The following is a 144179-nucleotide window of genomic DNA, read 5'->3' on the forward strand; positions in this document are numbered from 1 at the left end:
AATTTTTCCGGCGAACAACGTGTTGTTGCATATTTTGCGATAGTTTCTCCAGAGAGGAGAAACAGAAATCCATGGAAATCCAACTTCGTTGTGGTCGTGAGCTGTAAGCGCATCCGGAATGGTTCTGTTACACAAAAATTGATCGTTTGTTTGTAGGACCTCTTTAGCCATGGCGGAAGAAGAAACAACGACGGCGGTAACTCGTCCGAGTTTCAAACTCATAATTGGACCATGTACTTCAGCCATGGCGGCGAGCGATTTGTGAGGCTTGTGGCCGAGATCCAAGAGATTTCCGATGAGCGGCAGAGGATTTGGTCCCGGAGGTAGCTTTGATGTAGTTCTGATCTTTGATTTAAGGCTAGAAATGAAGAAGACGACCCAAAGAAAGAGGATAAAGCAGGTCCAAAACTCCATTGTTAACGACTTTATGATTCTGTATAATGGTTTATGGTGTCCACTCTCTCATTAATAGCTCTGAAACGCAACCAAATAAGAAAGCTCACTTTCTACTACTTCCCTCTAAGTTGGGCAATGCTAATAAAGAATCTGAATTATTGCCAGGACAGAATTGTCCTTCAGCATTTTTTTTTAAATTAAATATAAAAAAAAATACTATTTTCAAATATAGTAAGATAACTAAAATATTTACAAATATAATGTAATAAAATATCTATCATTGATAAATTATTATCTAAAATATTTACAAATATAGTGCAATAAAATATCTATCATTGATAAATTATTATCTAAAATATTTACAAATATAGTACAATAAAATATCTATCATTGATAAATTATTATCTAAAATATTTACAAATATAGTACAATAAAATATCTATCATTGATATACTGTTACATTTTATTATACTTAAAAATATTTTCCCTATTTTCTCACACCAGTAAAACTTCAGACATGTTACTAGAGCATTAATTGACCAAAAGTGTATAACATTTTTTCCCCTTTTAGCCCTTATCTTTTCTTTCCTATTAATTTTTTTTCCCCCTTCAAATCTTATCCTTTGCTGAACACGTTTTCCTTCCAAAAAAGAAAGAAAAAGGAAAAAAGAAAAAAAAAAGGTAAAGGACAATTGTGTCCTCACGATACTACACCTTCTTTGTTGGTAATCCGAGATGTACTAATCTTTATACATACATTCTCATCACTTATATCAAAAAAAAATAGATGCACAAATATATGTATTGTTTGGGATGAACTTAAGAGACTATTTGGAGCACTGAATTGAGATAGGATATCCGGAATTCATATATTGGTGAAGTTCATATATCTATGGAGATTATATGTCTATACTTGAAGTACAGAGTTGTTTGGTCTGAGTTTATATGCTTGGGTTTTAGGTACATAATCGAGTTCATATATTTGGGATATTTTGTTTAGTTTTTTTAAGTCTAAATATTTTTGTTTTGAAACTTTTTTATTCAATAATTCTACTCATATTTGTCTGAATAAAATAGTATTTTTACTCTATCATAATTTTTTTTTTAATTGAATCTTGCCCATTATCAAAAAAGTCTTCATTTTTCACTAATTTTTGCTAGGAAATGTTCCAGGAAAAAATCTTCATTTTATGGTTTTTTTTTTTTTTTTTGTTATATGTTACATACTTTTTAACTACATACATACTTTTTCAGATATTCTCAACACTTATTTGATATGTGAATTCAATTAAATAAAAACATATTTTACAAATATATACGTATAATTATTGTACTTATTGTAGACAAAATATTATTATTTATATAACCAACAACCTTACAACATACTTTAATAGTCATCAATCTTATAATAGTTAGAAGTGGTTGTCGAAACTTGAAGTTAGTCGCATGAAGGTGGTATTGGAGCTGATCGTTTGAGTTTTTCGTCGGAGATGGTTTTCAAAGCCAGAGTTGGTCGCGTGAAGGTGGTCATCAAAGTTGATTGTCGAAGAAGATTTTCAACGAAATTTGTAGTCAGAGGTGGTTGTCAGAGCTCGAAGTTGGGCGCATGAAGGTGGCATTGAAGTTGGTTGCTAGAGTTTGTCATCGGAGATAGTTGTTGAAGTCTGGAGTTGGTCGTTAGAGTTGCTTGCTTGAATGTGGTCATCAAAGTTGATCATTTTTAGTCAAAGGTGGTTGTCAGGTCCTATGAAGGTGGTTGTTGGAGTAGGTCATCGGAGCCTAAAATTGGTCATCGGAGTAGGTCACGCTTGGGTCATTGAAGTTGTCATTGGAGGTGGTTGTCAGAGTCCAAAATTGATCGTCATAGTTGATCGTGTGAAAGTGGTCATTGGAGTTGACATCAGAATTTGTCATCGAAAGTGGTTGTTAGAACTCGAAGTTGGTCGTCGGAGTTGTCATTGGAGGTAGTTGTCGAAGCCTGGAGTTGGTTCCCGAAGTGTGACAACAATATTTGTCAACAATGGCCGATGAGTGGAGCAATTAAAAACATTAGAAAAATAGAGAGTTGGGGTAGTTGGTAAAATATACCAACTCAACTCTACCAACATTTAAAATTGATAAACTAAACATTGATTCGATATATTATACCAACTCAACTCAATTCATGTTGGTGAACCAAACACCCCTATATATATTTCTTTTTTTCTCCTATTATGTAATGTTTCATGCTAAGAACTAAATTACAAAAAGATAATTTTTTTTCTTTAACCCTTCGGTCCTTCCTTCCCTATCTATGACAGTACAACTCCCTCATACATAGCTTTTTATTTCTTTTCAAATCTCCCATTTTCCTTAGTAACAATTTAGTCATTGTACTTTCATTTTTGCCATAATTTAGTTCAAACTTTAATAAGTAACATTTTAGTTCATGTACTTTAAAATCGGTAAAAATTTAGTCTCTATCGAAAAAATTATTGTTTAAATTTATTGAGTTTTTTCACATAAATAGATCAACAAAGTAACGAGTGGTGTGAAAAAGTGTGATTGCAAGAAGAAGATGATGGGTTGTTAATTAAATTTAGAAACTTCTTTTGTTTAAAATGGCATACCATATATATGCTTTCAACTTAAATTTTTATATTTTTTTTTGCTTAATTATTTCTTGATATATGATTATTTGTTAAATAGATGCACTACAACAAATATCACATATACTAGCATTAAAAAAAACTCTATCATAAACTTTTCATAGTGTTTTTGAAATGTTATCATAGTTCATGTTATTGAAAATCTTGAACTTTCCACGGCGTTATTTTAACGTTATAAAAAACGCTATAAAAAAGATCAACTTTCGATAGCATATATTGAATGTTATGAAAACTTTTTATAGCGCTGACAAAAAATGCTATAGAAGGGTTTTTATAACAATAAAAAAAACGTTATTAAAGAATTTCTATAGCATTTTATATAACAGTAAAAAAAAATGCTATTAGAGAAAAAAAAATGTTATTAGAGACTTTCAATAGCGTTTCCAGGCATATTGTCATAATCGATGTTATTGAAAGTCTTCAACTTTTCATATCATTTTTATAAGGTTATTAAAAATGCTATGAAAAGTTGATTTTTTATGGCATTAATTTAATATTATGGGATATATTATTAAAAAAATCCTAACTTTTAATAACATTTTTTTCAAAGTAATAGAAAATGCTATAATTGATCTTAATAACATTTTTTATTTACATTTTTTTAGATTTTATCGCTATTGAAACATTTTTACAATTTTGCAGAAGTATATATATATATATAACCAATTTTTATTGTATTTTTTTATATATAGGTAACAAATTGCTTCAAAAATATCATTATTGCAAAACAAAAGATTATTTAATCTACACATTTAAGTTATTCAAAAATACATTTACAACAAAGTAAATTTTCAAAAGCGTAAACATAAATATTTATAGAGGTCGTTTACCTATATTATTATATAAACGAAGAAAGATGTGATTCTCATTTCATCAACATCTATAATTATGATCAAATTGTATACAATATAATTAAAATAAGAAATGTTTAAATGAAAGTGATATTAACGTTCTCTCCTGAAAATGCTACTCCAATATGTCTCATCATTTCAGTCACCTAATAAAAATAAAAACAAGAAAACAAAATATTTTTTATATGTTATCATGATTTACTTCTAACAACACATTAACCGAGCAAGTAAATAGATATTTAATTCATACATGTTAAGTAATTATTTTACATAGTTTGAGTTTATTCACCGGCCATGTAATCGTAATACCCATAACATCATCAATAATAACAATATCATATGTAGGATTTCATAAGAATGAATTAAGTTTTTTTATGCATCAACGCACACATGTGCTACTACATATGGAGAAATAAAAGGCACATATAGTAGCGTGGGGAATAAAATATTCATGTTAGCATCTAGAACAATTACAAAGATGAAATTGTTAAATCTTAAGGGGCGTTTGGGACAAAAATTATCATAAGATTATAATAACCACCTCTTACAGTAAATACTATTTTAAAACCCCCAATTAGTTACAGTAAACACTATTTCAAAACCCCAATCTGTTACAATATTTACTTAGTTCCTTCTCAAGTTCTCCAAACTCCCCATACAAAGTACAAACATATAAACAACTAACACACAGTTTGACAATCAAAATGCATGTAGTTCAACATTGCCGTGATATTCAATAGTGAGTCCCAGTTGAAAACTAAGGCCCATCTGTAATTTTGGAACTAAACCATGTACTAATTAAGTGCCTTTGATCTTTTTCATCCAAGCACTATATTTCAGATGTAAGATGATCAGAAAATCAGAACTCCATTTTGAAGAGTTCATTGGACTAGCTATTTCAAAATCAAAAGAATAAGTGAAAACCTCATGACCCCAACCTTGTGATAATCCATCAACAGTGATAGATATATATTATGATGAAAGACTTTAGGTAGGAAACCAGTACTGAAGCTGTTAGAAATATGATATTAGCTAAATATATTTGTTTAAGTTTCCTGGCTTCACTTTCTTGAGCTTTTTAAAGTTGTCTCTTCTCTTATCCCAGATGGATCTCGTCTCAAAAGTTGCCTTTTCAGTTGTTGATTCTGCATAATATTTCATTCCTTATTTATCATATTCTATAGAATATTTCTTATGAAATATTTTTCTTTCTGATGGGCCGATGATTTTTTGTGGGATTATTTTCCTTGTTTTCTCTGTGCTATTTATGCTCAAGAAGATCGTTTGCTAGGGTTGGCACTACATTCATTGTTTGAGCATATTGTGTGAAATCTTTATTTAGTAAGAGTTTTCTCTTTGCAGTGAAGACAAAGTTCTCTATGTTGCATTTGTGGTGCTGTGTTCTTCGTTAATTCTCATTACCATTCAAGAAGATTGTTTAGACTTAGAGGGAGTCTAAGACTTTGTTCATCGTGAAGGATCTGTCAAGCTTTAGGGGGAGCCTAAGTTTCTTTGCATTAGAGAAGGGATTTCTCATTACTTAGGGAATTCTAAGTTCTATTGTGAAGGGAGTTTATAAGTAGAAGGAAAAATATTGTCTCCTGAAAGGGAGTCTCATTCACTTAGAGGAAGCCTAAGTGTTTCATCACTAATATTCATATACTTAGGGGGAGCCTAAGTTCAAGAGAAGGAGTCTCACATCTAAGGGGAGCCTTGGTGTTCAACAAAGTGAGGCTGAACATGTGTCACTATAATTTTGTTATTTTACAGATAAATATAATGTTGTAATTGTTTGACTTTCTTACATTAGTGCATTATCTTTCCTGGGTATATTGCCCCCCAGATATAGGTGGTTTATCACCGAACTAGGTTAACAAACTTGGTGCGTTTGTTTTAATTTGCTTTACGTTATTTTTGTTGTTGTTTGGGAATGTGTCAGGACGTTTGTGAGACATATATTGAGTGCTTACAACCATTTCCCAAAATTTTAATTGGTATCAGAGCGGGTCACCTTTATCTCAGGTGCTTCGATCATGAAAGGTATTAAGGAAGGTGGTTCTACTATGCGTCCTCCTATTCGTGATGGAACAAATTACTCTTATTGGAAAGCCAGGATGATTGCATTCTTGAAGTCTATTGATAGCAAAACTTGGAAAGTCATTGTAACTGATTGGTCTCCTCCAACTATGAAGAATGTTGAAGACAAAGAAGTTCTGAAGTCGGAGATTCAATGGATTGAAGCTGAAGATGAAGCTTCCTTGGAAAATTCTCATGCCTTAAATGCTATTTTTAATGGTGTGGATCGTAATATATTCTGTTTGATTAATACTTGCACTTCAGCTAAGGAAGCTTGCGACATTATGTCTGTTACTCATGAAGGAACTTCAAAGGTTAACCTGTCAACTTTTAGCATCAAAGTTTGAGAATCTCAAAATGCAAGATGATGAAACGATTGTTGAATTCAATTTTCAATTACTTGATATAGTCAATGAATCACTTACTCTGGGGGAGAAAATCTCAAAGGAAAACTAGTTAGAAAAGTTCTTAGGTCTTTCCTTAAGAAATTTGACATGAAAGTGGCAGTCATTAAGGAAGCCTACAACATCTTTAAAATAAAAGTGGATAAGTTATTTGGATCTCTTCTCACATTTGAAATGTCAATTGAAGGAAAATTGGAGAAAAAAATTAAGAGTGTTTCCTTGCGGTCCTCAATTGAAGAAGAGCTTAAGGATTTGAATGGGGAGTTTGATGAGTCTCTTGCTGACTCCATTTCTTTATTGTCTAAGCAGTTTAATCGTGTGCTTAAACGACTTGAAAAGAAGTCAGAAAATATAGGTTCTCAGAATACCAGATCAGGAAGTAATTTTCCCCCTAAACAACACAAACCTCAAAACTTTCAGAGAGATTCAGACAAGATTGGCTCCACCAGTGTTCAAAATAAAGAAAAGTCATTAAAATGCAAAGAGTGTAAAGGTTTTGGTCACTTTCATGCAAAAGCAGAATAAAAGTTATGTCTTAACCTAGTTTGATGATGATTCTGATGAGAGTAGTGAATCTGAAGTGGATGTTAGGACACATATTAGTAATATCTCCTCAGACACTTCGTCTTACGAGAATCCTAATTTCGATTGTTGGGAGTGACAATAGTGAAAATAACCCTGTCTCGTCTGATTCTTCCTATCAAACACTCTTTAATAAATGGCAGGACGACCTAAAGGTTCTTGACATTCAAAATGAGAGGACTAAATCTCAGTTGGCTGACAATCATAGACTTATCTCTACCGTTGCTGAATTAAAACTAATGGGTTTTATGCCTTAAAACTCATATATAGTAAATATTATTAATTGGTCGTCATCAATAAATAGTTGTAGATGTTAATTTAATAAATGTTACTGTTTGTGTTGTTTATCTATTTTGTCTTAATAGCCCTAAATTTAATAAACTAATATCCAAGACTGCCTTATGAGTCTTGAACTGTATTGGAGACATATAAGTATCAATGTTCAAAATACAGCCTGAAGGGTCTATACTATAGGGATAAGGTTGGGTACTTTATCTTGGTAACACTATGAATACGACCCATTTTGTATTTGATATAAATACAATGATCCAACGCGTTCGTGAAGTTGACATGCGAATGTAGGTATCCTATACAATGAGTTTGCACAAGATTGGACTGCAAAATAGTAACCACTAGATGTAACACTGTTAACTAGTTAGGTTTCTATTTCAATATGATGATCTAAGCAACTTAGTCTTAGTCCTAAGTATATTATGAACTCCTATTCATGAGGGATTGTCCTTTGATTTGTATGAGTGAGGGTGGCTAGTTCGTTGACCCAATGTCTACCATTTTGGGGACAAGACCGAATGGGGAGCTTGGAACATAATAATAAAAGATGAAGTTCACTTCTTCCCGCCTTAAGGGGAAATAGATGAATGTTCCCTTAAGTGGTGTCTCGGGGACTTGAACAAAGGGCCCTACCCTCTCATTGACCCGAGAGGGGTTTCTGTTTATTGGTTGGACCATAAATAGGTTGTTCATTAGAGGAGCACTGGTACTTAAGGAGTCAAAGATAACCCAAGGGTAAAATAGTAATTTGACCCAATTGGAGTTATGAACACTTGTAAAAGACTAACTTGTTGTTATTGGTCTATATCGGTGGACACAGAAATATATTTGTAGTGAGAAAAGTGCAGTTGTGGGTCTTTAGTGGAGTGTACCCACAGTTAATCAATATTGATTAACTTGGTTAATGAGTTTAGCCAATTAATCTCATATCGTTGGAGCTTCTGATCTACAGGTCCACTAGGTCCCCTCGTTCGCTCACTAGAGGATATTTAAGAGGGATAGTTTGAATTGTTCAAATTAATATGAGGAAACCATATATTAATGTAATTAATATATAATTGATTATGGATATTATCTATAATTCAAATTAAATTAGAGGGTAATATTTGAATAAGATTCAATTAATTAATTCAAGTGAATTAGATTCAGAAATAAATAATTAATAGAGAGGTATTACACATATACGTACGATGTTTATGATAATTAAATATATATATATATATATATATACACACATTAAATTTGATTTGATGTATAAATATTTATTCAATTTGTACATTAATTGTGCAAAATTAAATTAAATTAATGTGCAAATTGAATTAAATTAGTGTTATTTAATTCTGCTAATTAATTAAATAAGTGTTCTCTAATTAATTAATTGTGGAAAAGGGAAATAGGAAAATGAGTAGGAACAGGGCTTGGCCCTTCTATATATAAAGATCTCTTGATGGCCTCTTTGGGAGGTACTGACACAGACACTGACAATACACAACACACAAGTGTTATTGTGCAAAATTTTCCCTAAGCCACAAAGAGAATCATCTCTACTCCTCAAAACCCTTTTCTCCTCTCTTTCTTCCAATAGTTAGATACCACATATCCTTCTATTGGAATTCTAGAGAATAACGAGGTTACTCTCATGATAGTGTTCGAGATGTTCAAGAAATCGTTCGTGATCAAGATCGTTGGAGGAGTCATTCGTTAGAACTTAAAGACGATTGTTCGTGAAACTTGAGAATCTAAAAAGGTAAGAATGATTCTAATTTTTTTTCTCCTAAAACAGTACATGTTTATATTATGCTTTAGTATACTGAATTTATTTATGTAAAAATCAAATTGCAGGATGTAAGGTATTCTCATACACAAACGTTTCCGTTGCGGGATTCGATCCCTTCAATTGGTATCATAACCAATTTCTTGCATCTTCATTCTTCGTATTGTTCGAAACAAAATCAGTTTAGAGGTGGGTTTAATATTCTACATTTGGAATGTTTGAATGTCGGTTTGAAAGATTGGATGTTTGTTTATTTTGGCCTAGATTACTTTTAATTTGATTAAAATGTAAGGGCCTCTTGTATTTTTTGGGCAATTTAATTCTTGTTTCAAGTCTGTAAGCTCGTGTTGATTGAAAGAGCAACGATTGCTAAGGAGATCGGGAAGAAATTGAGGCGTTCAGGGTAAGTTCAAAGTCGAAAACGTGCAGAATAGGAGTATTCTGCCGCTCGGCGTCATGACGCTGTTACTGCAGCATTGCAACGCTGAAAGGCAGACTCATCACAGAGTAATTGCAGTGTTGCAATGCTCCGAGGTTTGATAGACTGCAAACGACGCGCACGAGGACCTTCGACTGTCGTTGTTTTTTACCTAATTCCTTTGTATTATTTAATCTATTATAGTTATATTAATTTAATCAATTAATTTTGTATTAGGGTGCCAAAATCGGTCCAATTTTTGCTGTTTATTAATTAAAGCATTTGATGAATGTTTAGATTAATATTTGAATCTATATTTCATATTGTATGTCATATAAATTAAAAAATATTCACCTTAGGATAAACATGTACATGCATCATAAATAAATATAAAGGGTTATATTTTATAGATGCATGATTAAATTAGCATGCTCATGCATCATGATATAAGTGTTAAGTTAGTGATGTATGATTAACCGAAGCATGACCATGTTTGGTTGTATGTCCTAAAACTCGTAGTTTGTAATGTTAAACATTTTCTATTATCAATAAAGATGTTATTGACGTTTATTTAATAAAACTGTTGTTGAATATGTAAATTACACTTGTAAAGACTAAATCCAATAAACTAAAGATCCATGGCTATTATATCAATACTTGAACTTTTTATAGCGACAAAAATATGGATCAAGTTCAAGTAAATAGCCAAAACGGTCTATAGTATATGAATAAGGTTTGGTGCCTTATTTTGGTAACACTATCAGATGCCACCCACTCTGTAATTGTTACAATTTGTTGTAAAGTGCTAGAAACGAAGTGATCCTGATTCATTCATGTAGTGACATAAGGAGCAGGGGTGTCGTATGCAATAAGTTTGCATAAGATCGGACCAAGAAATAAGTCACTCTTACTTTATAACACTATTTATTGTTTAAGACTTATTGTTTCAAATCGATGGCCTAGGTAACTCGACCTTAATCCTGAGCTAACTATGAACTCCTATTTATTTGGGATTATCCTTAGATTTGCATAAATGAGAGTTGGCTCAACAACAACGACTCAATAAGCCTCCCATTTCAGGGATAAGACTGGGTAGATAGCTGGGGACTTAGGGTGCAAGACAAAATTCACATCTACCCGATTTAGGGATAATAGAGAGATTTTTCTCTTAAGTACTAAATCCAGGTCTTGAACAAGGGGCCTCACCCTCTCATCAACCCTAGAGGGCTCGGTTTAGTGATTGGAGCACAAACAAATTTTTCATTAGAGGATCAATGGAACTTAAGAAGCAAGATGTTGTTGGGTTGTATGTCCTAAAACTCGCAGTTTTTAAAGTTAAACATTTTCTATTATCAATAAAGATGTTATTTAACATTTCTTCAATAACGTTGTTATTGAATTTTGTAAATATCACTTATAAAGAATAAATCCAATAAACTAAAATCCATGACTATATATGAATACTTGAACTTTATGTGGAGACATAAAGATGGATCAAGTTCGAGTAAATAACCAAAACGGTCTATAGTATACGAATAAGGTTGGGTGCCTTATTCTGGTAACACTATCGGATGCAGCCCACTCTGTAGTTGTTACAATTTTTTGTAAAGTGCTACAAACGAAGTGATCCTAATTCATTCATGTATTGACATGAGAAGTGGGGGTATCCTATGCAATGAGTTTGTGTAAGATTTGTTTACTGTTTAAGACTGACTATTTCGCATAGATGACCTAGGCAACTTGATCTTAATCCTAAGCTAACTATGAACTCCTGTTTATTCGGGATTATTCTTAGATTTACATAGGTGAGGATTGACTCAACAGTGTCGGCTCAATAAGTCTCCCATTTCAGGGGTAAGACCGGGTAAATAGCTGGGGACATAGGGTGTAAGATGGAATTCACGCCTACCCGATTTAGGGATAGAAAGAAGGTTGTTCTCTTAAGTGTTGAATCTAGGTATTGAACAAGGGACTCCACCCTCTCATTGGCCCGAGAGGGATCCGGTTTAGTGATTGGATCACAAACCAATTGTTCATTAGAGGATCAATGGAACTTAAGGAGCAAGACGTAATTTTGGGGATAAAACAACATTTGACCCAGTCTTTATTATGAACAACCTGTAAAGTATCGACTTATTGATTATGGTTAAATCAAGTGGACAAAATATATCTACAGTGAGGAGAATGCAACTATTGGACTATAGTGGTGTGACTCTGTAGTTAACAAATATTCATTAATTCGGTCTAAAGAGTTTTAGCCAATTAATCTCAAATCATTGGAGCTCATGATCTATAGGTCCATAAGGTCCCTCTACTAGCTCGTAAAACATGAACACCTTGAATTAGTAAATTTGTAAATTTGAAATGATTTCAATTTAAAGTGTTCAAATTGAATTTAGGGTTTTCAATTTGAAGTGTTCAAATTGAATTTAGGGTTTTCAATTTGAAGTGTTCAAATTACAATTAAGGTTTGTATAATTATATTCGGTACAATTAAACATTTAATTTATTGAAATTAAACGAAATTGAAGAGCTTATAATATTTAAATATTGATTACATGAATATGATTCATGTTCAAAATTAAGTGTTTGATTAATTTAACATTTGCTATTAAATTATTATTTAATTAATTAAATTTGTTTAATTAATTAAAATCAAATTAAGTTTCAATTTATAATTCAATTTGAGAAATTGTTTTTTAATTTGAATTAATTAAAAAGAAGATTAAAAATTAAAGTGTTATGGAAATTTCCAGATTGGTTTGGAAATTGAAGTGGATTAATTTAATTCTTACACCTAGACCAGTTTCCACTTAAAATTGAGATGTCAATCTCCTTTGTAGCTAAGTGTTTTGCATGTAAGTGATGAATAAAACACTCCATTTTTCTAAGATTGAAGGAGAGTTGCAGATTTTTTAGAAAAAATTTGAAGTTCTCTCACTCTACCAAAATCCTTTCCATTTTTCCTCTTCAGTTATTTCAATCTAGAGTTCCACCATTCAAATTCAAGGTTGAGAATAGTAGAGAACATCTCTTGGTGGTTCACTGAGTTTTTGAAACTGAGAATTCAAAAAGAGCAACTGGATTTTGGAGGATTCTTCAAAGATTTGATTTCTGGAAACCCTCATGTTGGAAAACCTGTTTTACATGCTTTTAGAACTCAAATTAAGTGTAATTAAAGTGCTTATTGATTTTGATGACTTCTGTTGCATGCTTATACATCTCATCCGATATAATTTTGGAGATAAAACAGTATTTGACCTAGTCGTTATTACGAATAACCTGTGAAGGGTCGATTTACTGGTTATGGTTAAATCAAGTGGACAAAAATATATCTACAGTGAGGAGAGTGCAACTACTGAGCTATAGTGGTATGTCTCATAGTTAACGGATATTGATTAATTTAGTTTAAAGAGTTTATCCAATTAATCTCAAATCATTGTAGCTCATGATCTGTAGGTCCATAAGGTCCCTCTACTAGCTCTAAATCTTGATTAGTATATTGAATTTGAGAATTAAATTTGAAGTGTTCAAATTTCCAATTAGGGTTTGAATTTGAAATATTCAATTTCAAATTAGGATTTGGATAATTATATATATAATTAACGTTTAATTTTTTAAATTAAACGAAATTGGAGAGTTTAAAATATTTAAATATTGATTTGAATATTGATTACATGAATAGGATTCATGTTTAAAATTAGATGTTTGGTTAATTTAATATTTGATATCAAATTATTATTTAATTAATTATAATCAAATTATTTTTTCAATTTTCAACTCAATTTTAGAAATTGATTTTTGAAAAAGATTAAACTTAAATTTAGTCAATGGAAATTGAAAAATAATATTGAGATAATGGACTAATCCACATTTTAGTATGATTTGGTGGCTTCATCTTAATCCAAACATCTAACCCACCATCTCATTGAAATTGAAGTGCCAATTTGTTGTCTCCTTTAGTGCTTGCATGTATATGATACATAAAAAAACTCGTAATTTCTGAGATTGAAAAAAAAAAAGGAAGAATACTGCATTTTTGAAATTCAGCAAAACTCTCTCTATCTCTAAAACCCTCTTCAATTCCATACACAAATTCACCTCAAATCTAAGTTCCATCACTCAAATCCAAGTTGGATAATAGTAGAGAAGACTCTCTTGGTGGTTCACTGTTGATTTGAAGGTCAAATTCAAGGAGAAATATTTGGATTCGAAGGAATTCTTCAAAGGTATAAGTTCTAAAACCCTATTATTTGAAAATCTACTTTAGCATGCTTTTAAAACTCAAATTAAGTGTAATTAGAATGCTTATTGATTCTGATTGCTTCTGCTACATGTTTGTACGTTCCATCAAACCATGCATCATACTATATATTAAAATTATTATAATAAATAGTGGAATGATATATGTGAATGCTTGTTTTTCATGAATGATTTATATATATGTTATATTTATCAAATGAAAATTGAATTTGCATTGAGCATGATATTACTTAGATAAATATAATTGTTGTATTTAATCAATGTCATTAGATAAAAACTTATAGATTTTAATAAAGCAATAAAATATAAAGAGTTATAGTTTTAATGAAATAGATTAAAATCTATAATCAAGAGTTACATGCAAACATAGGTCCAAATTAATTTTTAATAGTTTAAAATTGATAAACCTAGACTTATGTTATTTCTATGGGATTAGAAATAGGTTAATATTTTTAATTTTTTTTAATAGGATTAAAATGAATTTAATTAAAAGATTAAATTTATAAAATAATTGCCCATGAGGGACCTTTATCTAAGGAAAGTTATGTCTAGGAGAGGGTATTTAAGCTAATGAAAACAGAATACCTTCACTTGGGAACCGACCTGGAAGGTGAATTGGATAAATATTTTATAAGCATGCAATAAATGATTAGTTTTATTAAAAGAGTTTAATAAATGAAATCAAATATTGTTAAATTATTCAATATAAATGGTATATTGAGCAAATTTCCAAAGGACTTAGATAAATTCATCAGCCAATTTTTAACTAAGTATAATAAAATCCTAAAAATATAAGAATACTTTAGTAGGAGGATATTGGTATATATGATATATCAAATTTCAGCTTTCATGTCCCAAGAGTTCACACTGTGAGATTCATACTCGGCTTCATGTCGCCCTGTGCGCAACCTCCCTTCGGAAAGTGTTTGCATGGGTCAATAACAAGGTGAATGAAGAAATTGTTCATAGTAAGTGGGAGAGGGATGCGTGTCAACTTATCCTACGGTCTCCTCCATTAGGTTGCATCGTGAAATTCCTATGGCCCGTCTGCGTGTCGTCCTAGAGTGACCATCACTTTGGAAGGCCTAATCATAAGGGTTGGAACAACGCACATTCCAGTAGTGGATAAAGTTTCTTAGGTTAAACTTCAACAGTTGTCTTTCCCTTCGGTAGCCTGTTGAAGCATACTTTTGGGATCTAAAAATAAGAGGGTCACACTTACGGGATGAATTAAGTTAGTTAGTGAATCCTTGACCGAAACAACAGTAGCTAAAAACTATAGGAATAAGAGTTATTCTTGTGTTAGGGATTGGCTCAGATTGTTTCAATTCAGGGGGGAGTGCCTGATCACGCTAAAGGCTCTAAACCTCTAAAGTATCATTACAAAAACAAAAAACAATAGTTTAATTAGGGTTCTATGATTACATATGCTTTTGCTAAATTGATTCGATTGTTAAGTAATGGGTTATGACAAACATAACTAATATGATCAATTGATTATTGTATGTTTCAGCATGTCTTCCACATTCATATCCTTGCTTAAATATGAGAAATTAACAGTTGAAAACTATGCGACATGGAAATCTAACCTGAATACGATTCTAGTTATTGATGATCTACGGTTTGTCTTGATGAAGGAATGCCCTCTAATCCCCGCTGGAAATGCATCCCAATCGTTTAAGGATGCTTATGACTGTTGGACGAAAGCCAATGATAAGGCTCGAGTCTACATCTTGGCAGGTCTATCTAACGTTCTTACCATTGGGCATGATGCCCTAAACTCTTGTTGGGTTCTGTAGTTTGTAAATACTGTATTGAACAAATGCTTGTGATGTAATAATATATGATATTTTCTTCACTGTTGTCTATGAAACATGAGATGTTTTAATTGCTTTACCACAAACCAACAAACTAAGATCCCTAATAGTCGTTGTAACTTAAGCATGTATGTGGAGACATACAGGTGGATCATGCCTTAAGTGATAACTAAAATGGTTTGTAGTATATGGATATAGGAGGGAAACCTTATCTTTGTGACACTGCGGATGCGGCCCACTTTGTAGATTGTTACAAATGTTGTGACGTGCTACAGATGGTATGGTTCTGATCATTCATGTGAAAATATGTGAGCGGTGGCGTCATGTGAAAATATGTGAGCGGTGGCGTCCTATACAAAGAAGTTTGTATAAGATCGGACCACGAAGTGTAATAGTCTCGTTATATAATGTCATTCATGACAGAGACTTCACTTCACTAAGATGACCATAGGTAACATGACCTTAATCTTGAGTAGTGGAGTGTTTGGCAGTTAACGGATGGTGGATCTCGTGGCTAAAGAGTTTGGTCAGCTATTCACGTACCGTTAGAGCTTCAAACTACAGGGGCATAAGGTCTCCTTGGTATCTCAATGAATTCAAGTTGAGAATTAATTTTTGGGTCAGTTTGAAGTGTTCAAATTGACAATAGGGGATTTGATTATATATGATATGATAAACTAGTCAATTATATATGATATAGTTGATATGATATATGAGATACATTAATTGGAGGAAAGGGATATAAATATGATTTATATCTAGTGGAGGAGAAAAGGATTATGGTTTAAATGTTGCAAATAATATGATATTAAAACTATAGGTTATAAATATAATATGATAAGTTAGTTATTATATTTATTTATAATTAAAAACAATTATGAGATAATTATTGGTGGTTTTCTCTATAACCGTACATGAAAGTGGGAGGTTGCATTCAGTTTTCATAGCTGAAAGGATAAAATGAAAATTGTTTTCATTTGGTAAAGGATCGGATAATCGCTTCACAAGTTGTACATTGTCCATCGTATAGCTAACGAGAGCCTACACGACAGCTCAAGTTTTCCTAAGCGATCATGTACACGCGCAGTCTACCTAAACGATCGTATAGCTTTTACTAAATGATCGCACGCGAGAGCGAGATTACTTAAACAATCATTCCCGATTACCTAAACGATCGTGCACCTTTTCTAAACAATCAAGCACCTGTCTATAGATAGACATAAAGCCTCTTCCACTTGCTTGATCGTTGAATACGATCGTAGTTTCTCTTCCCCTCTACCAAATCCAACAGAGTCCACACATCTTGGATTCTGACTCCGAGAATACCAAGGTCACTAAGTAGTAGTGTCCAAGTTATTACCTGTTCCTGTAAAAGATCATTCGTTGGCTAAGTGACAGCGAGATTTGGTTGATGATTGGCTTGGCGTTGCAACGACAGTGAGAGCGGTTGTTCCTGACGAGAGCAAGAGATAAAGAGAAGAAAAGATTTTCAAAGGTGAGTCAATTGCTCTTTTGTATTTAATTATTAAAAAGCAAGCCATAATTTATACTGTATTGCATAACTTATAAGTATGTTTGTGAATACTTGTATTTCTGTCACAATGAATTTGGAACGATCTTGCTTCCGCTCATAGGTCCTCTTTGATAAGAGTTTCTTCACTTACCAAGAAGCATGAGGCCATGATGTCTACAAGTTAGATCATGGAGTCCCTTCAGGAGATGTTTGGATAACCGTCCATTCATATTCGATACGAGACCCTCAAGTACATTTACAATGTGCACATGAAAGAAAGCCAATCAGTGAGAAAACATATTCTTGACCTAATAGTTTAGTTCGATGTCGCCGAAATGAACGGTGCGGCCATCGACGAGCATAGTCAAGTGTCCTTTATTTTAAAATCTCTTTCGAATAATTTTCTTCAATTCCGCAGCAATGCGATTATGAACAAAATACAGTACATTCTGACTACCCTTCTAAACAAGTTACAGATTTTTTAGTCCTTTATGAAAGGTAAGGGTCTAGTAGAAGGAGAGGCACATGTTTCCCATTCCAAAAATTTTCATAAGGGTTCATCCTCTAGAACTAAGTATGTTCCTTCGACCTTTGGTTCTAAAAGATCAAGAAAAAGAAAGAAGGGAAGGGGAAGGCTCCCGCGGCTGGGAAAGGCAAGGGCAAAGCTAAGGCTGACAAGGGAAAATACTTCCACGGTAATGTGGATGGTCACTGAAACGCCGTTGTCCCAAGTACCTTGCTGACCTTGCTGAGAAGAAGAAAGAGAAGGAATGTAAATATGATTTACTAGTTCTTAAAACTTGTTTAGTGGAAGATGACCATGATGCCTGGATACTTGATTCAGGAGCCACTAATCACATTTATTCTTCTTTATCGGGAATTAGTTCTTTCCAACAGCTTGAAGAGAGTTAAATGATGCTCAAGTTTAGAACAGGAGATGTCATTTCAGCTCGTGTAGTGGGAGCTGCTAAGTTGTTTTTGGGAAGTAGATTTCTACTTTTAGAAAACGTATACATTATTCTCAAAATGAGGAGAAACTTTGTTTCTATTTCCTGTTTAATTGAACAATTGTACTCTGTTTCTTTTAATTCAAATGAAGTGTTCATTATGAAAAATGGTGTGACTATTTGTTCAGCTAAACTAGAAAACAACTTATATGTGTTAAGACCAACTGAATCAAAAACACTTTTAAATCATGATATGTTTAAAACTGCAAATACTCAAACAAAAAGGCGAAGAATGTCTCCATATAACAATGATACGTATCTTTGACATTTGAGATTAGGCCACATAAATCTCAATAAGATCAAGAGATTGGTAAAGAATGGACTTCTAAGCAAGTTAGAAAATGATTCATTACCTCCATGTGAATCTTGTCTCGAAGGAAAAATTACTAAAATACCTTTTAGTGGAAAAATTTATAGAGCCAAAGAACCCTTAGAACTCATACATTTAGATTTTTGCGGTCTAATGAATGTAAAGACTAGAGAGGGTACGAATATTTCATCTCTTTCATAGATGATTATTCGAGGTATGGTTACTTATACCTAATGAACATAAGTCTAAAGCCTTTGAAAAGTTTAAAGAGTATAAGGCTGAAGTTGAAAACCTATTAGTAAAACAATTAAAACACTTCGATCTGATTGGGGTGGAGAATACATGAATTTAGAATTCCAGGACTATATGACAAAATATGGAATTCAATCTCAACTCTCAGTACCTAGTATGCCTAAGCAAAACAGTGTATCAGAGGAGAAATAGAACCTTATTAGATATGGTTCGTTCTATGATGAGCTATGCTCAATTGCCTAACTCGTCTTAGGGGTATGCAGTAGAGATTGCGGTTCACATCTTGAACAATGTTCCCTCGAATAGTGTTTAATGTAAACTCGGTTTACACCCCCTCCATAACTTGAAAGGTGTTTCAGAAACACCTTTCAAATTATGGAGGGGGTGTAAACTGAGTTTACGTTACTTCAGAATCTGGGGTTGTCCTACACATGTGTTAGTGACAAATCTAAGAATTGGAATCTTCTTCAAGATTATGCCAATTTGTTGGTTATCCTAAGGAGTCGAGAGGTTGTCTATTATATGACCCTCAAGAACCACGAAGCAAAATGTATTAAATGAAGCTACTAAAGAATCAACTAGGGTTGTCGATGCAACTGGTCCTTCATCAAGAGTTAATGAAGAAGCCAACTTCTTCTCAATCATTGAGAGTGCCTCGACACGGTGGGAGGGTTGTGATGCAACCTGACAGCTACTTAGGTTTAACTAAAACTTAGGTTTTCATACTAGATGATGGTGTTGAGGATCTATTGTCCTATAAAGAGGCGATGAATGACATAGACAATAACCAATGGGTCAAAACCATGGACCTTGAAATGAAGCCTATGTACTCCAATTCAATATGGGATCTTGTAGATTCACCTAAATGGGTAAAACCCATAGGGTGCAAATAGATCTATAAAAGAAAGAGAGATGTAGTTGGAAAGGTATATACCTTTAAAGCTAGATTTGTAGCAAAGGGTTATACCCAGAGGGAAAGGGTTGACTATGAGAAAACTTTTTCCCCTATTTCTATACTTAAGTCTATAAGAATTCTCTTACCCATAGCCACATAGTATGACTATGAGATATGGCAAACGGATGTCAATACTACTTTTCTGAATGTCAATCTTGAAGAGAATATCTTTATGTCTCAACCTGAAGGGTCCATAGTCCAAGGTTCAGAGTAAAAAGTTTGCAAGTTGAACCGATCCATTTATAGGTTAAAACAGGCATTCAGATCTTGAAATATTAGATTTGATACAACAATCAAATCTTTTGGTTTTGATTAAAACATTGATGAACCTTGTATCTACAAGAAAATCATCAACGATAAAGTAGTTTTTCTAGTACTTTATGTGGACGATATCCTACTCATTAGGAACTGCTTGTACACGTGCGTCTACCACTTGGAGCATACCGACACTCTTATTCGATCGTAGCTACCCTGGGCTACAAAGTTGTCGTAGCGTAACACTATGCTCCACGCAACATTGCTACGCTCGGGCTCAATGTCGCAACGTTGTTGCCACCATAGCTATGTTGGCCTTTCTGTACCACATCTTAAAGCACAGCTTCGCATCGTTTTGCCTTACACTCTCACATAAAATGCAACTCTCTACTTCGATCTTCATTTACCTTGCTCTCCTTCTTTAGCAATACTTGCCAAAGACAAGGACACAAACTTACAAACTTGATAGTGGAATTTAAATGCCCAAAATAACATGCCCTTACAGCTTTAATCACTTTAAAGCAGTAAATCTAATTGCTAAAATTTGAAACATTCATTTTGCAAATCCCAACATTCACAATGCATAATTTACCTACCAATTTACTGATTTTCGTTTCAAATTTGAAAAACAAAGGTACGAATGACTCTAATACCAATTAAATGAATTAAATTCCTCGTGGAAGCGTGTGAACATATTGCAAAGGACATTCAATTTTGAAAACAACAAAATACAGAGAATAAACATACAATTTCATAGGATAAACATATTAAAACCTATAAGCATGCGTTTTCTATGGAGGGGAAGAGAAAAGGAAGTACTTATCCTTATAAAAATCTTTCTTCACGGTGTTTCATCCCTAATTCACGAGCAGCACGATCTAAATCTCCCTCGAACTCAACGTATTGCAAATTTTCCCTCAAGCACCACCAATCACGAACAATAGACACCACCAAAAGAACTTCCTTGTTATTACCGAAAATGAATAAAAAGATTGTGGGATCCTTGGTGATTTTGGGAAAGGGAATGGAATTTTAAAGATAAAACTTGAGAGAGAAATGAGGAGTTATGCAATTTTTAATTTCCATAACTCTTATAGAATTCCTCTAACTACAAACTTGTTAATGGAGAAAGATGAAGGAGAGAAGTTATAACTCCGTTCTCTCCAATGCATTATTATTAATTTAATATATATACATTAAATCCCATTTAACATATATAAATAAATTAATAATTAAATATCATATATTTAATTTCATTTGAATCATATTCAAATGACATCATCTCACATAACCTATAGTTTTAATATAAATCTTATTCATATTAATTTTAACTTATAGTATTTATATGAATAACATTCATATAATTAATATTTGAATCTTATTCAAATACATCACTCTGTTATATTATATAGTATTAATTATAAATCATATTTACAATTAACTATATATTATAATGTATCAATATACATTATATTAATTTGAATCTCATTCAAATATTTATCTCTCTTATACATAGTATTAATTATAAATCATACTCATGATTAATTATGTATTATAATATATTGATATACATTATACTTCATATTAATCATATTAATATAAAATTTCTTTTAAATAATTTGTACAATTCAAATTATTCCAAAACTATTTATTTCTTGTTTTATCCTTAATGAGCTAGCAAGGGATCTAATGGACCTACAGATTAGAGCTCCAATGATACGAGATTAATTAATTAAACTCTTTAATTAATAAATAAATATTCATTAACTATTGGTCACTCCACTAAATACCCACAGTTGCACTCTTCACACTGTAAATATATTTTTTGTCCACAGATATCATTGATCAAGTCAACCCTTCACGAATTACCGGTAACTGCAGTTGGGTCAAATTACAGTTTTACCCCTATAGTTATATCTAACTCTTTAAGTACTACTGATTTCTTTAATGAACAATTAGTTATAGTCTAACTATAAACTACCCCTCTCTGGCCAATGAGAGGGTGAGACGCCTCTTTGTTCAAGACCCGGAATCAAGCTTTAAGGGAGCAATTCATCGACTTACCCTAAAGATGGGAAAGGGTGAATTCCATCTTGTGTAGTTATATTAGCTCTCTACTCAGACAAATCCTAAAATGGTAGGCTTATTGAATCGACAAAACTAATCACTCTCACCCATACAGATCAAAGGATTTCTCTCATAAATAGGAGTTCATAACCCACCCGGATTAAAGTCGAGTCATCTATGGTCATCCTATTTAAATGTTAATCTCTTCAAGCAACGACATTATAAAAGACTAATCATTTCGCGGTATGGTCTTATACAAACTCTTTGTATAAGATACCCTCACTCATATGTCTCCACATGAAAGATTATGATCACATCGTTTATAATAATTTACAACTATTGTAACAATTACAAGGTGGATCATATCCGTAGTGTCTCTAGGATAAGGCACCCAACCTTATCTATATACTATAGACCATTTAAGTTATTACTTAAACATGTTCCACCTACATATCAATCACATACATGTTTAAATTACATATAACTTCGGATCTTAGTTCATTGGATTGTTACACAATTCTAAATGACAAATAAAATAACTCCTTATTTTATTAAATAAATGAATTTTGTTTATACATTACAAACCACGAGATCTAGGATACCCTCACCATAGATTTGTTGTTGGATTGCAGGAAATGCTATCACGCCATAGCAACAGGCCATTGCAAGATTGGAGGATTTCAGTGTTATGGTCGAGAAACTCTGAAGTTACGAACGGAACCCTAACCGAAATTGGGCTCAAATTGACCAAATCGAAAACAGGGGTACCAGAGCATAATATGCGCATGTAAATCAAACCTGAAGGAATAATCCAATGAAAAACTCCCCATCGATGATAGAACCTTGGACTCGAAATAAGGGCAAACCATCCTTTGGAGACAGATTTGTATTTCAGAATTGGTCGCAGTTAACCACCTAGAACCACTATGGAGGAAAATTTTTAATTAAATAATTCAATTTCTCGCTAATTTTTTTAGGAAAATTATTTCAAATGGTAAACCTGCTGAAAATATTTACAAAATATAGCAAAATTTTAAAACTACGAAACTTCTATCAGTATCTATCATTGATAGTTCTAAAATTTTGCTATGTTTTGTAAATATTTTGATTCATTTTTCTATATTTAAAAACATCCCATTTTTTTATATTATTAGTTCCAGATGTGGATAATAAGAATTTAAAAAGAAATAACAAAAATAATTACCTATCAAATGATTTGGATATATATTTTTTAAATTTAGAATTCAAAAATATTCATTTTTTACACTAATTGAAATATATACATTATCTTGACCATTAAATAATAAAACTTAAAGTTAAATATAATATTTATATAATAATAATACATAACATTAAATTATTATAATAAATATAAGAAAAGAAGCTAACATGACAGAGATGGGAACGAGAAACGCATTCTCTACCCATATTTAACTTTTGGGGGATTGTTTCCCTCACTTCTCTCCTTTACATGTGTTCAGATGACTCAAAAATTTCGATTTACTCAATCCAACCTTTACGGTTCAAGTTCGGGTTATTTTAGGTTAACTCATGAACCAATCCAAACTTAATATTAGTTTTAAAAAGTATGTTTCTTTTACTTATGATGCAATTATATATACATGTATTAATTTTAATTTTATGATGATTTTACAAATTTATTCTTCAACAATTTCTATAATTAATTTTTTTAATGCTTAAAAAAAATTCATAATCTAAATTGAAATTGAATTATAATCTTGAATCAGTATATTAAAATAATTAAATAAAATTTTTATGATTGAATTGGATTGGATTCATTATCTAATAAAAATTATTTGGGTGGAAGAAACTTCCAAATAGATGAATTTAAAAAATATTTCGACCCAATTAAACCCAACCCACGAACCACGATATTCTCCCTGTTCCCCCGCTAAACGGACAAAGGGAACCAAAAGACAAATATAACAATTGTTTTTTAGTTTTTCAATATACATTACTTGTCCAGAGCCAGGGGTTAAGAGGTAAATTGATAATTCGATATTTTAAAAGAAAATAAAAAAGAAAATCTCAACGACGTCGTTTAGGCTTGCCTCCTTCAAACTGCCTTCGGTTCCTTCCCGACTACAAGTCGTTTCCATTTCTTCACCGGCAATCGCATTGAGTAGCTCTACAATCTCTGCAATACATTCTCAACTGGTTAGCAATTTCGTAATCTTCTTAGTTTCTTGTAATTTGTAGACCTTGCATTTTGATTCGGTTTTGTTCTGTTACTCATGTAATAGTTTCGTTTTTTCGTCATAATTCAGCTTGCAATTGTTCTAAACTCGGACGTTTCCAATTTCTTGTACTTATACTCTAAGAATCTTGGCTGGAGCCTCACGGTCTTACTTTCTTTTGCGATTCAACGAATTTTCTTGTTGGTTTGGGTAATTATAAGCTTGTTGGGTTTCTTCAATTATTTGTGCTTGCAATTAATAATTTGTGTTGAGTGAATCTGTGAGTGAATATTATAGGCTAGGTGTATTTCGGGTAATGGTTTGAGTTTTTATTATTACTGTCTGATCAATAGATTAGTGTCCTTTGCTTAATATAGTCTTGATGTGATGGAAATTTTGTGCATATGGCCGTCAAGAAGTGAATTTTATCAGTGTTCTAGGTTTTGGTGTATCTCGGCTATAATATTCAATCCCAGGTGGAGATTGAAGTTTTTAAATCTTGGTCAAGAATGGATAGTCTTGATTTTATCCAAAGATTTTTAATAGTAATTCCTCTCTCTTTATTGTAGTCTACTGCTGGGACACCGTTGAACCTCTATCTCTATTTCTCTATTGTATCTAATTCTTTTGATACTCGGTTAGAATTCTCATAATTTTTGGGTTCATTCTTGTTATGAGTATATCTTTGTTGAATTTCAGGATTTTGTGCTTGCAAGAAAATAGCTTCGATCAATCTGGACATAACTGTATCTTGGCTGGTTAAAATATTGATCTTTGCCAAAACATTGAAGGGGGAAGGTATCATTAAAATGGCATAAGATTTTCTCACAGGTTGTACATCCATGGAGAGTTCATCTGTGTTGCTTGGATCCAAGGGCCTAATAAGGAAACATGAGTTTGTTAGAGTCATTATTCAATGCTTACATTCATTTGGTTACCAAAAATCTGCACTATGTTTGGAAGCGGAATCTGGTATTTCATACAAATCTAGTGATTTCAAGTTGTTGGAGTCTCAAATTTTCAGTGGTAATTGGTATGGTTGCATTGACACAATAAATGGCATCAAGGATTTAACTGATGATGTAAGAGTTTCCGCCCTGTTTCTTATACTAAAACATTGTTTGCTTGAGTACTCTAACTGTGGGGATGATGCATCAGCACTAACTATGTTGCGTAAAGAGGCTCCAATTTTCCATTTTAGTAGAGACAAAATCCACAAGCTTGCTTACAGCATATTTACTTCTAAGAACACGAATTTGGATTATTCAAATGACAATGTCATTCATGAACTAAGAAAAAAGTTGCTGCGAGATTTGGAAAAAACTCTTCCTCCACCAACTTGTTTGCCGGATAGAAGGTTAGAGCAACTGGTTGAAACCACTGTAATGGCGCAGATTGATTCATGTATGTACCATAATTTTTCGGGTGCAGTTTCAATCTATGAGGACCACTGCTGTGGCAGGGATCAAATACCAACAGAGACAATTCAGGTGCATTTTATTATGCTCATACTCCTTGTTTAAATTCTCGATTTCCATGCATCATTTTAGATGACTTTGGAAAAAATGATTTCATATGCTAAATATTTTGATGGAATATAAATATTTTCACAATTGGATCGAGTTTTTTCAAATTCATGTAAGTAGTGTATGAATATAATTTTTACAAGCAAATCCATCATAGAATAAATTTAGTAGTCATGGTCACATAGAGGCGTAGATTGCCTAATTGGACTACTAAATATCTAATTGTTTCTGAAGGATAATATATTATTGGATGAATCCAGTAGTCTAGTTTGGGATGTATAGGAACATTTGGTTTTCAGGATTAAAAGAAACTGCCTGACCGTTTGCCTTTGCTCATATAGTTTTTGAGTGAGTGATATTTGTGCTAGTTGGATTTTTTGGTAACTGTATGTCTCTTTGGAATTTTGCCCCTGTCTGTAATTTTTCTTCTAGCTCAGTATTCATTGCATGAATATGATTGAAATTTGAAATTGAACGATCCGTGATCTCAGCCTTTTGCACTCCATTATCAGTTTGTGGGCTAGAAGAAAGAAAAATGGAAAGAGGATGATACTCATTACCCACACAGGATTACTCAACATCTTGTTGGATGACTTAATTTTATTTTTTAAAAGAAATTTTCTCGCTATGCAGGTTTTGACCGAACATAAGAATGAAGTTTGGTTTGTTCAGTTTTCTAATAATGGAGAATACTTGGCCTCTGCATCCAGTGATTGCTCGGCTATTATATGGAAGGTACCCTTAAGATCATATCTTTAATTTAATAATATTAGAGTTGTCATTATTATTACTGTTTACTGAACAGAGACAAAGATTCGTTAGTAATTAAAAGGAGTCAAAAGGCACAACCTGAAGGGAGACAAGTCAAATCCCAGTCAGGGACCTTAACAAAACCTCCCCAATCAAGATTTAGTTGAAGTTATCTTTTGAATATTGCCTACCTTATCAACTTTGCATATAGAATTGGAAAAACAAATAGATTCTAGATCAGATTTGCCTATTCAGCCCTCAAACATTATCCATTTTCAATTTATGGTCATAGATTCTAGACATTGATTCACTTTGTCATAGTTTTTACAGGATTTGATACTCAAACATAGTTAGGTGACTTTGTGGTTAGGCAACAACATGCGGAAACTACTTTTCTTAACTAGTCAGAAGGCATACATGGTTAAGTTTTTGCCTTTTTGGTTCATGATTCATTGCAATCTGAAATAAAGCTTGGAGTTGCTGCTGAAAATATTTTTACCCAAAACATTGAACGTTATTTTCATTTTGGTTTGTCATCTAGGTTTAAGAATGGATGTCATCAGAGACCTTGTTATTGTTTGATTGCCTTATTTGTCAGTGGCATTTTTTTCGATTAAAATAATTTCTCATCATAACAGTAATAAACAGAAAAAGATCGTTACTCAAAACATTAGAAATGTGCAGCACATTTGTAATTGTTGCTTTCGTGTAGAGAATGTTTGGCCTACCAGTTGAGTTCATATACCTTCTCATGGATTGGGGTGGAGTGAGAAGGAAAAGATATATATGAAAGAAGTTGGAACATAAAATTTTGCCAATCCTAATAATTTTTTGGGTAAAATTGAACTTATAAATCAGTAAGAGCATATAATCTCTTGTTTACCAAGTCACAGCCCCACAGATAAATACATGTTTTACAAACCAAAATTAATATAACCCATTTTTATAGTCAATTCAAGCTTGAGCTAAATAAATTCAATCTCTCCAAACCTAAGCTTAATAGGTTTGGAGCCTTGAGATTGCTGTGTGATGGTCTTGATGAACATCTCAAAATTCTAGATCATATTGTCGTATTTATTCTTTTTCTTTTGCCATTATTATTTTTTAATACAACTACCTTGATTGGAATATACTCAAGAGTTTAGTTTTCTTAAATATTCTGTGTTAGGTGTTGGAAGATGGTAAACTGACGTTGAGACACATACTTAGGAGCCACCAAAGTCAAGTTTCCTTTGTAGCATGGAGTCCTGATGATTCAAAGTTGCTCACATGTGGACACGCCGAGGTCCTCAAGTTATGGGACGTTGAAACAGGTACCTGCAAGCACACATTTGAAGATCATGGCTTTATTGTCAGCTCGTGCGCATGGTTTCCCGACTCAAAGAGACTTGTTTGTGGCAGTGCTGACCCTGAGATGGGTATTCACTTGTGGGATTGTGATGGAAACGAGATAAAGGCCTGGAGAGGTACAAGGATGCCTAAGATATTGGATCTTGCAGTAACCCCCGATGGAGAAAATCTTATAAGCATTTTTTTGGATAAAGAAATCCGTATTCTTAATCTGGAGACGAATGCTGAAAGAGTCATACCGGAGGACCACTCTATCTCATCGTTATCAATCTCAGGAGATGGCAAGTTTTTCATTGTCAACCTCAACAACCAGGAGATACACATGTGGGATGTTGCAGGGGAGTGGCAGCAGCCGCTGAAGTACACCGGCCACCAACAGAATAAGTACGTAATTCGGTCCTGCTTCGGTGGGGTTAATAGTGCATTTATCGCCAGTGGCAGTGAAAATTCGGAGGTGAGAATCTGTTTTTATGTGTCGACTTTCCTCATGTTAAGATAATCTCACTTCTGAACTTCCATATCCCAGCAGTTATTCATTTAACCTCACAAGTTCTTATTGTGCAGGTCTACATCTGGAGCAGGCATAGCAGTAAGCCAATTGAGGTTTTATCTGGACATTCAGCAACTGTGAACTGCGTCAGCTGGAACCCGAAAAGGCCAAAAATGTTAGCATCAGTGAGCGACGATCAGACAATACGTATCTGGGGACCAGCATCATCTAAGAATGTCAAACCTGGACAAAGTTAATGAAACAAAACAACTTGGTAAAAAATTTACATAGCTTATTTTGCTTCTTGGATTGTATTACCACTTGTGATGCCTTCATATATTTGTATATTTTCGGTTGTCATCCTTTAAAATTTTGGCATTTTAAGCTTCTTGTAAAATCCATCTCGTGTTCTCTGTTAATGTCGATTCATTTTTGAGAAAGTTAGACTAGACGACTATAGAATTAAGGCATTCTTTATAAGCTTTCATAGGCTCGGCAAAAAGCTCTGTATTCTTTTGTAATCGCCGGAACAGATATCAATTTAGAGCTCTAGCAAATGAATGATTGTATTTCTCCTCTTGATGAGGCATTCATAGTTTTTTTAAACTTCCAAATAATAGTCTGGTGTCGATTTCAAAGCGAATAGCTAGGAAATAAAAGCATGATAACTAAAATAGAACAATTGAAATTGCAATGGCTTTGGCCCAAATGGTTAAATTGACTATAATACCATGTGGAAATGCTATATTTAATATCTAAATCTTTATTAGAGGAATAAAGAATATAATTAGATAGAGTTGTTGCCAGTCTTGATTAGACCTTGAATGCAAATGTTGATCCTAGAAATAGTGATGATATGATGAGTTGGATTCCTCTCTTTGAATAGCGCAGTAAGATTTTGTTATCATTTGGAATCTCTTGGTTGAAAAAGTTAGGTATGTGAATGAGGTTTGAGCCTATATTGTTTCTATTCGTGATTTTCTCTATCTCTCATGATTCAATTTTTCACACGATGATTCAAATATTTGACGATCTGGCTTTTAAGTTCTCCCGCGCTCGCTTGTTTTATTGTACTTAAAAGAACTTGGAAGAAAGAATCTATCGTGATTTAATATTATCAGTTTGAATAGAAGACCTCTTTAACTCTATCATTAATTTAGCTTTACTATTAAAATAAAGTTGATTTCGCTTAAGTAATGAATACACCTTCAATTATTGTTGAGTCATGTTCATACTGATGATATAACTTTTTTATGAGCATGTATGTTTAGTCCCTAAGTCGAGTACGAGTTTTTTATTTAATCCTTAAATTTAAAAAGTATCCCTACATTTTAGAAAATGGCTTTTAAAGAGTTAAAGGAATATCGACATTAGGATATGAGAAATTATGTCATTACTTATGCATTAACTCTATGGATTATTCGTTCTTTTTCAAGGATCTTTTAAACTCATTCTCTTAAACTACTAGACTAAACTAAAAGTCTTTTAAATGTTAGGACTAAATAAAAACTTGCTCAAAATCATATTAAAAAAACTTCATAACCATCTGTCCATCCAAAATATAAAACATAGATTTCTAGAAAATTAGTTCAATTTCCTTTTAATCATCGAAAATATAATCCACTCTAAGAAAAGAAAAACACAACTATTTATCATCCGTATGAAATCAAAAGCTACGATTACAACCCCATTACAAAGAAAGAAAAACAATTTAAACTAAACCCACATATACAACAAAGCTTAAGAAATCAAATAAACATGTACAGGAAAGACAAAGCAATAGTCGTTCATCATTATTTTCCCCTCAAAGCTTCTCTTCATCATTATTTTCCCCTCAAAGCTTCTCTTCATCATTATACACATAAGCCAAACCGCCGTGGCTCGTCAAATCCATTCCGGCCATCTCCTCCTCCGCCGTGATCCTCAGCAACTGAAACTTATGCAACAACCAAAAAACAACCCCCATTGTCAAACTAACCCAACCAATAATCGATAAAATTTGCACCAAATGAGCCGCTAACAACCTCCCGCCGCCTCCCATAAGCAGCCCGTACGGCCTCTCCGGCAACCCTGGATAAATCTCGTTAACATATGCTTGTTTTGCAAATAACCCTGTGAACAAAATCCCCCAAGCCCCACATCCGCCGTGCAATTGCGCCGCCTCTAATGGATCGTCGTACTTCAATTTCTCCGCTAATTTGTTGAATCCGATCAAAACCCAGGCTGAGAAAAACCCGCAAACAATCGCTGCCCATGGATCCACCACCGCGCAGCCCGAGGTTATGGCGGCGAATCCGCCTAATAAACCATTGCAAACGTCGGTGACATTCCAGTGACCGACGAGGAGGCGTTTGCCGAAGAGAGTGGTTAGTGCTGCCGTACAGCCGGCGAGGGTTGTGGTGACGGCGGTGCGGCCGATGGCACTCCATTGACCGTAATAAGGGGCTGCAGGGTGGCCGTAGGCTTTAAGGATGTTGAGGAATGAACCGGGGTTGAAGCCGTACCAGCCGAACCAGAGGAGGAAAGTGCCGAGAACTACCAGTGTGCCGCTGTGGCCACGGAGGGCGACGGAGCGGCCGGCGTGATCGAATCGGCCGATTCGAGGCCCTTCTATGAGGGCGCCCCATAAACCGGCGATGCCGCCGACCATGTGGACGACGCCGGAGCCGGCGAAGTCGATTACGCCGGAGCCAAATAAGAGGTTATCGGACCGAGCAGCACTTCCCCACCCATCGGACGACCAAAACCAATGAGAAACGATTGGATATACCAAACCTGCAAATTAAAAAAAGAAAAATAAAACGAAAAATGACAAATGACAAATTTCATTATTCCAACCATAAAAATTTAGTTTCATTGAATTTAATTTTAAACAATGTTGCATTTAGTAACTGATCAAAATAATGAAAATTAAAATAATAGATTCAATGAAATATGAAAATTGTATTTTTTGAATTTAAATAAACCCGCCAAACTTATATTCATTTTGGATAAAGTTTATAATATTGACCTTGAATTTTTCTACTCACAAACTGTCAATAAAAAAAGGGACAATAATTTACCATAGAACAATAATATGATCAATTAAACTCTTATTAATTTAGAGAAAATTATGCTCTTTATAAAATGAAAGATAGTTTTGAAATATAGAAAAATGAATTATTTATGTATATAGGCGGTCATATTTTATTATTATTTGTAAATATTTTTAAGTAGTTTTGTTCATTTAAAATAATTTAAATTTAAATTTAAAGTATTAGACTCTCAATGCACAAGAATTCTAGTTAAATAAAAAATCTAAAATTCTTTTTTTCTTTTTTAGGAAAAAAAACCCTTAAACTTCTTAATACACAAGATAACTGGTTAAATAAATATAAATTTTAATTTTTTAAAAAGTATATATATATAATTATAATTCTTAATGCACATAGATTTCAAATCTTTCATACCTCACTTCTAAACAAAACTATGTTCAAAATAATTCATAGGCACATGAAATTGATTTGTTTTTCTATTATTAGAAGAAAAAATCTACCAAATTCAAAGTTCACAAATTTCATACATAAAAAAATAATTACTTTTTCCTGAAAATTAAAAAAAAAAAAAAAAAATCATGCAATGAATTCAATGAAAATGATTAAGAAACACTATCAAATTCAAAGTTCATAAATCATCATTTCCACATTTTCATAGTTTCAAGTAATACATTTCAAAAGAAAAATATATCTGAAAAATAAAAGGGAAAATCACAAAGATGAGAAATAATAAATTTGAAAGTAGATGGAAATCAAAATCATCAAAAAAAAAAAAAACTAACCAGTTAAAACAGAGGAATATATCAAATAGGCAACAAACTGAGTTCTTTCAGCAATGGATCCACTTGTAATTCCAGCAGCAGCAATTGCAAAAGCCCATTGAAACAGAAAGAAGCCATAATCAAATGAAGAAGAAGGGAACTGTGAAAGCCCAAAATAATGTTGTCCAATGAAGGAATTTGAAGGTGTTCCAAAGGCCAAAGCAAAGCCAAACACATAATAAAATATTCCACCAGTGGCTGCATCAAGCACATTTGTTAACATAATATTCATTGTATTTTTGGCTCTAACTGACCCAGCACAAAGCATTGCAAATCCAAGCTGCATTGCAAACACAAGGTATGCTGAAAACAAAAGGTATGTGTTGTCAACCGCGTAGCTTGTGTCCACAAATTTTGTCGAGACGGAGTCGAATCGGCTGCAGATGTACTCGGCGACGGCAGTGGCGTTGGCTGAGCCGCCGAGGAGGAGGTGGAGGTCGGCAGCGGAGCAGGCCATTTCTGCCATTGTTGGAAAAGGAGGAGGAGGAGGAGATGGCAAATTGAAAGGTGAAAATGAGAGGGGGTTTTATAAGTGGTTTGTAAGAAATTATTCTACCCAAAAAAAACCTTGGGTTTTGGCTGGCTAAATTAAAAATTGACAAGTGGAAAGAGATTTTGGTAATTTAGAAAAGTTAAATTATTATTCTTCTTGTTATACAACCAACAAAAATTGTATGGAAATAAGTGCAGCATAAGTTGTACTTAATCATTGTCATTCAACCGTTGGATTAACTGAAAGGTGTGAATTATGAGAAAACTGTTTTTGGAAGATATCTAATGGTTGATATGAAACGATCATGCACAATCGGATTGTAGTAGATTCATTGAATAATTTTGTGACTAGGTGTAGAATGAGTCTAAGTATAGAGATTCTTGTGGATTCAAGAGATGGAAGAGAGAAGTGCCAAATGTGGGAAGAGGATTTCAACAAGATCCTCAATAGTAGGGGAGGGGTTAACTGCAAAATAAACAGCTCTACCCTCAATTTTGAAGTTGACAACTCTAGAGGAATTTGGACAGAGATTTTTTCAAAATAAAATTATTCAATGAGACTGATACGATGTGGTTGGTTATTTTTATAGTTAATTTAATCATGGTACCTACGTCATATGTGTTAACCTACATATTGTTGAACTTAAACAAAATTGATAAAAATGACAAATATTTCTATATGATTGTGGAGGATCTTGAAGAAGATTGAGGATTTGGTATCTGATATGTTTTTTCTTTTCAAATTCACAAAATCAAATGAATTAAGCAAATAAATGTTGGCTAGATTTTGATTTTTTAAAATCATTTTAAATTTTGTGATTTTTGGACTCATTTTTCTCTCAATTTCTTAGAATGTTTTGATTAATTTAATTAGCCAAATTTCAAAAACAAAAATTTTTATAGTGTTTAAAACTTGATTTAGTTTTTAAAAATATTGGTAGAAAGTAAATGACAAAACAATAAATTTAGAGATGGAAAGCATATTTATAGTCTTGATTTTAAAAAATTTTAAACTAAAAATCAAACCGCCATAGTTATTCGAGATTAACATATTTGAAAATATTTGAATCTCTTGTTTTTAAACTTTTGCTTTAAAATCTCTAACCACACACTCTTAAAAGGTTTTTTTTTAAAAAAAAAAGAAAAAGAAAAAATATATACTTTTTTTAATTATTTTCAAATAAAGAAAAATGAGTCAAACTTATTTACAAATTTATCAAAAATTTACCATCTATCAATGTTAAAGAATTCAAACTGTAAAAGGAGGCATTATAATTAATGCTTTAACCAGAAATACGTGACAAATAAACATTTGAATATATTATACAATCAATTGAAGGAGCGCAATTGTGGCCAATTTCCCCACACCTAATTACTTTCTACTCTTTCCCCCAATTCATCTGAAAGAGTGAAAAATATCAATTGAATCAATTTTATCCATTTTGTATTAATTTTTAACAGAGGGTATAAATTGATTTGATAAAATTACAAGTTTCAAGGGGGGTAATCTATTTTCTTCCCATTGAAATATCAATATTAGTTGCCTGATTTTAATTTTGTGAAATTTTGTGAACTATGCAAAGATTTGACACTATTGTCCCTCTAATGAGGCCATTTTCTATTTTACATGTTCCATTTTCTATTTTACAGACTCTTAACAAATGAGAATAATGAGAATACATTTTGGGTTGCACTAGAACAAGTACTGTTAACCTATCCTAAGTCAATCATGAAAACAAAATTTGAAAAATCACAAAACTCTAATTGACAGAACCAACATACAGTATTGACCTAAGCAAAAAGTTGCTATGGAGCCAACATGGTACATATGCTACTTGATCCAATAAACTCATGAGAGAAGAGCCCATCTCCTAGCTTTGAAATCTTTGTAAAATTTTGAGTTTCTTGAAACAACATAAAAGACTGCATCCAAAAGAAACAAATAGAGAGAACATAAAGTCATTTTCATTAGTTTTGATGCAAAATAGTTATGATGTTAAAAAATGATAAAGGTAACATCAAACCTGGTATTCCTGGTATAATGTAGTTAGGCTCCTTCAGAACGTCGTGAAGTGTTCTCTTTTCATGAACTTTGATCCATTTAGAGTCTTTATCTGAAAAAATAGTGCCTAGAAATCAAATGACAGTCTAAAGAGTATAATCACCACACTCGCTTATTGACCTTGTTTTTCTAGTACAACAAGTGAGGATATAAGAATTTGGACTTTCAATCTCAAAAGAGTACATATCAATTACCATTGAGCTCTACTCTCCTTAGCTCAAATATTAACCTTTTAGTATGGACTAATGTTTATACGCACACAAAATATCACCTAATCTTAGCTTGAATGGAAAATGGAAGAAAATAAACAAATCTGCGGGTTAATACACACATATCTCGCCTCTCCAGTCATTTTCCTTGTTTATGCGGCAGTTGCATGGATTGAGTGCTGAGGATTAAATAGTGAAGATTAAGAAGAGTTTTCATACATAATCATACATCTAAGGTATATCATGTGTGATAGTATTCTCTAGGTAGGCTATCAACAAGGGAAACAATACCCCAATTGGAGAGGGTTTTTTTTTTTTTTTTTTTTTTTTTGATAAGAGAGTTCTTTTGTAATTCACCCATAGGTGTTTGGAGTTCTCCTGTATTTCATCAATCAGTGATATTATTTCTTCTCAAAAGAAAAAGGAACAAGAGAAACAATAGGACACTCAGAGGAAAACAGTGAACTGCCAATTCAAGGAAGATGGTTAGTTCGTAAACGCCTTTCGTTTCTGAAAATCAATCCTAAAATTTGGCCTAACCACTCTCCTATCCTATCCCTACAACTCAGCCAGCTGACTTGTTTTACTTCACAAATGCTAACACCTTATCGACTTTTTCGACAATTATTTGCTTGACTTGACTATCTTACCCCTCCACAAAGCTATCAGTATGGCAAGAAGAAAATGTTGTGCAAGTGTTCTTGCATAGATGGGATGCAATAGTAAAAGAACCTTGCATGAAAAAGCGCTTAAACAGACCATTCACAACCTTAAGACCTTTTTTTTTTTTTCTTGGCATATTACAGTTAAGATCAGCAGCGAGTTTAAGATTTTATACACCACTAAACCATTTCAACATCCAAATGTAATCGTATTAACACCCACATCCTTTGACTGAGTTTTTTTCATTCTAGGTTATAACATGCCTAATCCTAGATAGTGGTTTTCTTGCAAAGAAGGATTGACTATGGGGGGGCCAACTGCAAAAAGTTCCTGACAACACTGTGGAAGACTACACCATCTGTCACCCAACTTAATAAGGTATAGTTCAAATAACCAATAAGGGAACAATTGATAAGAACGGATAAAATTTTCAGCAAAAACAGAAATGAAAAAGCTTACTTGCAGAAGTGATACAATTTGAATCTTCAACTGCATCTTTCTTGTCATGTGCAATGCTTTCTGCATTAGACGCAATGGTTCCCTCTAGAAGATTTCGTAAAATTCTCTCTTTTGATAAACAAATTCCTGAACCAACCTGATACAACCAATATTTAAAGATCATTATTTTGGACAGAACTAATTGATTGAAAGAATTATAAGGCTTACACCAATGATTAAGATGCAAAACCTGCCCTCTATCACAAGTGTATAAACAAGGTAAACCCAACGCCAGTAATTAGAAACCTCACTCCATTGCTAGCTTGCAGTTCAGAAGAAAACAGACACAATTTATGTCCACACAGAAACTTGCAAACACGTGGTTTGATAAAATAAAAAACTCTCCATTTGATGAATTATCAAAAAGAGGGTATTTCTATGTAGCATAATTACATGTAATAGATACCTCATAATATAGTTCAACTGCTTCACGGGTATATTTGTTATCCGCATCCCATGGCAAAGGAGGACAACCTTCTGCAAACATGTTTGAAAGTTAAGGATTCTAGAAGCAGAAAGGCATACTTGATAATTGAGGGTTTTCCAATTTCACAAATAAAAAAATAAATAAAGAAAAGAAAAGAAAAGAAAAGAAAAAGAAAAAAAAAAGGATATCATATCCAGATGAGCTGAAAACATATCAGTCTCACAGAAATCCTCGATGAAGTCGCTGGACATAACTTCTGCATACAGTAGAAGAACTGGCCAATGGAGAATGTTATTTTTATCTAATACCGGCTTTCTTAATCCAGTTAGTTCTTGATACGTAGCGTTCCCAATCTTCAAACCTCTATGCATGATTGCAGAAAGAAGTTTCTGCATAACTTACAATAAAGCAAGAATTGAGCAGCTAAATGATAAAGCAAAAGTATGACCATCAATTGTAAATTATGATACCTCTGCCTCAGAAATAGCCTTTGTGACTAGAGCCTCACGTTGTTCCTTCTCCAATTTCAGTGAATCAATCTGCCTCTCGATCTTTTTGATTTCCACATTATTTGGGTCGCACTTTATTCCACTTACACAGTAGGACTTAGCTTCATCTAATAAATTCAGGGAAAGAGATGCTTTAGCAGCTCGATAAATTGCCTACACAACAATCACATCATTTCATTAAACTATATCATTTTAGTTTAAAACATAAGTCAAGCAAGAGGGAAAACATTATATTAGAGAAACTCATAACTCATTACAGAAGTTAAGATTATAACATTGATGGGGTCTTTTTCCCTAAATAGAGAATAAAGTTACAAGAATATAAGGAAACTCGTGTATTTGGAAGAAAAAAAAATTACCTTGATGTTTGTGGGACACAAATTGATTGCCTCCTCAGCATCATTAAGGGCTCGTCTATAGTTTCCAAGTAGTAAATTCACATGAGCTCTATTTGCAAAAAGAACAGAGTTCTCAGAGTTGCTTAGGGCTTTCTGATTAATTGCCTTAGTGTAGCAATCAATAGCATCAGCATAGTGCTTTCTACCCAACCTGACAAATTCATTCCCCTTTTCCTGCAAAGAGAAAACAATAGGAGACATAAAAGATAAAACTGGAGCTACCCACACGGAGAGTGAGATTGATAGGGTTCTTTCTAATTTGTTTATCAAATGATAGTCTACCCACATGAAGAGTGATATTGATAGAGTTCATTCAAACTTGTTTATCAAATGATACTGAGACATTCAACATTAAAAGGCATGTTTAAGAGTGATTTTAAAATAGTTAAAATCACTTTTGGCACGTTCAAAATCACTTCAAAACATGTTTTTAATCATTCATGATCAATTTTAATTGTATGAACATCGCATTTAAAGTTATAAAACTAAACATTAAACTGATTTTGAATGATTAAATACATGGTTCAAAGTGATTTTGACATGACAAAAGTGATTTAAACCATATCAAAAACCCTCCCAATCATGACCAAAGACTATGGTTTCGATTGCATACCAATTTCAAGTTTAAACAATAGAGTAGGGGATTCAGAGACTTAATTTCCCAATCATAGAGAGCAACCTTTACCAATTTTTCAACAACATACATAATTAAAGCCACCACTACCAGATTCTACCCTTACAATACCCATACTGAAGAATAAAACGGCACAAGACGACTGAACAAGATAAGGAGAAAAACAACAGAATAATAATAAATTATCACACCAAGCCTTCCAAGTGATCATCTTCTAAAGTACTATTGAACATTTGCATACCCATCTTTAGAACAAAACAGAGAGAAACAGAGAAAGAGATAAACACACAAAACGAATATCCTTGCCAAGAACTTTTACTCATGTCCAACTTCTTATAACAAAAATTATTCAGCCGTACTCGTACGAATTTAGAGCAGTTAGGCAAACCACATGAATTTAAGTATTTAAGAACCCACAGTTAACAAATCAAGCTACAGAACAATGGAGTCCTCCCCAACAGCCAAAACATCAATTTCCAATCATTTGAAGTCACCAGAAAGTACAATTGTTCATTTAGAACTCGCCAAAACATAAATATGATATAGAGAGAGACCTTGAACTCGAGGGCAGAACTCTCTTTAAGCGCAGCTATGGCATCAAGGTCAGCTTTCTCGTTCTCTGTTAAGGGATTCGAACCATCCTCCATCCATAGTGCCATAATTCGTTCAACTTTTATCAGGCAAAGGGAAGAGAAAGCGGAGAAGAAGCTCAACCCAACACAACTCAACTCAGCTTGAGCCTAGCGAGAGGGAGAAGGAAAAGATGAAAGGCAGAATGTTGAGAATTAACGGCAGGCAGATTTTCCATAGAAATATTGAGATTTTAATTCTAATATCTATATATCTATCAATATCTAAAAGGTACATCAAGGGAGAATCAGTGTAGACGGATTGAGAGAATACCAGTAACGACAAGGGAGTAGACAATCAATGCAAAACTGCGAGGAGGGAGGCTGCGGCAGCACGAACTGAAGGCAGGCTACGGCGGCGATAGCAGTGGAAGGGCGAGAGAAGGCGGCCGCCGCGGCGGCGAGCAACGGGAACGCGGAGGAGGAGAGGGCGTGAAGAATAGAAGAAGAAAATGGGCTGATTTTCTTTTTTAGAAAAAGAAAAAAATAATAATTATTAAACTTATGAAGTGATAGTTTATTAGTCCATAAACTTGGGATAATGGTAAGAAATTATTCAAAAAGTTTTTTTCTTTGTGTTTAGCTAATTGTTTTAATGGATTATCCTAATACTTTTTCTGTCAGAATCGATATCGAGACCAAAACAAAAATTTATTACTTTATATTATGACACATTTAATGACGACTTGAGAGGAAGAAAAAAAAAAGGCCTAAATTTTCCATTATGGTGATCTATCTGATGCATAATCACATACTTTCTTCTTCGAACATTAGTCCGTTTATTTTTAGGAAAAATATCAATTCATTATTGAATTAATTTAAACATTGTACTAGTAATAGCGTCGATGTAAACGCTTAACTTTAGTAAATGTATCAATTAATAACCTTCTTCAAACTTAGTTCGAAAAATATGTGTAGAATATATAATAATTTCCATTAAACTTATAAATTGTTATAAGTGAATCAATGTATGTCCTTAATTAAGATTACATTTAAAAATCATTCATGCATTCAATAATTACACGTCTGTAGACTTATTCAAATGTCAGATTAATAAAAGGACAATTAGTTGAGAGTGTAAACTAATTTGTTTATAAAAATTTAGAGAATTTATTGATAAAATTATGAATCTCACACAATGTTCATCCATACAAAACATAATAAAATATGTAAATTGATATACTTACAAAAATTTATGATTTAAATTGATACAATTACTCATTTAGAATTTAAATTTATATAACTTCCAATTGGAGATATAAATTGATAATGGCACTACCACCAAATGTAACTATTTCTCCCAAACTCAATTAATATTGAGATAGAATTTCTGGTAAAAACATATATGAAAATATTAAAATCAAACAAAATCAAAGAGATCATCACGTGTGACCCTGAGTGGCTTTAAGTAGAACACTTTAAAAAAATAATAAAATAAAGAAATAAAATAAAATAAAATCTTGTAGTTAGCCCAGAAAGGAGAGGGGAGAAAAAAGGGAGGAAATAAAAAAAGTCCATTTCAAAACTAATGAACTATATCAGCAGCTCAGCTCTCAGAAGAATAAGCAACTCCAATTCCAAGTTACCAACAGTAAAATAAGCTACAAGGGTATTGCACAAATAATGTACACAAGGGGATAATCTTTCTGCAGCTCATATCTTACAAAAAAAGAATGATACAAGGTTAATACAGGCTACAGCTATCTCTTTTCAGACCTAAATTCTTACTGGTTGTCAAGTAGGGCTGCTATATCAAATCGGACTCGAGACTGGCAAAACTGCCACCACTCCGGCATGGCCGAAGGATCTGCAGCTTGGTCAACCATCTCCAATTTTTCATATCAACGACAATGGCTAGGCAAAGCCAAACAGCACAACTATAGAATATGATCATTTATCTTCCTCCTCAGAATCAGACTTCGCAAAGACAGGTTCTGGCTGAGTATGCGAATATGCCGGTGCAATGTACTTTGGATCTTTTGCTGCAACATCAGCATACTTCAGAATAGCTTCTCTTGGATCTTCTTCCATCCATGTCTCCTTAATCAAACCTCCTTGCTGTAATGATGCAAAACAATCAATTCATTCCCAGTACCAACAACAAACAGAAAATAAAAAGTTGGTTTTGCGTTTTGAGCGAAAATGGACAACGGTTACCTTCATGAGATACTGGGTTAATAAGCTTCCTTGACTTGTACCAACCCTTCCACCGAAGCCTGGTCCGTTAATTGGGAGTTCAGGTTTGTGAGACTTGAGTGGGTCCTTGAGTATCTTCTCTCGCTGGCGCTTTCGGCTTGGTGCATCTCTAAATAATGGTAGAGCATGTGGGTTGTGAATAACAGGTTTGGCCTCAAAATCATCAACAGATTTTTTCCTTGGTGCACGTGCAACACACACTAGAGCTCCTCTCTCACTTAGTGTTGGATCATACAGTACGTGAGTTCCTCCCTGGCTTTTATCTCCGGAAGTAGCAAATATCTTTACGAGGGAAGAAACGTAGAATTCTATAAGCTACCAGCATTGTTTCAATTTGCAGAGTATGGAAAACTTCAAAATAAATAATACATCCACCAAGTAAAAATGAAAGAATACAAGGACATAAAAACACCAAGCCCCCAAAAATCCCTCTAAAGAAAGGAGACCAACCAAGTAATACATTGCCTAGGAATAATTACAAAAACAAAATCAATCATATTTCGTATATCAGAAAAATGAATGATCCCTCAGATAAATAAGAATCGACCCTTCTTTTTGAAAGGCGGATGGAGGAGCACCCCGATTGCACTGCCCGCGGTGTAAAACCAAACTCCTGGAAGAAGCAATTCCACACAGACTTCACAAGCTCATAATACGAGCTCCTATTGACTCTAACCCAGCATGGTAACACCAAAAATACTCGGTGCAAGAGTTAAATATTTACATGTACACCCGTCCATGCATGGAAAAATGTTTTGGGCTATATTGGGGATGCTAACATGGAAGTTAACCACGGAAAGAGTGTTGATGTTCAGCACAGGTTGGGGTTAGATGCATCACAAATCAATGCAATTTCACAATGTACAAATTACAAGTAAGCTTCAGTGACATCATATATAGTGTGCTGAAATGAAAGGTCACAGAAGGTCAATGACATGTCTACATCTTCCAGATCATAAAGAATAAGCTCTTTCATGCGTTTTGCATCATGTTATACGGGAAAAAATTAACAATTGTACCTGATTTAGCTTCGGGTGCCAAGCACACTGCACAACACTACAAGTAGGGGATATTCCTACCCTAGAAACAAGTTCCAGCTTTGTTCTGTCATAGAAGCAGAGCAGACCTCCCGTTTGGCTCTCCTTTTCGACAGATGTTCCAGTCAGAAAGAGTTGCTCATCAGGACTAAATGCAATATTTGTTTGGGCGTAATTATTCGGGAGATCATCGAACACCTTGAGGGGTTTTTTCATCTGGCGCAGATCCCAAACCTGAGAAACAGAATATAGTTACAACTAACGAGAAGAAAGGAAAGAAGGTGAACAAACAACGAGAAACAAGTGAAAGTAAATTCTCTAAGCACGTTGAAAACATACCTTAAGGGAACCATCAAAGCTTCTTGACAGTAAAATTTTCCCATCGCTTGAAAACTTAAGAGCAGTGATATCATCTGAATGACTATTTTCAACGTGTATGTCAGGTCTGCTTCCCCATCCAGGCTTAAGGTTCCATATCTGCAGAAACATGGAGCAAGGATGATAATGCATGATGGCAAGACGTGTTTAAGTAGAACTGAACTAAACTAATGAGAATGCAAAGAAGATGCATCTGCGGGAAGCAAGAACTAAAAGATAGTTCCAAGCATTGAAGTTAACTGCCAAGAGATATGAGTCAGAATGACAATCAACGATACCTGAATAGAACCATCACCTATCCCACCTACAATGCTTTTTCCTTCACGATCCCAAGCACATGTTGTCACAGGAATTCTTCCCGGCCTAGCCAACTTTGGTTTGATAACCTACACATTGAATTACCGGCAGGATTTAATGGAAGCCTTGATCCAATATGCGCCTTCAGCAGCATACATTACGGTTTACAATTTCAATTTTTAATGGAAAATTGTGACATGTTGGCTAAAAAAGAGGAACAACTAAATAAAAGCATTCAACAGAAAAAAAGAAGGAAGATCTAAAAGGAAAAATATCTAATTCATTCCAGTTTCCCATAAATCTCGCTTTAGAGTTTTACATTACACATATTACAGATGCAAACATTTCTTTTCCAGAACCTCCTAGTCCTACAAGCCTGTGTAACAAAATAACAAATAATGGAACAATGGAAAAACTTGCTGTAGAACAATTATAGGATTACTGGTACACATTGAAAAAATATTATGTTATTTAAATGCAACAAATTTATAGAAAAATGAAAACCTGCTTTTGACTCTTGAAGTCATTTACATCCCATATTCGCAGAGATCCATCTTCCGATGATGTCAAAATTGTCTCTTTAGTTTTAGGGTGCCACTCTCCACAAGTCAGTCCAGATATGTGCCCTTTAGTGTTCTTCAGATCACGTATATACATATCTCCCTTCATAAACTCCCCTAAAGTAAGTCCATCACGATCATAAATCTGAAATGCCAATAAGATAAACATTAATTAAATACTAAATGTTTCCATAAGCTAAAGGCTCATACAACAATTGAAAATCTTCATTCACACCTTGGCTTGAGCTGAGCCCGTCACACACATAAAGCGGTCAGCTGTTGGACTCCAACTAAGATTACGAATTTGATGACCTTCAAATGGTTCCAACTGTCTGAAGGATTGCAAACGAGAATTCATCCCTTGGAAGTCATACATTCGTACGGTATAGTCATAACTACCAGAAAGAACTCTAGACCCAGTGTGGTCAACAGCAAGAGCAGACACTACCTGTCAGAAATCATTCAAAATTAATATGCAAGTTCATGACATCTCAGTCACTACCATAAAGCCAAGCCTCATGTTAAAAAGTAAACATGTACCAAAATCTAGTGACTATAAGTTATTAACACTAAATGTCGACTTCTACTCCTGCCTTTTGGGTGTACTTCTCTTTGGGTTTCAGCCCTTAGAATATATATTTTAGCTCCATATCAAATATATGGTTTGAGAATAAGGAAGCACGAGGCCCTAGAACCTCGATATTAGAAAACAATCATCTTTTAGATTGGATGTTACGATCGTTCCAAAACAAATAACTAACTATCAACACTTCTAGATCAAATATAGTATTGCCAGTTTGCCACTTATTTCTCCCAGAATCTTTTGCACCATCACCGTATTAAAACAATAGGTGATACTAAAAACAATATCCTAAAACTCCTAAGCTTCTGAACATAGTGCAAGTCCTTGAGTAATTATTCTTGAGACTTGCACTCTCCTGGGTGAGCAATAACAATGAAAATCCTTCCTAAAACTATATAAACCAAATGAGTTAAATGGCCAACAATATCTAGTCACCGTTCTCTATACTCCATACTTCTTGTTTGCATGTTCAAGAGAGGCTAGCGGTTAGCCTAAATCGGATTGATATGGAATGGGAAAAGAAAATAATCATTGATTTGCGCTTATACTTTCACCATAAACATCGCAAAATTGCTCATTAAATCCATGCAAAAATCAAGCAGAGTCGGTGAACGTGAACAATGTTTAAAGATAAAAAATATTTAAGCGAAACCCAACTTCAGCAGCTTGACTAATTCAAGCTACGTTGATGTCCACTGCTTGAAAGTGCCAAGCCTGAACACGTTAAGGAGCCAAAACTAGAGGCACCAACTAGAAAAGCCAATAAGTTCATTCTTTCCTGATTTGGGGCAATGAACGAAATAACAAGAAGCTGAATAGAGTGAACAGTAGAACAGTTCAAACCTTAGTATGGCCCTTGAGCACGATCTCGTTGCTCTGCGGAATTCGATACCGATTCTCCTCATATTCTTCCTCCTCCACATCCGAATCCTCCAAATTCGAGCTCGGTGGCGGAGGTGGTGGTCCAATCATTTCACCATCGTCATCCTCATCATCATCTGAACCCTCGCCAGGCGGCGGCGGTCGCGGAGGCCCAATAATTACATCATCATCATCTTCATTCAATTTCGACTCAATGGGCGGGCGAGGCGGACCAATCTTCGAACCATCATCAGCATCACTGTCACGAATGATCCCACTAGGCCCAGAATCGCTCATAACAGGTGGGTTGGGGGTTTTAAAAGTACGAAGTGAATTGAGCCAAGCTTTGGACGAGGAAGAGATAGAAGGGAGGGCATTATCATTCTGCGAAGAAGAAGATTTTTCTGAAATACTGACTGAAGTGTCACGACGAGTGGTTTTATGGATGGCTTCAAGAGGGGTCTGCGCTTTGGATTGCTTCCCGAATGTGAGAGGGAATTGAGCTCTGATGCCATCGTATATCTCCGCTTCGTCCTCCATATTCTTACGAAGAAACTTGCTTTCGTTCAACCTAAAGACGATATCAGTTCGAAAGCGAAATCGTCTATCTATCTTCCGTTGTCCGCCATTAACGAAAGCTAGAAGAAATTTGCACTGCTCTGCAGTCTGCCCTCGAGGAGGAAGGAAGAACGGTGAACACGACCGGCGATGGAGTCGGTTAGTTTGTTTTCGGCCTCTCTTCTCGGGCTCGGCCTTATGGGCCAGTATGTATAGTACAACAGTAACCGGAGGAATTTTTTTTTCTAGTGTCAAATGTCTATATTAGCCCTCTGAAAATCCATATTATTTCGTATAATATCTCACGAAATAACATTAAATATAAAAAAACGTTAAAAGTATAATATGAGATCAAACAACCTAAATATTAATAAGTAATGTATTAACCCCGTCAAAATGAGCATAACTGACATATGATTGCCTTAGTAAATTTGTAATTCAAATTTTCATATCTTCAATACATAATTTTTAGTCCATTCAAGGTACTTATATTTGAAGTTCAAAATTTTCTTTTAATTGTATTAGATTGCTGTAACTTTTAAATTGATACTATTCGTAATTAGAAATTTGGATTTTTCTCCAATGTAATTATATTATTTCTAAGGCAAAAGTTTAATGGTGATTGGATTATGCCCTATATTGGGTCAATCAAGACTTTCACAACCATTTTCAAGGCTTGTTGTGTAACGACCCTACTTTCCTACTTATTTCTAGGACGCTACTTCATGCATGCATAGGCTTAACCGTACATTCCTTTTTCCTAAACAAAAAAAATAAATAAAATAGCCGAAATTTTATTTAATTGTGCTCAAATGAGCAAAGGTATGAAAACATAAATAAATAAAATAAAATAAAATAAAAATTTACCGTTCGGGGTACCCCTAAACCCAATTTTAAAATGGAAAAATAATTAAATAGTCAAATAATAAAATTAATGAATATTGCATGAGAGTTTAAAACGCCTAACTCCTAAACCAGACTCCAAAACATGACACTGAATGCGGAAGCAGTAAGTCGTCCTAGTGGCCAGGTCACGGATCTCTCTTATCATGCGTCGGTCTATCATTACCCTTACCTGAAAAATAGGAAAAGAAAAGAGTGAATATAAAAGTATACTCAGTAAGCGGCCCACTACTGGACCCACTCAGTGATCTGTTAGTCTTTCCATTGAACCAAACTGCACAAGGGCATCATAGGCATAATGGATGAACCCGAAGGCACGCTTTCATAAGTAGTGACACCAAAGGTCATAAACATAAACATAAGTGGTGATCCCAAAAAGGACACCAAGGCTCACAATATGCGATGTGCATAACCCAATGGCAACACTAACAGTCACTACAATCTCAATGGACATAAGTATGCAATCAAGGTCATGAATCAGCATCAAACTTTATCACAATTACCCATACATCAAACTTTAGCACAGTTACCCATAGATCAAACTTTAGCACATTTTACTCATATATACAGTGACACAAGAATTTTCCTTCTGACCAACAAGCTTATCAAGATCTTAGGGCAATACCGGCAGTAAACCACTTACCTCGAAATTATGTCGAACCGTTAGCAACCAAACTCCAATTATCAACCAAATCCCTCTTTGACTCGAGTCAGACGCTCGAATTACCCTAGAATAAACCAATTTAATGTTAAACCTTATAAACACAACCTATTCCCCCAAATTGCACCAAAAAAAACTTCAAACCACTCACCCAAAAGAATGTCGACGTAACCAGAACTACACTGAGCTTCAATGACGGAATCCAAAACAGTCCTAAGCCAAGCTGAAATGTTTCAAAACTAAATTCTAAAATCCAATAAACACTAACATTCACCAAACCAATTGGGGAAACGAGATTTGAATCAGAACAATCAATATAGCTTACCAAAAGGCACCCAAGCGAACCTTGATGCTGTTGGACAGTACCGACAAAATGTCTTAAAATTCTGAATTGAACAACAACGCACCCTGAATTAACTTAAATCAGACCAAAATCGGTAGCCATTCAGAGCCCATTAACTAAAAACCAAAAACTTAAATCTCACCAAAACCACGTTCTTGGCAGAACCGAAACGGTCGGCGACTGGCGAACGCAGAACGGAAACAGAAGAAAAACAATTGAAGAAGTGACGACGCGGTTGGAAGCGAACGAAACTTCGCCCAGCTAAAACAACCAGAACCTTGTACGGCTAGAGACCCATGATCGAGCGCCGAACGACGAGCGAGACGCGCTGGGCTGAGGCGCAAGGAGGCGGCGGCGGAGTAGCTGTGTGAAGAGGGCTTCGTGCGACTAGAATGAGGAAGAAGAATAACGGGAAAAAAAAACTCTTGCACGCAAATCGAAGTTCCTTAAACCCTCATTTATAACCCCACTTCCCATTCTATTTTCCTTAATTTAACTATTAACTCTCTTTTTTTAAAAACATATATATGCATAAATCTTTGGGGCGTCACACTCTTCCCCCCTTAATAAACTTTTGTCCTCAAAAGTTCTAATCCTGGAAGAGCTCTGGATGCAGTGCTCTCATCTCGTCCTCTCGCTCCCATGTTGCTTCCTCAAACTGATGGTTATGCCACAGAACCTTCACCAGTGGCACCTCCTTGCTGCGCAAAACTTTCACCTCTCTGGCCACAATTTGCGCAAGCTTCTCCTCATAACTCAATTTTTCATTCAACTGCAAGGGCTTAAAGTCCACCACATGAGACGGGTCTGTTAAATACTTCCTCAGCATGGAGACATGAAAGACATTATGGACCATGAAGAGAGACGGTGGCAAGGCCAAACGGTAAGCCACAGAGCCGACTCCGAACTTTGGATCATGTTTGGAGAAGTACGATAGTTTTCTCTGTCTTATGAAGGAACCATGTCGAAGGAACTCGGCAAAATGACCATGCTTCAAGATCTCAAAGGGCCCTACAAAACGCAGACTTAACTTACCCTTCTTCCCGAATCTCAGGACACCCTTCATTGGCGCCACTTTCAGGACCACTTTGTCACCTGCCTCGAACTTCATATCTTTACGCCTGACATCCGCGTAACTTTTCTGTCTACTTTACTCTGCTAGCATTCTAGCCCTAATCTTCTGCATGGCTTCATTCGTCAACTCCACTAACTCAGTTCCCACCAGTTTCCTCTTCCCAATCTCACCCCAGTAAACATGAGACCTGTAACCTCTGTCGTAAAGAGTTTCAAACGGCGACATGCCAATGGTAGCCTGATAGCTATTATTATAAGAAAACTCTGCCAAATGCAAGTGGGAGTCCCAAGCCCCTGAGAATTCCAACGCACAAGCTCGCAACATGTCCTCCAACGTCTGATTTAAACGTCATGTTTGCCCATCAGTTTGGAGGTGAAAAGTTGTACTGAAGTTCAACCACGGCCCTAACGTTACCTGAAGGCTCTTCCAAAAACTGGAGGTGAAACGAGTGTCCCTGTCAGACACAATTGATATTGGCACACTATGTAATCTTACTATCTCCTTCATATATAGCTGAGCCCATTTACTCACCGTGTACATGGGCTTTTTTGGAATAAATGTGCCACCTTGGTGAGTCTGTCTATCACAACCTAAATCACCGAGAAACCCTTTACTGTCCTAGACAAACCCATAATAAAATCCATAGCCACGCTCTCTCATTTCCATTCTGGCACATCCAATGGTTGTAGCAAGCCTGCTATCTTTTGCCTCGGGGCCTTCACCTGCTGACAAACTAAACATCTGTTGACATAGTCAGCTATCTTCCTTTTCATATTGGGCCATCAGTAATACCGCTTCACATCTTGGTACATTTTGTTACTACCTGGGTGCATCGAGAATGGAGAGTTATGAGCTCCTACTAACAGTTCCCCTTTCAGGCCATCATCTGCTGGGACGCACAACCGTCTCTGATACAAAAGATCCTTGTCCACCGACACAGAAAATTCACTTACCTGGCCCGACCCTACCTGATAACATTTCTGAACCAGGTCGGGATCACCCTACTGTGCAACAATAATCCTCTGCCTCAAGGTTGGTTGCACTGTCAACTGAGCTAGCTGTGAAGTGACTTCCTCTACTGCCACTGCGATCTCTGCTCGCTCTAGATCCTTACACAACTGAACCTGCTTAGTGATCAAGGCGGGCAAACGAGTGACCTTTCAACTAAGGGCATCGGTTACCACATTCGCCTTACCTGGGTGGTAGAGGATCTCGCAGTCGTAATCCTTTACTAACTCAAGCCACCTGCGCTGCCTCATGTTTAACTCTTTATGGATGAAGAAGTATTTCAGACTTTTGTGGTCGGTGAAAACTTGGATCTTTTCCCCATACAGGTAGTGCCTCCAAATCTTCAAGGCAAACACCACCGCTACCAATTCCAAGTCGTGAGTCGGGTAGTTTCGCTCATGGTTTTTCAACTGACAGGAGGCATAGGCGACCACCCTACCATGTTGCATAAGCACACAACCCAAACCCTTCTTAAAAGCATCACTGTAGATCACAAAATTCCCGGAGTCGTCTGGTACGGTGTGAACCGGTACTGAAACCAACTTCTGCTTGATGTCTTGAAAACTGTCCTCACAAGCTTTGCTCCAAACAAAGGAAGCTCCCTTCCTAGTTAGTTGAGTCAACGGCGCGACCATGCTAGAGAAATTCTCTACAAACCTATGATAGTACCCAACCAATCCCAGGAAGCTGCACACCTCACTGACCATTGTAGGGCGAGGCCAATTGGTAATGGCCTCAATCTTAGCTGGATCGACTGAAACCCCGTCCTTCGACACCGCGTGCCCAAGGAAGGACACCTTCCGTAGCCAGAACTCACACTTAGAAAACTTTGCATACAGTTTGTTTTCCCTCAGCGTTCCTAGGACCTTCCGAAGATGTTCCTCGTGTTCTGCCTCTGTCTTGGAGTAGATCAAGATGTCATCAATGAAAATAATTACAAAGATGTCCAGAAAGTCCATAAACACCGAGTTCATCAAATCCATGAATACTGCTGGAGCATTGGTCAGACCAAAAGACATTACAATGAACTCGTAATGCCCGTATCTGGATCAGAACGCAGTCTTCGAAATATCACTGTTTCTGTTCCTCAACTGATGGTAACCTAATCGTAGGTCAATCTTGAAAAATACAGTAGCACCCTGTAACTGGTCAAACAAGTCATCGATTCTAGGAAGTGGGTACTTGTTCTTGATGGTTACCTTATTCAACTCCCTGTAGTCTATGTATAAATGTAATGACCCATCTTTTTTCTTCACAAACAATACTAGTGTACCCCACGGAGAAACACTGGGTCGTATGAACCCTTTATCAAGTAGTTCCTACAATTGAACCTTCGGTTCTTTCAATTCTGCCGGAGCTATTCTGTACGGCGCTTTGGATATAGGAATAGTGTCTTGCTCCAATTCGATCGTAAAATCAATCTCCCTTGGTGAAGGAAATTCTAGAAGTTCTTCCAGAAATACATCAGGATAATCTCTCGCAATTGGTGCAGAGGTTAATGCAACCTCGGTTTCTCTTGTGTCAACTACGCTAGCCAAGATACTCCATACACCTTGGTTAATCAACCTCTTGGCCTTCACCGTTGAAATCACCTTGGTTAAAATTGGCTTCCCAAGGGGGGTTAAAAATCACTTCCTTATGAGAACAGTCTATGCTAGCATGGTTGGCAACCAACCAATCCATGTCCAGAATTACGTCGAAATCACGCATGTCTAACACTATCAGAGTCACCTCAAGGGTGCGGTTTGCTATTTCCAACTAACACGATTTTATCTTTTCACTTGCTATCATAATCTCTCCTGACGGGACACTGATAAAAGATAACCCAAGGGTTCCAAAACTAATATAGCATGCTTTACGAGCAACAAAGAAATGAAAGAGTGAGACGAGCCAGAGTCAAACAATGCCAAGGCATAGTGCCCCAAGATTGGGAATGTACCTGTCACCACTGTTCCCGAGTGTTCAGCTTCCCGACGACTGGTGGCATAGACCTAACCCTGCTACTGCTGTCGGTTTGAACTACCCTTGTAACAACTCGAGTTTAGGAGGGTACATGAATGAACTAATATCACATCCGAATGAGAAGAATCTTGAGGATATGAAAGCATGGTTAAGAAAGGCTTAAAAGAATTGAAAGTTACTACCTATACCAACAAGGTGCACTTTCCTTTTTGGTGGCTCAATCATAAGAACTCTAAAGTTAAGTGTGCTTAGCTTGGGTCAATCCTACGTTGGGTGATCTCTTGGAAATTTTTCTAGGATACATATGAGTGAAGACAAAGCATGCTAAAAGGACTCATGTTGCTTTGTGGGGACAACTTTCACTTCTAGAAGTATTCAAGGCAAGTGAGGATGGCGTAGCCAATTCGCAGGGGACGCAAGGGAGGACCCATGTTGGTTTGTGGGGACAACTTTCACTTCTAAAAGAATTCAAGGCAAGTGAAGATGACGTAGCCAGGTCGTAAGGGACGCAGAGGAACGTCGGGGACTTGACAGTTAATTGTTTGTTAAGTTTTTGTGTCTCTGCGAGTAAACTTTTTATCTTGGGAGTATTACAGCTTGTGCAACTAGGTTGTAAACAATATTGAAGTGTAAGCGACGCACTGAAAGCCAGTATTGACCCCAAGGTAGAAGGGAAATCAGCCGTATGCGCCCAACAATTGCCGGAAGTTCTAATGGTCAAGGCAACTTGACCCAAGCAGTTAAGAACAATCTTCTGCATGGAAGACTCCTTGCAGTGACAACACTCCTATTTTTCCAAGGAAGTCTTATACTATATCTTTAACTTGCTTTCTTAGTATAGGTTATTTTTATTTTCATTGTTATTTTGGATATATGGTTGTTTCCTTGGATGTGGTACGTTTGTTCTTGTAGGTGTAACAATAAGTCTCCTCGGTTCGTAGTTCAATGGAAGAATTCCTTTCACCCTTCAACACATGGCTTTAATCGCATGAATTCCAACGCATGATCGCATGTGTTGTTCCGCCTAAGGTCTTTTCTTATTATCTTGTATGCCTTAGCCTTTTGAAATTCTTTCTTTCCCAATTACGTTGTTTTGCGATGTTTCTATGATGGTACGTACAATTCCCCGCATTTTCTAACTAATCAACGCAAGGCCTTTTTTAATTTTATTAGCTTCTTAAAATTTTGAAAGTCTTAAGTATTATTTTGTGCAAACCTTTGCTCAAACATTTATTACCGCATTCTTGTAATTTTGTTTTTAGCTTTGCGGAGAGAACGCTGCCAACCTCTAAGTTTGGGGGTGGCAGCGGTCTCGAGAATTGCGTTTATAATATTGCGATCATTTGAAAGAAAAAAAAGTGAAGCGAGTTTTTGAGAATAATAACTTCATTGTCAACGCAATGGGGAACACCATATTGATAAGAGTTAAGCTGTGAGAGGCACTTGTTCAAAGTTGGATGTCCGCATGACACACGTGGGGGCAAGCCAAAACGAAGGCAAGTCACCAGGATCAGCGTATAAGCACAACTCCTCTGTCTGGCGCAAGCTAAATCAAACGAGACAAAAGTTGAGTTGAATATGGAATGCAACCGAAGTTGGATGCCCGCATGACACACGTGGGGGTAAGCCAAAACGAAGGGCGTAACAAGGTTCCACGCTGCATTTGAATAAGTCATCGTAAATTTTTGAACTGTTTTGAACGAACGCATTCTCAAAAGCTAAACAAAAAGTCGCGGTGAATGAATATAAGGTTTTTGAGCAAAGGCTTGCCGGATATAAACTTGGAAAATATTTTTTTGAAGAAGCAGCCAAAGTGGAGGAGAGCATTACGGTGATGGTCAGAGGTGTGTATAAATTATATTCTGAGAAGCTGGTCATCGCAAAAGAGAGCATGAAGGTGAGTTAGAATTTCTTGAGGACAAATATGATTTTAAGTTTGGGGGTGTGATGACATGCAGAAATGCATGTCATCTTAGGCTTTTTACTTAGAATTATGAAGGTTGTTAAGCAAAATATGCCACAATCATGCTAGGAATTCACGAGAAAGTGAGTTTGCATCGACCAACATGATGAATCTCGGCTAACCCGTTATTATGCGTTCAATGTTCTATTTTTGTAGCTAATACAGGAAATAGACGCAAACGCGAAAACCAGACCGCCGTATAGACGACCGCATGCGAAGAAACTTTCCATCGCAAAGGCAAACGGATCGATCAACGCATGGATATTGCGGTAATCAGCCGTATGCGTCCATTGCATGGGAGTTGCGCTCGTCAATCGATTGCGGTCATCGTGTAGAGTTGTGGTATTAAGTGAATGCGGTCACTGAATGATTGCGGCTACGCGATAACGCATAATAATGGGATCAACGCAAGGTTGGTGGAATGAACGCATCAACGCATCTACCTTGAGAAAATCAAAAGCTGATGTTGACATTTCACCTACCACGATGTTAGCTACAGAGGTTCAGAAAAGGACTAATGTGTTGAATGTCAGACTCAAAGTAGTCCATTAATGTTGTGATGATCCAAGCTCTATAAATAGAAGCTGATGAGTAGAAATTTAACTTGTCCGGGGATTACCCCTGCAACCCAGGGTTTTCCCTGCAATCCAGATAAAATGCGTGAGAAGACGTTTGAGAGTTCTTCACCTCCTTCATGCATTCTAAGTGACGACCGGAGCCTTTGACCAGAGCTAAATTTCGGGAGAGTCAGCTCTACCGCCCATCCATGGCACCACCAGCAGGCTTGACGCACATCCGCTGGAAGCAAGTCTTTGCTTCCAGCCGATCATTTCATTTTCCTTTCTTTTCTTATATTGTATTGTATGACATTTTGTGATTAAGGAATTAATACAATTTGTTTTCAATGCATTTCTCTGTTTCCTTCGACTTCATCTCCATCTTCTTTGTTTAGCATCTCTACTTTCATTGCAACACTTAGTGAGATTTCTTGGGTATCGCATATTTAGTCATGTGGATTAGAAATATGAAACATGTAGCAACCCACTGAGAGGTGTGCGTTGCGTGAGTAATCTTATTTGCTTAGTGTGAATTGTGACAACGCCTGTTTATAGGTTAACGCATTGCTTCTCTATGAGTAAAGTCAGCAACAACCAACTGCCCGGAAGGGTAAGTAGTTGGTCGTATTGAGCAATGTATGCATTGTTCATTAGGGATAGGAACAATCTTAGGTCAGCAAAGTTCATGCAGTTACCTTGTCCTATGAGTGCTTCATTCATCATTTAGGCATACTTGGGAAAGTAGTCTAAAACCCAAATCTGACTCGGAAGAGCGAATTGGAACGCATAGGCAAGAATGGGGAACTTAGGGATAAGTTCTATTTGCTATCAATCAGCGTATGTGCCCTACAGATGAGCTATTGCATGTGTCCAGGAAGTAAGATAAGGTGGTATGCGGCTAGCACGCTCATTCCACGAGAGTTAGTGAGTGAGTTATGGAAGTCTAGGCAGGCATAGGCTTCTCGGCATTATCGCAAATCCACCGCATACGTCCTAGAGTTAGGTTCACGTGTGTGTAGCATGATTGCATGGCTTGTATTGACTAAGGTTGCCCATGCGGTCACTCTTAAGTATTGCAATGAAGCATCTCTGCATTTTATCTATTTTCCCATTCATTTGTTTCATGTCAAGAGTTTTCATGTATCTACCTCTCATGCATATTCTCATTGTGTTGTCTGTTAGATAGGAGTAGGAGTAGGATTAACTTAGCAACCCCTCCATCATTCTTTTATTTAAACTGTCGCATGCACATTACCGCATTTATTTTGCTACAAGTCCCTGAGTTCGACCTCAGATCACTCGAGAAACTTGCGTTCCCGTTATACTTGGCGTGAGCGCAAGAAAACTTGTGACAGGACGCATGGTTATCACATACATTTGTTAACGCATATTCATTCCAACGCATGACTATCAACGCATATCGTCATCAAGTTTTTGGTGATGTTGCAAGGGACTTGACAGCTAATTGTTTGTTAAGTTTTGTGTCTCTGCAAGCAAACTTTTTATCTTGGGAGTATTTCAGCTTGTACGACCAGGTTGCAAACAATATTGAAGTGTAGGCGATGCGTTGAAAGCCAATATTGACCCCAAGGTAGAAGGGCAATCAGTCACAAAAAAGCTGAAGGTAATCCTAAGCACATGACCGCCGCATACGCCCAACAATTGCCGGAAGTTCCAATGGTCAAGGCAACTTAAACCAAGCAGTTGAGAGCAATCTCCTACATGGAAGACTCCTTGCGGTGACAACACTCATATTTTTCCAGGGACGTCTTCTACTCTATCTTTAACTTGCTTTCTTAGTATAGGTTATTTTTATTTTCATTGTTTTTTTTGGATTATGGTTGCTTTCTTGGATGTGGTACGTTTTCTCTTGTAGGTGCAACAATAAGTCTCCTCGATTCGTAGTTTAACGAAAAAATTCCTTTTACCTTTCAACGCATGGCTTCAATCGCGTGAATTCCAACGTATGATCGCATGCGTTGTTCCGCCTAAGAACTTTTCTTGTTATCTTGTATGCCTTAGCCTTTTGAAATTCTTTTTTTCCCGATTGAGTTAGTATATTGTTAGCTACTCTTAATGATAAGAATGTTAAAATGATAAATGAAATTCACAAAAGAATATAGGACTAAGAACCTAGACATAAAACGTCACATGACCTTAGACATAAGGCACGTCGTAGGCTAAAAGACATTGCATGAAATTATCTAAGAATTAATAAGTCATAGACATATAGGACTAATTGTTTAGGCTTTTAAGGATACTTCAACTCAAGGTTGAATAGACGTAAATATTGGTTTGTAGTTAGAGAGGCAGTATGGTTGTAATACGACTGCAATGCTCAAGTTATTTTACCTAACAACTAAAACTTGACTTAATCCCCTATTTTTATAATTACTTACTTTTCTTATTTGCAATCAACCAACTCCACTTATTTTCACATAGTTGCTACTTATTTTATTTTGAAAAACTTTTTTCTTTAAAGTTCAATTTCACAAATAGTCTTATGGGAAATGATACTCATAATATCTTCGTTCACTACAAGAAATTTGACTTTTTTCCAATGGCAAAATCATCGAAAAAAGTAAAAAACTTTCCCGATGCCAATTCATCGGCATGATCGTCGAGAAAACCTTCTCCCGACACAAAAAAAAAAAATTGTCATTGAAAATAGAGATCTCTCGATAGGAAAAATGGGGCAAATTTCTCCGGACACTTAGAGAGTGTTATCGGCAGATGACACTTCTCCTAACGTCAGAAATTGGTTTTGTGGTGTCAGGAGAAATGCATCTGTCGATGACACTCTCAAAGCGTTGGGAGAGATTTGGATTTGTGTGAGCATGAATTCTTCCAACGCGAACCTATTTTAGCGTCGAGAAAGGCTACTTTTCTCCAAGACATATTGGAATAGCGTCATCGTTCGAAAAAGATTAAAAAAATCAAAATAATGTTTGTTTTTTCCGACGCATTTAAAGTTGACATCAGGGATGATTTTTTTAAAAAAAAAAAACTCTTATCTACTAAATATTAAACTTGTTTCAATTTTACTAATTTAGTCTAATAAACTAAAACAACTAATACACTTAATAGTTTTCTTAAACATTACATAATATCTACAAAACAACTAAAAGCAAGATTCATCTAAAATATTTATATTATATCCACGAAACATAAATAATTTAAATAATGTCAATGTCACTAAATAATTGACTTTAGCAACATTGATATAAAACTTAAAAATAACTATGCACTTATCCATATATCAATCTCAAAATTAATCTCACACTCAATATATTTATTCATATATCAACCCAAGAACATTAACACATTCAAATACTTTAGGCAACCCTGTCCCTTTACATCTTCATCCCCCCCCCCCCCCCCCCCCCACACACACACTCACTCACACTTTAATCTCAAATTTAAAATATCATATACTCATATCAAACATATTAAAATTTAACTCAAACTTAAAGGATTGTATACTTTTATGTTGTTACCATAATTGCGGCATAATGTAAACAATTTTCTAATTAGTTTGCTACCAAAGTTGAAGAGTTCGTACCTATTTTGATGTATCTACGTGTGATTTCATGAGTTGTAAGACCTTGGTTTCCAAGTTATCTATTTCATTTTCTCCTTTTTGTTCTATTTCGTCCACCCTGACCTTTAAGGATTGTATCTCAACGCTCCTCTATAATTTATGAGGAGGATGCACTCAATAATGAGAGTTCTCTTTTCTTGATTCTTTAGGCTTTGGTCCCCAACCAAGGCCTTTAATGTAGTCAACTCATGTGTCTAGCACGTACTTGCATATTTCTTCTCTCGATATTAGTTCATACCCTTCATGAATGGAGGCCTCTCTTAACTCTAGCATTCAACTCTACAACAATAATTAAAACAAATAATTGTATGACGACTTTAGATAAATGAAGTTACATTGAAGGAATAAAATTTTTTTATGCATCATTAGTAGCTTGATTAACAAATGTGTCATCACTCTTAGAGTGTGTACGCCTAAACAAGTCTACTGGGTCGATTTCTTGACCGTCGGGTCCTTTCAGTAAAAAAAAAATCACATAAAAGATATTAATAATACTTTTTTACAAATAAAATGAAGAAAGATTTTTATTTTTACCCGTACGTGCATGAAAGTCTTGGAACCAGTTGTATGGCTAAACTTTAGAGTTGACTGATTCCTTTGATTAGTCTTCGTCGCTTTCTAAAAAAATAAAAAATTATGTGGAAAGGGTAATGCGTAAGTGAACCACAAGAAACACAAAATTCTTACTTTCTATTCAATAAATTCAAACTTAATTATTACATAAAAAGTGTCAATCTCTGATAGCATTTTTAAGTTGATCATGTAGGCGTGCTTATGCCTCTCCAGGACTTCACATTTTTTTTGGGTAGTGTTTGCGTTGTTCATAAGTCTTCTTTTCTCAACCATTGAAATGGTTTAAAAGAGAAAATGTGCTTCTATGTATTTTAGGATTTATGACAAGAGGTAGTAAACTTCGGCTTATTCAAATTCAATATTCAACTATTCCAAAATAAATATACATATAATTCAAAAATAAATTAACCCCAAATATCTCAACAATAGCCCGATATCCCCACACCTCCCTTAAATTACTCTCAAGCATATAAATATAATAACTAATATAACACTTCAACTTGAAATCAAGAGTATTAGAACTAAAGAAAATAATCAAAATGTAAAACTAATATCAAGTTCATTTTTTTATTCACTCACTACCTACAAACAAATAACAATAATTAACTAAAACATTACAACAATCAAACTATCTCAAACTAAATTTTCATCCCAACACCCAATTATACTAAAGAATTTATATTGTATTTTTGCTATTAGATTTGTGGTATTATAATATATCAATTCAAAAAAAAAAAAAAGTAATAATAATAAAAGAATACAAAATTGTAAATCACTAAAATTATTAAATAAATTTATTCAAATCCTCAAATTATATTCGATCTCATCTATATTATTTCAAAATTTTAAAATAAATAAAAATAGAAATTTAAAGACAAAATGTTAACATTCAAATCTTTGAAAAACAAATAGAAAAAAGTACCTTTACAATAAACGATAAAATCAAATGGAGCAATCAATCATGGTAAAGGAAAAAAAGGGAAAGTAGAGGAGGGAAATTAGGGAGGAAAGAAGGATTTTTAGAAGGATTTTTTTTTAAAAAAAAATAAAAAATAGCTTAACTTCTCCCTACGGTATGTTAAAAACCATCGAGAGAAAGCTCGTTTCCTGACGCTTTTTTTAATAGTCAGAAAAAGTCTCCTATCTCGACTGCAAATGTGGCTTTGGGATATGAGACTTTTTATATTCTTAAAAAAAGCATCGAAAAATGAGGCTTCTCCTAACAATTTTTAACATATCGTCGGAATAGGCCACTAAAAACTTTTTCCTCCCAATTTTTTCCCAATGCTTAACCAAATGGTATAGGGAAAACTAACTTCTCCCGATGATATCAAAAATAGTGTCGGGAAAGATGTTTTTTCCCGAAACTTTTTTAGGCGTCAAGAGAAAATTCGCCAAGAAAGACAATTTTTTTTTTTTCTAATGGTTTTATTACTTGTTGATAATGTATGCTTACATTTGAACTTGAGTATTATTATCTCATAAAATCTAACTTTTGTTTGTTGTATTTGCAGTGTTGAAGTAGTGCATGATAAGAAGGTTTGTCTTTTTTTAACCTGGTCGTGAGATAGACCATACTTTTCGTTGGGGAAGGAAAGAACAAAGATGAAATAAGAGGGAACAAAAAGAGTCGAGTACACAAGAAAGTTTTGAATAATTAGCGTTTGTTCAACAATTTTTTATGGATCCATCTAAAGTCAATCCTCATAATCCTCTACAAAATAGAAGAGTGCAACAAAATAATGATCAACAACACCTACCACAACAAGAAACACTTCCTCAAAATCATATCTTCATATCTCCATCGCATAAGATAAAGATAGAATGAAATATTTTGCAACCTCAATCTTTTAGACTATGAATCTTGGACTTTTAAATCCACCTATTGAGGCACCACAATTTGAAATGAAGTCGTTAATGTACCAAACGCTTAACTCTTTTGCCAAATTTGCAAGATTTCCTTATGGAGATCCTCATAAACATCTACTTAGACTAAAATTATTTCTATACTCTTTAAAAGGTGATGCTGAGACATGATTGGATCATTCCTCCTAACTCCATCACTTCATGAATGGATTTGGTGGAAAAGTTCTTCAAAAAGTATTTTCCTTGCATGTATTGTGATCAAGCAGCTTTACAATGGTCTTAATCATGTATCCAAAACATTAGCCAGTTCATCTATAAATGGATCTTTACTTAAAAGTTTCAAATGAAGCAAATGAAATCCTTGACATCATAGCATGTAACAACCAAAATTTAGGTGAAACAAAAATCATTCTAAGTAGATTGTTGCAAGAGTACAAGATACAGGTTCTTATGCATATAAATGTTGAATTGGCTGCCATTGGTAGCATGTTACAAAATTTAACTCTTGAAAATTAAGCAGCAGTTGCCTTTTTGGACCAAATGCTAGTCACTTGTGCTTTTTTGTAGTGACAACCATACGTCTGACAATTGCATGTATAACCCAATTCTATTTGTTTTGTAAGATATCGGTGAAATAAAGATTAGTGGAACCCGCACTCCAAATGGAGTTGTTGCCATGCTAGACTGATGCGATTAAATGGCTTGTGTTGTGCTATTCAATATGAACAATTCTTAATCTAGATGCAATGTTTCCTCTAATTAAATCCAAGTATAAATCTAACTAGAGTATGCCTCGATGCGATTTGAGTGTCGAACTCTGGGACATGCGATTAAAAATCTGCGATAAGGTTTTGTTTGATCTTGACACGGTGTTTTGATAATAAAGTAGACGATGGAAATGTATGTATCTAACTATCCTATTTAATCTAGGCAATAGGATGGATGAAATGGATGTGATGATAATTGCAATTCAAAATAAAGTAGTATGCGACGAGAACAGATTAAATAACAATAAATGAATAGGGTTGAGAAAGATTCACCAACATTTTCCTAAGCAATGCATAAGTTATGCGTTCATGTCAGAAACTCATAATTAACGAACTTCATCTCTTGGTTTTTTACGCCACACTACCATATCTCTAGGATGCATGCGATGAGTTTTGATTGCGGAAGACTATTTTTATTTCTAAAGTTACTTCTTTCCTTGTTAGATTGGTTCCATGATCTCTTTCTTTCTTAAGGCATTGATTGTTTTGTACTTAGATCAATCTCTCAATTTAGTCTTAGCAATTCAATAAGCATATTTTAGAACAAGATGAACACCTACTTATGCATGACTTAGTGAAAAATGTTAACTACTCTCCCTCAACCCATGAATAACTTAGCTACTCATGTTGGAAGAAGATAGAAATATATGAAATATAGAAAGGATTGCATTCATATTGAGAATAGTATTCTTCAATCACTACATTTAATACAAATATAAATGAACAAAAGATGCAAGAAATAAAAGAGAAATGAATAAATCAAGTCGTAGGTAACAATCTCTTCCTCCTTAAGGCTCTTAGTGGTGACTACTTTATGCTGACTGCAATGTTCTAGAGGAGCTTCCTCTTCTTTCCGGGCAAATATCGAGTTCTCACTCATAAACTCACAATAAAATCTTGGAGGAACTGTGGTTATGGAGAATTAGAGTAGAGTTTTGATAGAACTTCCCCTATTTCGATTGATGAAGTTATCTTCAACTTCTTGGATGGGCTATTTATAAGCATAAAAAAGTGAAGGTCATCGCCTCTTTCTAATGATGGTTTGATGCCTCGCATTAAATTTCATGCCTTGTTGCAATGCCTACTACGTATTAGAGATCCACTAGTTGTACAATGAACTTATCACATCGGCCACTAACTTGCTCTATTGAGTTGACTTCCACCACCTATGCATCTGTCGTTTTCTGTTTTTCGTGTTTTACTTCATCATGTGGTACCATGCATTGCAAAGTTGGTGTTGAACTGATTCGTTTTTTGCTGCAGCTTGTTTCACTTTCTTTTTCATTTACCCTATATCCAAAAGTGACATATTTCATACTTTTTTAACGATTGTTAGTTTTGTAATCTAATGATCGTAAAGTATAATTATTCATGTTGATTTTTTGTCAGACTGATACATTTTCCTTTGATTTTTCTTAATTATTCTCAATAAAAAAGTTGAATAACTTGTATTTTTACAAGCTCACACCCTCAAATTTAAAACAATGTTTGTCCTCGAGTATATACTTAAAGTCTCAATATATCTCAACTCACTCTAATGTATCGGCTATATCTCTCAAAGAGCTTCCTAATTTAAGATTATTAGATTCATGTTTTTCCCTAGCTTTATTTTCCTACCTATGGAAATATTTCTATACCTTAAATGCGACAGGCTTATTCTTCAAAAATCTCTTATTCATTTCCAAGGTTATCTAATGTTTTTTTTTTTTTTTTTTTTTTTCTAGAAATGGGTTTTATGGTTCAAAGTTAACAAAAAGTTTCTCCTCGATATTTCTTTATTCCGATTTAGTTATGCTTTGATCTAGGTATCTCACCTTCGTTTTAGCTTACCCTCACGTGTGTCATGCAAACATCCAACTACGAGCAAGGCACCCTTCTCAGATTCAACTCATGCCTTAAACAATTTATTTTAATACAGGTAGTGGAGTTGCAATCAAATATTTTCTACATTGATCATGATTCCCACCTTCATTTCGGCTTACCACCATGGGTGTCATGCGGACATCCAAATATGAATAGGTTCCAATCTCAATGCTATTCATTTTGTTCTTTTCTTTTATATATATAATGATTGACAATCCCTACTGTGTAGCAAATGTCGAGTATGGAATTTTCTCAGCCAAATAGCCTCCTTAGTAGCTTCACAAGAGACTACGTATTCGACTTCCATAGTGGAGTCCCCGATGCATCCTTGCTTGATGCTTCGCCACACTACAACCCTCCATTCAGAGTGAACACTGACCACGATGTCAATTTACGAGAATCTCTATCAGTCTGAAAGTCAGAGTCTGTGTTAGTCTCTCGTTCTTCAAAGATACTTGAGGATCGTCTTGACCGCCATCTAGTGATCAAATCCTGGATTGGACTAATAACGATTGACAATCCCTACTGCGTAGAAAATGTTAGGTATGATACACAACATTGCATACATTAAGCTTCCAACAACTGAAGCATAGGAAATCTATCTCATCTCCTCAACTTTTTGAGGTGTCTTAGGACATTGATCCTTAGACAAAACGATTCCATGCCTGAGAGGTAACAAACCCCTCTTGGAATCTTGCATCCTGTACCTGATCAATATTTGATCTATGTACGATGCCTGAGACAAGGCTAACCTTTTGTTCTTACAATCCTGAATGATCTGGATCTCTATAACATATTGCGCCTCACCCAAATCTTTCATTTGGAACTGGGTAGCTAGCCACTTTTTTAATGTCAGTCAGAAATTCTACATCATTCCCAATGAGTAGGATATCATCCACATACAGTATAACGAAAACTACTAAGCTGTTAATCTTCTTGTAAACACAAGGCTCATCAACGTTCTGATAAGTCAAACGATTTGACCGTACTGTCGAATCTAATGTTCCACGATCTAGATGATTGTTTCAGCCCATAAATGGACCTATTAAGCTTGCAAACTCTTTGCTCTTGATATGGAATTACGAACCCCTCTGGTAGAGCCATGTAGATGGTCTCCTCAAGATTACCATTAAGAATGGCAGTCTTAACGTTTATTTTCCATATCTCATAATCATAAAATGTGGATATGGACAGGAGTATCCTGATAGACTAGAGCATGATAACAGATGAGAAAGTTTCCTCGTAGTCAACTCCCTCGGCCTGGGTATAACCCTTTGCCACGAGTCTTGCCTTAAAGGTTTGCACCTTTCCATCTACATCTCACCTTCGCTTATAGATCCACTTACACCTTATAGGTCTTACCCCATCAGGCTGATCCACAAGCTCCCAAACTTGATTGAAGTACATAGACTTCATCTTTTGGTTCATGGCTTTAATCCACTCATCCTTGTAAACATCCTCTATTGCTTGCTTAAGAGACAATGGATCCTCGACCCCATCATTATAAATGACGTTCTGGGCTTCGGTCAAACCCATGTAGTGATCCGGTGGATGCATAACCCTACCACTATGTCGAGGCAAACTCAACTCTTAAGCTGGTTGACTAGATGTACCGACCTCAACAACTCTTGTTGATCTGTCAGTGTTTTCAACAACTCTTGCTAAACCCTTAGTAGTTCTAGTCTCACTAGAAATCTCACGTAAAACAAGCTTACTTCGTGGTTTATGATCCCTTATGTGGTCTTCTTCCAAGAAGATAACATTTGTAGAAACAAACACTTTGTTCTCACTTGGATCATAGAAGTATCCACCTCTCGTTTCCCTGGGGTAGCCTACAAAGAGGCAAACTTTCGAACATGGTTCTAACTTTTTCGGGTTAGTCATAAGCACGTGGGTCAGACACCTCAAAATCCTGAAGTGGCGTAAACTACCTTTACGGCTCTCCACAACTCAAAAGGTGTTTCATAAACACTTTCCGATGGAACGTTATTCAGAATGTAGTATGCAATCTCAACTGCAAAACCCCAAAACTATTGGGGTTGATGCCCTAAAGTCTCGTGTTCTGTAGTTTGTAAACAGTTTGTACGAACGCTTGTATTGTATAATATATGATATTTACTTCACGTCTTGTATTTTGCTCAGTTGCTTGTTTTATTTGCTTTACCACAAACCAATAAATATAAAATCCCTGGTTATCTGTATGTGACTCAAGCATGTATGTGGTGACATACAAGTGGATCATGTCTTGAGTGATAATCAAAATAGTCTGTAGTATATGAATATATGAGGGAAACCTTATCCTGGTAACGTTACGGATACAGTCCACTTTGTGGAATGGTCACAAGTGTTGTGACTTGTCACAGATGATCTGATCCTGATCATTCGTGTTGAGGACATGCGAGCGGGGGTGTCATATACAAAGAGTTAGTATAAGATCTGACTACGAAGTGTTAACGTCTCGTTATATAACATCGTTCATGATAGAGACTTCACTTCACTAGGATGACCATAGGTAACATGACCTCAATCCTGAGTGAGTTGAAAACTTCTGCCATCGAGGGCGGTTCTTTGATTTGTATGGGTGCGAGTGGCCAGGTCGCCGATTCAAACCTACCATTTGGAGGCTTCGTCTGATTTGGGAGCTGGGAACTCAGCTACACAAGATGAAATTCACTCCTTCCCCAAGGCAGGGGTAAGTAGATAGATAGCTCCTTTAAGGGCTGATTCCGAGGCTTGAATGATGTGGCGCCACACACCTTCTCTTGGCCCCGAGAGGTGTTCACACATAATTGGATTATGTTGTATTATTCATTAGAGGAGTCAGTGGTACTTAAGGAGTGAGATGTAACTACATGGACAAAACGATAATTTGGCCTAGCTATACTTACGAGCATCTGTGAAGGATCATCGTACTCATGATTGGTTATATCCGATGGACACAAAAATATATTTGTGGTAAGAAGAGTTCAGCTGTTGGTCTTTAGTGGAATGCCTGACAGTTAATGGATGATGGATCTCGTTACTAAAGAGTTTAGTCAGCTATTCACGGACCATTAGAGCTTCGAGCCACAAGTCCATTAGGTCTCATGGGTAGCTTGAATAAAGTCGAGAACCAGTGTTTGGGTTAATTTGAAATGTTCAAATTGACAAGAGGAAGTTCGATTATATATGATATAATTGGAATAGTTAATTATATATGATATAAATGGAAAAATGTATGAGATACATTATTTTGGAGGAAATTAGATATAAATATAATTTTTATCAAGTAGAGGAGAAAATACTATAGTAGATATGTGATATCAAACTATAGGTTAAAAATATAATATGATTATATTTATTATTAATTAATTGATTAATTATATGATAATTAAGCCAATTTGTCACGTTCGGACGTGGGTTAGTGGGACAGTGTCGGTTATTGTAACCGATGAATTAAAATGAAAATAGTTTTCATTTTGAATTGCCCATCCAAAAGAAAAAGAGAGATCGCGTTGGTGAAATCGAAAACGATTGCTTAAGCATTTCGAGAGCCTATACGATAGTCACTCTCTGCCTAAACGATTGTCCACCTCGCGCCTAAACGATTGCACACAAGTTCCTACACGATCGCATAGCTTTCCTAAAAGATCGTAGTGTGTACCAAGCTTGCTAAATGATCGTATACCATTTTCTAAACGATCGTTCAGTAAAACCTACACGATCGTGTAGTTTCTCCTAAACGAGAAGCATCGTGCTATATGATAGCGTATTTTTCCCTCCCACTTGCTTATCACCTACATGATCCGTGCTTCCTCCTTCCTCTACCAAATTCACCAAAGACCACGCTTTGGGTTCTCACTCTGAGAATACCTGGGGCTCTTTTCTGGTGGTGTCGTCTCTACGGCGTCGTGTTTGTGCAGTTGTTCGTGCTACTATAGTCGATGTTATTGTTGGGCATTAGTTGATCGGGTGGAAGGTTCTGTTGCATTGAGTTCCGAATAGTGAAGATTGTCTTCAACTGGTATGGCAACTTTCTCCCTCGTTTATTTTTGTTCTTAGCATGCCGATAATTACTATTAGTTTGCATAACTGTACGTTTGAATGTATACTGTGTATTTCGGTCACAATGAGGTCGAAGCGATCCGAACGTGCTCATGGAACTCTTCGATAAGAGATCCTTAAAAAACGAATCTGGAAGATGAGCATAACTCATCATAGACTGAACCATGACCAAAATGTTATGTTTCTTCTTTCTAATACACCATTCTGCTGAGGTGTACCTGGGGCCGAGATTTGGGACGTAAGTCCATGTTCTATCGTATAGTTCTAGAATTGGAGGTCTATATTGTTGGATTGTACCAGCACACAATGGAAGCGATAAGGATCGATAAGCACTCTAATTCATTAATTTTGGCAGAAACGAAAACATGCTATAGCAGAAATTAATGGGTTTCAAGTCATACCTTTGAAGAACTCTTGAAATCTCGATTTCCAGTTGCAAAACCTCTCTAAATCTTTGTGCAGACCACCACATGATCTTTCCCACTATACTCTTAGTGTTATAGATTGAGTTGTGGGACTCAAAATAAGATGGAATCAAAGGAACTTGGAGAATACTCACAGCAGCAACACAATGAAGAACTCCTTTTTCAAAAAAAAAATATTGTGATTTCATTGCCTCAAATTCACTCCAATCTCTTCAATATATTACAGACCATTATGCAAAGAGAATGGTTGCATGAGATGCAGCTCATGCTTAGAGTAATTGAAGCTTAAGATGGTGGGTTTAGTGTGAGCTACTTGAAGATGAAGATGGAAAAACTCAATTTTTTATTTTGTGTTTTTCTATTTCCAAAATCTAAATTTGATTTTAAAATCACATTTGATTCTAAAATCAAAATTTATTAATTTTCTAATAAAATTAATAAATAATTATTTGAACAATTTAAATAATTCTAATTAGCTTAATATCAAATATTAAAATAATTTTACATAATTCTATCTTCATATATTTAAATGATATTTAAATATAAATTCTCCAATTCTGTTTAATTATAATTTGAACATTTCAAATTAACTTATCATGCTACTCTAAAGCTAATCCATTTTCAAGCTAGTAGGGGATCTCGTGGACCTATAGATCATGGACTCCAATAATCCGAGATTAATCAACTAAACTCATTAGACCGAACTAACCCCCATTCGTTAACTAATGGGTCACTCCACTAAAACACATAGTTGAACTCCCCTCACTGTAGATATATTATGTCCACTCGATATAACCATGATTAGTAAGTTAACCCTTCACAGGCTGTTCGTAATAACGGCTGGGTCGAATCTCTGTTTTACCCTCTAAATTACCTCTTGTTCCTTAAATCCCACTGATTCTCTAGTGAACAATTTTTTTGTGATCCAATCAATAAATCAAATCCCTCTCGGGCTAATGAGAGGATGGGGCCTCTTGTTCAAGACCCAGAACCAGCACTTAAGGGAACAACCTCTCTACTATCCCTAACAGCGGGTAGGAGTGAATTCCGTATTGCACCCTATGTCCCCAGCCATCTATCTGGCCAACCCTCACCTATGCAAATCTAAGGATAATCCTAAATAAACAGGAGTTCATAGTTAGCTCAGAATTAAGATCAAGTTACCTAGGTCATCGCTTTGAAATAGTCAGTCTTAAACAGTAGATAACAATATAAAGTAAGAGTGACTAATTTCGTGGTCCGGTATTGTACAAACTCTTTTGCACAAGGACACCCTCACTCCTCATGTCTCAACATGAACGAATTAGGATCACTTCGTTTGTAGCACTTTACAACTCTTTGTAATAATTACAGAGCAGGCCGCATCCAATAGTGTTACCAAAATAAGGCACCCAACCTTGTTCATATACTATAAATCATTTTGACTATTTACTCGAACCTGATCCACTTTATGCTTCCATATGAAATTCAAGTACTCATCTAATTGTCAAGGGACTTTTAAGTTTATTTGATTTCTAATAAACAAAACATCTATTCAATAACCCTGATTGAATTTCCAGAATAAGTTCCATACCACGAGTTTTAGGACATAAAACTCAACACATATACTCTCCACCACAATCAGATCGGAGTTTTTATCTTCTTACCTAACAAGTTTTCAACTTCAGCCTTATACTCCTTGAACTTGTCAAGAGCTTCAGACTTACGTTGCATTAGGTAGAGATACCCATACCTTGAACAATCATCTATGAAAGAGATGAAATATTCATACCCACCTCGAGCTCTAACACTCATCAAACCACAGAGGTCATAATGTACAAGCTTTAAGGCTTCCCTGGCTTTGTAATCTTTTCTAGTAAAAGGTCGTTTGGTCATCTTGCCTTCGAGGCATGATTCACACACCGGCAATGTGTTTTCTTCTAAACTCTTTAGAAGTCCATTTTTCACCAACTGCTCAATCCTATTAAGGTTGATGTGACCTACCTTAGATGCCAAAGATGGGTGTTTTCCTTAGGAGAAACTTTTGGTCCTTTAGCTGTTGTCGTTATACTAAATATTTCAGTATTAAACAAGACTTTTAAGACTAACGACCTTAGTACATATAAGTTATTCTCTATTGAACCATAACCAATCACCATTTCATTATTGAAAATAAATATTCTACTCTCAGAAAAGGAGACGATATAACCTTGTTCAATGAGACAAGAAACCTATTAAGTTCCTTTTGTTATGAGGAACTACGAAAACATTATCCAGTAACAGATAAAGTTTCTTGTCCAAAAATAACTTCAACCTACCTACAGCAATAGCTGAAACAACCTCACCAAAGAGTCATCTCTCCCTGTGGCAATATTTGTCAGGAACTAAATCCTTGGTAAGAGAAACTGGCGTGATTAGTAGCACCTAAATCAAGGATCTAGGTAGAATCATCATTCTCTATCAAATACGTCTCCAAGACCAATAAATCAGATTATTGTCTTTAGACATCATTCTCTTTTGGAGAGTAGTGGGATCAGTATCAGAACCTAAATAAACTCCAAGTTCCATGTTTGAGAACACTTCTCTTCTATGAACATCAACAGAGTTAGCAACAATTGTTTTCTCTTCCTGAAGTTTAACTTGGGAACTGACACTACTGGTTTTGTCATCCATCCATTTGTGCTAGAAAAGTAAGAACTGACGTTCAAACAAATTTTGCAATAAGTCCATGATCTCACGTGCAATGACCATGTTCTCAACCCTTTTGGCTAAGGCATCAGGTATGCTAGCCAATATGTGAAGTCGGGCCAATTATGCCTTCATCCACACCTCATATGCATTACAAACACTTCGCGATGCATCAAGGGTCGGGACCTGAGGACACTCCTCAACCATGACAAATTTGAGGTCGTTTACCATGAAATACGTTTTACAAGGCTCTTTTCACTGTATGTAATCGGTCAAATTAGAGGCAGCTAACAGAAAAACAAACAAGTTGTTGAAAACAAAAACAAATTGACCTACGTTAGGTTTTAAGCAAATACCCATTGAAAAAACATACAACGTCTAATACGGTTTAACAAAACTAACATGAACCTCGTGTGACATCTACTTTCGAAATGACGTTTCAAAGGTTTAGGATAAAAGTCGTCGAAGGGTGGTCAATTCATCCATCCTCTGAATTGAGACATTCTAAACCAATCATTAATACCAGAATAACTCTTGCTCCTATAACAACTAGGCATCATTGAATTGGTCAGGAAATCATCAACTTACTTAACAATTTCATGTAAGTGTGACCTACCATTTTAGGCCCTAGAGTTCCACTCCAAGCAGCCAATCCGAAGAGAAAAAATCCGATTGGGGCAAAAACTAAAGTGACCCTTTCCATTTCTAGAGTTCACCTTGATATTGACCAAATACACAAAACCCATCCGAAGGGAGACACTCTCGGGCACCATGAGAGAGTACAGAATGATCTCATGGTGTGAACCAATGACAGAGACCATAGGACGTGTTGACACATACCCTTCACCCACTTACTATAAACACTTTTTCATCCACCTTGATATTGACTCATGCAAACACCATCCGAAAAGGGATGCTCCCAGGGCACCACAAGGCCAAGTATGAATGTTCAAGACTATGCTTTGAACCTAAAATTGGCCTGAAAATGGAAGAAAGCAAATTGGCCAAGTGTTGAGGGGACGAGATAAACACATGGGCCAAGGAAGAAGGAGGAAATTGAACTAAGTATCAAGTATGAAATGAGTCATCTCCGAGTTAGAAGCATAACTGGAAAAGGTAGGAACCTTGGACTCAACCCTAAGATAGAAATGCTCATTTGGACACCTGTTAGAGCAACTCTAGTAACATTGGATAGGTCAAATGCCTAGGGGGAATAATTGGTTAAGTGTTGGATAACCATACTTAGATCTAGGCACAACCAAGTGAAATATAAGGGTTGGGTGCATTGTAATGAGGTAGGAAATGCATAAAGGTCAAAGCTGGAAATTTGGCTAAGTCTCGGAAAGCATATGACCTAATTAGGAGGTAAAACCCTAGAATTTGAAGGTTGGACGCTCAGAGCGCATGTTGGATGCATGGAGGGGATAAATAAAAGCCAATGTAAACCTAAGGAAGTAAATATTTGAGCTTGAGGTAACCATGGAAGGGGAAGCCAAAACAAGAACCTTAAGAGAAATAGAGAAAACGCATGCCTTGAGAACATAGCATACTCGGACGCCTAGGTGAGAAAGTTGAGTGTTCTGGGGAGCACTTAAGGAAGTCTAAATCACAAAGGATTAGTCTTGGACAAATACCAAGTAGATAGGCGTTGAACTTCACCTTGGGCATATGATAGAAGAGTTGGAAGTTTTGGGACACATTCAAAGAGCCATGTATTAGAGTAGGGCTAAGTAGGGTTAATGTATCTTCACAAAATGCAATCTTGGGAGTCTCAACAAGCGGTTGATGACTTAGAATCAAGCTTAAAGCATGCAAAATGTGAGGAAGACACTTCAAACAAGCACCAGCGTTGGACATGTTGGAGAAACTAGGTTGAGAGAGAGTAGGCTATGAAGAAACTTTCTCACTTATTGTCATGTTAAAGTCCATTAGAATTCTCTTGGCCATATCCACATATTATGACTATAAAATATGGAAAATGGACGTCAATATTGCCTTTTTGAATGACAATCTTGAAGAGGCCACCTACATGAATTAACTAGAAGGATTCACTGAACAAGATCAAGAGTAAAAGGTTTGCAAGATTAATCGATCCATTTATGGACCGAGACAAGCATCTCGATCTAGAATATAAGATTTGATACTGATCAAATCTTATGACTCTGATTACAAGAAAATGATCATAATCCAGTAGCTTTCCTCATGTTGTATGTGGATAATGTCATACTCATTAGGAATGATGTAAGTTTTCTGACTGATAAAGAAATGGTTGGCCGCCCAATTCCAAATGAAATACTTGAGAAAGGTGCAGTTTGTTCCAGGGATCCAAATCATCAGGGATCGTAAGAACAAAAGGTTGGCTTTGTCTCAAGCATCATATATTGATAAGATACTTGTCATATATTCAATGCACAATTCCAATGAGGGTTTCTTACCTTTTAGGCATGAAATTGTATTGCCTAAGGACCAGTGTCCTAAGACTTCTCAAGATGTTGAGACAATGAGGCGAATTCCCTATGCATATGTTGTTGGTAGCCTTATGTATGCAATGTCATGTACTAAACCTGACATTTACTATACAGTAGGGATTGTCAGTCGATATCAATCCAATCTAGGATTAGATCACTGAACAACGGTCAAAACAACCCTCAAGTACCTTCGAAGAACGAGGGACTATATGCTTATGTATGGAGATGAGGATTTGATCCTTACAGGATACACATACTCTAACTTTCAAATTGATCGGGATTCTCGAAAATCCACATCATAGTCAGTATTTACTCTGAATGGAGGAGCTATATCTGGCAAAGCATCAAGCAAGGATGCATTGCAGACTCCACTATGGAAGTCGTACACGTAGATGCTTGTGAAGTTGCTAAAGAGACTGTTTGGATTAAAAAAATTCCTTATTGATTTGAAAGTTGTTCGAAATATGTCTTTTCCCATCACACTTTATTGTGACAACAGTAGTGCTATTGTAAATTTTAAAGAACCTAGGAGTCATCGAAGAGGCAAACACATTGAGCAGAGATATCACTTGATTCGAGAGATTGTGCATCGAGGTCATGTGATTGTCATGAAGATTGCTTCGGAGCACAATGTTGTTGATCCATTTACAAACGCTCTCATAGTTAAAGTGTTTGAAGGTCATCTAGAAAGTTTAAGTCTATGGGATATGCGACATATTGTCCAGGGTAATTGGGATATGTTACTGGGTATAGTGTATTCCCTAGTTTATTGCATTTTGTACTTTATTTGTATTGTACATTTGGCTTCTTAAGCTTTAGGACAAGTGAGAGATTGTTAGGATTGATGTCCTAAATCTCTCTTATATTCTCATAATTTGTAAACTTTGTATAAACAAATTGTTCTTAATAAAATAATTGTTATTTTGTGAGCATACACCCAATTCAATAAACAAAGATTATGGGTTATTTTATGTAACATGTATGTAGAGACATACGAGTGGATCATGTTTAAATGATAACTTAAACGGTTTGTAGTAGATGGATAAGGCTGTGTATCTTATCCTAATGACACTATGGATACGATTCGCTTTATAGATGTTACGAGTGCTGTAAAGTACTACAAATGATATAATCCTGATAATTCATGTGGAGACATGTGAGCAAGGGTATCCTATACAAAGAGTTTATATAAGATCGGACCACGAAATAATTAGTTTCATTATATAACGCCGTTAATAGTAGAGACTTATATTTCACCAGGATGACCATAGGTGACATGACTTGAATCCCGGGTGAGTTGTGAACTTCTATCTATGAATGCGGTTCTTTGATTTGCATGAGTGAGAGTGGCCAGGTCGTAGACTCGATATGCCTACTATTTTGGAGATTTGTCTGATTAGAGAGCTAGGAACACAACTACACAAAATGGAATCTACTCACTCATTGATGTTAGAGTAAGTAGATAAATTGCTCCCTTAAAGGCTGATTTTGGGGCTTGAACAATGTGACCACACCCTTTCTTCACCCAAGAGGGATTTGGTCATAGTTGAACTATGACTTAGTGTTCATTAGAGGGATCAGTGATACTTAAGCAGTTAGATGTAACTATAGGGGCGAAATAGTAGTTTTGGTCAAACTGTACTTATGAGCAATTTGTGAAGGGTTATTACACAGTGACTGGTTATATCCAATGGACACAAAAATATATCTATAGTGTAAGAGTGCAACTGTCGGTCATTAGTGGGGTGATCGACAATTAATGGATATTGGGTAATTTAATTAAAAAGTTTAATTAATTATCAAAGTACCATTGGAGTTTCAATCTATAGATTCATAAGGTCTCATCTGTAACTCAATAGGGATAATTGAGAATTAATTTTTAATTAATTTGAATTGTTCAAATTAATTGATGGAGAATTATATATGATAGAATTAATATAATGTATTCGATACATCATAACATAAAGTTTATTTTGATAGGAATTAAATATTTGAATGTGATTCAAATACTAATTATATGAATTAGCATTTGAATCAACCAATTATACGAATGGGATTAATATAATTTAGTATAAATGTGATTTATATTAAATACCATGTTTTATTGAGGGATATAAAACTATAAGTTACATTGTATTCAATACAATATAATAACTATACGTTATATGTTATATTTAATATAACATTTAGTTATATATATATATATATATATATATATAATAAGTTAGTTATTATATATATTTTATTGAATTAAATTTATTTAAATTAATTTTTTTAAAATTAAAGGGAGGGAGTTAACAATTTCCCCCCTTAATTTACTATAAAAAAATGTGGAGATGGATGGTTGGTTTTTCCATCTTCTTCCCCTAATCCTGGAAAGTCAGATTTTTCTTTGGTTTTTTTACTCTTAGAGAACATAAGAGAAGAAAATAATTTTTTTCTTCCTCTCAAAATCCTCTCCCTCATCTTCCAAAAGAAACAGAGACCACACATCCTGCCAATTCTCTTCTCAAAAGAGATTACAGAAGGCTCCGCTTGGTGGTGTCCTCTTCGAAGAGTTTGATTGGATCGAGGGATTACGTGAAAACTTTTTGGCTTTAAGGTTAAGTTAATTTATTCCTTAATTCCCTCTTTAAAGCATGTTGTAATTTATTGTAATGTTTTTTTTTTCCTGTTTTGTAATTTGAGATTTTGTGAAAAACAAAATTTGGGAACGATTCCCTTTCGCTGCGGAACTTCACCGTTCCTTCAGATGCAATATTAAGAAACTTTGAAGTCCAAGTAGAGCAATTAGTGAATAAGCTAAAAAATGGTCTAGAGGGAGCATTGCCAAGCAATATAAAAATCTTGCAAAGGTTTGAAAAATAACAGTGTAAAGTTGTGACAAGGAAAAGTAGATTGGAGAACGAAGGATCATCACTCCCAACAAAGCTTGAAAAAAAGACCCCTGAAGTTGAAGGGAAACCGAGAAATAGTCTAGCACAGGAACAATTCTAGAGAAAGTAAATGAAAAAGGAAAGAAAAAGAAAAAGTTGGTAGAGAATGCGCCCACATTTTCCCCAAAAGTTAATAACATGTATAAAAAATGAGAGATTACCACCCCATTTCCCTTTGAGATTTAAGGAAGCAAGCTAAGTTTCCCAATTCAAGAAAAGTTCATAGACATCTTGAAATACCTTCACAATAATATCCCTCGAGCCATTGAGTTAATGTCTAAATATGTGAAGTTCCTAAAAGATATATGGGCCAAAAGAGAAAACTCCCAAAGTACGAAATAGTTGCATTAACTAAATGTTGCAGCGTGTTGGTGACAAGCCGAATTCCACTTAAGCTTAAGGAGGATAAAGGAAGCTTCACCATTATGTATTCAATTAGAGGACAATGTAGAGGGAGGGAATTATGTGACCTTGGGGCAACCATCAACTTGATGTCATGTTCTATTTTAACCTAAATAAGCAATGGTGAGATAAAACCTACAATTGTCATCTTACAATTAGCTTACTGTTCCATCACTTGCCCCAATGGAGAGATTGAAGACATATTGGTTAAAGTTGACAAGTTGGACTTTTCATTGACTTTATCGTATTGGACTGTGAAACAGACCATGAAGTATCGATAATCTTAGGACGATCGATTTTTTGCAACATGAAGAACTCTAATTAATGTCTAGAAGAATGAATTTGACCATGAAAGTCAATAATGAGCATCTTACCCGCAACGTTCTAAATGCTCTCAAATACCTTAAGACATGAAAAATGTTCTATTAGTCTTTTCACTATAAACTTTGATATCATATTTGTAATATAATCTTTTACACAAAAATTATTGTTATTATTTAACTAATTTCGATAAAAATTAATTTTGAATGACTAAATTTAAAATTTTGTACAAATAAATGACTAAAATTTATCAAATTCTAAAGAAAAACCAAAATAGTATTTTAACTTAAAAAACTTCAGTGGTGCACCATCTTTTGTATCGCCCAAACTACACCTAACAAAACTTTGTCATATGACAAAAATTATATTTTTAAACATTTGAATTATTTTTCTTAAATTAAGAAAAAAGATGAATGAATTAGGTTCACTTAATCCTAAATCAATACCCAATTTAATTTTTATTAAAGGGATATTATTTTTAATGATAAAACTATCAAAAATATTTTTATGTATAGTAAAATATATTATCTATCATTGAATTATAGATTGCTATTCACTCTGATAAAAATCTATCATCTCACTATAACATTTTACTATATTTATAAATAAATCAGTTCATTTTCTTTTATTTAAAAGAAATGATAATTTAATTAATATATGTGGGCTCAACCTGAATGCCGATACAATCGTCGTCTTCGTTATTTATCCACTTCACCATTTCTGAGCGCAGATAAAAGCAAAGCGTTAAAGCTCTTCATAAGAAGGCCTTGATTGCTCCGTCGCATTATCCAATCATCTTTCCGGACTCAGTTTTGAGAAGCCCAAGCAGAGAAATGTAGGTCATGAACTCTAGGATGGCCTTTTCGATTCTTCCTTTTTTTTCTCTTTGACGGCAGTATAGGGATTTCGGCTATTAATTCTTGTTTCTGTTAATCTGTGGTTGATTTTTGAGTCGATAGGGATAATGAATTGAAGCCGATGGATGCTGAGCAACTCAGAGAACATGCTCATAGAATGGTGGATTTCATTGCTGATTATTACAAAAGCATCGAGGATTTCCCCGTGCTCAGCCAAGTAGAGGTTGCATTGCCTTTTCCTTCCTCCTTTTTCTATTCTGAGTGTCGATTGCTTTTAGTTGTACTTGTTAATTTTTGAATGAAAATTTTCTATGTCGCATGCTAGAATGTGAGTGTGAATTAGACGTTTCTCGAAGTGGTAGAGCACAGTTTTATCTATTACATAGTTACGCTTCCATTATTGTTCATACTTATTCGATATTTATTCATGACCTAGTTTCAATCTTGTTCAATGTTATTTACAAATTTCTTTCACTTTTTTTTTTTTAAAAAAATATTTTTTTTGGATTTGTATTATGATTCTGCAACCAATCTAAATTTAACGCTGATCTTTTATTTATTAAATTTGCAAGTTGAAGTTGAAGTTGAAGTTGATTGCATTTTTGTTTTTCATTCAGCAGTCTTTTGCTTATGATTTTTAATGGAAAGGTGTTTATCAATTTTTTCCCTTCACTCTTTGAATTTTCTTTCTTAAAATTGCGAACAAAATGAAGAATATACGGCCCAACTATTATTTTTTTCTATTTTTCATTTTGAAATTTATTTTATTTATGTATATTTTGAAAGTGTTCTCAAAACTAATTCAAAATTTAGAGGTATATTTTATTGTTTAAATTTCTCAAGTGATATTAAGAAGTAATGAAGCATATTGAAAATAAAAGCGCTATTAAAATGGATGATAATTCAATGGTCTTATTTTTAATTTTACGAAATGTTGATAAAGTTCTTTTTTATTTTCATTTTAAAATAACAAAAAAGGAGAAACAAAAAGTTGACGACAAAGGGCACGGTAATTGACATTTACTTTTTTCTTGAGTCAGAGATTCAAATCTCTTTATCTCGTTTCACTTTTCTTTTTCTTCCTTTTGGTATTTTCATGCAGCCCGGTTATCTTCGAAATCTTCTACCAGAATCCGCACCTCATAATTCAGAATCTCTGCAAAGTGTTCTTGATGGTAAAGTTTCTGAATCTTGTCGTGAAGGATAAAATTATCATTTATAAGTAATACCCCAAAAAGTTTGGACACTTTATTGGGACGGGCTCAAAAGTGATTTTATTTGGTTCAAGGCATTTAATGGTATTTAAGTGTAACATAATTTGGAATTATTGGTTAATATTTTAAACCATGATGATTATTAATATTATTATTTTTTTTAAATTGTAAAAAAGAAAGTGAGGTCAGTAAAATGCAAATAGGAAACTTCATAGGTTTTTCTGTTAATGTTTGGGTCTTAAATAGTTCAATGGGACTTGAAATCATATTGCCACTAAATTTTCATGATTCAGATGTACAGAAAAAGATTTTTCCAGGTGTAACACATTGGCAGAGCCCCAGCTACTTTGCTTATTATCCTTCTAACAGCAGCATTGCCGGATTTCTTGGGGAAATGCTCAGTGCAGCTTTTAACGTTATCGGTTTTAGTTGGATTACTTCTCCAGCTGCTACAGAACTTGAGATGATAGTTCTTGATTGGCTTGCCAAATTACTTAAGCTGCCTGATGACTTTCTCTCGTCAGGTAGTCCCATCGATTACGATGTTGCTTTTGAATGTTTTTTGATGAACAATGAAGCTTTCTCCCAGATTCTTTTTACCTTTCGAATCAATTTAAGTGTTCATTTCATTTCCTTAAAAAAGAAAAATAAATTTAAGTGTTCATTTCATATTTATAACATTCTTATTAAGTGAGGATCTCAGCTAACATTAGTTCATTCAAACAAGGGAAACTATGAAGCTCGAGCAGCTAATTAAGTATTGTATGATTGACTTATATTTAGGGCATGTTTGAGATTGATTTTTGAAAGGATTAAAATCACTTTTGTAATGTTCAAAATCACTTCCAGCAGGCCTTTAATCATTCAAAAATCAATTTAATGTTTAATTTTACACTTAATGCCATTTTCATACCTCCAAAATTGGTTTAGAATGGTTCAAAACATGTTTTAGAGTGATTTTAAATTTAACAAAAGTGATCTAAACCATTTTAAAAATCACTTTCAAACATATCATTAAGATATATACTATTTTTCTTCTAAATGAATAAATTAATTTCGTGTACCTTACACTAACAAGGCTTCGTTTACACTTGCTATATTAATATACACTGTGATACTAGAAAGTTAAATTGGTGGGGTTATTACTTGATCTCTCCAATTGTCACCAAAAAAAAAAAAAGTCTCCTCTTAGGAGTTTCTCTTAGAATGGAAAAGAATATAAAGTAATTACGTTTGTTATTACTGCACATACTTCCATGCTGAAGGAACTTGAAGTCAAGTGTTAATTGTTATTTATTGTTATAAGATGTTAATTGTTATTTATTGTTATAAGATGTTAATTGTTATTTATTGTTATAATGAAACTTGTTGAAAGATGAGGACATAGAGGAACTATTGAGTTTGGTTTGCTTTAAAACATTCTGTGAAGTTTATGTAATAAAAGAGGGAATCTTGCTGCAGGAAAAGGCGGGGGAGTAATACAGGGAACTGCCAGTGAAGCTGTTTTAGTTGTGCTACTGGCTGCCCGTGATCGAGCTATGAGAAGATTTGGAAAAGATTCCCTTAGAAAACTAGTGGTTTATGCATCTGATCAAACACATTCTGCTTTACAAAAAGCATGCCAGGTAATTGAAGGTGGTAATATTCAAGCTTCAATCAAGGTTCTAAATTTGTTCTTAAAAATTGTCCTTCAATGAGGTAATTTATCATATCATTGGCATGTTTATATTATAAATGATGCAAAATTCTATCCCAAACACATTCCTTTAAACAATTCTATTAATAGATATCCTCTTTAGTTCATATGGTATGGTTTTTTGTTCGTTTGCACTAAATTCTACCATATAAATTTTCAGATGCTATCGAGTTCAAAGCTTAGACCTCAGAGATGCTTCATTTAGAATTTTAGTTTTTACTGTTGCTTCTCTTCTTCCACTGTGAAGATTGGGTCTTCTGCTTTGATGGCTTCCTCCCTTGAACCATATTTGTAAAATGACAATGTCTTCTTTTGTAAAAGACAATGTAAATACACCATTGATTTCTTTTGTCACAAGTCTTAATCTCATCTATCATTACTCCCTTAAGCCATATTTGTAAAATGAAAATGACTGAAATCAAAGTAATTTGGTAAGCTAAATATATATTTTTTAAGAGCTAAATGCCCTAAGGTCATCGATATTATTTTGATTGTGAGTTACTTGAATAAGTATGGACTCCAAAGAAAAAACTCCTGACCTATTTAAATGTATATTTTTGTTCTGCATTTTTTTTTTGGGTAGATTGGAGGCATTCATCCTGAGAATTGCAGATTGTTGAAAGCAGATATTTCTACCAATTATGCCCTCTCTCCCGATGTTCTTTCTGAAGAACTTTCACATGATACAGCCAGTGGATTAATTCCATTTTTCTTATGTGCTACAGTAAGTATGAAGAATAAGCTTACTCATAAGCTCTATAATTTCATTGAATACAAGTTGTTTCGCTGCAGTATCTAGGTTCCCCTCACCATCTCCATCTTTATCGAGTCTTCATGGACTCGTTCAGTCTACTACTTGACCTAGTATAAATTAACAATGGCCTTTAAAAGTTCAACAGTGAGATAAATCTGTTTATTGAACTGCTCAATTTTGTTAGTTTATGCTGGCCAATCTGATTTGCCAACTTCAGTCTTATTTTTCTTCAGGAAGAAAGTAAAGCAAATAAACATTGAAGATAAATGATGAAAAATAGAGTAGGGAAAGGAAAAATAGCACACCAAGATTTTACGTGGAAAACCCTAATTAGGGAGGAAAACCACGAGATAAGGGGATTCTTATTAGAAAATTGATACAAAGAAATACAACAGACCAACAGCTTAAATAGAGAACAGGGAAGCCCTAGGGTACAATGAAAAAGACAAAATTGCCCCTAGAGTGCAAAACCCTAATTTCAACACTCCCCTCAAGTTGGGGCGTAGATGTCAATAAGACCCAACCTGCTCACACATGCGTCAAACAACTGTCTAGGTAGTCCTTTTGTTAGGACATCTACAATCTGTTGATTGGAAGGAATATAAGGAACACAAATGTTGCCACTATCAAGTCTTTCCTTGATAAAATGCCGATCAATCTCCACATGCTTTGTTCTGTCATGTTGAACAAGGTTATTTGCTATGCTTATGGCAGTTTTATTATCACAGTAGAGTTTCATTGGACCGGTATGCTCTTGATCAAGGTCTTTCAAAAATTTTTCAAGCCATATCTCTTCACAGATTCCTAGACTCATGGCCCTGTATTCTGCCTCGACACTACTTCTGGCAACAACACCTTGCTTTTTGCTTCTCCATGTAACAAGGTTGCCCCGCACAAAGGTACAATACCCTGATGTTGATTTTCTGTCTACTACAGATCCTGCCCAATTAGCATCGGTGTAAGCTTCGATGCATCGCTTTTCAGTTTTCCTGAACATCAAGCCTTTCCCTGGAGAGGTTTTCAGATATCTCAAAATGCGCTCTACTGCCCTCATGTGTTCTTCGTATGGAGACTGCATGAAATGACTTACCATACTCACTGTATAAGAGATGTCGGGTCCAGTATGAGATAGATATATTAATTTCCCAACAAGTCGCTGATATCTTTCTTTGCTCACTGGAACACCTTTACTCATATTACTTAACTTTGCATTTGCTTCTATAAGGGTATCAACAAGTTTGCAACCCGTCATACCCGTTTCCTTAAGTAAGTCCATATCTCAATCGAGCTACTTCCATTCCAAGGAAGTATATTAGTTTTCCAAGGTCCTTGATCTCGAATTCCTCAGCCATCTTTGCCTTCAATTGGTCAATCTCTGAGGTATCATCGCCTGAAATAACAATGTCATCAACATAAACAATCAAAACTGCAATTTTCCTGGATACAGACCTTTTAGTAAACAAAGTATTATCAGAATGACCCTGTTTATATCCTTGCGACTTTACAAACATAGTAAATCTTCCAAACCAAGCCCTTGGTGACTGTTTTAGCCCATATAAGGACTTTCTTAATCTGCAAACTCGGTGATTAAACTGTTTCTCGAATCCCGAGGGAGGATTCATATAGACTTCTTCCTCCAGCTCTCCGTTAAGAAAGGCATTCTTCACATCAAGCTGGTGAAGGGGCCAATCCTTATTAACTGCAACAGAAAGGAGGACCCGAATTGTGTTTAGCTTTGCAACTGGCGAAAAAGTCTCGGAATAATCAACCCCAAAAGTCGGAGTAAAACCCCTGGCAACTAATCTGGCTTTGTATCTGTCAACTGTTCCATTGGGCCTATACTTTATTGTGAATACCCATTTACATCTGACTGCTTTATGACCACTTGGAAGATTGACTTGATCCCACGTATGATTTTTCTCGAGAGCTTTCATTTCTTCCATAACTGCGGCTTTCCATTCAGGACTTTCCAACGCCGTGTGTATACTGTTTGGTATCACCACTGTGTCTAGGTTTGTAGTGAGGGCCTTGAACTCAGGAGACAAATTACTGTAGGACAAGTAACTCTGCAACGGATATTTAGTACATGATCTAGTACCTTTCCTTAGGGCAATCGGAAGATCAAGGGATTCATCTCTATCTTTACTTTCTTCTGACATACTGCATTCTCCCTCCGGTTCTGTTATTTTTCCACTCTCAAAATTTTTTTCAGCGGGAATAAGAGATGCTTCTTTTTCAGGTTCTACCATGTTCTCAAGAGTCACACAATCATCTATCTTTGCACCATCATCGACCTCAATCACATCCTTGCTGTCATTATCTTCCCTGCTTTTGCTCTCAACATTTTCAACACAAACATCAGTTTTATCACATTTATTATCATGATCAGGGATAGGACTACTAGTACCTGGAACTGATCTCTGTTCAGACTCATGAACTGGAGCCGGAGAGATAACAGGCGATGCTATTTCCTTCATGAGATTCTTCCTATATTATGTGATCCAAGTGACTTGTTTGGTTGGGAGGATAGGTGCATTGGTACTGATACTGATATCAAGGATGGGTTCAGGTTCAGGTAAGGCAAAAAGGCCGGGACCCCAATTGGTTTCTTCACTGGAATGCTCCCTCTAAAGAGAACCATTGGGAAAGAATGGATGATCTTCAAAGAATGTCACATCCATAGAGACAAAATATTTTTTGGAAGGGGGGTGATAACACTTGTACCCACGCTGATGTAGAGGGTACCCTACAAAAACACATTTTTGTGCCCGATGGGTAAACTTGATACAGTTAGGTCCGTGTGTATGGACGAACACCACACAACCAAAGACACGAAGGGGTACATCAGAAAGAAGTCTGGAATTTGGGTAAGACTCTTTGAAGAAATCTAAGGGGGTTTGGAATTTTAGGACCCGGGATGGCATGTGGTTTATTAGATGGGTTGCTGTCAAGATAGCATCACCCCACAAATAAGAGGGAAGAGAAGTTGACAACATAAGTGAGCAGGCAACTTCAACAAGGTGACGGTTTTTCTGTTTGGCCACTCCATTTTGTTGAGGAGTGTACGCACAAGAACTCTGATGGACAACACCTTTGGAGACAAGGAATTCGCGTAAGGCGTTACTAAGGTATTCTCGATCATTATCACTCTAGAGAATAGCGATTTTGGCGTTGAACTGGGTCTCTATAGAATTGTAAAATTGTTGGAAAACTGAAGTGACTTCTGATTTATCTGTCAGAAGAAAAACCCAGGTTAGTCGAGTATGATCGTCAATAAAGGTTACAAACCAACGCTTTCCAGTTATGGTAGTGACTGGTGAAGGACCCCAGACATCGCTATGGAACAGAGTAAACGGTTTAGAGGGCTTATAGGACTGAGAAGAGAGAAACACGAGGCTGTTTGGCCTGGACACATCGCATTTCAATTTAGAAATATTAATGTTGCGAAAAAGATGAGAAAACAAATAATTCATATACTGGAAATTAGGATGGCCAAGGCGATAATGCCATAACATATAATCAGTTTCAGAAACAGAAAAATGGGAAGAAAACAAACTAGTCCTATCACATATCCTAAAGGAAGCTTCTTCAGTGAGGAAATAGAGTCCTCTGTCATGCCGGGCAGTGCCAATCGTCATCCCCGAGTTCAGATCCTGAAAAACAACATCATTAGGTGAGAAGATAACACGACACTTCAAATCTCTTGTAAGTTTACTAATAGATAACAGATTGTAAGACACTTTTGGCACATGCAACACATCTTGGAGTATTAAGCCGGCAAAGGGTGACACCCGTCCTTTTCCAGCAACGGGGGTAAAGGACCCATCTGCAATTCTGATTCTTTCATTTCCAGCACCAGATTGATAAGATAAAAATTGATCAGAAGAGCCAGTTAAGTGATCTGTGGCTCCTGAGTCTAATATCCACGGTTTATTACTAGTTATACTCACAAGGCCAAATGAGTGAAAAGTACCTGTATGGGCGATTGCACTTACACCCACAGTAGTAGTAATGCTCTGAGTAGTCTCCTGATTCTGAGTCTAAGTATCTCCAGTAACAGATTCACCTACAAGAGCCCGGCCTGGCTGTTGTTTCTTACCATTTGGCGGTCGGCTGTGAAGTTTCTAGCACTGATCTTTAGTGTGCCAGGGTTTTTTGCAATGTTCACACATTGGGGGTGGCTTACTGTTTTGTTTATCTTGGACAGGGCCTGATGTTTTGAAAGTAGCGGAATCTGTTGGTGTTATAGGTATACTGTTCATGGACCTCGACCTATCTTCCTCCAGGCGAACTTCAGAACAGACTTCCATTAGGGATGGTATAGGTCTGGTCCCCAATATACGACTTCGCACTGTATCAAATTTAGAGTTGAGTCCTAGAAGAAAGTCATATACGCGATCCGTTTCTTCAGACTGATAATGTAACACTCCTCCACAAGAATAGTTCCAAATCATTTCACGGCACAAATCCATCTTTTGCCACAACAGAGACAGTTTGTTAAAGTAAGCAGTAATGTCCATCGTTCCCTGTTTGCATTCATGGACCTGCTTACGTAGAGTATATAATCGTGTCTCTTGGAGTAGAGTTTCTGGGCTGCCTCTCAAATTTGTGACGGCCCTCAAGGGCCATTTTAATATATTGGGACCAAGAGAAGTAATTAGCACTATTCAACTTTTCTCCTATAATAATTTCAGAAGAATTGCCTATAGTTCCAGAACATAAATTTGAGGGGTAAGTAGGGAACGAAGTTATCGAGTTTTCAGGGTATGGGTTTAGATCTGGTTGGATCTTGGATATCGATCCCAAGGCTTCCCCAATAGCAGCAAGCTGCTGCTGAAACATCTCGTTCTGTCGTTTAATCTGCAACTGCAACTAGGTAACTTGATCTTGGATTATATTTCCTTGGTCCTGGTGGTATGATGAAGACTCACCCCCTCTAAACTCATCCATGATCGGCGAAAACTGCCCCATTCGATTGCTCATACCCGACTGGAAAATACCCATACTTCTTCCATCTGTCCTTTGGTGCGGTAGAGGTTGAGATGAGACACCGATCTGAGAGGAGAAGTCCGGCAGCAACCCCAATGGACGGGAACTGGATTGGTCAGCACTGTGCATCACGGATCTGGACCGGTCGGCGTTGGGTATAGCAGATCGGGGCTGGTCGACGTCGGTTGGCAGCGTCTGAGATCGGCCGGATAGTTTTCGTGTAGGCGGTCGCTGGTTGCCCTTGTCTGCGCGTGTCTGAACCAGATGGGTAGCTGCTAGTTCGCTGGTCGCCGGTTGCTAGGTCTGGCGGCTGGTCATTCCGTCTGCGTAGGAGTCGGCCGGCGGTGGGTAAGGCGGCGGCAGCTGGTCTTCACGAAAGTGAGGAAGAAGGGTTTGGAAGTACCTGTCTTTTTGGATAATACTGGTTATATCTGGGTTATTGATTTGGGATTGTCCTGTTGGATTTTCCTCAATAGTGGCCAGGGTTTCGTCTCCATGCTCTGATACCATGATGAAAAATAGAGTAGGGAAAGGAAAAATAGCACACCAAGATTTTACATGGAAAACCCTAATTAAGGAGAAAAAACATGGGATAAGGGGATTCTTATTAGAAAATTGATACAAAGAAATACAACAGACCAACAACTTAAATAGAGAACAGGGAAGCTCTAGGGTACAATGAAAAAGACAAAATTGCCCCTAGAGTGCAAAACCCTAATTTCAACAATAAATACTGAAGAAGAACCCATGTACCAGATTCTCTCTATGCAAAACTATGTTTTATCTTTTAACTATGATTTTGATCATCTTTTACCAGACTACAATGAGCCTCATGTATTAATATTATAATATTGACTGCAGAAATGTGTTTCACAAGAGTGGAGGTAGAAATTTTCACACACAGGAAAAATTTTACATTTGAACGTCTTATATTTTTCTAGTCTTTCAGTTTTGAAAATTGGGGTGGGAAGGGTGTTACAAGATTCTTCTGCATCTAAGACATTTACAGGGGCAATTGCCTCCTCCTTCCTTCTTCGCTCACTCCTAGTCCCATGTTTCAGTAATGCAGATTTGGTGCTTTTGCATGCAGGTTGGCACTACATCATCAACAGCCGTAGACCCTCTCCCAGAACTAGGAAATATTGCCAAAGTTAGCACTTCATTTATTTTTATTTTTATTACTTTTTTCCTTCCTCTGAATTGAAATGGCATAGTTTCTGAATTTTTAAGTTTGTTCCACTTTGGTGATTGAACTTTCAAAATGTACATTTTGATCCTAAATATTCAAGTTTATTTCATTTTGGTCTTAAAACTTTCAAAATATCTATTTTAGTCCTTAAAAATAACTATTTTGTTTCATGTGCCCAATGCTTGAAATCATACTCATTTTATCATACTAATACATACTCAAAGCTATGTCATTAGTTTATTAAAAACAAAATGTAGATAAGAGCCAAAATGGTTATCTTTTAAAAGTTGAGGAAGTAAAATAGACATTTAAACCTACTAATCATGTTTAAGAATGTTTTGTGGAAAAACAAAATGGAATATTAAAATACTTTGACAAGCCTCCCTATATTAACCATGGTGTGTAAGGGAAAGTTCTAATCATAAGATTTTGTTCAACATAATGCAGTATCAGAAATGAATTGCCATTGCTCTGCTAGCAATAGTATGATATACAAAGTACTTGCTAAATGGGTTCATGTAGTCTTTATTCTTGTGCAATGTACAAATTTTGTTAAAAAAACTATCCGTTGTGTTTATGATTTATAGATCTCTCTGATTGAATTTTAGCCCAAAAAATTTATCATGAGCAGAATCCTTGCTGTTGACAGAGGTTTGAAATGTGGTTTCACGTTGATGCTGCTTATGCTGGAAGTGCATGTGTATGTCCTGAATTTCGACAGTACATTGACGGTGTTGAAGAAGCCGACTCATTCAATATGAATCTTCACAAATGGTTCTTGACGAACTTTGATTGTTCAGCCCTGTGGGTCAAGGTATATGTATAACAATATCTGCTATCTGCTGACAGGATTTCAAAATGAAATGTCTGCTTCATTTGGTAAAATGTGTGTTAGCATGCTTATGCATGTCGTTCATGGGAGTATAAATGAATTCTCTAAGTCTGATAGATTCCTCGCACTACCTCTACCTCCCTTCAGAAAGAGCGAAAAAGGGATTGCAAAAAACATAGAAACCAAATGTTGTTGAGTTATTTTGTATTCCTTCATCCACAGTATTTCTGGTGTGCATTAGAAAATTGATTAGTGGATCTGCTATCTTTTTGTTCTCTTTGCATTTCTTTTTTGGGCGTCTATGTTAATTCACATGTGTTATGACCACAGGACAGGCATGCCTTGATCCGGTCACTTTCTACTAATCCTGAGTTCTTGAAGAACAAAGTAAGTCTGACCTACGATCTGCCTATTTTGTTGAAAATTCTTGCAACAAAATATTTTATTAGTGTTATGCAGGTAGAAATCGCAGTTATTGACTTGTATTGTTTGTATAACTATTTTGCTAGCTGTTTCTCAAATGCTATTGATGTTGCAGGCCTCTCAAGCAGAAATGGTTGTGGATTACAAAGATTGGCAAATTCCACTTGGGCGCCGTTTTAGGTGTGCCTCTAAAGTTCAAACGATATATGTCTAAAAAGGTTTTTACATTTTCAATCTAAGGGTTGTTTATATGTACAATGTGACCAGAAGACACTTAATATCCTGTCTAGATGACACTACACTTCAACTTTGAACAGGTTTTATTTGTCCTCAAGTCTTCTAAAAAATCATTATATCAAGTAAACTTCTTGAAACCTTTGTGATGGAGAAGAAAAATGCACCACACGATCTTACTTGAACAGGATCTCTGTTCTATTGGTTGCACAGTTGTGTTCTCGAGTTCTAAATTAGAAAAATACACCGCCATACACTGTGATTAAACTAGAAACCTGCATAGACTTTTTGTATGGGCATTTTCTATTTTAATCCTTGTTTCTGAGAACTGTTATACAGTCAGAGTAATCCTATGCTTTTCGTGTCTTAGATCATTGAAGGTCTGGATGGTGTTACGACTGTATGGTACAGAAAACCTTCAAAAATACATAAGAAACCACATCAAGTTGGCCGAACGTTTTGAAGCACTTGTACGTGAAGATCCCAGGTTTGAGGTTGTAAATTCTTATCTTTCCCTTTTGTTCTGTAGTCTTTCTTCCTTTATGGCCTTAGCATCTTAAAATAGTCGCGACATAATCTAATAGCATTCTAGGGAAAAAAGATACGAAAATTGACGTGCAGGGAAAAGGTGTATGAATAATAAGATCTAAATGGTCGGTGCCTGCGAATGCAGGTACCTCGTGTATGATACGGTCAAATTGTCATTCTTAAAAGTTTATATGTGCAGATTGTTACACCAAGGATATTCTCTCTAGTATGTTTTCGCCTTCTGCCGTCTCGCAAAAATGAAGATGGTGGCAACAAACTAAACCAAAGTCTATTAGATGCTGTAAATGCCAGTGGAAATATTTTCATTTCTCACACGGTAAGTTGTTTTAGTTTGTAGTATCGTAAAAATCCCCAGCTAGTAATTGTGTCTTAGTCACTGTGTATAGTGTTGAAGTATTGGTATAATAATTAAATTTAGGTTCAAATATTATGTTGGTTCTTATACTTGACTTTGGTTCATTTTGGTTTTTGTACTTTTAAAATATTCACTATACTTTCAATTTTGGTTCATTTTGGTCCTTACATTTCAAAATGTTTATTTTGGTTATCGAACTTTTAAAAAAGTGACCATTTTGATTCCTTAAAAATTAAATAAAAGTGAAAATTGAGGGACCAAAACGGTCAGTTTTAAAGGTATAAGGACCAAAATAAACATTTTAAAAGTACAGAGACCAAAATGAACCAAAGTTGAAAGTATAGAGTTCGAAATGAAAATTTTAAAAGTACAAGGACTAAAATGATGAACCAAAGCAAAAAAAATACAGGGATCAAAGTAGTATTTAGACCTTAAATTTACCGTAACTCAATAGGAAGTCTTGTACTTGAACTCTTGTACTGTCATTTTCTTTCTGATTATTATTGATTTTTGCATGTAGCCTTCTACATATTTTTAAGCACACGTGTGGGGTTGAATGTTGAAGTATTGATATAATTAAGGTTAAAAAACACTTTTGGTTCCTCAACTTTTATGAAAGCTACAATTTAGTCCCTCAACTTTTATCGGTAATGATTTAGTCTATGTATTTTCAATTTTGTAATAATTTAATTAGTCCTTGAATTTTAATGTATAACAATTTAGTCATTGTACTTTTAAATTCATAATAATTTAGTCTCTATTGTAAACAAATTTATCAAAATTAGATGTCAATTTTTATTATTTTATAATGTAGACTTTGTATTTTATAAAAGTATTGAGTCTCTTTAGTTTATCGGTTTATTTACATAAGAAATCTTATTAAATCTTAACTCTAATTTATACAATATGGACTAAATTGTTACAAATATTAAAGTACAATGACTGAATTGTTACGTAGTAAAATTCAAGAACTAAATTATTACAAAATTAAAAGTTGAGGGACTAAATCGTTACAAATCAAAGTTGAGAGACTAAATTATTATTTTTATGAAAGTTTAGGGACTAAAAGTTATTTTTAACCAATAATTAAATTTTTCATAACCTATCATAACTTAAGTTTTTAGTTTGGTTGGTGATTTAACGTATGATATTCTTTTGGCAATGTAAATACAAGAGAAATAAGAATAAGATATGTTTAAATTAACTTAATTTCAACAAAATTGCAGGTTTTATCAGGAAAATACATCCTTCGATTTGCAGTAGGGGCGCCATTGACAGAGGAAAAGCATATTAATTCTGCTTGGAAGTTACTCCAAGATGCGGCTTCCACTTTGCTTGCAATTTGAAACGTAGGTCTTTTATCTTATTTTCAAGTTTTATTTGCATCATAATCTCGTACATATATCATTTAGTGAGGAAATATACATCCTTGCAATTGTCGTACTAAAAAAAAATATTTGATTCTTCGTGTTTCAAACTATTGTTTTGACTTTAAGTTGTCAACATGCATTAGTTAGTCAGTCAAAGTGGGCTTAGTTAAGTAATAGTTGGCATGCACACTTCTTTTGAGATCGAAGGTTTGACTCCATCCCCAAAATTATAGTACTTAAAAATAACATTTTACAAACTAAAAATAGGCTTTGCTTCGTAGGAAGGTTTTTGTGAGGAGCTTGTAGGAAGGAATGCCACATCATTTAAAAATTGTCTACCCAATATGTCATAGCACTTCTTCATTAGTCAATTAATAGTGTTATTTTTTAAATTTTGGAAACCAAATAAATCTTAACTTTAAACTTTAGGGATCAAAAGTGCATTTTAGTTTCGTTAGACATGGTTCCAAATTCAAACATCATCTATTAAGCCTCTTTATTTTACTTTAACCATAAATAGAAAACTAATTCCTTAAACCTAAAACTAAATTAGATAATCGTCAGAAAATTGATTAGGAGCTAGCTAATAAACTATGCAAAATTCATCCACAAAATACTCAAATTTAAATCAGAGAAATTCAAACTCAACTGTGAAAATATCCAATCTTAGCCACAAAAAAGTGTTTCCAACCAGAATAGATAGTTACTGACAAACCAACTAAACAACTACCCCACAAATCATAAAAGTGAAAATAAACAAATAAATACAACTAAAGGATGTATTTATTGTCAATTATTCAATCCTAGAAGTGGATATGATGATTGAAAGTTTATAATTAAAATTGATTAATGGGTTTGAAATGAGTTTTTTTCAATCGTAAAATGAAATGGTCTTATTTGACTTCTATCCTTGAATGTTAGGGTTGTTTACAATTTTTATTTTTGTTAAATTATTACAACATAAAACTTTGGGGCATGTTTCAATTCAATCTTAAAATTATCATGTTTTTTAATAATTTCAAAATACAAGAGTCAAAAGGAAACTTTTCAAAGTCTAGAGACATAAATGAAATCAACTTTAAAGTTTAAGAGCATTTTGTATAACATTTACCGTGAAGATTGGATCGAAAAATGAATACACGATTCATATATGCATGAAAAAATCAATCAACCATCTCATGGGTTGCCTCCAAAAAGCCAGCAATTGCACCCTTGGTACATGTCAAACATTGAAGGGACGACATTGGAGGGGCCATGGCATTAAATTCTCGATTCAAGACTCTTGATACATTAACATCTAAGTCTAGAAATTCATATAAGATGGAGGATGATTGATTTCTGACCGTTCATTTTAGAGGCTTCTCTTTCCCAAAAAAAAAAAAAAAAAAAAAAAAAACAATAATAACCTCTTAACATTATGAAATACAAAAATTTAGGCTAGGTTATAAAAAAAAAATACCGTGGATTTTGTTTTAAATCTTCCTCTTTTATGCTCATGGCTACAATGTTATCCTTAAATATTTCAAAATAGCCATTGGAGTAGTAATTCTTTATAATTTCGACAGAAATTGAGATCTGATACGATGTGGTGGTGACCTAAAATTCTAGTTGGGACTATTTTATGTTTGACATTCTAAAAGATTTCTACTCCAAGAGTATGTTTGAAATGTTGATGAAAGTATGAGGTCATATTGTAACTTTTAAAAGTTCGGGGTGTTTTTTTACGAGGCTAAATTATAATTAACAAATACCCTAAAACTTTATCATTTGTTTAAAAAATGCCCCTATATTTTTAAAAGTTACTATATTATCCCTCAACTTTCATAAATGTTTTAAAAGTACTCTTAGAATAGAAATCATTTAAAATTTCGAACATAAATAGAGACTTAGAACAGTGTGGTGATAACCTAACATAATGTGGCAATCTAGATTTTCGTTCTAAGCCATTGTCACACCATTTCATATCTCATTTTTGGTCCAAAATTCTAAGAAATTTCTACATCAAGGGTATTATTGAAACGTTTATGAAAGTTTAGTAGTTATATTGCAACTTTTGAAAGTATAGAGGTATTTCGAAAACAAATGACAAAATACAAGATTTTTTGTTTTAAAATAATTTAACCTTTTTATAATTTACCCAAAATTTATAAGCCCAAGTGCAAAAGTTAGGCATCATGTTCTTAAGTCTTAATTATAAATTTATAATTTGTGATAAGGTCAAGAAAGTCACCCCACAATGTGTACTCATGATTAGTATTATGAACTTAGTGGCAGCCCACTCAACCAAATTTAATTAAATATGATGATTCCATACCTGCAGACATGGCCTTCCCAACATGCAGGGCTGTTACTTAATGCACAAAATCAAATCATAAATGAGTTTAAGGACCACTGACAAAATTTACCATTTTTATGGGTCTTTTTTAAAATTTAAAAAAAAAAAAAAAAATTGGTTGCCATCTTCTTTATCATTATTGATTTTTTTCGACAAATATCAATTTATACATTTGAACGAGGATTGTAACAATTTAAATCCTAAATTAATACATGTATCAATTAAAACTCTGAGCTTTCATAAATATGTCAATGTAAACTCTGGTCTTTCATAAGAGTATCAACTTACATATTCCTTCAGATTTAGTTTGAAAAATATCATGCAAAACATTTAATTTTTTTCAATTAAACTTATTAATTATCATAAGTGAATCAAATTAGAATCTTTATTAGGATTATATTTGAAAATCGTCAATACATGAGTTTCTATACGTGTATAGGCTTTTACAAATGTTGATTTGATAAAATTGACGATTATAATTTGAATGCATAAATCTTAATTAAGATTATAAATTAATTTTCATTACAAGTCTCACACAATATTTATCTAAATAAAACATAATAGAGAGTTTAAATTGAAATAATCATGAAAGTTCGGGGTTTAAATTGCTATAATGATGAAAGTTCGGGGTTTAAATTGATACAGTTATTAGTTTAAGAATTAAATTGATATATCCAAAATTCAGAGTTTAAATAGATACGATTATTAGTTTTGGTTTAAATTGATACGAGTAAAAAATTTAGGGTATAAATTGATATTTATCTATTTTTTCTTAATTGGGGAAATAGTTTTTTATTCACAGATAGGTGATGTTATGGAAAAATACCAATTCTACGGTCAACTTTGACTAATCCATTACCTTTTGTTTTTTTTTAGGCAACAAGTCAAAAACTAGGAATTTGTGATTTGAAATATGTTTTAATGCTTTTGATTTACCTAACCTTATAGTGCAAGTTGCTGAAAACATTCCTTCCTTCTTCTTGATGTTCTCTACTTCCCCCTTCTACAAGCTAAAAGTAATGACTTAAATTAGGTTATAGTTACAAATTTGATCTCGATACTTAGAAGAAAGTCGATATTTAGCTTCTATGGTTTTAAAAAAAATTATAATTTGAACTATGTAATTTGATAAAATTTTATAAAAGACTATTTATGAAGGTTTTATTAAACTATAGAGACTAAATTCTAATTATGAATCCTTGGAAAAAAGTTATAGGGACTAAATTTATAATTTAACTATTAAAGTATCAAAGAAAGGAAATTCCAATTAGAGGAATGGATGATAGGTATTGATTTCTTTCCAAACCCATTTAAATTGAATCATGGTTAGTGTTATAAAGAAATAAGAGCAAAAAAGTCAACGTTCTTATTAGAGGGTTGACTTTTTTTCAAGAGGAAAAAAAAATTCAAATGTTGGGAGTTCATAAGACTAAGTTATTAAAAAATTAAAAAAAATAAAAACTCTTTGAGCTTTTTTTATTTGTTTCAAAGGTGCTGATATTCTTTCGAAAGTTTCTTTGATATTTCATAATCACTTTAAAATTACTTTTAGAGAAGAATTTCTTTAGAATTTTATATAGAAATTAGGATTTAGAATAGGACGACAATTCAAATTTTCATTCTAGATCTCTGTCACATAATTTCAAATTTTAGTTTCAGTCCAAAATTCTAAATGATTCTACTTTAAAGATAGTTATGAAATATTTATGGAAGGTCAAAGGTAATACTGCAACTTTTAAAAACAAATAACAAAGATCAGGAGATGTTTTTTTTAATAATTTAATCTAAAGTTCAATTAGCAATACATTTATTATTTTTAAAAAGTTCTATTAATGTCAAACTGAATATAACTCAATTAATAGAAAATGTGCACTGTCGAACTAAAAACAATATGATTAATGTATTCTTATTAATATTTTAAAAATAATTAATAAAAATATAATTTTAGTGTTTATATTTTGTGAGTTGTTCAATTCTCAAATTTAGTCTTTATTGCTAATTTATTGTTGATTTTTCAAAAAAAATTATTATCTATGACATTTTCATTATAAATTTTGGAAACATATTAAATTTATTATTATCATTTAACTAATTTTTCTCAAATTAATTTATCGAAAATACATGAATTTTATTTAGCAAACTCCACATTGACCAAAATAATATTTTAATCTAATAGGCATTTATTTATTTTTATAATTTTTGAAAAAGAAAAATCCCTATTATATCTAGGAAATGATGATACTAGAGCCTTTCATATGCTTCCATGTGGCCCTAGGCCTGGATTCTCAGCTGTAATCTCTTAAAGAAAAAACTATTATTTTATTAATAATTTACCAATAATAGTTTTTTCCTTAAATAACAAATAATTAATTTTCAATTGAAACATTGAAGGTCACATGAGATCCTAAAATATCAAATTATAATGTAGTAATAGGAAATGCATCATTATTGTTGTGTAATAAATTAAACCTTTTCAATTTTTATAAAAGTGATATGATGGGCATCTAATGTTTTTACAAATCAAGTGGTTTAAACTAATTATAATTGAATTTCATCATCATCACTTATGAGTTTGAATTTCTTTAATTTAATAATTTTTATAAACTTTATTAGAACTTCAAAACTTCTAAGTTTAAGGCATTTATTTTGTACGTTTAGTTGAGTGAGTTGTCACTCACTCAAAAAACTCAAGTTTTATAACGTCTCATGGCATAGATGTGATTGGACTATGATTAGGTTGTCAATTTGTCATTTTATTTAGGAATTTTTTTTTTATCCTTAGATTTACGTTTAGTTTCTATGTTTCAAATGTTACATTAGTCCTCAAGTTTTGATTTTGATTTCATTATAGTCTTTACGTTTTAAAATATTATAATTTTACTCTTAATATTTGAATTTTGTTTCAGTTTGATTCCTAAGTCTCAAGATTTATACTTTGAACCTCAATTTTTCACTAAATACTCACGTTTAGTTTGAGTATTAATATCTATTAGGTAATCTAAAAGAATTATAATTAATTATGTTTCACTATTTTTTCATCACTATTAAAATTATTTTTAAAACTTTCCTTCATAATTATTTAAAATTAATTAATAGACATTAGAGCCAAAAACAGAAGTGAGTATTTAGTAAAAGAGAATTGAAGTCAAAAGAATAGATTTTGAGACCTAGGAACTAAATTGAAACAAAAATAAAAATTTCAATATTAAAATTGTATCTTCTGAAACCAAGGGCTAAATTGAAATCAATCTCAAAACTTAAGGGTTTTTTTAGACAAAACAATTAGAGAAAACCCAAACCAAACTACTCCCTCACTTTCTCCTCATGGACGAGAGGGTGAATAAAACGAGGAAAGACATATTTGCAGAATAGAGAACAATTTTGAGAGCATGTCAAAGGTGCAATAGCATGAGCAGTTTTGTTCTTCTCTCTAGGGATGTGACAAAAAAAAAAAAATATTAACAGAGTTAGCAACAAAAATAATATCTCAATGGAGAACCTCGATATGAGCTCACGAGCTTTCCAAAACTTAAAGATTAAAAGTGTAACATTTTGAAACTTATGAATTAAATAGAAACTAAATTCAAATTTTAAAGAAAAAAAATTGTTTTTCTTTATTTATTTTTTCTTTTATAACTTTGGGATGAGAAGAAGACTTATTAAATTGTGTTGATTTTTGAACAACAAACTATTTACACAATAGATTGCGGTAACTTTAATTTGAACATCTTTTAGTGTACAAAAAACTAAGACCCGTATTTTTTGTTTTTGGTTTTGAAAATTAAGCCTTCACTATTTTTATTTCCAAATTTTTTCATTTGTTATCTACTTTCCACCAATAGTTTAAAAAACCAAGTCAAATTTCGAGAACTAAAAATAGGCTTCAAAAAGTTGTTTTTGTTTTTAAAATTTGACCAAGAATTCAACTAGAAAGATGCAAATCATTGTAAGAAATGTGAATGAAATATACTTAATTTTAAAAAACAAAAACAAAAAATCAAATGATTATCAAACGAGGTCTAAGATATTTAAAATCTTTTGAGAAAAGAAAATGTCTGTACTATTTATAAGTTACTTGTATCTTTAGGCCAAATTATGTATAAAAAAATTCTCGAACTATGTCATTTGTTTAAAAAATACTCATATTCTTTTAAAAGTGGTAATATTATCCTTCACCTCCTTTACAAACATTTCAAAACTACTATTTTTGTAACATTTCGTTGAAAATTTAAATGGAAATTAGGACTTTTAAGGGATATGGTAGTGAATTAAAACAAGTTGTAGAAATTAGAATGAGTAATGAGGTAGAACGATGTAGTGGTGTTCGAGTCCTAGTTCTTGTTACAAGTCAATACTATTTCAAATCACAATTTTTGTTCAACATTCTATTAGATGTTTCAGGTCACTACTACATTGTTCAAGGTTCTAATTTTTCTCTAACATTCTAATGAATCTAAGGGTAGTTTTGAAACGTTATGAAATGCCAAAAATAATAATACAATTTTTGAAATAATAAAGTATATTTTAAAAGCAAATAGGATATTATTTATTTATTTCTTTTCTAATTTATATTTTTTCTATTACTTTTAGGACTCATTTGCATCGTAGATATTATTTCATGAGTATGACTATTAAATTGATATTTAAATATTTGGGACATTTCATTATATATTTTTAAATATGCAGAATAATAACTGTCTGAAAGTTAAATATCCGTGTTTTACTTACCAATATTGTATATAAAAACCAAAATTAAATAATTATTGAACTAAATATAGGAGAACAATTATTGTAGTCTTAAATATATATTTAGCATTATTTAATATATTTTTATACTAATTAATTAACTAATTAAAATAAAAACAAATGAATATTTTTATATTAGACATGAATTAAAATGAATATATTATTTAAATTAATCACTAAAAATAATTAAACAATATTAATAATTTATAATAAAATTTTGTATTGAGTAGTTAAGACAATATCTAGGTAAATGTGTTAACTTAAATTTAAATATAAATAATAATTATTATTTTATTTTATTTATTAATGAGACTATATTTTACCTTTCATATCTCTCGAATAAAAATTTCACTTAAAAAATCGATTTTAAATGAATTTTAAAAGTTTCTAGATAATAGTATCGAAATAATGTAAAATAAATAGAAATATTAAATATATAACAAAACAAACACTTTCAAGTTAAAGAATATCTTAAAAAATGAAAAAAGAAATCTACATTCTCTAATTCAACAGAGACAAATAAATGATTGAAATAAACAAAAAAAGATTGTTTGTTAAAAAGAGGAATATTTTAAACACTTGAGAATCTTAATTGAGGTAAAAATAAAAACTCACTTTATAACTAAACCATTCAATGTGGTCCATGTGGTATAATTTATTTATTCCATGATATAAAATTAAAATCACAATATATTTTTTTTCTAAAAGGAAAAAAGAAGATTATTTTAACTTCACGTTGAATTTTTCTTTTGTCAACTATGGTAAAGCTTGAAAAAATTTATATGAAATTAAATAATTTAATCAGTCAAATCCTAATAAATAATATACACAACTAATGTCATACTTGATCTGACCCCACAAACCGAGTGAAGGGTGATTCCCATTAGATCCAAATTTATTCCATCCAATCCCTGCACTCCACGTGTAATAATTCACCTTGGCATTTTCACACGATTTTCCATTTTTATGGTTAAATTATAAATTTAGTCATGTACTCTTTTTTATATATTTAGTTTCGAGACCTTCAAAATTACATATTTAATTTCTAAATTTTGATTTTTCTTTTTAAATTTACGGTTTCTTAAATATAAGATTGATAGTTTAGGTTTTTAAAGTGTCGAAATTGTAAAAATGTCGCAGTCTCAATTTCATAGAAATAATGATAAAAATATCATTAAAATATTGATATTAATGTATATTCCTAAAAAAATATAAACAAAAATTCAAAGAGTGAAGAAATAAATAAATATTTTATGCTTTTTCAAATAAGTAAATAAATATATTTACATTAATGACTTAGTTTTTTTAGGTTGCATGGATTTTTCACGATAAAATGAAGATATCAATTTTTATGTCAATGTGGAATCTATAGAAATATGAAATTATTATCAAAATACATACATATCAATAGAAATTTTATAACATGGTTCCATTTGACAAAAAATTCAAATTTAACTATAACTGTCTATAGGTTCTTAAACTTTCAATTTCGTATCAAATAAGTCCTCACACTAAAAAATGCCTATAAATGCTTAAACTTTCAATTTTATGTCAATTAAGGTTTCTAAACTTTAAAAGCTATCTAATAGATTTTTAAACATCAATTTTATGTCTAATAAATCTTAAAATTTTCATTTTTTTAGCTCACAAGTCATTGACTTTTTCGATATATATATATATATATATATATTTTAAATTCACATATCTACTAAACATAAAATTGAAAATTTAAGATTCTATTAGTCATAAATTTAATTTTGTTATCCAATAAAATAATTACCAATCAATTTTCTTAAAAATAAATTTACTATACTTAAAATTTTAAGTTTTTCTTTTATTTTGGCAAAAGAAAAAAAAAAAGAAAGTTCTTTTTCCTACTATATGTAGGATAGAGAATCAGACTCTAAGAGACTGATAGTATATATTTAATATTTGGACATACTCTTTTAGTCAAAATTTAAAATTTAAAACATTAAATTAGATACCAAATTAAAAATACACAAACTTACTTTTTAAACTAAGCTTAAAAACTAAATAAATATAAAATTGAAATTTCATGAATTAGAGTTCTAATTTAACAGCATTAAAATTTTCTCTTTTAACCCTTTTCGGCCATGCACCGTAATTTCCGGGTTGGCATCAAAATTTTCACAAGCGGACACGTGGATAAGTAACACGTGGCGCAATCGTAGCGACTACCGACAACAGTCCAATACCGGTGGCTGGATCCCTTCCCTTCACAGTTCACGGCCGTCACCATTTTTTCTCTTTTATATTTACTTTGCTTAATTTCTTCCCTTTACTTTCACTCGAAAATCCGAAAGAGAGAAAAATTTCCACTCCAAATTTCTCTGAAGAATCATCCATTACTCTACTCTGTAAGTTTCTCAATTCTCTTGTTCTTTCGCCATTGATTCACATCTTTCAAGATCCATTCTGTGATTCCTTGTCAATTTCTGCTTCTTAAAATGTTAATGTCACCGACTAAATCATTCAATTATTCCTCGTGTTTCGTGATTTCATTGGATTGAGTTGCGTCTTCTTTCCATCTCTCTAGATTCGGTCTCATTGTCCGACGTTTACGTCACGAAGTTTGAATCCTGTGATTACTGTTTCTAATACTTTGCGTTTTTTCCAGTAATTTCGATTGTTTTTTTGTTCACATCGGAAATCGTAGTCGAGTGAGGTATTGGACCATTGGTGTTTTTCATTTCTGGTTGATTTTGGGATTTGGAGATGGATTTGTGAGTGATTTTTGCGAAATGGAGGCCTGGCGGTTAGGTGGATTTGGTGATTGTGATTCCATCCGATGAGACGCCGGTCGGTAGTGATTGCCCCGTTGGAGCATATGGAGAGAGGAGCCGGGAAAAATCAGAACTCTCGGCTTTGTTTTCTTGCGTTATTGTCGGCGTTTTTCTGGATCCTATTGTTGTATTTTCATTTTGTTGTGCTTGGAGGTCATTCTGTTGATGAATCAATCAAATTAAGCCCTGAAGATGGACCTGTAAACTTGCCTATAGTCCGGAAGTTTGCCCCTTCACGCATCGTCGACGCACCGAAAATTGATGCGAAATCAATTCGTGAGCCTCCCCAGCCTGTCGACCGGGAGACTAAGTCCATTGCCAAACCAGAGATTCAGAAATTTCCGTTTGTTAAAGCATTGAAAACTGTTGAAAACAAGAGCGACCCTTGCGGTGGGAGGTATATATTTGTTCATGATCTTCCTTCTAGGTTTAATGAGGATATGTTGAAGGAATGTAAGAGTCTAAGCCTTTGGACAAATATGTGCAAGTTCACAACTAATGCTGGGCTTGGTCCGCCACTTGAAAATGTGGAAGGAGTGTTTTCAGATACAGGGTGGTACGCGACGAATCAATTTGTGGTCGATGTGATTTTCAGTAATAGAATGAAGCAGTATGATTGCCTGACTAAGGATTCTTCCATTGCTGCTGCTTTTTTCGTGCCATTTTATGCTGGGTTTGATATTGCGAGATACCTTTGGGGATATAATATATCTACTAGAGATAGAGCTTCACTTGATTTGGTCAACTGGCTCGAAAAAAGGCCCGAATGGGGCATTATGGGTGGTCGAGATCACTTCCTTGTTGCAGGTAGGATCACATGGGATTTCAGGAGACTTTCCGAGGAAGAAAGAGACTGGGGAAACAAGCTTCTGTTTTTACCTGCTGCTAAGAACATGTCCATGCTTGTTGTTGAATCAAGCCCTTGGAATGCTAATGATTTTGGTATTCCATACCCAACATATTTCCATCCTGCAAAGGATGCTGATGTCTTTATTTGGCAGGATCGGATGAGAAAGCTCGAACGGAAATGGTTGTTCTCTTTTGCGGGTGCTCCACGCCCTGACAATCCCAAGTCAATAAGAGGGCAGATTATTGATCAATGTAAGAAATCTAAGGTCTGCAAGCTGCTGGAATGTGATTTTGGGGAGAGTAAGTGTCATTCTCCAAGTAGTATAATGCAAATGTTTCAGAGCTCTCTTTTCTGCCTTCAACCTCAGGGCGATTCATATACCAGAAGATCCGCTTTCGATGCGATGTTAGCTGGTTGCATACCTGTCTTCTTCCATCCAGGGTCAGCATACACCCAATATACTTGGCATCTCCCAAAGAATTTTACAAGATATTCAGTATTCATACCAGAGGATGATATCCGCAAGAGGAATGTTAGCATAGAAGAAAGGCTTTCTCAAATTTCTCCTGAGCAGCTGAAGCTAATGCAGGAGGAGGTCATCTCTATGATACCAAGATTAGTATATGCTGATCCGCGCTCTAAGTTAGAAACTCTGAAAGATGCTTTTGATGTCTCGGTCCAAGCTATTATCGACAAAGTTACAAAGTTGAGGAGAGATATTATTGAAGGACACACCGACGACAATTTTATCGAGGAGAATAGTTGGAAATACGCGTTACTCGAAGATGGGCAGCGGGAAGTTGGACCTCATGAATGGGATCCTTTCTTCTCCAAACCAAAGGATGGGGATTCCGGTGATACATCGGCTAAAGCTGCAAAAAATTCATGGAAAAATGAGCAGAGAGACAAATCATGAAATCGATCGACTGAAGTTCACTGATACATCAGTGAACAACATACTTTTGGTGATTATTAGCTCAATAGAAGCCCAAAGAAGAGCTTCCAGCATCAAACCAAGGACTTTTTATAGATTGAAAGCTTAATCATCATCCAGCTACAAAAGGGCTGCCCTTCAAAAACAAAGCAATGGGTATCTTCTGTCCTTTGCTTAATTATAGTTTTCTTATACAGAAATCATAGTTCTTCTTTTACATGCCTTTCTCAGTAATTCTTTGTTTTGAGAGTTCTCATTTTATTGGCCAGATTTTTCTTCTCCAAACTATGCACAAATCAAATGATTTAGATTTTAGTGTCATGAATGCTTCACTTTTTGAAGTGAGCATCAACTCTAATGATACCAGAATTGAGCCATAATTATTTGAAACTTCTTCCCCTTCGTCGATGTATTGCCTCCATTGACAAAATAGCCTGTGTTGCATTGTCGGAGTATTAATTAAATTGTACTGTTCGAATTTTCTTGATTTGTCCTTGGGTTTTGTTCTGGTAATAAAGTGTGGTAAATTATAACCCTAACGTGTTTCATCTTTTCTAAAAGTAAAATGTTCTTGTTACTTTTTTTAGTACTAGAGGGAAAGGAAGGAAGAAAGTAGGGCAAATAAGTAGAAATGAGAGCATCCCTTATAATGGCATCATCTACCATTCATGGTAGGTGGTTTTCTATCTATATTCCAATGAAGTTGATCATTCGAGCATGGTTTGCAAGGTGTGAGCTATCAAATTGCAACGTCTTTGAGCAAAAAGAAAATTGACCATGTTGAAGGTTGGTTCAAATGCCATCGACCATAAATTGAATCTCGTTAATTCCCAATAGGCACTTACGCTATCTATGTTTAACTTTAGTCTCGAGTAGTGGGATTGCAAAACTGAAGTGAAAATGTTTGTGCTTTTTTCGAACTCTTTTATTTATTCTCTATGAAGAATAATCTTTTATCCACTAGAGTTTGCATCATTTATGCATGCGAAGATGGAGCCACTATGAATTCAGTAGAGTTTGCATCATCTATACATATGATTATGCAAAAATTCAAATACTATGATGTTATATTAAACTACCAATTGAATCTACTAGAGTTTGCATCATCGATACATGATTATATTATGAGACACTAAGGCAAATAAGTCGAAAAGAGGGTTGTCCTTTAGAACCAACATCATTCACTCAGGGTAGGCTGGCTTCTAACAAGCAAGATTTGCAATTGCAAGGTTTGAGCTATCCAAATTATACCGTCTTTGAGAGAAAAGAAAATCTTGATTCCAGTTGAAGGTGTGTTCAAATGTCATCGACATGAATTGAATCTCGTTATTCCACACGAACTCTAACTCTATCTATGTTTAACTTTAGGCTTAAGTACTGAATTTGCATCATCTATATACGCAAAGATGGAGACAATATGATATGATGCCAAATTAAATTACCAACTGAATCTACTGCATCTACTAGAGTTTGCACCATGTATACATGATTATGTGAAGATGGAAACATTATGATGCCATATTGAATTACCAATTGAATCCACTAGAGTTTGCATCATGTATACATGATAACACGAAGATGAAAAGATAGATTATGATATATTTAATCTTTTAACATATCTTAATACAATCATTTTCAACTTACAAGAAATAAAGAAGCATTTCTACCCTGATTTTGATCTATGATTGTTGTTCATAAATGAGAAGAAAGAACAACTCAAGCAAGAAAATTTCACCAATAATCATGACATGAACATGATCCTTTATCAAAATGATGAAACCGATTGCGATCCCGAATGATTATCGTCCTCTCAAACCTGTTTGAAATATATTTCATAAATGAATGACAGTCATGACAAATTCTAAGATTCTTCATGACCCTTATCGTCTTGTTATCTTTCATACTAAGAATTGCAAAAGCAACGGCCAGTTTCTCACTATGATACCTTAAAGAGTGCTCTCTTTCTTCCTCGTTGATATCGTGTAATACGTTTTCCGTGTGTGGCGTGTACCCGCTGCTTCTTAGATCTCCTATAATTGAGCTCAAGAACTTCGTTATCTCCTCGGATTGTGGATGAGAACTATCCCCAGAAACAAACTCATGAATTGCTTGGTCTACATTAATCAAGCTACACCCAGGTTCCTTGCCTATTCTTTTGTCTCTCATCTTACTCCTCACTGATTCCTTTTCTACCCATCTACCAGCTGCTCCATAAACATTGGATAGAAGCACAAAATCGCCATCATGCAAAGAGCTTAGCTCGGAGATCTTCGTCTTAACCTTTTCGGCTAAATCAGGATTGTTATGATTCACACATGCTCCTAGAAGTGTCCTCCAGATGATTGAATTTGGCTTCATTGGCATTCTTTCCACAAATTCATAAGCTTCATTCAGCAGGCCTGCACGGCCAAGAATATCAACAATGCAGCCATAATGCTCTAGAAGAGGATCCAACTTATAATCCTTCGAAATGCTTTGGAAAATATCCCAACCTTCTTTTACAAGACCCCCATGGCTACAAGCTACTAAGACACTAGAGAATGTAACATAATCTGGCTGCACCCCTGAATTCCTCATGCTATGGAACATTGCTAACGCCTCCGTACTCCGCCCATGGACCGCAAGCCCGTTGATTAGCGCAGTCCATGTCAACACATTCCTCACTGCCATCTTCTCAAATACAACAACCGATTCATCAATGGATCCACATCTGGAGAACATATCGATAAGAGCAGTGCCTAAAGCAACAGAAATTTCCAAGCCAAGCCGATCGATAAGCACTCTAACCCATCGACCCAATTCCAAAGCTCCTAAGTGTGAGATTGCAGATATCACACCGAGCATGGTTACTTCATCAGGCACTACTTTATCTTCCAACTGCATTTTCTTGAATAAGGTCAAAGCCTCAGATGCAAAGCCATTATTAACAAAAGAAGAAATAATAGTAGACCAAGAGACAGAATCTCTCTCAGACATTTGATCAAACACCTTGACTGCAATCTCTAATGACCCACTACACCCATAAACACACATCAATGCATTCTGCACAAAACTATCAGAGTCCAAACCATACTTAACAATAAGGGAATGCAAGTGAAGGTCCATTTGCAATCGAGAACATGCCTTGAGAACAAAAGGGAATGTGAAATTATCAAAAGGGACGCCACTGGAGCGCATGGAAAAGAAAAAGGACAAAGAATGAGAAGGAAAGAAGTGAGAATGTGCTCGTATAATGGTGTTATAAGCGAAGGTATCTGGAGAAGGAATTCGAGAGAATATATAACGAGCATAAGATAAGCTTTCGGGAGCTGCAGCAACACAGGAAAGAAGGAGGCGACGGAGAGACGGAGGATCATTCTGCTTGTTACTTTTGATTATGCAACAATGGAGTTTGTATACATTTTTCATGTGATCTTATACAGTTCAGACTCCGAAGATGAAAATTGCTTCAAGATTCAATAGAGTACCGATCATTACATTGCAAAGTTTAGGGTGTCGATTATCTTGTTCTTCGAAACCCAGCTAACTTTGTTGATGTCCGATCTCAAGAAAGAAACATCGAATTCATCAAAGAATCAGGAATATTTAGGTGCAACAAGAGCTAAACAATAGATATCAACTTAGAAAAATTGTTCCTCCCTTTCGTTTGTGTTTTAAATAAATAATAAAAAAAAGGGTCTAAATCAGTTTTCATGTACACACTATCTACGGGGCTAACAAGATATATAACATATTCAACTAACCTACTTTTTATTTGTAAAAATGACTCAATAGAATAAAACATAATAAATCAAAATTATAAAAGTCTGTATCTAAAGATGTCCAATTTTCTCACGGGGTCGGGTCCTGTAGGGTCCTGCCCCGAATGGGATGGAGACTCCCCGATTTGGCGGAAAATGGGGAAGGGAGTAGGGAAAAAAAATCCCTATGAGCTAAACGGGGACGAGGACGTGGAATGCATTCCTCATCCCTAGTCCAGCCCTGTTTCCCGTCCTCGCTCTGATTAGCTTTTACATATTTATTTAGTATAGTTATCTAATGTTATGTTATTATTATTATTATATAAATATTACATTAAATTTCATATATGTGAATAATTTGATTTATATTTATTTCTTTCTACTAAAAAAATCAATTAATTTTTTAAGGCCAAAATTTGAGTAATTTATCTTTAAATTCAAACTATCATTCAAAACTAACTAAAATAAACAATTTGGTGATAAAGTGATTTAAATCAATTGACTTTTTACCAAAAAAAATTAATAATAATGGAAAAAAAATTCCCCGCGGGGAACCCGATCCCCGCGAATTCCCCACGGGAATCCCCGCCCCGATCCCCATGGAAAATTTTACGGGGATGGAAAATGAAATGGGGAACGGGGACGAGGATGGGGAACGAAATTCCCAGTCCCGCCCCGCCTCGTGGACATCTCTAAAAGTATTCCTAACACAGATACAACCCTTATTAAAAATAAAAAAATCTTAGATACATTTTAATTATACCCACCCAAAATTACCAACATACCTTTAATGTGATGGGAAACGTGTCAAGCATTTTGAAATATCAAAACCCACCTGGTGATTTATCTTCCCAAAAAGCTAACCCTATTTTTGAACTTGTCACTTTCAACATTAAATGAATAGACAAAAACTTTTTCTCTTCCCACAAAAATCCCAAACTTTCCCATTCTTTCATCTTCATGGTTTTGTTTCATGGGAGATGCTCCATCTGTTCCTTCTGAAAAAACCACAAGAAATCGACAGATACTTAGAAGATTCAGACGAAACCATTAGAATCTGAGAAGTAGTCGTCGTAGGAGATGCTCTGACTGTTCTTTCGAATGGAAATATGCAATATACAGTATTCGAACTCAATAAATGAATAGATTATGGTTTCAACGGAAAATCTCTATTCTTAAAATCTACAAAATTTAGAAGAGTGCTATAAAAAAGGTTCAACATACATATGCTTCTCCTTAAAATGTACATGCAAGATTTTTTATATTCAAAATTCAAAATATGTGTTTTGATTTGAAAAAAAAAAAAACAAATCTAGTCCGATTTTTAAAGGATTAGAAATCGCATATATAAATTCATTTTAAAACAGTATCTTCTTCATGTTATTAAAAGGGATTGTAAAAGAGAAGGCAAAAAAGAACGAGAAGTAGTGATCGATCGCATGCTATAGAGATAACTGGAAGAAAACCTAAAAAAACTGAATCACTACACACTTTAAGCAATGACGAGGAGGTACATTTATCTTTTCAATAAAAATGTTGTTTTATGTATATTATATGCAATAGATTATAGAAGCAATTTTTTTTTATTACCAAAGTGTAATTATTAAGCTGTAAGTTGTATAAATAGAACTAGGAATTGATTGTTTGCATTGGTACAAGGAACAAATAACACAATGGCAAGTCTTTTAGTTGAAAGAATCAACCCGAAAAGACAACTTAAGAAAAGAGAAAGGAGTGAAGCGACCCTTGATGTAAGCGAAAAACACCTAAAAGGACAAAACAAATACAAAGGTAATCAGAGTTTCATGTTTCTTCATGTAACAATAAATATACGTCTTGAAATCATGTCTACATTGTTTAGTAGAATGTAAAAGGGCCAATAAAGGGTAAAAGAAAGACAAGAGTAAGTGATACCAACAAATATGAAGAAGAAATTGAAGAGAAAAAGGTATGAAATAATAAAATTAGGCCACAATTATGTTCAAATTAAATCACTATAATATGAAAGTAACACGGGATGAGACTATGGAAGAAACAAAAAATGAAAGCAAACAGAAGAAGATGTTGAAAATGATAGCAATGAGGAGATTAAAGAGCCTTCAAATAGCCAAGAAGAAGTAACATCACAATCAGAAGATTCACCCATTGAAGAAAACAAATAAAAAATGTAATGTTTCTCAGGTGAATTTACAAAATTCTATAGAATGTCAATCCTTGAAGATGATGGTTAAGAAGGAGAATAAGAAAGGAAAGAAGACAAAACGGGAAGCTCAAAAGGTTGTTATAGTCGAAGAAGTAGTGAGGTTTATACTACATACAATAATTTTTATTATAACTAACAATTTTGTTAATGGTATGTTGGATTCTCAATATAAACTGCAAATATGGTGTAACGTGACTGGCTGGATGCATATAAATTTAAGTTATGGTTTAGTGTGACTAGTTATAATGTAACATAAGTAAGGATAATATAGTATTGTTGTATATTTTATTATGAAAACAATATAATTACACCTTTATTAATCTGTGAGATTAGCACATTTATGTAATAAAATCAATGTACTGTTGAATGGTATATTAATAAAACCTCTAATAGAATATAATAGCATTACGATTTTACAACAGAAGTGTTTGTGAGATATCACTTAAACATGATCCACCTGTATGTCTCTACATACATGTTTAAGCTACATATGTTAACCTTGGATGTTATTTTTTGGTTTGTGGTTTTAATGCTAGTCAAATAAAACATCTCATATTTTATTAAATAAATGAATTATTTGTAAATTACAATTACAAACTATAGAACCAGGCAAGATTTAGGGCGTCAACCTCAACGATAGAGAGATTAGAAAGAAGTTGTATTCAGATGGCAATACATTCAAAATATGTAGGAGCATCTCTTCATCATCAACAGTGACAAAAGCAACAGCTCGATGAACAATGTCTTTGACAAGGCTAGATTATTCCTCAATCGTTTATATGGTATATTTCTTGGCACTATACTGGGTAAAACATAACTCTAAGATACTGGTTCGAGTTTTGTGTTGTTTTAATATGAGAAAAATAAAGGATTCTGTTATTGCAAAGTTGAAGCAATGAATTATTTAATAAAGCTTGTTGAGCCAAAGATAATAGAAATCTACATTACAAAGAGGAACATAACAATATTTAAAGCTTAACATAACAACCCTCTAACAAAAAGTCCTATACTTACTGAATAACAAATTAACTAATCCCTAAAATTAGGAACAACCTTTGACACAATCATCTTAAACAGAGTGGACTTGTTTCAGTCCTAGAGCATTTTCTTAACACTCTTTCTTGCTTTAGGAGCTGCAAACACCAAGTCTTGACCTTAGAAACTCAAACTTGCAAGCTGACAATGGTTTTGTTAAAATATATACAAATTGATTTTCTATTTTGCAATAGACAAGAGTTACATCTCCATGTTTCTGTACTTCTTTTAAGAAAAATAACTCGATGTTCAAATGTTTAGTCTTCCCATAAAACATAGGATTATGAGAGATAACAGTAACAGTTTGATTGTCAACAAGAATCTCTGTGCTTTCTTTCTGCTCAAAATCAAGGTCAAATAAAATTTTTCTTAGCCATAAAGCTTGATTAACAGTAGCTGTTTCAGCAATAAACTCTGCTTAGACAGTGGATTGGGCTACAATTTCTTGCTTCTTTGAGCTCTATGAGAAATCACTAGAGCCAAGAGTAAAACAATAGCCTGAAGTGCTCCTCATATCATCAATGGAACCTCCCCAGTCACTGTCAGATAAAACCAACCAGCTTGAACTCCTTGCTTCTTGTGAACTTGATACCAAAATCACTTGTGCCTTTTACATATCGTATCACTCTTTTGGCAGCCTTGAGATGCAACTCGCTTGCACAATGCATAAATCGAGACAAAATACTTATAGCATTCAAAATGTTTGGCCTTGTTGTTGTGAGATACATCAAGCAACCAATCAAACTTCTAAAATATCCTTCATCAACTTTGATAGCACCGTCTTTTTTGCATAGCTTCTCCTTTTGATTCATTGGAGTTCTTGCTGCCTTGCATTCATCCATTTGAAACTTCTTCAGTATTTTCTTTACATATTTTTTCTGGCATATGAAAACTTCATCTTGCCCTTGCTTAATCTCCATGCCAAGGAAGTATGACATGAAACCCAGATCTGTCATTTCAAACGTCTTCATTATCTTTTATTTGAAATTCTGAATATGATCTGTGTTGTTTCCTGCAACTAGCAAGTCATCAACATACAATGAAACCATATGAATGTCAGTACCATTGCGATTAACATACAAGGTTGTTTTTGATAGACTTTTCACAAAACCCAAGTTTAGCAAATATTCATCAATATTGTTGTACCAAGCTCTTGGAGCTTTTTTTAGTCCATAGAGAGCCTTCTTAAGAAGATAAACCTTATCTCCTTCATCTTCCTTCACAAATCCTTGGGACTATTCAACATAAATTTCTTCATGTAGGACACCATTTAAAAAAGCTAATTTGACATCCAACTGGAAAACTTTCCAGGCCTTTTGTGCAGCTATTGCGAGTTGTAACCTGATTATGTCTAATCTAGCAATAGGAGCAAAGTGTCAAAGTAATCAACACCAAAGATTTGGGCATACCCTTTAACCATAAATCTGGCTTTATGTTTGTTGATCGAGCCATCAACATTAAGCTTGGTTCTAAACACCCACTTCACCCCAATTACCTTCCTGCCTTGAGGTCTATCTACAAGGATCCAAGTCTTGTTTTTTTTCTATCATTGACATCTCCTCCTCCATTGCAACCATCCACCTTTGATCATTTTTTACTTTTGCAGAGTCAACAGGTTCACACACAGCAACATTGCATCTTTCATAAACATCTGAGAGTAATCTTGTTTATCTCATAGGCACATCATCCACTGTTTCATTTTGCCAATCATCTTTTTCTTTGATACTTGAACCAAAGAACTTGAGTTGCTCTGTTGTGGTCTGATCCTTCTTCTTTGCTTCATCCTAGCTCCACTCTTCATCCTCCAGGAAGTGGACGTCCCTGTTAACAACAATATTTCCAGTTTGTGGTTGGAAAATTTTATAGGCCTTGCTGACAATACTATAACCTATAAAAATACCTGATGAAGCTCTCCTATCAAGCGTGTCACGCTTGCTCTGTGGAATATGAGTAAAACTCAAGCAACCAAATACTATAAGAAATTTCAACGAGGGTTTGTAACCATATCAAGCCTCAAATGGTATTTGTTCCTTCACTACCTTTGTCGAAAGCCTATTTTGAAGAAACACAACCGTATTTGCTGCCTCTGCCTAAAACTTCTTTGACAGATTTTTCTCATGCAACATGCATTTTGACATATCCATGATTTATCTATTTCTTCTCTCATTAACTTCATTTTGTTGGGGTGTGTAAGGGGCTGTAAGTTGATGCTCTATGCCTGAAGTTTTAAAAAACTTGTCAAACTCTGCCGAAGTGTACTCCTTCCCATTGTCGGATCTTACAATTTGAATTTTGTAACCACTTTCATTCTCAACTCTTGCTTTAAACTTCCAAAAAACTTGAGCTACTTCTGATTTAAACTTCAAGAAAAAAATCCAGCACATCCTGGTGAAGTCATCAATAAAGGCAATATAATAAAGACTTTTGAAGAAGGTATTCTTTGCGGTCCTACAACATTTGTGTGGATGAGTTGCAACTTGCAAGTGGCTTTCCAGGTTGACTTCGAAAATGACTTCCTGTTTAGTTTTCCAAACTGACATGCTTTGCAGCTTGAGATTGCATCACCAAGCTTGGGAACATCAAGTGCTAGCTTCTTTTCTTTTAGTTGCAACAAACCTTGATGATGATAGTGTCCAACTCTCTTGTGCCAAATCTGTGTGAAATCTTCCTTGAGAAGAAAAACAGATTGCTCCTTCTCTAAAGGATTGAGTGAGAAACTCTTTCCTTTCATTTTAACTTTGAAAATTTCCTGATTGGCTACATCCTTAATCAAACAATATTTATCTTCAAAAGTAACTTTAAAGCCTTTTTCAATAAACTGACCCACACTCAACAAATTATGGTTAATGTCGAGAACAAAGAGAACATCTTGTATATGCTTTGTACATGTATGGCTTGTAATCGCAACAGTGCCTTTTCCTTTGACAGAGATGTAATCCCCATTCCCGATTCTTACTTTGGTGATGTTAGTTGGTTTCAAATCTCTAAACAATTCCTTGTCATAAGTCATATGATTGGCGCAACCACTGTCAATTAGCCAGCTTTCATTTGATTCACTACCCACGAAACATGTAGCCACAAACAATTGATCCTCCTCCTTCTCCTGATCAACAATCTTAGCCTCTTCACCTTGCTGTTGATTCTTGCTCTTGCAAATTACAGCTTCATGCCTCATTTGGTTACATTTAGTGCACTTGGCATCTGGCCTTCTCCAGTATTTGGAAGGAGGATGATCCTTTCTATTGCAATGTTGACATGGAGGATAGGACCCCTTTTTAACTCTTACTTTGTTGTTGGCTGAGGATTCTCAATTAAGATTTTGATTCTTCTTGTTGTTCCTTGCATTCTCATGTTTGGCTTGCAAGGCTCCTTCAACACCACCTTCTAGCCTCATAGCTCTTCTTTGCTCCTGTGCTTGTAAAGCATTGAGAATTTCTGCAAGAGTAATTTGAGTTAGATCCTTGGTATTTTCCAAGGCTAAAATAGATGCCTCAAATTTTTTAGGCACTGTTACAAGAATATTTTCAACAATTCTTGAGTCCTTAAACATAGAACCAAGTAATCTGATTTGGTTTGCTATGCCCAATAACCTATCACAATACTCTTTAATTGATTATGTTTCCTTCATCCTCTCCAACTCGAATTCTCGAATCAAATTTAGCACACGCATTCTTTTGATTCTTGCATCTCCCTCATACTCTGACTTGAGATAATTCCATATCTCATATGTTGATTTTAGAGTTATAATCCGAGCGAATATAGTAGATGAGACTGCAGCAAACAAACAAGCTTTTACTTTGGATTTTCTTGTCTTTTTCTCCTTCTGCAATTTAATCTGTGCCATGGTAGGATTGTTTGGGAGGTCAGAATCCCAAATATCCAAAGCTTCCATATATGCCTTCATATGAACTGCCCAAACCTAGTAGTTGTCTCCATCAAACACTGGTGGAGAAATTGAAGAAAAATTAGAACTTGCTTGAACGTCCATGACACAAAAAACACTCATTCATAGATCCCTCAAGAATGAGGCTCTAATACTAATTGTTGTTTTAATATGAGAAAAACAAAGGATTCTGTTATTGCAAAGTTGAAGCAATGAATTATTTAGTAAATCTTGTTGCCAAAGACAATAGAAATCTACATTACAAAGAGGAATATAACAATATTTAAAGCTTAACATAACAACCCTCTAATAAAAAGTCTCATACTTGCTCCACAATTATAGAGCATGAATAACAAAGTAACTAATCTCTAAAAATAGGAACAACCTTTGACACAATCATCTTAAACAGAGTGGACTTGTTTCATCCTAAAGCATTTTATTAACGTTTTAGATGAATAACATTTTTTTTAGGATTGCCATAGTTTTCGAGTGATAGAGACAAAAGTCATATGAGAGAAGGCAAAGTATGAAAGAGTGGTGTTTATGAAGTTGATAAGGGCTTGGTCGTAGTAAGTCCATTGAAGAAATTTAGGGTTGGTTTCTCTCTATAGGGAAGAGGTTGTTGGGGTAAAGCCAGAAGTGTTTGAGATAGGAGAAGGAAAGTAATGGTCAAGTTGAGGGGTGGATTCATCAATGTGGCCAAAAAGAGCATGAACTTTCAAAATGGCAGACATTTGATATTTCCATTGAACATAATTTGTTGAATTAAGGCATACATGGATGAGATTGCAAATATTGGAAAGGAGATAATGGGGAGTAGATGCAAGTGTTTGCAGAGAAGAAGAGGAGGTGCCAACCATTACAGAGGTGAAGAAGAAACTCAGAATTAAGAGAGAAATTGTTGTATATGTTTTAATGCTTGAGATAAATGTACACACCCATTTATAGGTGGGAAAATAGAATCTCCAACAACGTATAAGGAGAAAAGGAAGAAATTGAATAATTTGTTACAATAGAAAAGATTATAGAAGAGAACAAGTAAATCATCCAATTGAAATGAGATATGATATCTCCCACCTCTCGCTCCTTCCGCTCTCTTCTTCATTTTTTTTTTCATTTTGCAACTTTGTTTCCTCTTTTTGGCTAGATTCTTCATCTCACTCTCGTTTATTCTTCTCACTCCTTGGTCTCGTTCTTTCTTCTTCCTCTTGCTCTTTGAATCACACTTCATCTTCCATTTTTTATTCCAGGGAGAGGAGGAAGGAGAAAGAACGAGACCAAAGAGTGAGAAAAAGAAGCGAGAGCGAGGTCAAGGAGTGAGATGAAGAATCCAGCCATAAAGAGGAAACAAAGTTGCAAAATGAAAAAAAAAACGAAGAAGATAGAGGACGCATATTGGATTAAAAAAAGTTGCAGAAAACATGAAACGAGAAATGACAAAAGATAAATAAGAAGAATCAGAAGAAGGCAAGAATCACAAGCACACTTCATTTTTTATCCTTTTAGTAATTTCACCAATGATGATGAAGGCTAAAAAAACTTTTGTTTTCAAAATCCAACACAAGGAAAACTACTGAACTGTTGATGATTTTCTTGCACACACAAGGCTCATCAACGTTCTGATCAGAGCCATAAAATTTGACCACAGTATCAAATCTTATATTCCAAGATCGAGATACTTGTTTCAATCCATAAATGGACCGATTAAGCTTACAAACCTTTTGCTCTTGATCTTGCTGAATGAATCCCTTTGGTTGATTTATGTAGATGGTCTCTTCAAGATTATCATTCAAAAAGGTATTCTTGATTTTCATTTTTTATATCTCATAGTCATAATATGTGACTACAGACAAGAGAATTCACATAGACTTTAACATGACAATAGGTGGGAACGTTTCTTCATAGTCTACTCTCTCAACCTGAGTATAACTCTTTGCTACTAGTCTAGCTTTAAAGGTTTGTATCTTTCCATGTACATCCCTTTTTGTCTTATAGATCAACTTGCAACTTATAGGTTTTACCCTATCAGGTTGATCTACAAGCTTCCAGACATAATTAAAGTACATAGACTCCATTTATTGATTCATGGCTTTAATCCATTCATCTTTGTCAACATCTTCCATTGCTTGTTTGTAAGACAATGGATCCTCAACTCCATCATCAGATATGATGTCTTGGGCTTCTATTAAACTCATGTAGCGAACAAATGGGTTTATAACCCTCCCACTACGTCGAGGTAATCTTAACTCTTGAGATGGATGTGCTTGACTAGATGAATTAACATCAACAACTCTTATTGATGTACTAGCCTCTTCAACAATCCTTGTTGAAGTCTCAATAGTATCATTAAAAAATATCACTTAAAACTATTTTGTTTCATGATTTGTGATCCTTTATGTGGTCTTCTTCTAAAAATGTAGTGTTTGTCGATATAAATACTTTATTCTCATTTGAATTAAAGAAGTACCCATTTCTCGTTTCCATGGGGTAGCCTACAAACAGGCATACTTTCAAACAAGGTTTCAACTTTTTGGGATTTTTCATAAGCACATGAGTCAGACATCTTTAAAATTTGAAGTAGCGTAAACTACCTATATGACCACTCGATAACTCAAAAGGTATTTCAAAAACACTCTTTGAGGGAACATTGTTCAAGACATAAATAGTAGTCTCTACTATATATCCCCAAAACAAGTCAAGAAGTTGAGCATAACTCATCATAGACCGAATCATGTCCAACAGGGGTCAACCTTTCTGATACACCATTCTGCTAAGGTGTACCAGGGGCGGAGAGTTGTGACGTAATTCCATGTTCTATCAAATACTTTCGGAATCTTAAGTTCATATACTCTCCACCACGATCAAAGGTGGGTATTTTCTTTAGGAGAAACTGTTGGTCTCTTAGTAATTGTTGTCGTTTTGAAGATTTCAGTATTTAAGACAACCTTTGTAACTAACGACCTTAGTGCATACAAGTTACTTTCCATTGAAGCAAAGCCTATCTCCATTCCATAATTAAACTAAACACTTTATTTTCAAAGAAGGAAAGAGAATACTTTTGTTTAATCAAACAAGAAATAAAGATTAAATTTCTCTTGATATTAGGTACTATATATACGTTATCTAATAACATATATCGTTTCTTGTTCAAAAATAACTTGAGCTTGCCTGTGGCAATAGCTGAAACGACCTCACTAATACTGACTCAAAGAGTTATCTCTTCAGTTTCCAACTGTCTCCAGGAATTAAATCCCCAATGGGAAGAACATACATAATTAGTAGCTTTTAAATCAACTATCAAGTCAGAATCATCATTTTCTACTAAGCACATCTCCAAGACAAGTAAATCATATTTACTATCATTAGATTTCTTCTTTTTCTGGAGAGTAGTGGGATCAACTTGAAACCGCTTTTAATAAATTCCAAGTTTTATTTTAGAGGACGAACCTTTTTGATAAATTTCACTAGAGTTGGCAATATTTGCCTCCTGTGTCAGTCGCTTGACATTCAATATGGATCGGAGTTCATTTAGGGAGTTGAATTACTGGTTTCGTCATAATCAACTTCGTCCTGCTTGAATTGTGAGGACTCTCGTTCAAATAATTCTTGCATTGATTGCATGATCTGAAGTCCAATGACCATGCTCTCAAATCTTTTGGCTAAGACATTAGGTATGCTTTCCAAAATGTAAACTCAGGCCTTATCATTGGCCTTCATCCACCTTTCGTATATATCACGAACATTTCGTGTTGCACCGGGAGATGGGACTAGAGGAAACTCCTCAGTCAAGACGAAGTTAAGGTCGTCAACCACGAAAATAGTTTTAATTGAATTTTTCCAAGTTGTATATTTAGTTTTGGTCAAATTGGTAGAGGCAAACATTGGAAAAATAGTACTTGACATATTGTTGAAATGAAACAAATTGATCTACATTAGATTTTAACATAATTTTAATAAATTCAATCAGTTTTAGCAAAAAATCTAATGAACCCTATTTAACATCTAGTTTTACAATTATGCTTCAGTGATTTAGGACAAAAGGTACCGAAGGTTGGTCAGTCAGCCCTTCATTGAACTGAGACACTCTCGACCAATCATTACACCAAAATAACTCTTATTCCTATAACAATTAATCATCACTGATTTGGTCAAGAAATCATTAACTTGCTTAACAATTTCTTGTAAGTGTGACCCTCCATTTTAGACCATAAAGTTCCACCCCAATGAGCCAACCGAAGGGAAAAATCAATTGGCAAAAACCAAATTGATCTTATCCATTTCTGGAGTTCACCTGATATTGATCTAATGCACAAACCATCTAAAGGGGGGCATTCTTAGGGCACTTCGAGGCTGTGCAAGCTCATGATGCAAACTAATGAAGGAGACCGTAGGACATGTTGACACACATTCCTCTCTCACTTACTATAAATACTCTTTCCATTCACTTTGATATTGATCCATGCAAACATCATCCGAAAGAGAATGTTCCTAGGGCGCTCAAGACCAAGCATGAGTCTCACGGTGTGAACTTTATAGGAGAGCGCGAGTGAAAAATTGACGTATCATATATATCTTTTTCCTCTCACTGAGTATTTGAAAACCTACGGTTTCTTACTTAGGTAAATTCAGTTGATTATTTTATCTAAGTGATTGTTAACTATGCCCAATATAACTCTTATATTGGATAGTTGAACGATAATGATTATTGTTTATTAAACACTTTAATAAACCCTAATCATTCATTGTATACTTATAATATATTTATCTAATTGATCTTCCAGGTCGGTTCCCAGGTAGGGGTATTCCGTTTTCGTCAGCTTAAATACCCCATTCTAAATAGAACCTTCCTTAGACAAAAGTCCCTTACAGATAATAATATTATAAATTTAATCTTTTACACAACTCCAATTTGATCCTATTAAATGGAATTAAAAGATTAAACCTACTTCTAACCGTATTAGAAATTTTCATTAACATAGGTCTAAACAGTGAAATCAATTTAAAATCATTTAAAATGATTTAACCTATGTTTGCATGCAACTCTTTATTATAGATTTTAATTCTAATTTCATTTAACTTGTAACAATTATAAAGTCCAATGAAACAATTAAAACTTATACATGCATCTAATGACATACTTTAAATTTATAATGATTATAATTTCACTAAAGTGGTGTCATGCTTCATGTATTCCATTTTGATTACAACATACATAACAATTATATAATAAAGTTGTGAAAATTAAATAACATCCATCCATTCATCTAAATTATATATTATAACATTTTTAATATGAATGATGCATGAAATGTTATTAATGCATGCTATCATATCATATAACTATTATATAAGAGATGCATGATCATGCATTTCATTAATCATATAACTCTTATATTATATTAATGAAACTATATTAAACATGCATCTATAATATAACTCTTATATTAAAAATACATGAGCATGCTGATAATTCATACAACTATATAATATAATGCTTATATTAAATATGATGTATGAATAATGTTTATGCTAAAATGAGATTTTATACTATATGATATAGAATATGACATATATTCAAACTAACCATATATCAAACGCAATAATTAAATTAAACAGCAAATTGGATCGAATTTTGGTACATCTAAAGTTAATTAAATTAATAGAACTAATTTATATTAATATAATTAATTAAAATAAATAAGAAAAACAAAACACATGAAAACTACCGCCAAAAATGGAAGAATGGGCTCGAACCCACGACCTCACTAAATGGAAACGCACCTCAGCCTCGAAGCTTCGCGATGCTATACCATAGCACCGTGACACTACGAACAAAATCTTCGTTCCGCTTCGCATCGGAGCGTCACAATGTTGCATCACATAATGTACAGGTCTGCTTCGAATTTGCTCAAATTTCCTCCATTCTTCATTCCGATCATCATCAACTCTTGCCAAACTCGAGACCTGAACTTTACAGACTCGATAGCAATAAAAAATATGCACAAAAACAACAGGCATTTACATGTTTAGTCATAATTAAAAAAATAATTTTAAGGTGCCAAAACTCGAAAATGCCCAATTGTAAATAACATTAAAAAAATGTAGAATCATTCATCACATTCAAAATGCAGAAGAAAATCCCACCTAAACTCTAATTTTCAAAACAAATTGAAAAAGTAAAATCGCACAATGTAGCTCTGATACCAATTGAAGAGATTGAATCCCAAGTGGAAGCGTGTGAACGTCGTACGATTCAATTCCAATTTGATATCAATATAAAAAATACAGAGAAAAACAAATTTTCAGGATAAAAAAAATAATGTAGCATGCTGTTTATAGAAAATTAGAGAGGAAAGAAGGGGATTTTGAGAACTTATCCTTGAAGAACGATTTCTTCACGTTTCCTCTCCCGATCTCACGAACGGTGACGTTCTCGCTCTCACCACACGAACGCACAAATATCCAGTAATCCAATCCAAATGATAATGGACCTCCTTTAGGCACCACCATGAGGGTTTCCTCGTTATTCTCTAAGATGAGAATCAAAAGCGGATTTGTGGGCTCGCTTTGATTAATTTGTGGGAAGGAGAAGAAATTTGTCATGAAAGAAATCACATTGTGAATTTTTTTTTTTCCAGAGAGATTTTCCTGAGAAACAATATAGGAGCAAGAAGATGAACTTCTCTCTTATGTCAAAAACGTGAAAACCAACTTCACATATATTGGGGAGTTGAGAGATTAATGGGAGGGGGGAGGGGAGGAAGAGAACTTTAAGTTATAGATAACTTCCTCCCAAATTATTTAAAATTCAATAGTTAAATAAATAAAATAATAATTTGAATTTTAAATAAAATATATAATAATAAACTTTATTATATATTAATAAAATTATATGTTATATCACATATAACCTATAACCTAATATAATCTATAGTTTATTAAACTCTCATATAACCTATAGAATTAATATGAATCACGTTCATATTAATTATAATCTATAATTTTTATATGAATCACATTTATATAATTAATATTTGAATTATATTCAAATTTTTCTTTCTCATAAAACTTTATAATGTATTATATGCATTATATTAATTATATTGTATACGAATAATAGTCATATAATTAATATTTGAATCATATTCAAATATTTATTTTTCTCATTAAAATTTTATATTATAATGTATCATATACATTGTATTAATTATATCTTTTATAATTAATTCTCTTTAATTAATTTGAATAATTCAAATTAATCTAAAATTAATTCAATTCTCATTAATCCTAACTGAGTTAACGAGGGGACCTTAAGGACTTATAGATTGAAGCTTCAGTGGTACTTGATTAATTAATTAAACTCTTTAATTTAATGGTCAGTCATTCCACTAAACACTGACAATTGCAATATATTTCTGTGTCCATTGGATATAACCAATCGGCAGTGCATTTACCCTTCACAAATTGCTCTTAAGTACAACTAGACCAAAATTACCGTTTTGCTCCTGTAATTACATCTAACTCCATAACTAACACTGATCTCTCTAATGAACAATTAGTTATAGTTTAATTATAACTGAACCCCTCCTTGATTAGGAGAATGTGTGACACCACATTGTTCAAACCCCATAATCAATCCTTAAGAGAGCAATTTCACTACGTACCCTAACAATGGGAAGGAGTGAATTCCTTCTTGTATAGTTTTGTTCCCAGCTCTCTAATAAGACAAATCCCCAAAATTGTAGACATATTGAGTTGGCGAAACTGGTCACTCTCACCCATGTAAATCAAAGGATCGTCTTCATAGGCAGGAGTTCATAACTCACTCAGGATTCAGGTCATATCACCTATGGTTATCCTGGTGAAATGTAAGTCTCTTCTAACAACGGTGTTATAAAGAGAGAACATTCATTTTGTGGTCCGCCCTCTCTCACATGTCTCCACATGAATGATTAGGATCAGATCATTTGTAGCATTTTACAATACTTGTAACAACTATAAAATGAGTCGTATCTGTAGTGTGACAAAGGTAAGGTACCCAACCTTATCTATTTATTATAGACCATTTAGGTTATTACTAAAACATGATCCACTTGTATGCCTCCACATACATGTTTAAGTTACATAAAATAACCAAGGTCTTAGTTTATTGGATTGAGTAAATAAACATAAAACAATAATTATTTTATTGATAACAATTTGTTTACAGAGGTTTACAAACTACGAAAATGCAACAGATTTAGGAAACCAATTCCAACAAGGATATGTCTCTACCTAGACTTCATCATATTCGTCATTGTTTATTGCTTTTATTAATTTAGGATTTTATAAAGAGTTGGGTCTCTAAATAAAATTGAAATGATTTTTGCAATAGCAAAAAGTAATTAATCACCCGATCTCCAAAGAACGATAGATTGAACATTTCAACTATAATATAATTTGATATGTGCGCTTTCACATCAATTCTCGTCCCACAACTTTCAAACTTCAACTAACTAAGTACTTCAATTGTCTATAGTTACGTTCAAAATAAATTCAAATCAAGAAATTTTATGTGTTTATCTGCTTTTAAAATTTAACTTGATTTTCAAAAATATTTTTGAATTAGTAAAAAAATGGGGAAAAAAAGGTATATTTGATGTCAAACCTGACATCACTGAACCAAATCTTTGATATCAGACACAACCTTAATTAATCCTTTGGGTATATAAACAAAGTAATGAATACTTTGAAACATGACCTCAAGCAAGTATGTCTTGATTAAGGTAAGTAAATGAACAGAAGACATACCTAACTTAGATTTGTGTTTTGAGTTATTTACCATGTGTATCCATTTACACTCTCGATCAAGTTTTCATTTCAATCACAATAATATGACTTTTAAAATTTGTAAACGCATCAATTCTAATATATGTGTAAACTTCTTCAAATGTCGTATTATAAAATTGTATGAATAGAATTGATTACTTATAACTATTTAAAAGTTTAGTTGATAGAAGTTTCACGTGATGTTTTTTGAATAAAATCTAAAATATATTGCCCCAACCCTGCAAGCTTAATACATTCTGATTATCATAGTACATATGTCAAATTAGGGTTAGGCAGATTGCCCAAACCCTATAATAGAAATTATGTTGGCTATTTTCTATTTTGAGAAAAAAGTTTAAATATCATTTTGTCTAATTTTAATTTTTATATTTTTAAATAATTTATTTTAATTCATATATTTTTAATAAATTTTAAATTTAATCTCTCAAGATTAATTTATATTGAAAGGACTAAAATAACAATATTAATTTTCATAGAAGAAAATATAATGTGAATGTATTCTCAAGAATCATTAATGAAAATACTAATAGATAAGAACTGAATCTTGGAAAATCAACGATAAATTAGCACTAGTACTAAATCTAAAATTTGTTAGAAATTTTATAAACTAAATTTAGATATTTAACAATACGTATACTAAATTTGGAAAGAGTTATTTTTAAATATAGTAAAATGAACTAAAATATTTATAAATATAATAAAATTTTAATGTGTATCTTAATAGACTGTTATAGATTTCTATTTGACATAGATAGTAGTCTATCACGATCTATTATCGATAGAGTGTGATATTTTGCTATTACTTGTAAATATTTTAACAATTTTATCATTTAAAATAATTATATATATTTTATCTTTAAATTAAATAAATAAATATGAAAAAGAAATGGAGAAGGGTCCAAGAAAAGTACACGAGGGAATGGAAATATGGAATTGAAGGCAATACGAAGGGAAGAAAAGAAAAAAGGAAGAGCGTTTTGCATTAAATGACAACAAAATTTATATTCCTTCTTCATACCTTTCTTCAAATTCTCTCTGCACAAACTTTTTGAATTCAAATCCTTTTAAATTTCTCCATTACTTCTCGTGAAGCTTTTGATCAATTAGCAATTCTCTTCAGCTCCACCATCCACCAAATTTCTCTGTCTCTTAAGCTCTACAAAACAAAGGATCCTCGTGATGAAGAGCTCTTCCATTTCACGAGTTTCATATTTTACACTCAGAATTTTTTCTCCTTCAAATACCCATCAATTTTTTCTCCAAAATCATGAACCCAACTCCAAGAATCTGTGTTATCAATCATGGATTTCAATACCCAACTGGGTTTTCTTCTTTTCCTCTGTTTTCTTTCACTTCATGTTCAATCAAACACTACCGCTCTTCAAACTTACATCATTCAACTCCACCCACATGGCTTAACCACCTCTCTTTATGATTCTAAGCTTCAGTGGCATCTTTCTTTTCTTGAACGAACTCTTTCTGTTGAAGAAGACTCTTCTTCTCGCTTGCTTTACTCTTATTCTAATGCTATGGAAGGGTTTGCAGCTCAGTTATCTGAAACTGAGCTTGAGTATTTGAAGAAGTTGCCTGATGTAGTGGCTGTAAGAGCTGATAGGAAGTATCAAATTCAAACGACTTACTCTCATAAATTCTTGGGGCTTAGTGTTGGCAGACAAGGTGTTTGGCAAAAGTCTTCAATGGGCCAAGGGGCAATAGTTGGGGTTCTAGACACTGGAGTTTGGCCTGAGAGTCCAAGCTTTAGTGATTACAAAATGCCCCCAATTCCACCAAAATGGAGAGGAGCTTGCCAAGAAGGGCAAGATTTTAATTCCTCTAATTGTAATAGGAAACTCATTGGTGCCAAGTTCTTTATCAAAGGACATCATGTGGCTTCGTCGCCGCCTTCCGATGTTGTCCAGGAGTATGTCTCTCCAAGAGACTCTCATGGCCATGGGACTCACACGTCTTCTACAGCTGCGGGAGCTTCGGTTGCTGAAGCGAGCGTGTTTGGTAATGGAGCTGGTGTGGCGCAAGGGATGGCCCCAGGAGCCCACATTGCGGTGTACAAGGTTTGCTGGTTTAGTGGCTGTTATAGCTCTGATATTGTAGCAGCTATGGATTCTGCAATAAAAGATGGTGTTGACATTCTCTCCCTTTCGCTTGGTGGCTTCCCACTTCCGTTTTTTGACGACAGTATTGCCATTGGCAGTTTTCGAGCAATGCAGCATGGCATCTCAGTTGTTTGTGCAGCAGGAAACAATGGTCCAACTCAAAGCTCTGTTGCCAATGTAGCTCCTTGGATCACCACCATTGGTGCTGGCACACTCGACCGAAGATTCCCAGCTATAGTTCAACTAAGCAATGGAGAAACCATTTATGGCGAATCAATGTACCCTGGAAACAAGTTCAAGCAAGCTACCAAGGAGCTTGAAGTGGTTTATTTAACTGGAGGGCAAATGGGAGGTGAACTTTGCTTAAAAGGGTCACTTCCACGAGAACAAGTACAAGGCAAAATGGTGGTTTGCGACCGTGGTGTCAATGGCAGATCCGAGAAGGGGCAAATTGTGAAGGAATCTGGAGGTGCTGCTATGATCCTTGCAAATTCAGAGATAAATCTAGAGGAAGACTTGGTCGATGTTCATGTTTTGCCAGCCACTTTGATTGGATTTGCAGAGGCAAATCGCTTAAAATCTTATATTAACACAACAACCAATCCTAAAGCCAGAATCCAATTTGGAGGAACCGTGATTGGAAGATCAAGAGCTCCTTCTGTAGCTCAATTTTCATCTAGAGGTCCAAGCCTGTCTAATCCTTCAACTCTTAAACCTGATGTAATTGCTCCTGGAGTCAACATTATAGCAGCTTGGCCACAAAATCTTGGTCCAACTGGGCTTCCAGACGATTCTAGAAGTTCAAACTTCACTGTCATGTCAGGAACTTCCATGGCTTGTCCCCATGTCAGTGGAATTGCAGCTCTGATCCATTCAGTTCATCCAAATTGGACACCTGCAGCTATCAAATCAGCCATTATGACAACTGCTGATGTTACTGATCATTTTGGGAAACCAATTCTTGATGGCAACAACAAACCAGCTGGTGTTTTTGCAATGGGAGCTGGTCATGTAAACCCAACAAAAGCAATTGATCCTGGTTTGATCTATGATATCAAACCATATGAATATATCATTCATCTTTGTGCTCTTGGATACACTCATTCAGAAATCTTCATTGTCACCCACATGAATGTGAGCTGCCACAAAGTTGTTCAGATGAACAAAGGCTTCACCTTGAACTATCCTTCCATGTCTGTCATTTTTAAGCACAGAACGACGAGTAAGATGGTTTCAAGACGGTTGACGAATGTCGGGACCCCGAATTCCATCTACAAAGTGGAAGTAGCTGCACCTGAAGGAGTGAGAGTTCGAGTTAAGCCACGGCGCTTGGTGTTCAAACATGTGAACCAAAGTTTGAATTATAAGGTATGGTTTACGTCTGAGAAAGGAAAGGAAGGAAGAAAAGTGAGCTCTACAGAAGGGCATTTGACATGGCTTCATTCTGAGAATAGCAAATACAAAGTTAGAAGCCCAATTGTAGTGACTTGGAAGAACTAAAGTTTCTAACATGATCAGAATGAATACGTGGGGGGTTATGTTTGATCATTTATAGAGAGATTTATAGAGAAATATCGATATTGAGTCATTGTCATGTTAGTTTAATAATTTTCAAAAATTTCTACCGTAGATTTCTTGCTTTGAAATTTTAGTGTAGAAAATCTGCCTTTTGTCATCTCATAGAGGCAGAATTGGACTGATGTACTTGTCTTCCAGTCAACAGATTTCATTTTAAAGATTTGGTATTTTATCTCTCTCTTTTGCATGGTCCAAATTAAATTATATATTATGCATGTACTTAATCTATAAATATTAAATTATAAAAAAAATACTCCTAAATTTTATCATTTTTTTTTAAAATCCTCGTATTCTTTTAAAAGTTACAATATTATCATTGACGTTTCACTAGATGTAGGTTGAATTGGTTTGAGTGTTTTTTAGACCGACTCAAAAATTCGGGTTGGTTGGGTTAGCAACCCAAAACACCTGAATAAAGTCTCCAACCCAAACTCAACCCTTAAAATTCGAGTTGGATTAGATTGGGTTGTCGGACTATAATTTTTTTTTTTAAATTTAAAATACGAAAATTTGTCAATAACGCAAGGTTAATAACTAAAATCTTATAAAATTCAAATGTTAAAAATCATATATCTGTAATATTTATTACAAACTTTAAACTAATAAAAAATTATTAAAAAAATTCTAGAAATATATGAATAATTCACAAATTCATTAACACAAAGTAGTCAAACTTTGAACAAAGAAATATATATATATGTTAGGTTGGGTCAACCAAATTTTTATTTAACCAACCTGAGACCCAATCCAATCCAACAAAAATAGAAAAATTCAACCCAATCTAAGAACAAAACTAACCAAACTCAATCCTTATCATTTGGGTTGAGTATTCGGGTTATGAGATTTTTTTGGACACCTCTACCTTTCACAAACATTTCAAAATTATATTTGGAGTAGGAATCTTTTAAAATCTTTGAAGAGTAATTAGAACCCAGGTCACCACCACACCGTTCCACGTTCCAATTCCATCCAAAATTTTGAAAGGTCAAAGATAATATGAAACTTTTGAGAGGATAAAGATATATATATATTTTTTAATAAAGTGTTGAGTTTAGGAGTATTTTTAAGAATTTAACCTAAAAATTAGCAAATGATAAAAGATCCGACAATAAATTGTGTTGATTATTGACTGGCATAAGACTTACCATAGAGGTTTTATCCTCCCACCCCACATATTATTAAAAAAAAGGGAAAAAAAATCTTTTTGATCATTGAGTTTTGAGAAATACCAACAACTATAGTAACTATTATCCTCATGTATGAGAGAATTAAACTATAGGTTATATTGTATTGGATACAATATTAAAATATAGGTTATATGTTATATTTGATATACCATAGAGTTTAATATATATATATATATATATATTATATGATAAAGTGGTTATCATATAAATATATATTAATGTTTTATTAAAATTATTTTTTAATTAATTTGTTTTATTTGAAAAATAATTTTGGGAGGAAGTTGCAATTCTCTCCCTTTTTCTCTCTATTACGTGAAAGTGGGAGAGTGTAGTGCGTAGCCATCATCTTCTTCCCATTTTGAGAGAGAATTCTCTCGGAGAAAAGTTCTCCAGTTCTTGCTCTTCTTCTCAAAATAAATCTTTTTCCCTCTCCAAAAATACAGAGCTCACAAAACACCTGGATTCTCATCCTAGAGAATACGGAGGAAATCAAGTGGTGGTGGCCATTTTGGGTTTTGAGTAGAGATGTCCACAGGGCAGGGTGGGACCGAGGATGCCATTCTGCATCCCGTCCCCACTCTCCATTTCATTCCCGATCCCCGTGAACTTTCTCACGGGGATCGAGGCGAGAATTCTCCGCGGGAATTCGCAAGGATCGGGTTCCTCGTGGGGAATTTTTTCCCGTTACCTTTTTTTTCTTTCTTTTTTTTTTTTTTTTGTAAAAAACCAATTAATTTAAATCATTAATGTGAGCAAATTTTAATTAAATAATTAATTTTATCACTAAATTGTTTGTTATGTTATTTTTACCTGACAATTTGAATTTAAAAATAAATTAATCAAATTTTAGCCTAAAAAAGCTAATTAATTTTTTAATAGAAAGAAATAAATATAAATCAAATTATTCACATATATAATCTAAATTTAAATATTCAATTTAAAGATATTCATTATCTTCTTCAATAAATAATCAAATTTGAAATTAAAATGTAATATTTATACAATAATAATAATAACATAACATTAGATAACTATACTAAATAAATATGTAAAAGCTACTCGGGCGGTAGCGGGGCGGGGAATGCATTTCCCGTCCCCATCCCATTTAGCTCATGGGAATTTTTTTTCCCCACTCTCTCCCTCATTCCCCGCCTAATCAGGGAATCCTCGCCCCGTTCGAGACGGGACCCGTCCCCGTGGAGAAATTGGACATCTCTAGTTTTGAGCTCGTTGCTATTCCAGAGAAAATGAGTTACGAGAAGAAAAGTTCTTCAAGGGTTAGTCTTCATCTCTTTATTTCTTTTTCTTAATTGTTTTTCAGCATGTTGTATTTTGTCAATAAATAAATATTATTCTGTAATTTTCTGTAAGATTTTTTAAAGGTAAAATTTGGGATTTGGGTCTCATCTTCGTTTCTGCTCAAAGATCTTCTCCGATTCCTACACCAACATGATCACAGTGCTATTGTTGCTTAAGATCAAATAATTTCTAAAAAGCTCATATTAGAAATTAACTAGAAATTTAGTGATGGAGATGTTGGAGGGAGGATAAGAGAGAAGAGAATGAGAGAGAGGAAGAAGGAGCACATAGAGGGAAATAGAGAAAGAAGAGATGAAAAAAAATATTTTAAAAAAGTGGTTTTTTACAACTCATGTTGCAAAGTATTAGTCAATTTTTTGCTCAATTGTTTAATATTTTTTTAATAGATAGATCTTTTAAATCTATTTTTGAAAATTTAGACACTAAATTGATCAATTTAAAATATGACTGTACACATATTCCTAAATCAAATATTTTTTCCAAAAAAAAATATGTGCCAGTTATAACAATAATAAATCAAACAATTCTCAGAAAATAAAGGCTAATGGAAAATTGTTATGGATAGATAGTAACCTCAATTCACCAACTAGCTAAAGTAACCTTAATGAGATACTAAGATAGATATAGATAGTAGTCTATTGTGGTCTATCACAGATAGACTATGATATTTGCTATTAGTTATAAATATTTTTGTTCATTTTTCTATATTTAAAGATAACCCTATACATGTAGTATTTATAATAAATAAATATCATATAAAAACAACTAGATATATCAAATAATATTTAGGGGGTGTTTGGTCCACCAACTTATGAAGTTGGTGTTAAGTAACTCAACTCCATCAACTTCGATAGTGTTAACTATTAAAGTCTGCATATTTATCAAGAAACTTCATTTTCGCAATTTTGCACCTCAAATATAGATTTTCTAACTCTATCATATTAACTCTAAACTTCATAACTCAACTCAACACCTTAAACACTCCCTTAAATTTAAACTAACGTTGTTTGCATGAGGTTTCTAGGGATAGTTCGTGGAGTTCAACTTGAGTTTATATGGATTTCTGCAAATGTAGTTTAATCTCTAACATTTGATCCTACTCTTAGACTAACTCGGAAGATGGATCACGTGAATGTTCATCTTTAGGAGTTTATGTCCCAATTGGATCTAGCTAACTTATTCATTCTAGTGGTCATGATGAAGACCATGTAATATTATCGAGATCCATTAGTTCTTTTTTTTTTCGATTTTAATTTGGGACATGTGTCGACTTGTAAATAACCCCAGATTCAATAATTTGTGGTTTTTTATTAAGTGATAAATTATGTGGGAATGTGTGATTGATCCAAAATTTCTACATTCAAACAAAAACATGATGGACAATACTAAGATAAGAAATAATCTTAATAGAAAAACATAATCAACTACTGACATTTTAAAATTTAAGAAAACATACAAACAAAAGGGAAAAAAACTGTGAAAATCATGAATACAATTCAGGTCTCGAGAAAAGAAATTATTATGAATGGAATAGAAAAATACGGTTTCTTCAAACTTGTGAGAGAACATCCAACTACTTCCTCTATATGCCTAACATAGATACACTTTAATGTAAACGACTCAAATTAACATCAATATTTGTTATAATGTCCGAATTTAAGAAAGGGACATGAATGAACCATAATCATATCTGAATGAGAGCAATCTCGAGGACATGAAAGTATAATTACAAAAGGATTAAAAGAAACTACCTATACTGTGCATTTTCTTTTTCAATGGCTTAATCATAAGAACTCCAAAGTTAAGTATGTTTGGCTTGAAGTAATAGTGTGTAAGGTCGCAGGAGATGTAGGAGAATGTCGGATCATTAGGTGTCGAACTCAGATTCCGAATCCTGGACTTAGAGGGTTAAATTTATTTCCAGCAAAAATATTAATTTATGCCAAAAAAAAAAAAAAAAACATTTGGATAAGTTTAGTGTTATGTTTGAACATGATGTATTTTCCATAATTCTGGCCCAAGTTCCTAAGTTTAGGCCCAATTCTAAATTGCAGAGAATGGAATAAATTGGACTGTTTTTCAAAAAAAAAAAAAAAGTGACTATAACCTAACAATATCTTATTGTGATAAATAATAAAAATTTACAGCACTTATAAAAATTGCCTAAACTCATAATCAATCTGACAGTGGTTTAGGAGACATTTCATCATTTCAAAGGATCAATAAAAAGATAAACTTTAGAATTATTAAAAAAATAATAAAAAATTTTAACATTTTTTGACATCATCATTAAATATAGATATGATCTTTTTGGATCATGTATCTCATAACATAACACATACACTTCAATTATATCTATCAAATTGTCAAATCAATTTACTAAATGAAAACTATAAATATAAAAATTAAAAATTAAAAAAAATGTGGGTCCCATTCAAATGGGGCTCCACATCTGATGCACGTGCGGCATGTGCAACCACTACTTACTGTTTTTTCTCTCCCTTGGTTAGGTTGTCTAAGGTGAGCATAAAGGCATGTGAAAGCACTTCATCCCTCTCTCCATTGTCTAATTGATTCTCAAAACCAAGATAGTTTGGAACTCGGTTGAATATCATTTTAGTTTCTATATTTTGATATTTATTCTATTTTAATTTCTATATTTAAATAAAATCTAAATTTAGGGGACATTTAGTCGACTAAATGGAGCTGTAAGTTTGGGATTAATATTTTGGAGTTGGTAATTTTTTTTTTTTTTTTAAAGGAAATTCATAAAAGACTACCTCAAGAAGGCAAAAAAACAACCAAGTCAACCCGATTATGGATCCCTTAAGTATTTTTCAAAGTCAAAAAATTTGTATTTGAGGTGTAGAGTTGTAAGATTGATTTCCTCAATGATTCGAAAAATGTAGATTAAGAAAGTAAGATTAAGTTGAGTTCCTTGGTAAATATGAAAAATAGAGATAGAGAAGAAATTGAGTTCCTTGGTAAATATAAAAAAGTAAAAAAAAAAATGGAGTTATTCGATAAATATATAAGTCCAATGATGTTTACTTTTTAAGTTGGTTTGTTTAACCCGACTTAATATGTTGGTGCCCAAACGGCCCCTTAGCCTATTGTTGATTTTTTTTTCCAAAAGTTTTTCACTATTAACTGTGGAAAAATATTCACATTATATATAGAAAAATTACTTTAAATGACAAAACTACTGAAAATATTTACAAACAATAACGAAATATCACAAGTTATCTATGATAAACCACGATAGACTAGTATTTGTATCTATCATGACACAGATAGATACATATAGTAGTCTATCACGGTCTATTACAAATAGGCAGTGAAATTTTGCTATATTTGTAAAAAAAAAATTTGTTCATCTTCTTATATTTGAAAACTACTTATAAATATACAAACCAAAATAATATTTAAATATTTTTGAAATTTTTTATTGGTTAAATTTCAAATATAATCCTTAAAACTAACACATGTATGTGTCTATTTAGTCTCACTTTAAAAAGTATTTAATGTGCTTTTAAACTTTTTGATTTTATGTCTAATAAATCTCTCGACTATAACAATATCTAATATGTCTCATACATATTCAAGGTTCTTGAAAATCAATTCATCTATTAGTTATAAAATTAAATGCAGTAGGTTCATGAACTCTTTTTAACAATATGTCGAATAATTCAATGTTTCATTAGACATAAATTTTTAAATTTAATTACTCATTAGACATAAAATCCTTTACATGTTTTTTTTAAGTTCTTAAACCTATTTAACACAAAATTGAAATTACGTGAATCTATCATACACTTTTTATAATTAGATTAAAATGGCAATTTAAAGCTCTTTTTAAGTTCACTTTTTTTTCTCTCTCTCTTCAATGATAGGAAAACAGGTACTTAGCTAAGAAGCTGCTATTTCACATGGGTATGTTCTAATTAAACAGTACTAGTGTTTTTGCATTACATTGGGCCATTAAAATTATTTTTTTTAAAAAAAATGTAGATATAAATATATGAAAAATACTTAGGTGTATCTCGGACATCAGCTATTTTTTTTTTAATTATTTTAATATTTTTAAATATGAACGATAAAAAGAGATGTATAAAGATAAGTGAGATCCGAAATACACCCATTATTATCTTGAATGTATTAATTCACTTCTTTCTCTATCTAATTTTAATGTAGGAATATGGGGAAGCTTCACATGTGGCCATGTGAAATTTGGCAGATTAACAAACAAAAAAGAAGAAGGCAAAAATAAATAAATAAAATTGATTGTCTAATAGAAAATGGCAGTTGGTGGGATCAGACCATGATTGGAATAGTGCATTAATTTGATACTATTTTTTCCCAGTTTTGTTCCCCACTTTTTTAATTATTTATCTCATAATTTTAATTTATTTGAGCACCCTCTCCTTTAATTTACCACTATTTTATGTTAAATGTTTTAGTAAAATTTTCCTTTTAGCTTTTATCATCACTTCCAAATTTTAGATTAATTATTTCTTTTAGACCACGTTAACAAGACCATAATGAAAATTGTGTAATCATAATGAAATTTCATTAATGAATCAATTTTAATGAGTTTGAATCTTAAACGTAATTGGATTGATTTTGATCTCATTTACTTAAAATTGTGAATTTTATCAAATTTACTGTTACCGTTATCTCTACCTCTACCTCTGAGAGTCGAGTGGTAATAATAATGACAACAGTAAAGATGTCAAAATTGATAATTTTTCCATTGTAACAGTAACAATAATGATAGTTGTAACATTAACTATAACGGTAATAATAATGATATGATGTAATTCTCATACGCAATCGGATTGTGTACTCTTTATTTATCGACCAGATTGCGTTATTTCATTATAGATTTGGATGTGGGGCCCATATGTCAGTAAAAATGTCGAACACAAGTAAACAACACCAAATGTAATCAAATGAGACAAACTTTTTTTCATTCCTATTAATCTATTACGTTCTCAATAGGGTAAACGTGACCTTAGTTCAATTAAAATAGATGAATATTCAAACTTGTGAAGTTTTGATGGATCTAAAATATTTTAGGTATTTTGCAAATGTACTCTTAGAAATTAACTTTGCCCCTTGTTCAATTTGAAGGTTGAATTAAATGAAGCAAAACCTTGTAATGCCAAATTTTGTTTAATCTATCCATATATCACTAGATCTTAAAATTACTTTTCATAACAAATACTGAATTCTTATCAATTTTAAAATACGTAATTCAATTATTGCATACTATTTAGGGACTAAAATGGTACGTCATCATAAATAAGAAAGTATAAGAACTATACCAATATATATTGTTGGTATAGAAAACCTACACGTATTCGTCGTTGTCGGTGGCCTCTTGTGAGCTTGTTCACCAACCTACTTATCCTGATATGGTGTTGCTTTCCAAGTCCACCTACATGAAAGTTTCTCACACTATTGTAATGTAGAGTCTATCACAATCCGATGCCTAAACTAGTACAGTCACTGTATAATTAAGCTAAGCACACAAAAGTAGGGTCGAGGCTCTCTTTGGGAGATTACTTATTCTTCTTTCTCTTTCGAGTCATCGAATAGAAGCTATTTACAATGTCCTTTCTCTTACATGCATTTGTGATTATGTGTAACTTTGACAATGTCATGGTAGTTTGTTGTGCTCGAGGCTACAAGGTGCCAGACCGAACACAGCTCGATTATTTTTCAATTGGTACATATTTACCAACTTGGTTGATTAGTCCGAAACCCGAAACTTTGGCTTTTTCCTTTTTTGGACTCGCATTTTCCCATGTTGCCTCCTAATTTTTCTTAGTTTGGGCCCAATCATGAACTTTGTTAACCCTTGACACATATTATAGTTTAAGAACTAAATTATTACTTATACGTTGAATGAAAAAACGAGGCTTAATTAATTTATTTATTTTTTGAGAGAGAGAGAAGATGGGGATTAGGATTTAGGGATGGGGTGTCCTACAATACAATAAAGATTTGGTGTGGCTAATATCAATTGGGATGAATTGTGAAGAAGATTATTAAGGGCTTTTTGTCCTTATTTTGGTGTTTGTGTTATTGTTATAACATGGGAAGATTCCTTCATTACAATCAATCTCTTCATCCAACAGTGTTTTGTTCAGTGGGTTTTATGCCTAACCATTCAATCCAATCACCTTCATAACAATATCTTTTCAAACAAAATATGGGTTTTTAGCATTTATTAAAATGGAGGATTTCTTTATCATTTTATTTTTTAGTTATAATTCTTTATGTTGTAGTTTATTTTGTTTTCAATTACATACTTGGTTTCTACCTCTTAAAAAAAGTTATACTGTATAGTACTTAAAAAAAAAAGTATATTTGAGGCCATAAAAGTATAATTGTATTTACTAATTTAACTAAAAAAATCAAGCTGAAGAAACCAAATAATAAGAAGTTCAAAAATAATTTTGGATCTCGGAACACTGTCTATGTAACAATTTAATACTTGAAATTTATTTGTAATTTCAATTTTTTAACAATTTAATCTTTAAACTTTGGAGACTTTTAAATATGTAACATTATTCTCAATTTCTATTATGTAATGACTTGGTTTTTGTAGTTTACAAACAAATTTGATTATGTTTATCAATCTATCGTAAGAAATTTGACTAAATCTTAATAATATTTTTCAATGATACGATTTAAATTGTTACAACTCAGAAAGTATATGGACTAGATTCTTACTTATAAAAGTTTAGGAATTAAATTTGAAAATATAGTGACTAAAACCACTTCAAACTAAGATTTAGTAACTGAATTTTCATGAAAAGCTTTGGAACAAAAAGTATTGCTTCAATATCCTAAGAACAACAACTTATATCTGCATGATGATGATTTAAGCCCTTTTAATAACTATTTCATTTATTTAGGACCAGTTTGGTAATTTTTTGTATTTTTTATTTTTTGAAAATGAAGTATATATTCTCTCATTTTATTACCACATTTACATTTTTTTTTAGGTACAAAATAGCCAAAATTTAAAAACAAAAATTACTTTTTAAAAACTATTTTTTAAAATTTTCAATTGACTTGGTTTTTAAAACTATAGGTAGAAAGTAGATTATAAAATAAGTAACATAAAGGTGGAATTGGTGTTTGAAAGCTTAATTTTAAAAAATAAAAACTAAAAATCAAATAGTTATCGAATAAATCTTTAGTTTTTTCTTTAAAAAGTTATGTTTATTTTCTTCCCCTACCGAATGCTTTTCAATGTTTGCAAACACACATGAGTTTTTTGTCAAATTTCAAAAAGAAAAAAAAATGTATTTTTAAAAATAACTTTTTTAAAGAACAATTAACGTAAATTTTGAAAATATCTTTAAAAAAATTGAAAATTTGAAAATATTTAGAAGGTGTTTGGCTTACTAACATGAGATGAGTTGAGTTGGTATATTATACAAACTCAATATTTGGCCCACCAACTTTAAATATTGGTGAAGTTGAGTTGGTATTACCAACTCACCCCAATTAGGGTTGGCAAAGGGCGGGACCAGGGTGGGGAGGAGTTCCCCGTCTTCGCCATTTGAAGGCAGGGACAGGGGTGGGGATTCCTGGTCAGGGAAACGGGTCCTGACGGGAACCCATTCCCGTTTCCCCTTTTGTTTTTCCATGGGACTTTTTTTATAAAAAAAAAAATCTTAAAATTATCTTTGGTTTGGGCTTGGACACTTTATTTCGGTTTAGATTGGGTTAAATGAATAACTAAGCTAAATGTAAAAAGTTAAAATATCTAATATATATAGAGAGATATATATATATTAAAAATCTAAATAGGACAGGGTCAAGGTTGGGGATACCCTCCCTATCCTTGTAGAGAATTTTGCCAACCCTAACCTCAATTCACCCCAACTTTCCCTTCTTTTAATGTTTTCAGTGGCTTCACTCCGGGAACTAATTCCACGCTCCGATAACCATCTCCAATGACAACTCCACAAACATCTCCAAACTCTGACAACCACCTCGGTGACAACTCCGATGAACAATTTCGAGCTTCGACAACCGCCTCCGATGACAACTCCGACGACCAACTTCGGGCTCTGGCAACCACTTCCGATAACCAACACTAGTCTCCCCGCAGCCTTCACATAACCAACTTCAACAAACCAATTTCAAGCTCCGGCAACCACCTCCGATGACCCAACTCAGATGACCACCTGCGCACGACCAGCTCTAACGATCAACTTCAGGCTTCGACAACCATCTCCAACAACAAACTCTGATAACCATCTTTGTAGGCTCTGACTACAAACTCCAACGAAAATTATCTTCGATGGTCAACTTTGATGACCACCTTTGAGCAAACAACTCCGACTCAAATATTTGATAACCACCTCTAACAACAAACTTCGACAACCAACTCTAATACCACCTTCATTCGACCAACTTCAAGCTCCAACAACCACATCTGACTACAAGCTTCAGCAAAAATCATCTTTGATAATCAACTTCAACGACCATTTCCGACTATCAAAGACTGATAATGGTTAAAGTATGTTGTAGGGTCGTTAACTATATAAATAGTAGTATTTTGTCTACATTAAGTGCAATATATATACGTAAAAAATTGTAAAATATATTTTTATTTAACTGAATCTACATATCAAATGAGTTTTAAGAATATTTAGACGAAAAATATATATGTAGTTGAAAAGTATGTAACATATAATAAAAAAATCATGAAATGAAGATTTTTCATGGAACATTTTCTAGTAAGGATTAGTGAAAAATGGAGATTTGTTCTCTGGTGATCTTTCAAATTTGGAAGAAATGAAAGTGAAATTATTGAATAAATGTGGTGACATTCCATTAAGGTCTAAGATGATAGGAGAGATTCAATTAGAAAAAAATCTTGACAGTAAAAAATAGAGCAACAATAGGAAGAAGAAGAAAAAGACGAAGATGAAAATGAAATTCACGGAGAAAAATTAGAAATAAAATGTTTTTATTTCTCTTTGGTCTTTCATTTTACTTGACCATATTTCTTCAATAAATGTGATGGGTTAATTGTTGTTCATTACCCAAAAAAGAAAGAAAGAAATACTTTAAAAATTTAAAAAAAAAATGCAATCCATATTTTATTTAAGCAAAAATTGGTAGAGTTATTGAATAAAAAAGTTTTAAAACAAAAGTAGTAATCACAAAAGTAGATTATTTAGGCCTCGTTTGGTGATCATTTTGTTTTTTGTTTTTGTTTTTAAAAATTAAACTATGGACACTACTTCCACCTCTAAATTCTTTCTTTTGTTATCTACTTTTCTCCATTGGTTTAAAAAACCAAGCTAGATTTTGAGAATAAAAAAAGTAGCTTTCAAAAAGTTATTTTTGTTTTTTAATTTTGGCTAAGGATTCAATCAATGTACTTAAAAAAGATGTAAATCATTATAAGAAATGTAGATGAAGTAGGCTTAATTTTCAAAACTAACAACCAAATGATTACCAAACGGGACTTTAGAATTTAAAAAAATGTACATGATACCCCAGACATATGAACTCAACCCCGTACCCCAAACACAGACATATGAAGTCAGACCAAATAACGTTGTATTCCAAACACAAGCATATGAACTCCAGACATCCTATCTCAACTCAACATTCAAAATAGTCCTTTAGAAAACTAAAAAACAAAACAAAGAAATGCATCAGTAGAACTTGTATTTATGAGTTAAAATTGTACAAAAATAAAATAAAATAATTGTCCAACTAAGCCTTCATTTTTAGTTTTCTTTTCTAACAATTTCCTTTTATTTATATATTTCTTAAAAACACAATTGAGTTTCTAACTAAATTTAAAGAAAGAGTAAGAAATAAAAAAAAATACATAGATGGAAATAATATTCATGTGCTTATTTTTAGAAATACAAACAAAAATTATCAAACCAGCCATCAAATCAATGTTTTTTTTTCTTTAATTTAATGAATCAATACTTTAAAAAGGTCAAATGAAACATTATTGAGAAGTGTCATTTTGGAAAAATAAAATAAAATAAAATAATATTTCAAGTTTTTTTTCTATTCCCTTGAAATAAATGTTAGAAAGAGGCAAGAATGATTTGTACAATCAAACAAACCAAATTACCATAATAGATATTTTATAGGTTTACTTTTACATGATATGTCCTAATTTTTGTTACATCAAAATTATTTTATGTTTTGCATGGATGGTCTCATTCAGAGTAAGGTTGGGAGGTCTTGGTAGAGGTGTTCAAAAAATCCAGTAACTCGACCAACCTGGACTACCCAACCCAAACTGCAAGGGTTAGGTTGAGTTAGATTTTATTTTGGGTTGGATTGGGTTAAAAATATTTAAAAATATTAAATTCGGGTTGGGTCTGGGGTTACCTCATTTCAGGGTCGGGCGACCCGAATATATAAGTTAGAAAAAGTCAAATTAAAAAAAAAAAAGAACCGGTGACCCAACCCGAAAATTTTGGGTTGGGTTGACCCTCAAAAAAAGAACTAATAGGGTTCATTATTAGCCAACCTGAATTTTTAGGTTGGTTCATAAAAATCTTCCAACCCGGCCCAACCCAGACTATGTACACCCCTAGGTCTTGGTGCTTAAGGGCTATATTGCGAAATAGAGATAGATTCAAGCATTAAGTTCGTTTGATGGTTGACGATGGTCGGTCTTGTTTTGTTAGGTGGGATCATTGGCTGTCGGGGGTGCGATTTTGGATTCTTATGGGTCTACGATGGTTTATGGTGTAGAGAGTAGTTTAGAGGCATGATTGTCAGATTTCATGGTTGGTGAGGAAGGTTGGAGTTGGTTTATAGTATCTTGGGAACTTCTTGAGATCTGGGGTCTTATTCAGGCAGTGGGCCCGAGGGTGAGGGGGGAAGATTATTGGGTGTGGGTACCGGATGCGAGTGGTCGGTTTCTATTGCTAGTGTATGGAAGAGTTTGCGTCCTTGTCGTCCTAGGGTATCTTAGGCTGGTATTTTGTGGGCGGAGGTGGTATTCCGCGTCACTCCTTCTGTGCGTGGTTAGCTGTGAGGGACAGATTGGGTACGCGGGATTGGTTGAGGAGTTGGGGTGTGTTGTCAGAGGGGGAGGGGGTGCCTTCTGTGTGGGAGGAGGTGTGGAGTCGCGAGATCATTTATTCTTTGAGTGTGAGTTTGGGAGAGAGGTGTGGTCTGGTGTGTTGCATCAGTTGGGCTCATCGCATCGGGTGGTGAGTTGGGATGTGGAGTTGAGTTGGTTGTGTCGAGTGGGGTCGGGTAAGGGGGTGCGTAGTAAGTTATTCCGTGTTTTCTGGTGTGCTTCCATATAGTACATCTGGCAAGAATGTAATCGACGACTGCATGGAAGTAGACCGAGGTCGGTGTCAACTTTGGTTCACCTTATGGTCTCTACGGTTCGTGCTCGTGCTTCTTCCTAGCGGGTTGATCTTTTTGGTCTTTTATAGTGTATTTCAGATGTTTTTCTTGTTGTACTTCCCGTTGTTCTTTGTTTTTTTTTTCCTCTCTATGGCTCTCTCTAGTGGTCTGCGAGTTTGTCTCTTTTGTGTTGGTATGTTCTGATCTTATCTTGTAGGCTTTTTTTTTGGGTTTGTTACCCTGTCTTTGCTTGTGCTTTGATGCTTTAATGCCTTGATCTCGGACTATGAGATCCCCCTTGTTGTTGTATAATAATATCACCTATTCTTTAAAAAAAAAAAAAAATTTATTTGTATAAATTTGGTCTAACCTATGCTTAAATTTTATGAATCTTTGTCATGCTTAGGAGTTACCCTTTCCATTTTAATACCCCAAAATTGAGAGTTTCAAGAAGATTTTGTAAGAGCTTAAAATCATTTGAGCATGTAGTCTTGGGCTTCACACCTATGCAATGTGGCAACATGTAAGGCAATTTCAAAGTGGCTTTAAACTATAATTTTATTCACACTTTTTTTTTTTCCTTTTCCTTTTCCTTTTTCTCTCTCTTTTAATAAAGCTCTTACACAATGTCAAAAATAATAATAATGTTTTTTCTTTTTGAAATAATGTCAGATTGAAGTTAACTCAATTATTTATTTATTTTTTTCTTACATGATTAGAAACTTACAGAAATTACTTAAGTATTCAATAATAATAGAGAAACTCACGCATTAATATTCCCGTTTGATAATCATTTTATTTTTTGTTTTTTAAAATTAAGTTTATGGACATTACTTTTGTCTTTCAACTTTCTTCCTTTGTTATCTATTTTTCACTAATGGTTAAAAAAACTAAGCCAAATTTTAAGAACTATAAAAAAGTAGCTTTCAAAAATTAGTTTTTGGAATTTGGCTAAGAATTCAACCATACTTAAGAAAGATACAAATTAGATAAGAAATGTGGATGATATAAGCTTAATTTTTAAAAACAAAAACAAATAACAAAATGGTTACCAAACAGAGCATAAGTTAACATAAATAGAGATTATAGGAACATGAGTTTATTTATCGGTTTTTTCAAATTAAGAAAAATGAGCCAACTTATTTATAAATATAATAAAATTTTATATCCATCAGTATCAGTGATAGATGTCTATCGCAATCAGATAGATAGTAACAAATACTTAAAAATATTTTCAGCAGTTTTACCATTAAAATAATTATCCTTTATTTTATCTAAATTATCATATAAACTTTTATTATATATATAAAGATTAAACATTCTACTTTACAAATCATAAATTCATTAATGCAAACATAAAGTACACAAATTTTGAGAATTTAAGATTATAGGGATAAGATGATCCCAATTCCCTTGAATAAGGTTGAAATATAAGTTTTAACTTTGAAATTTTAAGTACATGTCTATTTGGTTCTTGACATTTATAAATATCTTATAAGTTATTTAATTTTAATTTTTTATCTAATAAATTTTTTATTTATTTAAAATAAATAAATAAATTATTAGATCTAATAGAAATTTAAATTTTATGTCTAATGGAACCATAAAATTTTAATTTATGTATCAAATATATATATGAGTTTTACAAAAATGTTGAATATGTCAAAGATCTAGTAGATACAATAAAAATTTAGCTACATATTGGACTTAAAATTGAAAGTTTGAAGACCCATGAGATACCTTTTAAAGTTCCAAGAATCGAATAGACACAAAAACTAAAAATTTAACTTATAGCTTAACCTTACATAACCATAGATATATCCTAAAACTTGTATAAATTTACCGTAAATTTTGAAATATTTATCTTTGATTCATTTTTTTTTACTAATTCACCTACTGAATTTAACATTGAAAAAAAATAAAATAGAAACATTCCTAAGCTCACGAATGTCAATAAAATATAATTTTGCATAATAAAAGTTTTACTAAGGACACAAATTAATCATCAAATAACATTAAAGTGAACTTATTAAAGACTTAAAATAAAAATATAATTTGATGAGAGTGAAAGTTTAGAATTAAAAAATTGTATCCCTATCAAAAGTTTAAGAGTCAATGATTTTTTTTCCTATAATCATATTATGGCAATCAATATTGTGACATGTAGTGCCTGAAAAAAAGGAGGTGAGAATTAAAATATCATCTAAAAAGGGTACAAATGAAACTAGAGTCACATTAGGATGAGTCACACACACCAAGTTGACTGACTATCTTCTTCATACAAAGAGGAAGATAAATAATTATTCATAAATTACTAATAGATGAAGCTTATAATTTTTTTACATGTTTAAAAAAGAACAAAGAAAAAATTTCCTTCTAGCAATTTATGATTGGATAACCGGATAGAAAATTTGAAGATAAATATAGTTTGTAAGAAATTTTATATTTTACATTATATGATACTACTCTCATTAATTGATTGTCACGTCAACATCTTTTAAAAATAATTAACGACCCAACAACATTAAATAATACTTTGTGAAATAAAAATAAAAGTGAAAATACCATTTTGGATTCTATATTTTAGGACTTGTTCAATTCTGGTCCATATATTTTTAGATGTACTATTTTGATTATTGTACTTTCAATATATCTTAAATTTAGTCCCTACTACTAGTTTATTATTGATTTTTTTCAAAAATTTTAAATTATTTTAGTATTTCTTTTGTAAATTTTGGAAACTTGTTCATATATTGTATTTTCTTATAATAATCAATTTCAATAAAATTTAATACTGAATGACTAAATTAAGATTTATTAAATGGACCAAAATTAGATATTTGAAATTACATAGATTCAAATCGATCAAAATTCAAAATACATAAGCCAAAATTACATCTTCAAGGTTTTTAAAGATGTCCCTCATTGTTGAATATGATTCGATTAAGATTATTCGTGTCCTCATCGAGCCGTCAGTTGATCTTTCATAGACAAAAAATGTGGTTGATGCTATGTTGGAACTTGCGCATCATGCGAGCGTTTGTTCTTTTATTACTTGTAATCGTATCTATAATGTTGTGGCTCACTCGCTTGTTCGTGTTGTTTATGATTCTTTTCATGTTTTGTCTTCTTCTTTTGTTCAAGAAGTGCATGAGGCTATTAAGACTCTTGTTTTCTTGGTTGGTTCTTCTCTATTCTTCTTGAGGATTTTGATTGTGGCTGGTTTGGTCAGTTTTATAAAATTTGCTTAAAAAATGATAATTTAACCAAGAAATTTTTTTAATATATATATATATATATACCTAAAAAGGGTGGAAATGAAACCAGAATCACATTGTGATGAGTCACACACACCAAGTTGACTATCTTCTTCATTATGTAAACTATAATTAATTAATTAATTAAACCATTTAAAAAAAAAAAAAAACTGTTTTGTTCATAGAAAGAGGAGAGCAGCAATAATAGTAAGAGATAGAGCACATAATTCTCTTCCATGTTTAATGTCGGAGAAACTTTCAAATAAATCCAAATCCTTCTTCGTCATTATTTGCAGATTTAACAGCTCACTCACAACCCCCCATCAAAAATTTTCAGTTCCATAGCCGATTCCATCATTTCTTTTTGTGTAATTCCATTTATATATTTAAATTCACACACCCCATCTCAACCAAATTCTTCCCACTACCAAAAACCTCACGCTTTCTCTCTTTCTCTCTCTGTTCTTTTGATTTTTCTGAAAATGGTGGAAATCTGAGAGAAATTGAGAAGTGGGTATGATGAAAAAGAGGATGAAATCGATAACCCAGATTTTGTTTTGTGTGTTTTTGTACTGTTGTATTGATTTTTACGCTGAGTGTTCTGCTTCTGAGTTAAGTGAAGCATTGGCTTTGGTTTCGATTAAATCAGGGCTTGTTGATCCATTGAAATGGCTCGGAGATTGGAAGTTGAGCAATGGAAATGGTAAGTTTGCAGGGCACTGTAATTGGACTGGAGTTTTCTGCAACTCAGAAGGAGCTGTTGAGAAACTCAGCCTTTCTCGTATGAATCTCAGTGGTTTTTTGTCGAACGACTTGCAGACATTAACAAAGCTTACTTCTCTTGACTTGAGCTGCAATGGGTTTTCATCTTCTTTGCCAAAATCTATTGGCAATCTCACTTCCTTGAAGAGCTTTGATGTGAGTCAAAACAATTTCGTCGGTGAAATCCCGGTGGGGTTTGGGGGTATAGTTGGATTGATGAATTTCAATGCCTCAAGCAACAATTTCTCTGGTTTTATCCCTGAGGATCTAGGAAATGCAACTCTGCTGGAGATTTTGGATCTCCGGGGGAGTTTTCTTGAAGGGCCAATTCCTATATCTTTCAAGAACTTGCAGAAGTTGAAGTTTCTTGGACTTTCTGGGAACAATCTGACCGGTCGAATCCCGGCCGAGATCGGTCAGATGTCGTCGTTAGAGACTGTTATTATTGGATACAATGAGTTTGAAGGAGGGATTCCATCAGAATTTGGAAATCTCACTAATCTGAAGTATCTTGATTTGGCTTTGGGAAATCTTGGTGGTGGGATTCCTGCTGAGCTTGGGAGGCTTAAGCAACTTGAGACATTGTTCCTTTATAAGAACAAATTCGAAGATCGAATTCCTTCGTCGATTGGCAATGCTACTTCATTAGTTTTTCTTGATCTTTCAGATAACAAGTTCACAGGGGAAATTCCAGCTGAGGTTGCTGAACTGAAGAACTTGCAGCTGCTGAATTTGATGTGTAATAAGCTGTCTGGTGAAGTGCCTCCAGGAATTGGAGGGCTGACAAATTTGCAGGTTCTGGAGCTCTGGAACAACTCTTTTTCGGGCCAACTGCCTGGCGATCTCGGCGAGAACTCGGAGTTAGTATGGTTGGATGTCTCATCCAATTCATTCTCTGGTCCAATTCCTGCTTCCTTATGTAATAGAGGCAATCTAACCAAGCTCATCCTTTTCAACAATGCCTTTTCGGGTTCGATTCCGATTGGATTGTCATCGTGTTACTCGCTCATTCGTGTTCGAATGCAGAACAATCTGCTATCTGGTACAATTCCAGTTGGTTTTGGAAAGCTTGGGAAGCTTCAGAGGCTAGAATTAGCAAACAACAGTCTCTTTGGTAGTATCCCAAGCGATATTTCATCTTCTAAGTCCCTTTCTTTTATTGATCTATCTGAAAATGACCTCCATTCTTCTCTTCCTTCCTCAATTCTTTCCATTCCAAATCTTCAAACTTTTATAGTCTCTGATAATAACTTAGAAGGTGAAATTCCAGATCAGTTCCAGGAATGTCCTGCACTTTCCCTTCTTGATCTCTCTTCAAACCATTT

General features: G+C 33.9%; 11 protein-coding genes across 12 annotated transcripts in view; 5 read left to right on the top strand and 6 right to left on the bottom strand.

The window, feature by feature from the left end:
- The window catches only part of LOC120078300 (geraniol 8-hydroxylase-like), a 2686-nt gene extending 2138 nt beyond the window's left edge, over positions 1 to 548 (bottom strand). The window contains exon 1 of the mRNA XM_039032536.2: positions 1 to 548. This exon is cut by the window's left edge and continues 468 nt beyond it. Coding sequence (XP_038888464.1) covers positions 1 to 414 — 414 coding nt within the window. The 5' untranslated portion in view covers positions 415 to 548.
- Positions 549 to 23920: 23372 nt separating this feature from the next.
- LOC120078757 (transducin family protein / WD-40 repeat family protein) lies at positions 23921 to 28791 on the top strand. The gene is made up of 5 exons (XM_039033065.2): positions 23921 to 24057; positions 24777 to 25567; positions 26237 to 26338; positions 27522 to 28157; positions 28268 to 28791. The coding sequence occupies exons 2-5, from the start codon at positions 24920 to 24922 to the stop codon at positions 28448 to 28450; spliced, it is 1569 nt and encodes a 522-aa protein (XP_038888993.1). The 5' UTR covers positions 23921 to 24057; positions 24777 to 24919; the 3' UTR covers positions 28451 to 28791.
- Positions 28792 to 29766: 975 nt separating this feature from the next.
- Positions 29767 to 32515, bottom strand: AMT1;4 (ammonium transporter 1;4). Its single transcript, XM_039032244.2, has 2 exons — positions 32011 to 32515; positions 29767 to 30968 (listed from the first exon to the last, which is right to left on the bottom strand). Exons 1-2 carry the CDS (start codon positions 32513 to 32515, stop codon positions 30028 to 30030), a joined length of 1446 nt encoding a protein of 481 aa, XP_038888172.1. The 3' UTR covers positions 29767 to 30027.
- A 1610-nt stretch (positions 32516 to 34125) lies between these two features.
- On the bottom strand, positions 34126 to 39136 carry TPR2 (Tetratricopeptide repeat (TPR)-like superfamily protein). The gene is made up of 9 exons (XM_090314222.1): positions 38845 to 39136; positions 38496 to 38681; positions 37269 to 37481; positions 36871 to 37062; positions 36587 to 36789; positions 36380 to 36458; positions 35935 to 36070; positions 34566 to 34655; positions 34126 to 34464 (listed from the first exon to the last, which is right to left on the bottom strand). The coding sequence occupies exons 2-9, from the start codon at positions 38598 to 38600 to the stop codon at positions 34391 to 34393; spliced, it is 1092 nt and encodes a 363-aa protein (XP_090170348.1). The 5' UTR covers positions 38601 to 38681; positions 38845 to 39136; the 3' UTR covers positions 34126 to 34390.
- Positions 39137 to 40087: 951 nt separating this feature from the next.
- On the bottom strand, positions 40088 to 45267 carry LOC120078316 (Transducin/WD40 repeat-like superfamily protein). Its single transcript, XM_039032551.2, has 8 exons — positions 44465 to 45267; positions 43274 to 43486; positions 42983 to 43183; positions 42460 to 42567; positions 42143 to 42280; positions 41786 to 42037; positions 40728 to 41048; positions 40088 to 40628 (listed from the first exon to the last, which is right to left on the bottom strand). Exons 1-8 carry the CDS (start codon positions 45020 to 45022, stop codon positions 40461 to 40463), a joined length of 1959 nt encoding a protein of 652 aa, XP_038888479.1. The 5' UTR covers positions 45023 to 45267; the 3' UTR covers positions 40088 to 40460.
- Positions 45268 to 47536: 2269 nt separating this feature from the next.
- Positions 47537 to 48058, bottom strand: LOC120078024 (uncharacterized). The gene has a single exon (XM_039032197.2). It carries the CDS (start codon positions 48056 to 48058, stop codon positions 47537 to 47539), a length of 522 nt encoding a protein of 173 aa, XP_038888125.1.
- A 28044-nt stretch (positions 48059 to 76102) lies between these two features.
- Positions 76103 to 90014, top strand: AAS (Pyridoxal phosphate (PLP)-dependent transferases superfamily protein). The gene is made up of 13 exons (XM_039033004.2): positions 76103 to 76280; positions 76405 to 76525; positions 77405 to 77477; positions 77810 to 78040; positions 78978 to 79141; positions 79796 to 79936; positions 86046 to 86105; positions 86794 to 86958; positions 87307 to 87363; positions 87515 to 87579; positions 88004 to 88127; positions 88361 to 88498; positions 89764 to 90014. Coding segments are annotated over exons 1-13 (1461 nt in total). The 5' UTR covers positions 76103 to 76278; the 3' UTR covers positions 89884 to 90014.
- Positions 90015 to 99227: 9213 nt separating this feature from the next.
- On the top strand, positions 99228 to 102115 carry MUR3 (Exostosin family protein). Its single transcript, XM_039031882.2, has 2 exons — positions 99228 to 99366; positions 99627 to 102115. Exon 2 carries the CDS (start codon positions 99798 to 99800, stop codon positions 101556 to 101558), a length of 1761 nt encoding a protein of 586 aa, XP_038887810.1. The 5' UTR covers positions 99228 to 99366; positions 99627 to 99797; the 3' UTR covers positions 101559 to 102115.
- A 1040-nt stretch (positions 102116 to 103155) lies between these two features.
- On the bottom strand, positions 103156 to 105268 carry LOC120077822 (pentatricopeptide repeat-containing protein At4g21065-like). Of its 2 annotated transcripts, XM_090314178.1 has the most exons (2): positions 103522 to 105198; positions 103156 to 103392 (listed from the first exon to the last, which is right to left on the bottom strand). In XM_090314178.1, the coding sequence occupies exons 1-2, from the start codon at positions 104982 to 104984 to the stop codon at positions 103308 to 103310; spliced, it is 1548 nt and encodes a 515-aa protein (XP_090170304.1). In that variant the 5' UTR covers positions 104985 to 105198; the 3' UTR covers positions 103156 to 103307. The 2 variants fall into 2 exon arrangements, with proteins under 2 accessions (XP_090170304.1, XP_038887811.1); XM_039031883.2 differs by having other exon boundaries at positions 103156 to 105268.
- Positions 105269 to 122191: 16923 nt separating this feature from the next.
- On the top strand, positions 122192 to 125129 carry SDD1 (Subtilase family protein). The gene has a single exon (XM_039031510.2). It carries the CDS (start codon positions 122568 to 122570, stop codon positions 124875 to 124877), a length of 2310 nt encoding a protein of 769 aa, XP_038887438.2. The 5' UTR covers positions 122192 to 122567; the 3' UTR covers positions 124878 to 125129.
- Positions 125130 to 142314: 17185 nt separating this feature from the next.
- LOC120078627 (Leucine-rich repeat transmembrane protein kinase family protein) overlaps positions 142315 to 144179 on the top strand; it is a 3794-nt gene continuing 1929 nt past the window's right edge. Inside the window, exon 1 of the mRNA XM_039032914.2 lies at positions 142315 to 144179. This exon is cut by the window's right edge and continues 1094 nt beyond it. Coding sequence (XP_038888842.1) covers positions 142609 to 144179 — 1571 coding nt within the window. The 5' untranslated portion in view covers positions 142315 to 142608.

Source organism: Benincasa hispida, chromosome 5 (assembly GCF_027475165.1).
Source record: "Benincasa hispida cultivar pf3 chromosome 5, pf3_genome.v1.1, whole genome shotgun sequence".
Lineage (NCBI taxonomy): Eukaryota > Viridiplantae > Streptophyta > Magnoliopsida > Cucurbitales > Cucurbitaceae > Benincasa > Benincasa hispida.

Excerpts from the sequence above, each read along its gene's own strand:
- TPR2 (XM_090314222.1), bottom strand. The coding sequence starts at position 38,600 with ATGGCACTATGGATGGAGGATGGTTCGAATCCCTTAACAGAGAACGAG. Across the intron at positions 36,790-36,870 it reads AGGCTATTTCTGAGGCAGAG|AAACTTCTTTCTGCAATCAT; the intron begins GTATCATAATTT and ends TAAGTTATGCAG. Across the intron at positions 36,459-36,586 it reads TCAGCTCATCTGGATATGAT|GTTTGCAGAAGGTTGTCCTC; the intron begins ATCCTTTTTTTT and ends ACTTTCAAACAT.
- MUR3 (XM_039031882.2), top strand. The coding sequence starts at position 99,798 with ATGAGACGCCGGTCGGTAGTGATTGCCCCGTTGGAGCATATGGAGAGA.
- AAS (XM_039033004.2), top strand. Across the intron at positions 79,937-86,045 it reads CATTTTTCTTATGTGCTACA|GTTGGCACTACATCATCAAC; the intron begins GTAAGTATGAAG and ends TTTTGCATGCAG. Across the intron at positions 88,128-88,360 it reads GTGAAGATCCCAGGTTTGAG|ATTGTTACACCAAGGATATT; the intron begins GTTGTAAATTCT and ends TTATATGTGCAG.
- LOC120077822 (XM_039031883.2), bottom strand. The coding sequence starts at position 104,984 with ATGAAAAATGTATACAAACTCCATTGTTGCATAATCAAAAGTAACAAG.
- LOC120078024 (XM_039032197.2), bottom strand. The coding sequence starts at position 48,058 with ATGAAGTTCGAGGCAGGTGACAAAGTGGTCCTGAAAGTGGCGCCAATG.
- LOC120078316 (XM_039032551.2), bottom strand. The coding sequence starts at position 45,022 with ATGGAGGACGAAGCGGAGATATACGATGGCATCAGAGCTCAATTCCCT. Across the intron at positions 42,038-42,142 it reads GCTTTGATGGTTCCCTTAAG|GTTTGGGATCTGCGCCAGAT; the intron begins GTATGTTTTCAA and ends TCTGTTTCTCAG. Across the intron at positions 40,629-40,727 it reads TAACCCAGTATCTCATGAAG|CAAGGAGGTTTGATTAAGGA; the intron begins GTAACCGTTGTC and ends GCATCATTACAG.
- SDD1 (XM_039031510.2), top strand. The coding sequence starts at position 122,568 with ATGGATTTCAATACCCAACTGGGTTTTCTTCTTTTCCTCTGTTTTCTT.
- LOC120078757 (XM_039033065.2), top strand. The coding sequence starts at position 24,920 with ATGGAGAGTTCATCTGTGTTGCTTGGATCCAAGGGCCTAATAAGGAAA. Across the intron at positions 25,568-26,236 it reads TACCAACAGAGACAATTCAG|GTTTTGACCGAACATAAGAA; the intron begins GTGCATTTTATT and ends CTCGCTATGCAG. Across the intron at positions 28,158-28,267 it reads GTGGCAGTGAAAATTCGGAG|GTCTACATCTGGAGCAGGCA; the intron begins GTGAGAATCTGT and ends CTTATTGTGCAG.